The sequence below is a fragment of the Crocodylus siamensis genome, chromosome 8, assembly GCF_052110815.1.
Source record: "Crocodylus siamensis isolate JL-2025a chromosome 8, ASM5211081v1, whole genome shotgun sequence".
Taxonomy (NCBI): Eukaryota; Metazoa; Chordata; order Crocodylia; family Crocodylidae; genus Crocodylus; species Crocodylus siamensis.
Window position 1 is genome coordinate 23576061 of NC_143402.1, and position 109485 is coordinate 23685545.

The 109485-nt window shown below is 47.6% G+C and overlaps 5 protein-coding genes across 14 annotated transcripts; 4 read left to right on the forward strand and 1 right to left on the reverse strand.

Annotated features, from left to right (window-relative positions):
- Positions 1–11342: 11342 nt before the first annotated feature.
- ARR3 (arrestin 3) lies at positions 11343–31503 on the forward strand. The gene is made up of 18 exons (XM_090061706.1): positions 11343–11422; positions 14834–14879; positions 17449–17479; positions 18855–18915; positions 19402–19446; positions 19962–20161; positions 21144–21203; positions 21467–21534; positions 21909–22044; positions 22847–22931; positions 23618–23690; positions 24475–24612; positions 25300–25383; positions 26196–26219; positions 26909–26961; positions 28132–28141; positions 29539–29541; positions 30113–31503. Exons 2-18 carry the CDS (start codon positions 14863–14865, stop codon positions 30210–30212), a joined length of 1188 nt encoding a protein of 395 aa, XP_089917832.1. The 5' UTR covers positions 11343–11422; positions 14834–14862; the 3' UTR covers positions 30213–31503.
- A 2732-nt stretch (positions 31504–34235) lies between these two features.
- RAB41 (RAB41, member RAS oncogene family) lies at positions 34236–54670 on the forward strand. Of its 6 annotated transcripts, XM_090061710.1 has the most exons (9): positions 34236–34412; positions 34600–34619; positions 35895–35975; positions 37953–38006; positions 40340–40445; positions 44669–44780; positions 48135–48228; positions 50564–50630; positions 52010–54670. In XM_090061710.1, exons 1-9 carry the CDS (start codon positions 34334–34336, stop codon positions 52072–52074), a joined length of 678 nt encoding a protein of 225 aa, XP_089917836.1. In that variant the 5' UTR covers positions 34236–34333; the 3' UTR covers positions 52075–54670. The 6 variants fall into 6 exon arrangements, 3 of the variants coding, with proteins under 3 accessions (XP_089917836.1, XP_089917833.1, XP_089917835.1); XR_016444019.1 differs by lacking the exons at positions 34600–34619; positions 52010–54670 and adding an exon at positions 47526–47619 and having other exon boundaries at positions 35917–35975; XM_090061707.1 differs by lacking the exon at positions 34600–34619 and having other exon boundaries at positions 35917–35975.
- A 4683-nt stretch (positions 54671–59353) lies between these two features.
- On the forward strand, positions 59354–66358 carry LOC149858205 (START domain-containing protein 10-like). The gene is made up of 6 exons (XM_090059363.1): positions 59354–59640; positions 60514–60661; positions 61138–61241; positions 61625–61742; positions 61987–62039; positions 62559–66358. Exons 1-6 carry the CDS (start codon positions 59485–59487, stop codon positions 62778–62780), a joined length of 801 nt encoding a protein of 266 aa, XP_089915489.1. The 5' UTR covers positions 59354–59484; the 3' UTR covers positions 62781–66358.
- PDZD11 (PDZ domain containing 11) lies at positions 64793–70912 on the reverse strand. Of its 5 annotated transcripts, none has more exons than XM_090059364.1 (6): positions 70744–70900; positions 69960–70043; positions 69228–69284; positions 68308–68406; positions 67658–67718; positions 64793–66432 (listed from the first exon to the last, which is right to left on the reverse strand). In XM_090059364.1, exons 1-6 carry the CDS (start codon positions 70867–70869, stop codon positions 66398–66400), a joined length of 462 nt encoding a protein of 153 aa, XP_089915490.1. In that variant the 5' UTR covers positions 70870–70900; the 3' UTR covers positions 64793–66397. The 5 variants fall into 5 exon arrangements, with proteins under 5 accessions (XP_089915490.1, XP_089915493.1, XP_089915494.1 ...); XM_090059367.1 differs by having other exon boundaries at positions 69960–70119; positions 70744–70878; XM_090059368.1 differs by lacking the exon at positions 69228–69284 and having other exon boundaries at positions 70744–70905.
- A 23-nt stretch (positions 70913–70935) lies between these two features.
- On the forward strand, positions 70936–104675 carry KIF4A (kinesin family member 4A). Its single transcript, XM_090059362.1, has 31 exons — positions 70936–71060; positions 77592–77734; positions 77895–78009; positions 78666–78856; positions 80557–80649; positions 81470–81636; positions 81769–81863; positions 84554–84673; positions 86202–86377; positions 87232–87293; positions 88328–88460; positions 89026–89084; positions 89300–89405; positions 89958–90032; positions 90332–90517; positions 92070–92173; positions 93149–93293; positions 93536–93646; positions 94362–94445; positions 95288–95401; positions 95674–95829; positions 96303–96397; positions 96874–97003; positions 98245–98415; positions 99476–99583; positions 100430–100507; positions 100600–100701; positions 100809–100979; positions 101865–101984; positions 102679–102801; positions 103821–104675. The coding sequence occupies exons 2-31, from the start codon at positions 77612–77614 to the stop codon at positions 104004–104006; spliced, it is 3699 nt and encodes a 1232-aa protein (XP_089915488.1). The 5' UTR covers positions 70936–71060; positions 77592–77611; the 3' UTR covers positions 104007–104675.
- The last annotated feature ends 4810 nt before the right edge of the window (positions 104676–109485 follow it).

The following is a 109485-nucleotide window of genomic DNA, read 5'->3' on the forward strand; positions in this document are numbered from 1 at the left end:
GCTTTTTTCCAATGAAAAACATTTCAACAAAAAATCCAACCCTCGGAGTTGCTCTTGTGCTGAGCATGGGTTTAACAGAAAATGTAGGTCTGACTAGAACAAAACTATGGCAAGATCTTACTCTGCTCAGCCCCAGGCAGCTGGAGATTCCTGTTTAGCCACCCCAAGAATAGCATGTAGCTCTTGAGGTGTCCATCTCATAGCCAAGTCATGTCTGTCCAGCAGGCAGTTTTCATGGGAAATGGGGATAGAGAACAGCTACATCTTAAACAAACAGGAACTTCAAGGGAAGGAATGGAAAAAGCCAGCAACTTCTGTCTGGCGCAAAAGCCACAGAAACAGCATTAGAGACTAAAATGGGTTGGGCTAACAGTACTCCTAAGTATCCAGAGGGCAAGATAGTCAGCAGGCTAACTTCCAGGCTGCAATTTTCTGGTTTTGGGACAAGGGTCAGGGAAGACCGTGCTCTGCAGTTGGCTGACTAACCAACTGGGGGAAACAACTTCTCAGGGTGTCTAGCTCCAGAGCAGCTTTGGCATTGGTTTCCATGGTGCTTGTGATGGCACCACATCCCTATCCTCAAGGGGAAGGATGGAGATGTGAGCAAAAGCCAGGAGTTTGAGGGGAAGGATGGATAGGGCTCATCTTTTGTCAGACAGGACAGAGTAGCGAATTCTACCAGAAATAAATGGCAGGAATTTATGCAAACCAGAAACTTAAATCACCACTGCTATAAATATGCTGTCAGAGGGAGTCAGTAATTGTGTGTGGTGGTAGGGAGGTATTGTACTGTGGTCACAGGCTCCTGGGATTGCAGCTAATTAGGGTTGTGTTAGGTTGAGTACCAGCTGCAGTGTTCAATTAATTACAGATGAGCAGCAGCTGCCATCTGTTGTTGGGGAGACTGTGGGAGGAAAAGGGCAAAGAGAGGATGATGGATGACAGCCTAGGCCCTGCTAGAGGAGGGGTCCAGGCTACAGCCAGGGGGTGGTGACTCTGTCCCAGGACCAGGATGTTAGCTACTGCCCGTGGCCTTGCTCTGCCCTCAGTAAGTCACTGCCTGCTTTCATCCCCAGCCAGTGACATGGGGTGAGCTCTGCATCTGAGGTTTCTATCATATGCCATTACTAACCCTTTCACTGCAGAATTGCCCTGTGCTTCCAGCGTGGGATGACTGTATCTGCACCTTCCTTGTTTTACCAGGACTGAGGAAATTGCAGACACCGTGGCTTGGAGAGCACTCAGCTATTTGCTATTCTGTACTGAGAAAGGCAGAAGCTCTTAGGGGTGAACAAGGGGTAAGAGTTTGTATTAAGCTTTTACATGGGTAATTTTGGGTTGAAGGCAAGAAGACATTAGGTGGGGAGCTCTCTTACAGGACCATGGAAACTGCAGGAATGAAGGAGGCTGGGGACTGAAGCCCTCAATCTGGACAGTGGCTGGTAAACCAGTCAATGCAGCTTCTAGATCTTGGTCTGTTGGCTACAGGTTCAACCTCCAGAGACCAGACCTAGCCTGCAGTGGTCCCCGAGAAACCTTGCAACAACCCATGAGAGCTGGAGAAGCAGGATCTCTGGCTGGGCCCCTATATCCCTAACATTATTGCCTCCTTACCGCAAGGCTTCTTCTGGGTCAAAGGCTGTGCCAGGCAGTTTTGCTGGCCTAGTTAGTCACTGTGCAATCTCCTTTTTGCCGAAAGGCAAATTGGGATTCTATAGTCACTCACTGGAAAATGCAGGTTCAGAAGCAATAAAAGCCCCTTACCAGGGCATCAGCATCAATTCTGTTTCCTGTGCATTTTGATTGGTGTCACAGGAGCTCTCCTGCATTAATGGAGGGGCCCCAGGAGCTGGGCTGATGGGAGGCTCCGCAGCCCCTGTGTTGTCTGCTTTGTTTTCAGGTCCCAGGTGTGCAGTGTCCTGGGTCTCTGTCCCTTTCTACACATTAATTACGGAGAGACACCTAATAGTTGATACTACCAGTAATTCCTCTTGTGATGCAATGCAGGTAAGCTGGTACGAGCTGCTCAATGTTAGACAAGCAGCTAGCAGCAGAAATAGCCAAAATTTGCCAGTCAAGGGACAAGCTGCTTAGGGCTTCTTAACAGTTTGAGCATTATGGGCATCTACAAGGAAAGTGCACTGAGGAGAGCTCAGCCTTCAAAGTGGGGACCGAGCTGGTAGGCAGCAAGAAGGCAGCTTTCCTGGTTGCCATGTGGGCGCCAGAATCTCAGTCTTTGGTCTTAGGTGAAAAAGATCCCTAGCATCTATGGTGGCAAAGAAAAGCTCTGAGAGTAAATCCAGTCAGCAACAGGAGCTCTGAGGCATGAACTAGCCCATTCCCCGCTGGGAGGAGTTCATGCAGGAGTCAGTCCCCAGTAATAACAAACTAGATGTACATGGGAGGGTTTAGGGCTGTGGATTAGATGGGATCTAGGGTTTTTCTGATTCTTCTCCCAAGCCTCAGGCAGTTCTTGGCAGGGACAGATCTGGAAACTGGAGCTCCTACCTCCTAGGTAAATGGAAAGACTCCAGGCTGTCTAGGAAGAGGAGAAATCCCATCTTGCAAGCAAGTCCTACAGATTGCCCAAGAGCAAGGGTGGGAAAGACCTGAGACATGCCATGGCTCCTGGCTACCAGCAGGTGTCACCAGACTCATGCCTGGGGTCGAAACAAGAACTAAACCAGGCTCTGTCTCTTTGGCAGGGCTGCCAGGGCCATCTCCCTGCACCCAGCTGGGCAGACCCTGATGCACTCCCAGTTGCCTGTCCCCACTCTCATTCAAGTGCAGATGTTAGAGATCCCGGTTTACCCACTTCTGCTCTGTCACTGAAGGGGGCCAGCAGGAGGGATGCATAGCTGCGTCCAGTGCTGACCAAGGCAAAAGGATACAGCCGGGTCCAAGGTCAGATTCACTGGCACAGAAAGGTTGTTCTCGTGGGACTTTGGCTGCATCTGAACCCGACTGCAGGGAGACATGAGATTCTGGGGGCTCAGATTTGAGATTCTAGTTTCAGTCTCGGCTTAGTTTCCATCTCTGAAGTGAGCTTGGATTTGGGGGCAGGGACAGGAGAGGTTGCGTGTTTCCTGTGTTGCTTGCTAAAAAACAAAGGGGGAAGCTCTCTGTGGACTGAGCACCCCTGCATGTCTCTCCATTCCTAGTGGTGCCTTGAAGTTGCTTATTCTCATGGAGACCATTTAATCTCAGTTCTTAGACTGAGCTTTTGCCACCTATGATGAGACCCTTGGAGCATACATTCTCTTACATTGTTTGTGTAGCACCAGGCACAACTGGCCTCCTAGCCTGTGTGAGGCTTTCAGATGGTACCATAGTAGAAATGAGTAATAATGACAATGAAAATAATAGCAAATACTAATTAGAGAAATGCTGGGTTACAGCTAGAGCAATGGGTCTCAACCTTTTTTGTACCAGGACCCATTCATAAACACTGATGGCCAGTCCCAACCCAGTAAATAGTTTAAGTAGAAAACAGCCCCCTGGCTCTGCCAGTGTCCCTCACTCCCAACCCACAGCCCTACTGACACCCCTCACTCTTGACCCACTGCTTCCTGCCCCAAGGCCCCAGCCCCCCAGTGTGTGGGGCAAGGGGTGGTGGTGGGTGTTGGGCATGAGGCCCCTCATATTTGTGTTCCCTCAGTGGGTATGAGTCTGCAGCCCAGCCAGACTGGCATGGGCAGAAGCCATCTCCACAGCCCAGCAGGCAGGACCCAGTGCAGGAAGGCAGAATCGGGTGGCAAGACTCATTGCTGCCACCACCACTGGGACCCCTGTGCTAGCTGTGCCACTAGCAGTGCAAGGAGTAATGGGAGGGGTGGGGCCATGCAGCTCTCACCTCCTCCTGCTGCCAGCCGCTCACCTGCTGGACTGTGGTTCAGTCCCACCACCATGGCCCTGCCACTGCCCCCACTGCTGCTCCCCTCACGCTTCCCACATTGCCTGCCACCCCACATCCCCTCCGGGGTAGACCTGCAGCCTGAGGGGAGTGGCAGTGGTGGCTGGGCTGTGGCAGTGGGGTAGAAAGTGAGTGGCTGGCAATGGGAGGAGATGACGGCAGTGTGCCGCCCACCCTGGTTACTTCTTGTGTTGCTGGCAGCACAGCCAGTGCAGAGGTATGAGTAGTGGTGGCACCAATGAGTCTCGCCACCCCACTCTGTCCTCCTGCTCTGGTTCTGCCTGCTGGACTGCAGAGGTGGCTCCTGCCCATGCTGGTCCAGCCAGGCTGCAGCCCCATGTCCACTGCGGTTTCACAAATCTGGAGGGACATGTGCTTCCCCATGCCTCCCTGACACGTCACCTATGTCCCTCCACCCCTTTCATATATTTTTGCGGCCCAGTTATGTGTTGCGACCCATGGGTTGAGAAACACTGAGCTAGAGAAATGTCAGGTGAGCAGGTTTGAAGAGAGGGGGCCTTTCACACCTTCACATAAATGAGTGACCAAACAGAAGTATTTTTTAGGCTTGTTTAACTTAGACAAGCCCTTGGAGGTCTGATGGAAAGACATCTCCAGGAGCAGCAGTGAGAATTCAGGATGGCCAATCTGAGGCATGTGTCCCCTCTGCACTGATGCACAGGCTTGCAGATACCAGAGAAGACATCCTCCTGCACCTGAGACTGGCCCAGTGGGGTTCCTTTCAGGTCCTCTGTCCCTCCACCCAGCCTGTGAGTTGAAAAAGACACATTTATCTTGTTTTTATCTGGAAAATAAGATCCTCTCTGCTGAATCCAGGCACTAGGAAACGAACGGAACTGTGAGCTACCTTCCCTGGCTGGACAATACTCCCATCTGATCTCTTCACTGTGGCTTTATGGGGTATTCATGTCAAACATGCTGCACAAACTTCAGATTTTTATGGTCCAACCTCAGAGCCTAAGGAACAGCTGCAGGCCTGAATCTTAGACCAAAACCTAAAGTAAGCCTGTCACATGCTAAGTGTTATGCACTTCCTTCCTTCACACCTGCTTGTAAGTACCACCCAGACCTTCCCACCCCAAGGTAACTGCCCCTTACATCCCTATAGAACAGGTCTTGGAGTCAAGTGCACTCTGCTCTCAATGAGCCCATAGAAAGATCACAGTTCAGATGTCTTCTTGACCTTGGCAGAAATAGCCTTGGCTAATCTATGGGCTAAGCAGCTCATCTGTGTGTAGTTAAAGAGATCACAATCCCCAGCAATGGGCAACATGTCCTGACAGCTAAAATCCTCTCAGCTGATGATAACCCTACAAAGATGCTTCTTTTCAGCCATTGGAGTCCTGAGGGTCATAGATGGGTCAGGTTTGGATGGAGCAAAGAATACGCAGGCAGCTAAGGCTGAAGATGAGCCTCACAAGTGCAGAGAGGTTATTGAGAGCTCTGGGACATAGGCATGGAGGGGTCACAGAAGCATCCAGGAGCACAGAGAGGTCTAACCATGCATCTGCTGGCTATGGTCAGCTGACCCTTGCATCTTCATTCAAAGGCATCTCTAATGCTGCAGCAGAAGTACTGAATGAAATGGAAGCAGAGCTGTTGGCAGCTTAGTTTTCCATTTGTGCAACACTGGGCTCCATTCCTGATCTGCTGCCCTTGGGGAGTCAGCTACATTGGGTGCCTGTAGATGTGCTCTGAGGCAGCTCCAGAGCAGACTCAATTAATCCAGTCTGCTGGGGCATGGTAATTACTGTGCTCCAGACAGCCTCCGTGTGTCATGTATCAGTATCTTCACGCTTCAAAATGGCAGCAGAGGCACTTTATTTAAAGCTCATTGAACAAATTTTAGTTCAAGTGCCCTCACTGCCATTTTGAAGCACAGAGGCGCTAATACACAAGACACTGAAGAACTTTAATTAGAGCAGATCTTGGAGCCACTCTAATTACATTCTCCCCCTGCCCCCTGCACCCCTGGAGCATGTGTAAAAATGCCTATTCTGACCGCATCAACCGTGGGTTACACGGGGCAAAAATGGCAGAACAATAACATTAAATGCAAACAGTCAGATGGAGTGAGACTTAGAAATCTGCTGTTAGCACTATGGCCCCATGGCGCTACTGGAGCACGGTATCACGGTAGAATAGCAGCACCAGGCTACTGGAATCAGGGCTACTTGAACAGGATGTCAGGGACTTGGGAGCAAAAGTTAATTTAAAGCAAGAGATTTCAAAGGTCTTGGAAAGCAAGCTGTGTCTTGGCTTGTTCCTGAGCGCAGCCCTTGTGCCTTGTACCTGCCAATGCCAGTATGACCAAAAGGCCTCAGTCCAAGTGGTTAGCTTGTGGTTGACTTGTGAACTGCACAAGCACAAATACAAGCTATGTATTGAAAATCTGCCCCACTGTCATTAGACCCCTCACAGAAAATACCTGCAACTTGAAATGATCGAGGGCTGGGCCTACAGCTTTGGCATTAAATCTCACAGTTGCCATTCTTCAGTCTGTGGGGAAATACAGTGATCACCAACTCTGGCTTAGATGTGTGCAGTGTAACACATAGTGTGTGCTACACACAACTCTGAGACATATTGAGCATTAGGCTTCCAACCTTGAATATCTGACACTGGAATCCCACACCGCTGTTACTGTAGTTAATGGCTATATTGTGGTCTCTCCCAATAGCAGCACTGGCGTTTCATAGTAGTAAGGTGCAGATGTTCTTTGTTGCATGCAGACTTGCCAGCTATTCACAGATTTATTATCTTATCAGATAAATGGAAAGTTTAAACCATCTTAGTAGGTAGAACTTGCAGGATTTATACTTACCCCATGGAAGTTTAGCTTGCACTTGTGTTTTATCAGTGTTAAACTGTCCCATACTGGATGAACCTGGATGGGTTCTGACTATAGATCCTGAGACTATCCTTCTTGTAACTGGAATACTTGGCACAATGGAAAGCACCAACTCTGTTTATGCTCAGGGTGTCCACTCCGCACCAACTGCAGTCACCCATTTTGCTGTCTGGTACAATCCCAATGAAGTCAAAAGAGCTGTCTTGGTGAGAGAGGAGACTTTGGCCCATTCCCTGCATTTAGAGGCATCAGAAAATGTTGCTTTATATTGCAAAATAATAGAAATCACTTCAAATGTTCCCTGAAAACAAAGCTTATCCCACAAAGGGTTTTATTTCTGGAGTAGGAAGGGGGGCTTTGTTGTTGCATTGCTGTTCTGTGGGTTTCAATAATGACCAGCAGCTCTGCAGCTTATCTGACTTTGATATTATGCTTGCCTGGAGGCCAAAGAAATTTGACCTTCCCTCCGCTCATGTTTTTTCCATACCACTGGCCCTCCTGCTCTTCAGGCACAGGCCATGCCACTCAGGTTGGCTGTGCTTGTCCTGAGACAGCACTGGGTGACAACCAGAGAGGAGGTGCTGCTAGGTACTACCTGAAATTTAGCACTAATAACTTCCTAATCATATAGTACCAGCTCCCCAAGGCTGGTGCTCCCTTCTCAGTGACTGGTCAATCAGGTTACATGCAGTTGTTAATCACTTCCAGGGGCACACAATGGCATGCCAGTCAGCTCCCTCTTGGCTCTGGAGTTTTGAGAAGTGTCTTAGGTCAAAGGATGTTGCCTTTCAGCAGGTTGCTAAGGCAGAAACTTCCGTCCCTTACAAGTGACTCAAGGGGATGCAGACCATGGATATACTAAGTGCTGAACTGGCCCCATTTTCATACCTGGGCTAGGAACAGACATTATACATAAACTGGTTTAAGTGATCAGAAATTGGTTTAAACCTGTAACAGAACAAACATTCAGTGCACATAAACCAGTTTGAAAATGGCTGAAACAAGTTTGAGATAAACCTGGTTGAATGTAGTATCAGACTTAACTGATTTGGCTCAAACTGGCTTATGCAATGTCTGTCCCAGACCCCTTCCTGGTTTAAGTTAAATCAGAGTCCTCCAGCATCCCAGATGCTTTGTTAAGAGGGGCTCTGCTCTCTGCTTCAGCCCCTACCCCTCTGCTCCCTGGCTGCAGCTCCAGGAGAGACTGCAGGCACAGCAGGGTCTGCCTGGCTTCCTCCTGTTCCTCCCCCACCACTCCTTGCTCAAGCAGGGATTACCCCCTCTGCCTTACACAGACACCTCTCAGCATTAGCTAGCATACCATGTGCTGGCTATAATCTGTGCTGTGGGAGACAGGTCAGTGTTGGTTTAGGGCTCTTTGGAGTTAATCAGTAGGTAGCTGGTAATGTCTGTCTGGTCCTTCCTTGGAAAAGTTGTTTAAGAAGAGATTGAACTAATGAGAGAGGCTGTTGTTTTCCTAATGGGCTGATAAACACCGAATTAGAAGTGATAAACACCATATTATCAACTCCCTGCTGGGCTGCTCAAGGGTGGGGGAACCCCACCCTAATCAAAGCATCCTGTGGGGCCTGGCCACCCCCCCCCCCAGCTCAGCTCTGTAGAAGGGAAGGGAGGACTGCTCTAGTGTCCCCCCAGCTTCTAGCCTGAGCCATTGCAGGCATGTGCTGGCATTTCTTCAGTCCAGAGGGAATGTCTGTTCAATTACAAACTGGTTCAGCCTAGACAGGTTAGACTAACCTGCAAAGATTGAATCAATTCAGGCTCAGGCTTTTTCCATGTCTGTCCCTAGCAGGCATGGCTAGTGAGGCAGTGGAGCTTCCCACGGGAGTGGGGGTTTGCAGCCAACCAGGAGTCAGGGGTGGGTGGGGGGAGGTTTGCAGCCAGCCCAGCACTCTGGCCAGTAGCAGAGAGGCTGCAACCCCCCCCCCCCCAACCCTAACTGCCAGCTGCTGCAAACCCCTTCCCACCACTCCTGTGGGACAATCCACCTCCCCTCTCATCTGAGTTCACCAGCTGTGCCTGGTCCCTAGCCCTGACCAGCCAACATTCTCAGGGAGTTCCAGCTCCCACTATCTTTCTGGGCAGGCTAGTCTTCTTCCTCTTTGCAAGAGCTCATCCTGTTGTGAAGAGAAGGGGACAATGAAATATTGAGGAGCCAGGCAGGACTAGTCAGCCATCCCAAGCGGCTTCCTGCCAGGAAAGTGACTCCTCATGCACTTCTGTTTGGAAACTTCCTTTCATTCACATCTTCACCTTGAAACAAGGGCTCCCTCCATCCCCCCTTCCCTCTCTCCTTTGAGGTGCATAGACCCATGATGGCACCTACTGAACTCTGCTGATATAGTCTGGCAAAACTCCTGCTAGTCGGTTAGGACCAAATGAAGGAAGACTGCAGGGGGTGCTATTTTGTATCTAGGGCCTCTCATGAAGCAAATCCACTGTTACACATTGAAAAGTTTTCCATTTGCAGCAGAAAACCACTAATTAATAATGTGCTACTTAGAACAGTCACAGGCTGTTACAAAACCACCAGGGACAAGTGAGCCCCATTCTTCTGGGAGTGTGCTGCCACTGCCGTATGGCAGGGATCATTGGCTCAGCCACTCTGATGCTCCACTTCCCACTATGTCAGCAGGGATGAATGGCCCAGTTTGTTTGCTGTCCCCCATTTCAGTAACCCACAGTGCCTGCTGTTTCAGAAGAAGGTGAGACAGTCCATAATGCATGGAGTCAGTTGAACAACACTTCATCCCAGGACAGAAATAATTATTCCATCACCCCACTGCCAGCTCCCCTCACAGACTGCTACTTATGTCCATGCAGAGCTTAGCCATTCTAATCTCGCTGTCCATCTCTACTACATCTTCTAGGTGGTTATACAAACTAATCATCCAAATCCATACTTGAGCCCCTTTTAAATCCCACTGGATTATTTCCCTTTATTATTTCTTGTGGAGGTGAGCTGGGGTGAGACAGCTTTTCCAATTCTGAGACTACTAACAAGGTTCTGTTCTGCACCTTTCTGCCAAGGAGAGGGAACATGTGGCTTTTCTTCGCTGGGCCTGTTGGGATCTACTGTTCTTCCCCTCCCCCCCCCCAGTAACTTGAACCACTTCTGAGGCTGCTCTGAGTTAAAGCAGCCTTTCTCTGTTGCTTATGGTCTGCTCTGTGACCCATATTAGCCAAAGTTCAATGTGATCCAGCACCATCTCTTTCTAACCTCAGAATGACTCTAGGTTGGTAGCAATATAGGAAGGTGGGACAGGGCTGTTTCACCAGCCTAATGTTGGCAGGAAAATTCTACATACTGCTGCATTCTTTTGTCTGGGGCCCCTTCTGACCCCTTCACACTGTGAAAGTGGCATGGAGGGGCTGCAGCAAGGGTCAGAATTAGATCATAAATGGTTCAGCAGTTGCCATTGTGTAGTGAGTTGGACAAATCAGGTTAGTTTGTTGAGGCCTGTTTGTTCTGACATCCTTCCCTTACTAGCACCCCCCAGTCCTCCCCCGCTGCCCCTTGTGTGCTGAAGATTCTTGGCTTGGTGCAAGGGAATGTAATTACCCATATTACAGCATCCCCTCTGGCCCAGAGCCCTGTATGGCTTCTCCAAAGGTCACTGGAAGGCCAGCAGCACTGATTCCTCCTGCCACAGCAATGTCCCCAGGTAGAGACTCGGCTTCTGAGCAACTGTGAACTCTCATGGAGAATTTCAGGGAATTGTGTCATCCTCTCTCTCCTGGGGCAAAGGCTTTTGTTGTTCCTCTCTCTCTGTTTTTTTCTGCAAAATATATATGTATATATGTGCGTGCACGCGCACACACACACATAATTCCAGCTCCAATGCTCTGCCAAGTGGGCCCTGTGGTTCACTTGGCAGATCAAAGCACACTAAAAACCCATTACGCAGTTTGTACTGCATATCCTCATGCCTGTGCACCGATCTCCCACCCATACCCCTACCCACTGCCTGAAAAAAGTCTATACTAGACCCCTCTTCACCTGCACAGGGCTCCTGTGTTTGAAATGAAGCAGCAGACCTCTACCTCACCTCAGACTAGGTTCACCTTTGGGAACAGGAAGGGTGTAAGGAAAAAACAAAGGCCAAAAAGTTATGTCTGTTTTGCTCTGACAACGTCTCCTGTCCTCAGATTGCTCCTCAGTCCTCCTCATTGTGTTAGCTTTGCAAACAGAGTTTCCTAATGACATAGTATAATTTTTGAAGAATTGTGGAAACAGCCTCCAAGCCCTGTGCCGGCTTCAGCTGTAACTTCAGCTGTCCAAAACCAAAGTATCCATCCTAATTACCATCACCTCTGGCCTTAAACCTACTCTTTCAATCTCTTTAATCTGCTTTCTCAGGGCTCCAGCCCACATTATTTATAGTCCACTCTTATTTACCAAGTCCTCCAGGTAATAAACTAATAGGATTCAAGCCTCAAAATACTTCCCAGGGAACACACACATCTCACATCCCCAGCAAAGCACTATTGGCAAGGCACTAGGGGAGGGGCTAGCAGGGAAGCATAAGAAGCCTACGAACAGAGAGGAAGCCTCAGAATAACCTGACAAGAGAAGGGCCAGCAGAAGAGGTGAGATCTGAACACTCCCCTCACAGGTAAGACCTCTCTCTGCTGGAAGATCATTTTCTTTGAAAAAACTGGGAGATGGAGGGGCCAGTTCTGTCTCATCTGGGAGAAAGCCATTTGCACTGAATGGTTGGCTTGTGAGCTCTCTAGACGAGGATGGGGTGATGTTTTGGGTCTTATAAAGCACTGAGACAGAGTACTATTAATAATGAGTAGGTGCCAGGTGGGTGGGCTGCACTGTTATACCCTCAGACTGCAAAGGGGGAGTTGCCAGCCTGAACCTCTGAAGTCCTTCATAGACACTGGCTGCTGGATGGCAGAGAAACCAGAGAGCACAAGTGCCAATATGCTAGAGTAGGGGACACTCCCAACCTAAACAAGCTATGAGGCATTATCAGACTCTGGGGGGGACCCCTCCTCCTCTCAGAGTTGGGAGAAATAATGGAGAGACTTCACTCGTTTCATCTCTAAGCTTCTTTCTTCATTTTTTCCTCTAACTCTCTCTGCCAACAGGCTGTCAGAGCTGTGCCTTGTCTCCATCTTCCTGACAAGCCTACTAGGGCTGTGCAAAACAGCATCCTCCTGCTTCAACACTGGGACAGTGTTTTGTTTTGAGTTTCATTTTGTTTCAAAAGCACCGTTGTTTCGTTTCGTCAAAACTCTTTTGCTGTTTTGATGCCGTTTTGACATTTCACCTATAGGCAATTTCGCAGTCAGTGCCAGGAAGATTGGTGCTGCCGCTGGCCCCAGCCGGCAGCATCAGCCTCCTGTCATCCAGCAGGCGAATAAGTGCTCGCCCGCGCCCCCGGGAGGGCTGTGCGGGCTGTGCCAGACTGTTCCCTGGGGTGTGGGCCCTGATCTGCCTCCCAGATCACGGGAGGCTAGCGCTACTACCTGGGGCCAGCGGCAGGCAGGCCTGAAGCAAACCAGTTCATGTGGGGACCTGCCCCTGCCCCTGCCCCTGCCCCTGCCCCTGCCCCTGCCCTAGGATCGGGGCGGAGGCGGGTCCCCGCACGAGCTGATTTGCTCCAGGGTCCGCACCTTTCTCGGGTCAGCTCTGGTGCAGGGCCTGGGGAAAATCAGTTTGTGTGGGGACCTGCACCTGCCCTGATCCTGACGTGGCGGTGGGTTCCCACATGAGCTGATTTGCCCCGGGCCCGGCACCGTCCTCGGGTCGGCTCTCGTGTGGAGCCCAGGGTAAATCACTCCCAGTGGCTCACAGCCCCATGGAACTGAGCCTAGTGAAGGGAACTGGAGAGAAGCGCCAGGGCCGCACTTCGCCTCCCCCGACCAGGCTCAGGTCCCAGCAGGTCCCAGCCCCGTGGAACTCAGCCCGATGGCGGGAGGCAGAACGCAGCCCTGGCTCTGCCCACCGCCCGCCACTGGCTGGGCTCCATGGGGCTGGCAGAGCCGATCAGACCATAGCCCGGCCGCAGGCGGTGGGCAGAGCTGGTGCTGCGCTCCGATCAGCTCTGCCAGCCCCACAAAGCACAGCCTGGATGTTTCGAAATTCAAAACATTTCAAAACTTTCAAAACATTTCGACCAGCCTCATTTTGTTTTAAGGCTGTATTAAAGCCCTTCATTTTGTTTCAATTTCGCTGTTTCAAGCTCAAAACGAGTCAAAACAGCATTGAAACAAAACAGCTGGCAAAGCTTCACACAGCCCTAATGCCTACCACCATCCTTGTAGTCCAAGAAACCTGCCCTCTTTTCCCAGATGCCTGTGTTTCGAAACCAAGGAGCTATTCCATAGGGCCTTCAAGGTGCAGCCTGTTGCTGAAATTAAGCACCTGCCTCCCTAGGGGGTAAGCGGTTTCCCTCCCTTTCAATGTTGGTTTATTTTGTTTTGGTTTCAGTATGGTTGCATAAAAGGACTCTCTGCCTACATGCACCCAGCTTAGCCACTCTGCCTGGACTCGTATCCCACTAGCGTAAGCCCCACTAAAATCACAGTACCAGGGCTATGCAAGTTTAAGAAGCTGAGCTCCTCTTGTCTAAGCTCCCTGCAAATCAGCCGATTACAAGTGAGGTCTTTACAGTTTAATTCTCCACGCTGAGTTTAAACAGATAAAACTCATGCAGGTACTTGAGAGATCACCATGGACTGTCCCAGCCCCAAGCAGGAGATTTTTGGCTGATCTAGGCAAAGCCAGAATGTGCTTCTTGTGGGCCCTAAATTGCAGTACTGTTTTTTTTCTGAAGTTGTCTCTCATGATTAATAATCACTTAGGATGTGTATGCTGAGAGCTTATCTGCGGTCAAACTGTTCCTTTGTAAAGATGGAGGAGCCAGAACTGGGTTCCTATAGCCCCTAGAATTAAGCTGTGGGGATGGATGGATGGATGGTGAGAGAGTGGTGGAAGGATAAGGGATTAATTATGAAAGAGTTCAAAGCAAAGTCTGGGAGAAATTATTTCCCATAAACACAAGGATAAAGTGCATCTCACCTGCTCTATTTCTGTGCTGTTAGAGAGATACAATGAATGTGACTTAGGCCTTAAATAGCACCTTTCTTTCAGAGATTTCACAGTATTTTACAAAGAGGCGCAAGCTTATTATTCCCCTGGGAAACCAGCTGCAGAGAGGTTAAGGAGAACAATTGCAGAAGTGGCCTAATTCTGCATTCTTTATTCCTTGGTTTTTCAGACTGAAATAAGCCAAGGTTTGATTTCTACTGGTGCAGACCATCTGTACCTTCTGTTGACTCCAATGAGAGTTACTAGTATGCTGTCAGAAAAGAACAGGGCCTCTGGAAGGGGCTATCTGTTGAAGCCCATTTTTGGTTTTTGCTTAAAGACTCCTATTTGTAAGGTCGTTTGGAATTACTAACTTCCATACACATTGGCCTTGCCGTCTTTCAACTTTTGCTTCAAAGGCTGGTGACAGTACAGTATCAGCAGTTTCATCCTAAAACATTCTCTTGACAGCAGATTGCTTGCAAATGAGACATGCATACAACTGTAGCTCTTCAAACACTTTAATTCTTTGTCATGCTTTTCCAGCCCTGTGGTCACCAGGAGTTTGTAGGCAGTTCTTCTTTTTCTCTTGTAAAAATTTCTCTGCTTCTTGTATCACTTTCACTTTTCCTCTGTATTTTACTTACAACCTTCCAACACAGTGAATAGGAGTTTGGGGGTTGGTCAGTTTCCATCTTGGGTTATGTATATGTTCTAGAATTGCAGTCTCACATCGGTGATGCATGAACCTCTACAGGTCTGAAAATCTCCAGATCTAAGGGAACTGAGACCAAACCTGAGCTAGAAACCCCACTCATAGCCTGATCCTCTGCTCTGAGAAACAGAAGAGGCTCAATGCAGGGATAGCCTGAGATTCTCTGTGGTGAAACTGTGATTAATCATAACATCTTGATCAAATACTGGACCTCACTCTGATGACTGGGAGTCTCTAGGTTTCTAACCCTACTGTTTTCTTCTACAGAATCCCTGAAGTGTGACAACTGATCTGAAATGGCAGACAGATCCAAGTAAGAGCATTTCTTTTCTTCTCCTGTGACACGGGGAGGCAGCCTGGGTCCCGTAGTGAGTGGATGGGACGGAGTGTATATTGCTGCTTTTTCTCACTCCAGCTTGGTGCAATCTCCATTTTGCCCAAGACATTTGGTATGAAATCTTACCACTTTGGACTTAGTCTGCAGGATTTTGGCTTCTTAGGTACTTTTAGTTAACACTTCAGCAGGCCTAGAAGTCATCTGCCTGGCCCCAAAAGGTTGATTCAGTGAAAAAGATAAGGTACCCTGGCTCCCTGTGCCTTTGAAGGAACATTCAGAAAGCCTGGACCATTATCAGGGGGCTGTTGAGAACTTGCCAATAGGAAACACAAAGCACAGGGTTGCATCTGAACTCTCAGCCTCTCCAGAGCTGAAGCACCTAACCCAGGGCTACACACATTAGACAATTCCTTCACTGCAAGATCCAGAGTCCTCTTGTGAGGCAGGTACTTAAATGAGTGCAGCTGTGGTCCCACTGTCTACTTTTGACATAATAACTTAGTGATCAGGACACTTGCCAGTACCTGTAACACTTGGGTTTAAACTTTAATCCCCCCTCACCCTGATGGGATTCAAACCCACATCTCCCACTTCCCAGGAGAGCACCCTCCACTTTTCTGTCGAAGCTGTGCCGCTCTGCATCCAAGAAGGCAATGGCCTTCAGGCCAGGAAAGCAAGCAAGAGGGAGTCTGGCTCTGGATTCTGATGGGTAGGGCACTCAGCTGGGAGAAGGCAGCCCTGAGATCCAGTCACACTTTTAGGACTATTTCTGGTTCTTTCCAATGACTGGTTAATGTACATTAATAAATAGTTGAGGGGAGCAGGGATTGGTTCCCTCTGGGGATTTAGGAAAAGTTCAGGGGCTACTGCTTCTTCTGTCTGGACCACCACAGAAGTCAGACAACAGTGGGGCACCCAGCTGCTCAGACTGGGAGGCTTCTGCCCATGCTCAGAAGTCAATAGTTAGGTGTGTAAACCCCTGTCCTGCTGATCACTGTGTTCTGCAGACATTCACTCAGTCTTCCTTCCCAAGTGCATGCACATATGCCAGCATACATATTCCTATCTCTTCCTTTTTTGGGTCTGCATACAGCTGAACATAAACAAGCACATACAGATATATTTGCTATTAAGCTTTCTAGTCTTTGTGCCCCAGTAGATCTTAGAGGATCTTGGATTTTGTTGTGCAAGTGGAGAAATGAAACCATCTGCTGTTAATTTAGAAAAGGTAAATTAAGATCTTGAACTGCTGTGATCCAGAGTGAGAGAGGCCCACGTGAACAGCTGCCACTGCACGTGATTGAAAGATGATTGCCAGAAGTCAAGGCCAAATGCCATCATCCCATCCAGCCAAGTGGCAACTGGTGTGTGCATGCCTGTCACGGCATGTTCTCAGCTCCCTCCTGGGACAGTCCTGCTGCAATGCCACCAGGCTGCCTTTGGTTCTCTCTCACATGGGACTGGAACATGTCTTTCTGTGTTTCTGTCAGGGATAGGCAGGAACTTCATGCATGTGTGAATTTAGCTGTGAGTGAGAGGGACCTTGACCACATTTGGCCTAACCATGTTTCTGCCAGGTTCAAGTACTGTCAGCTACAGAACAGTATTACACAAGTGCTCCCATGCTCCAGCCCAGAGTTCAGCCTGCATCTGTGGGAAGGCATTACCTAATGTTTGTGCTGAACAGCACCGGAAGGTAGGATTACAGTAATGGGATTGACACTGAAAGCCACTTCATCATCCTAGCATCAGCCTCTGCTGGTGAGGATGTCATGGTAACTTTAACCCTTCTCTATCTGGGCCAGAAGCCAATAAGATAGGATCAAAGGAACTGCCAGCCCGACACAAGCCGCTCGCCTCCCTACTCAAACATCCCGGCTCCTGCCCAGATCTGACCAGCGGTAGCAGCTCTCCATCATGCAGGGGGCTTTGTGCTCCCAGTGCCAACACATAGGCAGAGATGAGGAAGTGCAGCAGCTTGACCTGAGGGATCAGAGCAGTGCTGTGTGGTTCATGCTTTCTGGGGAAAGGAAATACACATGCTGGTCTGCCTGTCTTCAGGGAGCTGCTCTCTAACTAACATCTCACCTGGCACTTCAGTGTTTTTCTCACCTGCCCTTAAAATATGACCTGTGGCAACAGCACACCTACCACTCCTCCACACCAGGAATAGTCTGCTCAAGTGGTAGGCAGAGAAACCCACAACACTGAGAGCTCAGGAAACATCATATTCCCTTCCCACAGCTCTTGAATTTGCACCAGGCAAGAACAGACCAGGAAGGTCTGAGCTTGCAGGTTTGGGGCCTGAGCAGGCTAGGAACTGTCGCCCTAGAGATTGTGAAAGTACAGACTTATTCCACCTCAGGTTGATGTTATGCAGCCTCCAAAACCAGCCTCAGTCCCCAACTCCCTCCTTCCTCCTGGGTGAACAGACTTCCCTCTGATTCCTTTCTCTGAAGTCCACACTTTGGAAGGAACCAGGCTGCAGGAATACTCAAATTTGTCACACACTTTTCTCATGTCTTTGTGTTTGTTTCCTTCTCAGAGTCTTTAAGAAAACCAGCCCCAATGCAAAGGTAAGTCCAGGCTGGGTGTAGGAATTCCTGGTGGGCTGTGGAAGTCTATATCCCAAGATACTTCATGTGTTGGGCCAAATGGTATCTAATTTATTTGGGTGCTGCTAAAAAAGGTTGGTAGGCACATACATGTCAAAGGCTCCACGTGGGTGAATGTACTCATATTGCACCCCACGTGTTGGCACTGGATTTAGCACCCTGTGTTGGCACCAGATACCTTGTTCTGGGGGGGACCCAAATCCTCAGACTGACTATGACTTCTCCATTTGATAATAGGCAAATTTTATTGATACACAGTGATAGCAAATAAGAATAATGTAGGCAAGACAAACAGAATAACCCCCTATTCCCTGATTCTATATCTACCAGTACTAGCGCTATCACAGACAGAAGGTGTCTGGCCGGTATGCAAGCTTCACCCTGAGGTTCTCTCTTGAATGTCAGATGTCAGCACCCTGGAGGTTGAATGCCGAGGCCCGCCCGCCCAGTGGAGTGGGTGAGATGGGCTGGTGGTACGCCATCTGTCCATGGCGGCCTTGGGTTCCCCTCTCGGGGACCCTTTGGTGTTCTGAAATCACTCCTTTTGTATTCTTTCTCTCCTTTCATGACTCTTCATTTCTGGGCATTGTTGATTGGTCTCCCTGTGGTCATCATATTGTCCACATTCTGTCCTGTCAGCATATTCTTTTGTTTCCCACAAATCCACCACACGCATGCATCTTAATTTGGTTATTTGCCAGGCATCCTAATTTGGTCTGTTCACCAAAACCAGTAATCCCACAGGGCTCTGCAGTTGGGCACTGTGACATGGCACCAAAGCTGCAGAGTCCCATATCTCTGTTTGGGTATACTATTCATGATATGAAACAGTGTGGTACATGTCTTCAATTTCCCAGCTTGTGTGTCTGTTGGCTTCAGACACGGTGGGCTTTGAAAGAAGCTGTGTCACAAACAGACTTTTAGAAACCAATTAACTCTTGTTGTTCCCCTGGATCTTGCTCTAATGCATATCTACTTTACCTACAAATCAGTTCCCAAAATCAAACCTCTAAATATCATTTTCGAGCCATCATCATGCACCCATACTGGGTGCACTGAGATTTTCTCTCCCTTTGAACTCCCTCTCATTCTCCTTCTAATGCCCCTGCCACCGTGTTACTGTAGTGCTTCCCTTTCCAGGAAAGAACTTTTCTTCAGCTATAGTGAGACCCCCTTTAAATGATGAAAGCTCTTCTGCTAAATTGGATAATCAGAGCTCCAAACAGTAATCCCAGCCAAGGCTACATGCTTGAGAACTGCTAGGGACTGAGTAGAAAACAATAACCTGTTTATTTTCTGTCCTTGCTTCTGTTCTTCCACTTCACACTGCTTCCAGCTCTCCATCTACCTGGGGAAGAGAGATTTTGTGGATCATGTTGATTATGTAGAACCCGTAGGTGAGTAACTTGATCTTCACCTTGTAAGCCAGAATCCTTTAAGTATGACATTGCATCTCATTGCTGTGTAGTTCACTGTTCAACCACAGACAGTTTTGAGGGGCCAGATCCACAGTGTGTAGTTGATTCCTATCAGAATAAGCAACAGGAAGAAGTTAAACCTGTGAGAGGCAATTATCTCCACTTCCTGCAAATGTCTGTAATAAAAGGCAAAGGCCTAGAGGCAGAAAAATCTAGACTCCCAGAGCAAACATGTCACTATGTTTTTGAGAGTATTTTAGGAAGTGTCATGAGCTCTTTAACATGCAGTTCCAGTGTGACAGAGCTTTTGTTTTTAGAGATGGAGAAAGGAGATCATTTTGGTGACTAAATTTTATGGGTAAATTGTATTTTTAGAAGGATGCTTCCAGCACTTGCAACCTCCTTGGCAAGTTCCCTCCTCCTGTAAAAGCTGACCTTGCCTGTGCTTTGTGTGCTTCCTTGTAGATGGTGTCATCTTGATTGATCCAGAATATCTGAAGGATAGAAAAGGTACATTTCTGTACTAACAAGACATAGGTATTGAGGCTGTAATGAGAAGATCTTAAAAGTGATGCAATAAGCTATTTTTTAGCACATGTGATTGTCAAATGCCTGCTGGCAGTCCAGTGAGTCTCCTAGTTCAAAGCTGCTAATGAAAAGAAGCCCCCTCTCTCTTGTTTTCTCCTCTCCTCCCTTCTTCTGTCTGAGGAACTGATTGAAGGTATAAGAGCCTGGAAGAAACAAGTTAATGGATCTTCCTAGCTCTAGACTGAGCTTTAGAAATGTAGCCCTAGAAAACTGGGTCAAGTTTCTGCTTGTGTGATTTGAATCAGATTGGGTCAGGTTTCTGCTCGTATGACTTTGTTTTTAATTCTGAAGAGTCATTAAATATGGTCTCTTCTGCCTCCTCAGCCCATCTAATCCACCTGCCCTTCTGTTATCTCCATTCCTTCTTTTTGCTTCACTCTTTTGTTTTCCCTAACCCTTTCCTCTTTTAATTTCCATCTCTCCTGCACTGGCTCCAGTGTTCGTGACCCTGACATGTGCATTCCGCTATGGCCGAGATGATCTGGATGTTATTGGTTTGAGCTTCAGGAAGGATATCTGTGCCATGGCCACTCAGATTTATCCTTCTGTGCCAAAACAGGCACCAGCAACCCTCACTCCATTGCAGGAAAAGCTGATGAAGAAGTTGGGCGAGAATGCTTACCCTTTTACTTTTGAGGTAGGAACTACTTGGACTGCAGGGCTCTTCCAGTAAGAGTGAAGCACCATTTCTTGCTCTACACAGATGCTCTGCGGCTGTGAAGCAGTAGCTCTTTGTGTGCCCAATAAAATGAGACAGGATCTGTGGCAACTAAGTCAAGAGCATAACTCCTGCTGATATCCTCTGCTCTATCAAGATGAACATGAGTCGTCAGTGTGATAAATCATCCAGTGTGATAAAGCTAATTGCGCTTTATCATGCATCAGCAGATGCATGACAAAAAGAACCAAGGGAGTGATACTTCCCCTCTATGCGGCATTTGGAGACTGCAGTCAGAGTGCAGTTGGACGGTCAGACTGCAGTTGGAGTACTTTGTCCAGTTTTGGGCACTGTACTTTAAGACGGATGTGGATCACCTCGAGAGGGTCCAGAGGAGGGCCACTCGTATGGTTAAGGGTTTACAGGTCAAGCCCTATGAGGAAAGACTAAGGGACCTGGACCACTTCATCCTTAGAAAGGCTGCAAGGTGATCTTGTGGCCACCTACAAATTCATTAGCGGGGTGCAGCAAGAAATCAGAGATGCTCTGTTCATCAGGGCGCCTCTTGGGGTAACGGAGCAATGGTCACAAACTGACAGAGAGCAGATTTAGGCTGGATACCAGGAAAAACTTCTTCATGGTAAGGGTGTCCAAAATTTGGAATGGGCTTCCAAGGGAGACGGTGCTCTTCCCTACCTTGGGGGTCTTTAAGAGGAGGTTGGATAGGCATCTGGTTGGGGTCATTTGACCCCAGCACTCTTTCCTGCCCAGGCAGGGGGTTGGACTCGATGATCTGTTGAGGTCCCTTCTGACCTTAGCATCTATGAATCAATGCAGGTATCCCTATGCTGGTGGGAAAATGGAGTCAGGATTTTCCTTGGGGAAGTGGAGAAGGAACTTGGTCAGAACCAGCTGGGGGTGAGGTTTGGTGTTTTTGATAAAGATTTCCTTTCTCCTCTAGATTCCAACCAACTTGCCCTGCTCAGTCACTCTCCAGCCAGGGCCAGATGATGTTGGAAAGGTGAGTTACTGTCTCAGACTCATTTCACACTCCCTGTTGGTCAGGAGGATATAGAACTAGTCAGATGGATTTAGAACAGCTGCCCCCAGCTGGAGGCTCCAGCAGAGCAAGCCTGTTCCCAAGAGAAGATACCCACTACTAGGATGGGGAGGAGATGTGAATAAGTATAACCATGAGTGCTTTTCATCCCAGAAGGAAGTTGAGGGAAACTCCCCCCTCAGGCCCTGGACCAATAACCTCTGTACTGCACATATTTCCTTTAGGCCTGCGGAGTGGACTTTGAAGTCAAAGGATTTTGTGCTGAAAATCTGGAGGAGAAAATTCACAAGAGGTATTTCCAGAGGATTCTCTCCTTTTCTTGTGCTTCTGAGGCAAAAGGACCAAGTTTCTTCCAAGGTCACATCCCTGCAAAGGGCTCACCTTGGATTTGCACTTCTAACTGAGGTCTGCCTCAGTCCTGGTTTGTGCTTTTGATTTAAGCCCCTGTTTTTATTTCTGATGCCTCTTAAAAACAGACTGTTGTTTGTACTTGACACCAGAGGTCAGAAAGAAGGGAAGACTCTGCTGAAGAAAGCCTGCTTTCCTTCATTCTTATAGATCAAGCTGGAGCAGGAGGGCTGTTATGGGTGGACTCCCTTGGGGAGACCCAATCCTCTCCTGTCTCTGTGCTGTGCCTCAGGGCCTGGTCATTTCTCATCCCTGCAGGAATTCAGTGAGGCTGGTGATCCGAAAAGTCCAGTTTGCTCCACTGAACTTGGGTCCAGCCCCAAAGGCAGAGACTACTAAGCAGTTCATAATGTCTGACAAGCCACTGTACCTTGAGGCCTCGCTGGATAAAGAGGTTGGTACACCTGCACGGAGTCTGCCCCTGCAGCCTGCTGCACATCACAGAGAGATACTCTCTGAACTCTCAGTACTGGGTGCTTTCCCTTTCCTTCAGAGCCTGGCATATGCTGCCCTCTCCCTTGGCTGCTATAGACTGTTTATAGCAAAAATACCGAGCTAGGAAACAGAGCCTCTGAGACTGAGTCTCCCTAGCTGCCAAGTCTCCTGACCTATGAGACTCTTTGTGTCTCATATTCTGGAGGCCAGAGCTCCACATCTGGGCCTTAGCAGCATTCTGATCCCAGGGACCGATTTGGGGTTAGCAAGATTCCCCCTGGGACTCAAGTGTCTTCAGTGCTCTCTGAAGAGCCTCATGAGTAGCATTTGTCACTGGTTTGCAAACAAATCAGGAGCTTCACCCCAGCCTGGACCTTGGAAAAGCTGTTTCACCCTTGTGTAACTCTTAAGGGGGGTTAGTGAGAATACAGAGGATTTATCTTCTGTATCTAAATTTCTGCTGCCAGGAAACAGCCCCTTTTTAACAAACTTAAGGGTCAAGAGGAGTTTGGAACTCTGACTGAGCATGATTTCTTCCTTCTCCATGGATGGAAAGGGAAAGGTCTTGTTACATGTTGCATATGCATTTCCTGTGGGCCCCAGCATCCTCATGTTTCATGCCACAAACCTCTCCAGGTCTATTTTAGTCCTTACTTTGGTGCCTGTCAATCACTACAATGTGAGCACCTGATTGGGTGCATAACACTTGGCTATTTCAAGTTCAGCAGCTCACAACATAACCAACCCCATTGTGATTGCAGATCTATTACCATGGTGACCCAATCAGTGTCAATGTTAACATCAACAACGCCACATCCAAGATTGTGAAAAAAATTAAAATAACAGGTACAATGCACCCCCCAGGCCTTAGCTGACTGTTTTCCCTGCTGCAGTCCTGCCTGCTCCCACATCCCACATTCATCCTCCTCCACCCTGCCCTTCATCCTCCACCTTGCACATGCCCTACACATGAACCTTTAAAACTCCTCAGGGTTCTGACTGTATAAATAAATGCATCTGTGGGCTCTAAAATCTCACTTCTTCCATGCCCCATCAATATGTGAGCAATGCTGTCTGGACAGCAAGCCTGAAGGCCTCACCTCTTCTCCTCTTCCTTTTTTACTGACCTAAGTGAAACCAGGAGCCTGGATTTCCTGGCTTGGACCATTTTCTTGCCATTGTAGTTTCTTTGACTGCAGTGGTGTCATTCCTGATGGACACCAGTGTACATAAGAGAGAACCACACTCAACTTGAGGGCTACATTAGAGAGTTGATAGTTTCATTAGGCACGATTTGTCCTGTAGTTCTTATGTTTTTCTTAGAGTTCAGGCTGATGGGGGTGGATGAGATACAGGGGACAAGTGGCTTGCACTCCATGTGTCATGCTCCATGTGGACTAACTAGGAAAATCTCTGGGAACTTCCCCTTACTTTCAAAGGCCCTGGAAGAGAGGAAGGTGTGTGCGCATGCCCACACACAGTAGCTGATGTCACTACTGTGATAACATTGTTTTCTCTTTCTCTCTCACCAGTGGAGCAGATCACAGATGTGGTTCTTTTTTCATTGGACAAATATACCAAGATTGTATGTAATGAAGAGATAAAGTAAGTAAGAGGCAGTAGCAGGTGTTATCCCTTGAACTTGACTGGCTAGCAGAGAAGAGATGACATTGCTTCGGTTACAGCTTAAGATCCTCTAGGTCTAGGGAGGCCCTGAGGGGAACTGGGAAGTGGCTCAGGCCTCAGACAGACCTGAGTTCTGCTCCTAGCTCTGCCTGCTGGGGGTGACTTTAGGCAAGTCCTTTTCTCCTTGAAGGAGGAGGAATGTGATAAGAGGGAATGAGAGGGGGTAGGAAGGGACATCCTGATGGGTGAAAATAGAAGTATCATATATAGTAAATACTGAAAAATCAAGTAAGAGTTTTGAAAAAGATATCAGCCCCCCTCACCCAGCATTAGCCAGCATCTAACTGGGGTTTAGGTGGAAATGGCCGGAGGGCAGATTATCACACAACTGCCCCCTGCAGGGATTCTTATGCCTTCCTCTTGAGTGTATGATGCTGGCCACTGTTAGAGATGGGTCCAGGCCAGTCTGGTCTAGCCATTCTTATGTTCCTTTGTAAAAGAAGAGGTATCGATTAAGGGGAAAAGGGTGAAAGGATGGTAAAAGGAAGGGCATGGGAACAAGGAAAGGAGGGACATAGGGAGGGGGGATGTAAGCTGCAAGGGGGGAAGTGGATCACTCAGGGGCTGTAGCCTGATCCAGCCCAAGCATAGTTGCCTGGGGGCTACAATCACTGGCTGTTCTGTGGCACAGAAGCAAGCTACGCAGGATCCCAGGTTTCCAACATTTCAGCTGTTTTGAGCTTTCTTCTCTGCACACTTGCAGTGAAACGGTGGCTGCCAATTCCACTGTCTCCAAAAGCTACACAGTGACCCCCACCCTAGCGGCCAACCGTCAGCAGCGTGGCCTGGCACTCGATGGCAAACTGAAGCATGGGGACACCAACCTGGCCTCCAGCACCATGTAAGAGATGGACCTCCTCCCTACCACCACTGCTTATTCTTTGCTCTCTTTGCCTGTCTTATCAGTGTCTAGAGGCCAGAGAGAAACTTCTCCAGTGCAGCCCCCACTGCTGCTATTCCCACACAGGGGCCCACCACATGGCAATTCTCCTCAGTCAGTCCTGGTCTGAGTTGCTCTTTGTGTTTCTGTTTCTAAGATGCTCCTGAGCTGAGATTTAGTCATGCTGGATAATCAGGAGATCCTGTGATGGGTACAGATACCCACTGGTTCATAATGAGGTATAAACCCATGATCCTGACCATGCCCTTTAAAAGAGCCTGCAGCACCCTACATGAAAGGAAATGCATAAGCTCTAGTGCTGAGATTAAATTCCAGCTGAGGCAGTTATGTTCACCCCCTAGAAACTCTTCCACAGCCTCTGTAGGTGCGCTGTTCTTCTCTCCCCAGCCTGTTCTGCAGTATCACTGTGTGCTGTTACACACTCACTTCACTGTGTACTGCTACACACACAGTTGACTGTCTGCAAGATGGGGCACTATGAATATGATGGATCTAAAGCAAGTGTGGCAGTGTAGGGATGACTGAAACCTGTCTCAGAAAGCTGTGAATTAGGCCCACTCTACTGATCTGGCATATCATATACCAGAGAGTGCTTTTTTGACAGTCCTTCTCTGCTATCTCTTGTAGCCTAAGACCTGGCATGGAGAAAGAGGTCCTGGGGATCCTGGTCTCCTACAATCTGAAGGTCACCTTGGTGGTATCCAGAGGAGGGTGAGCCTCATTCTGCTACTTAGAGTGGGAGCTTCTTGGGGCAGGGACCGTCCTTTGGTTCTGTCAGCACACAGCTCACTGGGGTACTGGTCCACGTCTGAGACTTCTGATTGCTACCACAACACCACTGCCACCAGTAACAGCAACACACAGGTGATGAAGTAACAATATCCAAGGAAATAGCTCAATACCTGGGCTTCTTAGTTTATCATTGGACCACCTTATACCCTACCAAACCTTGGAGTAACCAGGTGTTGCCCCATCTTCATGGTATCCATTCTATATGTGAAATCTAATCTGAATATGAGCCTTGGATTCTCTACATTTTCACTCACAGGTCACGTCCCCGTTTATGCCCCTGAACCTCACATTTAGTATACAGCATCCTCTAATGCCTGTCATCCTTTCTTAGAACAGGAGGATAGCAAGAGGCTTCTTGAGGTGGACACCTGGTCCTTAAAGAAATGCCATCTGTTGCTCTATCCCGCTCTTTCAGACAGCCCTAATCATGATATGCTGAAACTGTGCCAACTGGGAAAAGGAATACTGTCTGTCTGCTCAGCTGAGTCTCCAGTGACCTTTCCACACCTAGTTGTTGTCCCAGAAGTAGAGACTCTTGATACATTATATGACATCCACTATTGGCACACCTAGCTACCACAACAGCAACTAGAAATCACATAGCCAATATAATGGCGATAAAATGAAAAGCCTCCTTCTGCTTAAGATGCTATTTTCTACTCCTTCATGATACTTGTATTTGTTTTATTTTTCTTTGGATGAATTCTGTGTTCTTTCTTTCATTTCCACAGCATCCTGGGAGATCTCACTTCAAGGTAAAAAATTAGTTCATTGACTGTTATCTAATGGAGTCCCTCCTCACGAATCTTGGCATTGGGATGGTGACAGGGGCCCAGTTACAGTGATGAATATTGAGCAGCTTCCAGCCACACACACACCTTCACACTTTACATGTGGATATGATTGTCAAAGCCCCACATAATCTGTATAGTGCTGTCCTGCATCCTTTGCATGGTGTATCCTCTTCTATAAGAGCTTTTGTTCCTTGCCTGGCTGTTAATGTGGTTATTTAGTAAGCAACTTGTACTAAGAGAACATTATTGGAAGGTGAGGAGACATGATTATGCGGAAGTTCCTTGTTTAGCCCAAATCATGATTCAGAGGTCTGACTTCTCTGCAATTCACTCTGTGAGCTGAATTTTGAACCCCCACATTGAAAGCTGAGGGATTCTTCACACTGAACATGCAGCTGCTCCCTACCCTGTTCAGGCCTCACAAAAGTTAAACTAAAATTATGCTTATTATAGTTTTAATGATCTTTTTATTGCAAAGTACTGAGGGATGTTTCTGTGCAAGGGATCTATAAGCAAGAAAAAAAAAAGAGACAGCTATATTTCTATTCACACTCATGGCAGTCTTTTAAAGTCCAGGGAGTTAACACACTCTTCCCTCCTGACTATCCCTGTGTAATTCTTCCCTTCAAGTGCTATGTTTTTTCTTTCAGTGATGTTGGTGTTGAGTTGCCACTTATTCTCATGCACCCAAAGCCAACTGATGGTGAGTGATTAAGTTACAATACCATTTCCATGAAAGAAATAGCAGGAAGGAGTAAGATGCATGTTCACAGGGGGGCGTCAAAAGACTTAAAACATTTTTTCCCCCTTTAATCTGTTGAAGCAGCTCATGAAAACGAACTCAAATGGAAACAAACCCTAAAGCCTTCTCCAAGGGAAGCAGTTCGGTTAACCCTTCTCCTGTCTCCCTGCTTCTTGTGTGGTTAACATGGAAGGTCCAACAATCCTTGAGAGGCTTCTATTATTCCCACCCTAATACTAAACTGAGCTTCTACACTTTCTGAAACTGGCCATCACTGGGTTCTCATGATGCCTCTACAGTGTGCTATTGATACCATAAGCAATGTGAAAAAGCACTGCCTGTGCTTTAGAGTCCACTGTGACCCATGGCTTTAGAAATAAGATCTACTCCCACTTACTTTTCAGCCCTGTTCTGCCTATGTAAGGCCATGTAGCGAGTGCAAACTATAACATGCTTCAGGGAATGTTTGCAGTGGGGTTGTCAGAGCCCTAGATTTTGACAGGACCATCTTGTTTCCTTCAAACTTGGTTTGCAGAAGATGTATCATCATCATCAAAACTGAATGTTGCATTTTAACACCAATGCCATAGGTTTGTGTTGAAGGAACTAGTGGTAGGGATGGTAATCTTGTGGCCAGCCACGAGCTGAGGCCAGTGATTTGTGGAATTATTAGTCCCATTTTGCAATTGCAGATTTGAGCCACTAACCCCAAGACAAAGAATGGGTGGACTGTGAACTGAACTTAATGCTTATTTAGCATAACTGAAAGGAAACAGTTATACTAAATATGAAACTCAATCAGGTTTGTAAAAGCAATGGGATTAGCCAAGCATCTGCTGAATCCAAACTTCTCTCATGAGTCTTACTCACTGGGAGGGAAAAGTATTGATTTTGGCTTGAAAGAGAAGGTATAAAATGTTCAAAATATTGCACTCTGTGAAATGTCTGATCTTCCACTGTAATCAGGCAACTAAAATAGAGCAGCCATTTTCAGTTCTTTGCCTCAGAATGTGTCCTTCCTGCAGAAACATATCAACACCAAGAATATGTGCTTTTTGAAAAGTCTGTCTCAAACCAATTAGTGTCTATTTTTCTTTGCTGTTTTGTGGTGCATTTACAACTGGACCATAGATGTGCCAAGGTAAGACAAAGTCTTTTTGGAGTTTATACTACCATTTTCTACAAACATTGTTAAGTAAACTCAAACACAGCTGTGATGAAATAATCTGCTCCAAGTCCAATGTGTGGTTATGGAGCCATCCCATGACTATCTGAGATGAAAAGATACAGGCCTTGTAGACTTGTATTCTTGCATCAGAACAGAAACTGTGTGATGTTATAGCTAAAATGAGTAACCAGAGAGGGCTAGGAGAAATCACTGCTGAGCAAGGGCGTACGTTTCGCAATTTCACTTTATTTTGTGCATTTCTGATTTTCCTTCCCTTTGTGGAAATCAAAAGTCTCTGTTGTTCAAGACCCAAATCTTTATGTTACTTCATTGTTTTCTGAAATGAGTTCCTGTCAGTGACTCAGTTTTATTGGTTTATGCGCTGTATGGAGCTCTGGTAAACTTGCTCTGTGCTAGTCCAGATTTCCATCTCTGGCTCCTATCAGCACAACTCAGAACACAGACAATAGCTGTCCCATTGCTGTTGTTTTCTCGGTAATTCCAGCAGACTGCAGGTCATTGAAGTTCAGTGGCTGCTGGAAGCTGCACTCAAAAGACACTGGCCTATAAGCAAATTGCAGCCTAAAAAAAAAAAAAAAAAAAAAAAGGAGTAGAATTGTATGCAGAGAGGCCAGATGGATTCTTTACAGCAGTAAATCCTGTAGCTATAGTAACTGGCATAGGAAGTAATTAAAATACTCAAGGACTATCCCAACAGTACGTAAACCCAGGAGGAGAATTCCACCAAGTCCCACCACATGCCAATGGGCTGAGTTAGCCTTACAAGATGAAGGCTTGCGTTCCCTTGGTAATTCTGTTTAGCTCCAGGATAATCTGTCCAAATCATTTCTACTGTAGAAGTCCACTTCTACAGCTGGCAGATATCCGTGTCAATCAAAGTTTAACTCCGTTACAAAAACACCCTCTGAGATATCCCACCATTCTGAGTCCATCTGTAGCATTGCAGTGTGCAAGCCACAGATTCCATCCACCCAGGACTTTGATCCTTTATTGCAGGACCATGAAAGTCCCATGTTTTTGTCTTGTTGCATCCTGGAAGCTGCTACTGGGAGAGAGATGCTGCTGCTCAGGAGATGTGCATAGACATGCATGAATAATCAGAATATTTTGAGGACAGGTAGAGCTGGGGAGCTCTGTTAAGCATTTTCACACCAAAGAAAATCTGACTCTGAGGACCCAATTAGGTTATTTCCTCCTCTCAGCCAGAAGGACCTTGCTGATCTATCCGTCTTTTATTCCATGCAGAATTTGCTGAGTTATTGAAATTTTGAAACTTGTCTTGCTGATCTTCTTCTCTTCTTTATTTCCCCATCTGTTTTGTGGCTCTTTCTGCACTTCTCTCTTACCAGGAGGTACCTAATACTTTCTCTGTCCACTTTTTGGGTCTTGATATAATCCTGTGATTTAAGAAATCTTTTTAGAAGCAGGGAGTGTATGTATGCCTCACTGAGGGTCCTGGGTTTAACAGCATTGCCATATTGAACAACTACTTACTGTTCACCAGCACATCTGGTATATTGCAGTCAGTGAATTCTTTACAGCAGGAAGTCCTGTAGCTGAAATAATCAGTGCAGGAAATAATGAAAGACACCAAGAACTGTTCCAACAGGACACATGGCACCAACTTCATCTGCAAGTGTTCAGAGTTCCCTTGGGTTGAACCTGAGCATGTAGAGGCAACAAAGCATTCCTGAGCTGGGAAGGTGCACAGAGGAGTCCTCTGAGATCGGGTATTAACAGAGTGGGTATTAGCTGGGTGTTGAGTCCCTAGTAGGACTCTGAAACCTGGTCCTTTTGGTCTGAGAAGGGACTTTGCCCTTTTCACTGCCCTCCTTAGGATTTTCATACTGTGCTGCTAAGGCAGATGGCATTTCACCAAAGGCCCAGTTCTGAAACCTCACCATACTCTGTTCTGCTTTGCAGTGAGGAGGACATTGTGATAGAGGAATTTGCTCGCCAGAATCTCCAGGGGGAGAAGGATGATGACGATGACAAGGAGGAACCTGACAAAGAAGGAAGTTAACTTGCTCCCTGGCCAAAACAGAGTAGTGACCAGTCTCTAATCTAGTACACCAGAGTGTGGGACATAGATCTGGTAGTGCAGTCCCCAGTGTGCTGTGAAAGTCCTCAAACCAGTGTTATATTTGTGATGTAATTAATTCTTGTATCTTCTTTCCTTCTCACCACCCCTACCCTCATCCCCTGCCAACTGATCCCTGCACTAGTCCTGGTTCCAATGGCATAAGCAGACCATACATTTATTAGTGATAAACAGTAACACTCTTTGTATGAAATTATCAGGTTTTGACAGAACAGGAGTCTCAGCTATTTCCATTCACCAGCTGACAGACCTTTGTAACTCGGGCGGTACTCCAAGGAGGTACCCGCTCTGCAATTGAAGGGATCTAAGCAAGTGCACAAGCACTGTGGGAGGTGTAGGAACACTCCTCCCCCTGTAGAGCAGAGCCAGACCACCAATGGGGACTTAACCCTGTTTTTTTGTCAGTGATTACAAGCGTCTAACCTCTGTCGAATCCTACCCCCTTGGGGCATTGTAGTGTCCACTATACCCTCTGATTTATGCCTGTTATATTCCCAGTATTAAAAGGGTATATGGTTAACAAAATATAACACACAAACAGCAGAACAAACAATATTGGTAGGTGAAATATAAAAAAGACACACAACACAAAATGTCATATGACAAGAAAATATAGGGCCTAGGTACCTGGAGGGGAAGAAAGTGAGAAAACACAATGGCCCCTTTTCACTTCAAGAAGATTTACTTGTTAGCTCATTCACCTCAGCTGGGACTTGAACCCAGAGCTCCCATATGGTAGGCAGGAATGCTGCCACATAGCCACTATTGGTGAAACTAATCTAGCCTGCTAGGGGTCTTGCCCTTTCCAGACCCCAGCCTCACATGGAGCTGCCTGGCCTCTGACTGGAGGAGCTGGAAACCTCTCAGATCACTGCTCAGATCCTTGCTGGAGCACAGGGGGGTGGAGGAGCCTCTCCTGCTGGCTGCAGCCTCTCCCAGGGGATCTTGGAGCCCAGGGGGAGCCTCTCCTGCCAGCCACACACCACACTGCTGAGAGTCCCACAACTGCTTGCAGGTTCTGCTCTTTCAGGGCACTGCTCCTACCCCACTGGCTCAGCTGTGCAAAACTCCTTCCTTGTTATCCCTCACTGGTCTCTCCTAAGTCAGCTGCGCTGCCCCTTTTATCCCCCTTCAGGTGACCCAAGGGGCCAATCAGGGGGTTGGGGGTGGGGTGGGGTGAGTTTCTAGGGCCTGATTGGTGAGGAAAGGGAATCCCAAGTCCTCCAATCATCTTTTGCCCTTTCAAAACCCCTGGGCCAGGTCACTGCCAGCCAGCCTGTCACACCTTTATAAATAAAAAGTTCAATTAGAGATGGGATGCTCCATTTTCCTTGGTGTCTATCTTACCTTCTCCTTCTGTTCTCTCCCTTTCCCTCCTTCAGGCAAAGTGTATCTTGGGTAAGTTGGGAATGAATGTGAGGTAAAGGGATGACATATAATAGGATCTTTCTCCAGGGCCTACAGACAGAGCCCACTTGGTCCCAGAAGCCTCTGTCTGGTAATTTATTTGAGAGAAGGAATCATGTCACCTACTGGGGCATCAGGGCCAATCACCACCACACTGGGAGGATGGATTTGTTTTTAGGTTACCAGTACATTACCTCTGCCTGTTCCAGCCACCTCCTGCCCCATTTTGGAAGACAGGGTAGAATATTTCCTCTTGTATTTCTTCTTAATAGCAAACAGAAACCAGCAATAGTTTACATGGAAAATAAACTGCTGAGAGCCCCCTTGGTGTGAAAGGAGCTACCTGTTTGCAAAAGAAAAGGAGATCTGGCCCTTACCTGTTGGTCCTGACTAGCACAGCAAGTTCATATTCTGAATGGGACAGTGGCTTTTAATCAGTCCTATTAAACCCATTAGTTAATTAATTAAACCCAGCTTTGAATGTTCACTAACAGTTAAAGCTCTTGTAGGGCTGTATTTGCCTCTGAGGGGGTGGTTCTTTAAGAAACTTGCATTGAAAAGGGAGAAGAATGAGGTTTCAGCTATCAGCCAACAAGTCTAGCTGCTGTAGACTCATTTGCATGTTTGTGCAAAGGATTCACAATTACTCTTTTTTTCCACATACTCTGAATATAAATGTTGAGAAGAGACATAAGACTACAGTGAAGTCCAGAGAGCTACTGCAAGGCACACATACACTAACACCACTCCAAACTGAGTAAGCACAGCACACAGCATATGCCCTGCTCCTGTCACTGAAGGCAAATGAGATGGGTTGAACTAGGAACAGTACTGCCATAGTACTCCTGGACAGTAAGATTACACAGAGACTAACCTATATTTCTAAGTCCAGAGCCAGCCTGCACAGCATAGAGAGAACCACATGGCAGCTGGAGGGTGATGACAGCTAGTCGTAAGGTGGAGTGGGCAATTACTTTAACTAACAATTTAACTGATGGGCTATTGCCAAGGAAACGTATTACATTCTGTTCCTGTCACTTGCCTGAATGCTGCAAGTTCTTCAGTATCTTTCTAAATAAAAAAAGCTATAAACTAAAATGTGCTGGAATCAAGTTTCTTTTTGCTTTGGTTTTAGTATGAGTTTTTCCTGCCTAGGCAGGGAAGAGCCTGGAGGCAAGAGGCCAAGATGAAGCACAAGTTCCTATTGCTTTTCCACAACCTTGTCACCAACACAGACCCAATCTTCCACAGATGGGCCAAGGTGTCACATGTTTTTTGATCGATATGGTATGGAGAATGGATTTAGGTCTAGGATATGCTGTAAACCATCCCTGCAATATACATGCACCACCCTCTTGTCAGCCACAGCCTGCTGAGGGGAGTTTGTCTGCTCTAGAATCAGGCGATGTGATGGAGCTGGGATCTCTCTCCCCACTTCTCCCAAGTTCCCAGCCTGCATCTCTTGGCTTATTTGAAATTACAGGAAGAGAAAGCATTTACTGGACCTGGTGACTGGCATGGCACAACTGTAAGGAAAATGTCTCAATACTCAGCCAGGTAAGACTCGAGGCAATAATGTGCTGAATAATGCCCTTCGGCCCTGCTCTTTGGCACCGGCTGCAGAAAAGATGTTACCAGTGAGATTGTACTGGTCATTAACCTTTGACTGTAAACATGACAACAGTTGACTACAACTCCTAGAGGGTGCTGCAGCCAGAGCCAAGTGCGTTATGATAAGCTAGATACTGTGTAACAAGGTTCCTTGACATCTTTTGCCACATCAGCAAGTGCAGATGCTAGAAACCGTGCCGTATTTTAAATGGAATTTTACAGAAATTGGGATTTGGAGCCACTTAAATATGGTAAAAACTAATGCACTCGACGGTCTCTGCTGTTAGTTATGAAACACTGTGTTTTGCACTTTCCCCACGTTTCATCCTGCTGCGCTGAGGAAGCTTTAATGAGGAAGCAGGAGTTTTTGGCAATCAGCAGGGCCTGGGGTTTGGCAGCCAGGTGTTTCTGCTGAAATGGGAACTGCTAAGGTGAACTGTCGAGCTCAGACTCCAGCCCAAGCACCACAGGGGCGACAAGGGGGCAGTTCCCAGCTTGCTGGCTGTCTGCACGCTTGGCCTGGCACTAGTGACTTCAGTGCCAGGCCAAGCTGCTCTCGCTTCACGGAGGCATCGTGGTCCAGGGAACTGAGAAATGTCTCAGGCCTCAGACAAGCCCGGGGACTCCTCCTGCCTCCACCTGCCGGAGGTAACCATGGGCAAGCCCCTTTCTCCCTGCCTGCCTCAGTGTCCCCATCTGTAGAATGGGCACAATAGGCCTCGGGTCGACTGCTGAAACCCCCCCGTAAAAGCCGGGCATCCGCCCGGCCGGGGGGGGACGGGGGTTCGATGACGTCGTGTATGGGCCGATCCACGTCGCCACCGCAAGCCGCGGGAGTCCGGAGGCTGAGGCCGGGCCGGCTATGACATCACCCCGCCGCCAGCGGTGACGTGTGGCGTCACACTCGAGGCGTGGGGCGTTGCGGAAGTGACGCGCGCGGTGGGTGGGTCCGTCGTGCTGCAAGAGAGAGCGAGGCCGCGTCCCCTTGTCGCCGCCCGGCCGCGCCGCCGCCGCGCTCCTCAGCCATGTCCGGCCCCGGCAGCGGCGGCGAGTTTGGCAACCCGCTGCGCAAGTTCAAGCTGGTCTTCCTGGGCGAGCAGAGCGGTCAGCGCCGGGCCGGGATCGGGGCCGGGGCCGGGGCCGGGCGGGGGGACCCGGGACAGCAGCCCAACCCGCCCCGCCCCGCCCCTGCTGCGTCTTGCCGGCTGCTGCGCTCCCCAGGCGCCTTCCCTTTCCCCGTCAGTGCCTCGGAGCACTTGGGGCTTCGTTCGCCCCGGGGATCGGCCCCGAGCGGCGCGGCCCCGAGCGGGTGTCGCCGGCCGAGGCCTGGCGCCGTCACGTGGCCTCCCCTGTGGCTGCAGCCTCAATCTCGCACACAAAACACCTGCGTCTGGCGCGTCTGGCAGGGCAGGGAGCGGATGGAGACAGAGGGACTGGCTCTGGTCAGGGTCCTCTTTCCCGTTCCCCTGAGAAGGCCTCCATCAGGGCCGTGCCCCTCACTCCTGATGCCCCTTTACTCTGGGAGCGTGTGCAAGCCCTTTTGCACCTGGCTCTGCTCTGAGCTTCCACCACACCTGTTGGCAGCAGATACCACGTTTGAATGACAGGCGGGTGGGGGGGAGAAGGACCTCCTCATGGTCATTTTAAACTTGCTGTCCTGCTTTCAGACCCTTTACAGCTGATCGTTTCTGCAGCGTATGAGAGATGTGGAGCCCTGGCTGAGATACCCACTGGTCTCCTGCCCGCCTTGTTCTGTTCTTTCTCCTAAGCAGCCCCTTACATTCATAGACTCGTAGATGTTGGGGTCGGAAGGGACCTCAACAGATCATTGAGGCCGACCCCTGCCTAGGTAGGAAAGAGCGCTGGGGTCAGATGACCCCAGCCAGATGCCGATCCAGCCTTCTCTTAAAGACCCTGAAGGTAGGGGAGAGCACCACCTCCCTTGGAAGCCCAGTCCAAATTTTGGCCACCCTTACTGCAGAGAAGTTTTTCGTTGGAAAAACATTAGGGAAAAGCTGCCTGGAAGCTCTTGCAATTACTGACAAAGCCTTTCTAAAAACTCTCCTTTTTGTGCTGCCTTTTTGTTGATGGCAGCTCAGTTACAGCCAGGCTGAGGCCAGTGTTTCCTTGAAATCTTTCATTAGTATCCATGGTTGTCTGTACAGACCAGAATGAAAACCCTTTGTGTTCTGTGCGTGTCTAGCACTGTGCAGAATGAGCCCCTTACCAAGATAACGGGTCTTATGTGCCATAATAATACTGTTAGTTAATAACTTAGGTGGATTTGGTGTTTTTGCCTCTGCAAAACTGATGCATCTTAGGTCCTATCTATACCATAAATATAACTGAGTGAAAGACACTGTTCTGATAAGTCCAGTTAGTATTAAAAGCCTTTGCCAAGTTGTGACCAGGATCTTTATCAAGTCTTTATGTTAGAAACAAGCTGATCTTGCCAGATGAAAGACACAGCTGGGAAAGTAATTGTAGGATTAGAAGCTTTATTGCCTAGATGAATTATGCTCTGGGACAGGCGTTGTGCAGGCTTATGGTACCACTTGTTGCTCTGCCGCCACTAGAATGTGATAGCATGTATGTTTTCCTTTTGCAGTTGGGAAGACATCCCTCATCACCAGGTTTATGTATGACAGTTTTGACAACACTTATCAGGTGAGTGGGAGCCTGGCAAACATTGGTCTTTACCAAAATTCTTCATTTGGCAAGACTTGTTTCATGAAATGTCAGCTGGGCACATTTTACCCCCTGCCTTCATGTGATGTTGGCTCAACACCATTTAAAGAGTCTGTGATATACTTTCAAGTTGACAAGTAGATTGGTGTGGTGGAGATTGGGTAGCTAGTGGGAGGCAGGAAGAGTGCAGCTATTGTGGACGAATCTTTCTTTGCAGTGGAATTTTCTGTAAATTGGGCAGGCAGTTATATCGGGTGGAGGGCCACTTACTGAGTTTTGGCAAGCCATCTAGGGCCGCATGACAGGCAGCCGGAGCAGATGTATATTAATTTTGTACATTTTTTTAGGGGCCCTGTGGGCCGGATAGAATAGCTTGGTGGGCCATATCTGGCCCGTGGGCCACATTTTGCCCACCCCTGCCGTAAATGAAGCAACATTAGATTAAATCAGCCCAAAGATCTGGGTTTTGTAATGGGCAAGATGTAAGGTACGAGCCTGGATGATAGGACTAGATGTGTAGCTGGAAAGGGAAGGCCAGGAGGTCTTGCATGGGGTGGGGAGTGGGAGGGATTTGGATAGTGTTGGAGTGATGTTGTAACCATGATGGGCCAGGAAAAATGTGACAGGTAAGGAATTTTGTGGTAGGCATATAGATAAGGTTTTGGGTACCAGTACACTTCCTCCTCCATAATTCATTTGGTCTGTCTCTTTCCCAACTGTACAGTTGGCCCAATAAAAAAGTACCACCTGGATGTAAGGATCTTGAGGACAGACTGAAGTTGCAACTGGGTTAAGGACCCAAGTAATAGTGAAGAAGAGAATATTCAGGGTGACTGAGAGGATGGTTGGAAGAGAGCCCAAGTGGATGAAGGAAAAAAGAATAAGAATTGCTTTTAGCCCAAGTGCCTGGGTAGAAATGTCAAAATGTTAGTTTTGGCAGAAGGATGGGCCCAGAGTGGAGAGGTAGATCTATAAGTTGATAGTATAATGATAGTTGGAAGTTGTTTGGATAATCTCATACAGTAAGAGAGTGTAGAAAGGAAGAAGTCCTTTGAGACCCCAACAGAAAGCTGGGTGGTGGGAGGTATGAGAATCTGCCTAATGAAAATAAAAGGAATGATAAGAGACAGTCTGAGAACTGGGACAGTACAAAAAACTTAGGGAAGCCAAGACATCAAGAAGGATTTTCACTACAAAGGCACTAACCAGGGTTGTTTGCAGCAAAATCTGTCTAAAACCCAGTGGTTACAACTTGTTGAGTCATAACTAGTCTTCATTTCACAGCCTTCTTCTGGATAAAGGAACCTACTTAGGATAAGTGTCTAGGAAATATTAACAGATCTTTTACCTGACAAAGTCAGTCTCTGAATGTCCCCATATGCAGGGGACTTTATACAGTGGCTATGCCTGGGGGAGAGCGGTATAAGAGGAAAGAATGTTACAAAGCAAGCTGCCTGGGAAGTAGTGCTTCTAACCTGCACTATAGAGGGAGTTGTAGTCTTAGCTTAGAGCTCTTGTTTGTACATTGCCAGGCAAGCCAGGGACTTTATTGCCAAACTTAGGCGTGATTCAGCTTACAGGCATCCACAATCCTTGCATCCAACTCCTCAGTCATATTAACAATCTTTTCTCTGGCCTTGGAGTTATTTCTGCATAAGGAGCCGTTTTTCTCTACAACAAGTCACTCTGGTAAGATGCTTTAATTTTGGGAGAGGAAGTGCTTATGTCATAGTGAAAATGTTGGAACCAAAAGGAGTGTGATGGCATTTGGAGGGTGAAGCCTGAAAAGTGATGCTGGTGGGGTTGGTAATGTTGGCTTGATTTTTTTCCCCAGTAATTGAATTGATGGAAAATGTAGCTGAACAAGTTTGTCATTGGAAATCATAGATTCCTAAATGGAGATTAGAAGTATAATTGCAGGTTACTAGGTTTTTGTTTTTTTTTTCTCCTTTTCAGGCAACCATTGGAATTGATTTTCTGTCAAAAACCATGTATCTAGAAGACCGCACGGTAAGTGAGGAATCGGTGCAAGTGACCTGGCACCTGCAGTCATAGGAGCAGCATTTGCCCAAGTACCAGCTCTGTGCCTGTATTATTTGTCTTACGATGACTGTTTCTTCAGACCCACAACAGTTTTTAATGGGAATTCCCTGACATGGTCATGCTGGGTTGTGTAGAATCCAGTTTCTTGCAGTGCTGGATCAAACCACTGGTCCAGTCTCCCATCAAAAGCTGTTCATGCAAAATTGGGACAAGCTAACTAATCCATATCCTTGGGGAAAGGGCTGGCTTCTTTATGCATCATAGGCATAACTCTTGTCAGCAGTTGTCAGTAGTTGCTGTTCTGCCTCTGGAACTGATCTAAGTGGTTCTGCTCTGGGAAGTTGTTCAAGATTTTCACAGGTGACAAAGCCACTCCTTTTCAGGGTTAGATACCTTTGTCTGTAATTGGTGTAATACTAGTCTGTCATACTAGCATCATTCCAGTGTACATCTGAATAGAGACAGTCAAGGAAGGAAAGGCTTAGTGATGCAATACAGTTAAGTGTTGGCCTTGAAAGGGGCCCAGGTCTCATTTCATGCTTCTTCCTAGTATCTGCTTTTTGGCTGTGCTTCATGTGAATGCTTAAGAGTGGGTAAGCAGGATAACTCCCTTTGGGGCTTGCCCCTGCTGCTTCTGAGTAGTGCAGTGCATTGCTAAACTTTTTGGTTTGTGCAGCACTGGTACAGGTGTCTCTGTGATATTCTCAGCCCAGTGGACCTGGTGTGACCTCAAAGTGAGATGGCTGAGAATTGAAACCCTCCTTTGTCCTCCTGCATGAAGGAGTAAGTGCGTATATCTATCTTGACTATACTAGCTGTCAGGTTCTTATTTGCTATACTGGCAGCAGTAGGAGAGAGTAGCTAACAGGCATAGGTAACTCTGCTAGGCCTATTTCTGGAGCCAAGTTGGAATAACTGCAAGTGAAAATTTGACCAGTCAATACAGTTTACAGCACCAAGGGCTTTAGAACAATGTTTTTGTTTGTTTGTAGGGTGAGCCTTAACTCTTGTGGCTGTGGAAGACTCTGTACTACACACACAATCAGCAAATCGGAACCTGACCTGTTCTGAGGTCCATTTTGGTAGAGAAGGAAGGGCCCAGGTGTCTTTTCCCTGAGCTGTACTCTTAGCTTTCTCAGCCATGTAAATGGGCCACTGGAGGCCCAGAAAGCCTATTAAGTGGGGACAGAGATCCTGAATGTAGATGAGACTGTGAAGGAAAAATGTCTGCAGTTGGGCTGAAATATCTGGCTGTGTTTGACATAACTCTTCTTACCAGGCCCTGGAAAATCTGGTACCACCTATAGCTGAGCCAGGGCTCTGACTGTTATGCTTGGAGTGAACCATGACATGGCTTTGCTTGCAGATTGATCTGCCATATGGTGTTGATTTCCTGGTCTTTTTTTTTATCTTCCCTTCAGGCTGCCCATGGGCCAGGTCTATGAGCTGTAAATTGGCTTGCCTGTACTAGCCAGTAGAAAAAATAAAACTGTCTGGAGAGGCCGATACCTGCACTTATCATTCACAGAACTAACTGTGTAGTGCAGTTCGTAACTGGTTGCTTGCTGGGAGATGCAGCAACAAGTGAAATGGAGTTTTGAGGAACCCTGTTTGCCTATCCTTTTAATGAGTGCCTGTCACTGGGAGACAAGGCTATATGTCACAGGCATGATCGCAGGCTGGGACACTGGAGGATACTTTCTTCCCCTGCTTCAGTACTTTTCCCTGAGAGGCTGGACTCAAGTGTAAGATAAGCCCGTTTGGAGGTGTTCATTGTCCTAGCTTGTTACCAGATACCTTTGCTGGTATTTGGGCTGGGGGCTCGAATATCGTGCTTTGGCACTTTGTAGCAGGCTCCATACTGAATTAGTCTGTAGCAGGTTGCACTAATCCTGAAGTATTAGATGTGACTTCATACAGCTGTATGTGGGCAGCAGCAGGTATTGTTGTCTATCTCAGCCTGGAGCCCTGACTTGTTAGGATGCACTGAAGTAGATAGGCATATGTGGTTAGAAGAGCTGTGCATGTTTGTGAGACAGAACAGGCTTGTGTGGAGGTGGAAGATGAGGCTTGCTGCTGTGTTGGGCTAGACTTCCTGCAAGGCTGGGATAGAGGGGGATCTTTTGGCTTTTTCACATTTTTTATTCCATTTTAACTTTCTTTTGCATTGACATTTGTTCATTTATTTATTTTGCTTTGCAAATTTTATTTTTTTTCTAATTTCACTTGGGTTTTGGTTTTGTTCTGTTTCTGTTTTCCCATTCCCTTTCCCTCTTCCTCCATGCTTTTCCATTTCCCAGATCAGGCTGCAGCTGTGGGACACAGCCGGCCAGGAGAGGTTCCGCAGCCTCATTCCCAGCTACATCCGTGATTCTGCTGTTGCTGTCATTGTCTTTGACATTACAAGTACGTACAGAGCCTGACCCCCAGTAGGGGCCCTCCTTCAAACAAGTACCCTTTAACTGTGTAAGGCATAGCTAAACTTTTGGAAACGTCTGGCTTCCAAGAGAGCTTGGATAGACTCACAGCTAGAGGCCTGCAGATATTTTGTGGTTGAAGCTGCTGTCACTGCGGAGTGGTAGCCCAAGTCTCTTTATCTATCTCTGTCTGGGCTGCATGGGGAATTCCAAATGCCTTCCTCCTCAGAACTCAAACCTTAAAGGTGATTTGCAAAGGCTGAAATGACTTATACCCTCTTCTTTTTCTCTGGTATAAATAAGCTTGTTTCCTCTTCTGTTTCATTTTGTATTAGAAATATAGGCTTTCTGTGTGCTGGACATTTGAAGAGCTAGTAGGAATAATGACAGATACTCAGGTGGTTAGACGTGCACCAGTATATCCGTCCATATCGTATCAGCACTGATAAAAGGAAAATTGACATCAGTGGTGATCAGCTTTTTTTGGTCAATGTGGCTGATGTTACCAATAAAAGCCACATGTGAAGCCACAGCATGCACATAGCCATGAAAGCAGCTCAGCCTTTTTCGTACACACAGGCATGAAAGCAGCTCAGCCTTTTTCATACCAGGACTCATTTGTAAACGTCAGTGGCCAGCCCTGACCCAGTGCACCTCACTCCTGACCCACTGCTCCCTGCTCCACAGTGTGTGGGGTGGGAGAGTGTGTGAGGAGCAGGGGTGGCCCCAGGCAGGCTGGAACTCAGCCTGCAAGGAAAAAGCCATGGTTTCCCAAATTTTTCTCCTTTAAAGGAGAATCCATTTTTAAAGTTTGTTGATCTATTTTAAAGTTGGTTTGCCACCCTTTCATATATTCTCATGACCCATGGGTTGAGAAATGCTGATCTATAGGGTAGCCAAAAGAGTAGAATAATGTCCACACAGAGGGGTTATAGAGATAGTACAATGCCATGAAGAAAAAGCCCAAATAAAAACAAAGCAGTAGAATTTTTCTTTTGCATGTTATTTTTTAAATTGGAGGGGGTGGTACAGTGTTCTGAGAAGCTGGGCCAGTGGAATGTTAACACATATCCTTTTATTTGATTCCACCTCTGAGTTTCTAGTGGTTGAACGGCCTTTAAAGTCCCATGCATGCTCTGCTTTGGAATGTGTCTCTAAGGCTCCATTCAGGAAGGGCAGTGTGGTATGGTACAAAATACAATTCAAGTGTCATAGAGCATCATGCATAGCTTTTGGAGGATTTTTAGCATAGAGGGGAATATATACTGGGAACAGGTGTATCTGTGTTTGAGTGACAGAGTGCACAGTCTGCAGTGGCACTTTTCTTCTCCTCTGTACCCTTCTGGGGATCAGTACTTTCAGGGGCAAAACATGCTATTCAGCTTGTTCTTTGCACATGGGAATTGCATGCAGACTCCGAGCCATACCTGTCCGGCCTTGGGATAAAAGGTTAACCTTGCGCAGCCCTGATCACAGTGGAAGGTGAGTGGTGGTGGTGAAGGCCACATATCTGTTTATCTGTCTTTCACCCACATACATATAGAACTTAAGTGTATTTTCATTCCACACTAGTATCATGTTCAGTTGATCCAGTCACCTTAGACCATCTTTGGTAAGTCAAGAGTGATAGCTGGATTTTGTGGATCTCAACCAGGTCAATTTCCTGCATAACAAGACTTCCTCCTGAAGTCTTAGCCTGCTTTAGTACACTAAAATAAAGCTGTGTGTACCACAGTCTACACTGGGTGGGAGCAAGGCCTGAACAAGGATCTTCTCTTTTGGATCAAGAAGGAGGATGTTTGACAACACCTTTAGAAAAGTGTCCTGCCTGGGTTTTTGTGGTACTTCTTCTGCCCAGAAGTGGCTGAGCATCAGGTTTCACTTTTGGAAACTAATACAGTATTGCAACTCAATTTTTTCCTCCTTTTTTTTAATCAGGGTTGTTTTTCTTTTGATGTGGTTGATCACCCTTGGCTCAGTATTGGTGCATTCTTATACTTGCCCAGACTTGCATTGTCTGGAAAATGCCTGCCTGTTAGTTCACTGGTTACCATTTTTTATAAGCAGTGATGAGACTTCAGTAGAACAGGATCTCTGCTGTACCAGCCTGTGCCTTCTGCTTTCTATTCAATGGTGCAGTCTTTTGGTATACTTTTGGGTCAGAGGCTGGAGTTTGGAACATTTTAAACGCCTTTTTGGTTAGGCATTTATAGTGAATGGGAGTTGGTTAGCAGCTGCTCCTTGTGGTCCACCATAGAGACCCATTGTGAAAATAGGGAGTAGGAGCTCAAAATTATTGTTAGAAACCTGCAGCACCAGCTCTGTTGTTCTTTGTAGCGAAGGACCAGGGATTCAGTTTTCTGGATTTTCTTTGGCATTGTGGGGAACTAACCACACTAGCAAAAAACAGAAAAGGGGAGAATACTTCATCTGAGAGCTAATCACTTCAGGTTAGACCTGGGTTCCTCAAGCCATAGGACCGAGTAGATTCTAATACTGGTACTGTGTTAGTCAGAATTTGCTTATGGCAGGATGTTTCAAAGGAAGTGTTCTGCTAAAGCATCTACTTAAGAACAAGTCTCTTTCTTAAAAGGAAACGACCAATCTGCCCTGGGACTTCTTTTGTAAATTGCCTTTTTAACTTGTAGCCGGTGTAGCTACTACATTGATAGGTGTTTCAGCCATAGAAAACCATTGTCCCATATTGCTGAATTGTCCATATAGCCTTTGTGAGCCTACACAACCAGATCAGTTAGTCTAATTGTAGCCTTTCCAGAAGTATCTTCCCTCACAGCAAATGGGATTGCTGGTAATGCCAATATTAGCATTTTCTTCCCTTCAGCCTATTTAACAGTGCCCATGCTGCAAAGAACTAATTTGCAGCTCTTGTGAGGGGAAACAGGCTGTTGGGTGTGAAGCTACTGAAAGCTCTTATCCAGGACTGGCTACTGTAATGCCTGGATCCCTTGTTTGACAACTGCCATTTCATACCAATAGGTCTTGGTCTGTTAGGTATAATGACTTGGTTCTTTGACATCTACCAAAGAACCTCCTGGGGTTGCAAGGGAGGGGAAAGTCCCTTGATATGTTCTGGTGTCTCTGGCTTCCTTTTTACTTGGGGTGTTCTGACAGAGTAAGTATGGCTTCTCTGTTAGAGACTAAGCTACCCTCCTCTTACCCAGCAATTGATGCTTGTTTCTGCCTTTCATGCCTTCTGGGAAGGGAGCATCAAATGCCTTCCGTAGGCTAGAGTTCACAGCAGGTGCTTTTGTCCATGCTGAAACCTCTTGACCAAGTTGATGACTGGTTTCATCTTGCACAAAAGCTCCAGTTGTCCTTTTGTGGGTATTTGATGCTGAGGAGAATTGGGATGCCATTTCACTACCTTGTCCCTTCACTGAGAATGAACATGACTTGCACAGAGGGCTCAAATCTGAGATTCTGTCTCTCTAGGCTAGGGGTGTTGTGGAAGCAGCATATACAGCCCTGGGAGGGGGGAGGCCAACTGTGGCTTGCTTTTACTACCTCCGAGCGTTAAACAGCACTGGCTACCATGGGTGGTTACCACAGTGCAGAGCTCATTGGAGTGAGGGACCTATGCAGGGCTTCCAGGAAGACTGGGGGGTGGGGAATTAAAAGGTGTCTGCCTATTCTCTGGGGAAGACTGAGGAACTAGAGTTTCACTGCTTTTTGGGTATATGGGGGCTGGTTGGCGAGGCCAGGCTTCAGTCCTCAGGCTGAGCTGTGATCGGTTCATTTTAGCAAATAGCCTTTTCTCTAAAGGACAGTTTCCTCCTTTCTTTTCTTTCTCTTGCTGTCTGCTCTCCCTGGCCTGGTACCAGCAGGTTCGGCTGCAGCTTTGGGACACAGCAGGGCAGGAGCGGTTCCGCAGCCTCATTCCCAGCTACATCCGCGACTCCACCATTGCTGTGGTAGTCTATGACATTACAAGTGAGTGATGCTTTGGTGTCTTGTGTTTGAAATACTGCGCTTGAGAGGGGCTATTACATAGTGGCTGTGAGTATTTATAGAAAGATAGTTAACATTAGAAACAATTAGAACTGTTCCCTTTTTGTGCAGTGTTGGGATTGCGCCACAATATGTGGGCACAGCCGTGCTAGCTTTATTATAGTCTTTTCTGGAAGCTTCATTCCCTGTATGTGAAAGAAGTTTGTTGTCCTCCTCATGGTTCATCTTCTCCTCTGCCCCCAGACCTGAACTCCTTCCAGCAAACCTCCAAGTGGATTGATGATGTTCGAACAGAGAGAGGAAGTGATGTCATCATCATGTTGGTGGGGAATAAAACTGATCTGGCAGACAAGAGGTAATGGAGGGGAATTGGTGACCTCCCCAGTCTGACCAGCAGGTGCTGGGAAACTGGCTGGCTGGCCTTTTAAAAGGAACTGTAATTGCAAGGAGCTTATAAAGGCTCAACTAGCCTACAGTGTTTAGCTGAAATTCCCATTGTACTTGGCATTTAATTTCAGCATTTATAACATGCAGTAAACTTCTTCGGTGAATAATTTTTACAGATTACAATAATAGTCTTCCTTTAATGCAACAATGTTCTGTCTCCCTTTCACAGTTTGGTGCCAAGTACTGTTTTGAGAGGCAAGGACTTTAAAAAACAAAAAAGTAGCCTTGCATAAGTCAGGAAATTATTAATCCTAGTGTCCAGTGCAGATAACTAGATTCTTGTTGTAAGCAAGCACCCATGATTAGCACCAGACATAAGGACGTTTTATAACAAGTCTGCCTCAAAACATCATTCCCCCTGTATTAAATGAGCACAGAACATTGCAGCGTTGTGGCTGCTCTCAGCAGAAGCAGAGCAGGTCAGACTTAGCTGTCCAAAACGAGGTTGTGAAAAACTAGACTCGGATGTGATTGGGTTTAATCTGAACTACTATTGGCAAGTTAAGGCATTCTGGTTTTTGAAGATTATTTTAAACCTGGGGGTGTTGTTTCAACATCTGAAAGAGGAGCTTTCTAGGTAACCAGAGATTTGTAATTGTGATTTTTTTTTTTTTTAAATATCACATTAGTGTCCTTAATTTCAGATAAACGAAGCTAATATGATATAATATGATATAGATTTATTGTATTGTGTAATGAACATATACATGTTTTTACAGAGAATTGATTCATTATTTCAAAGTGCATTGAGATTTGAATGGCACCTGCATACCACAGTGGTGGCTGTACAAGTAATATAGATGGATGCAGATGGCTGATGCGTCTGTTTCATGGTGTGTAACCTCACCAACAGTTAGAATATCAAATGCTAGACACTGTTGCACTTGGCTAGTCTGCACCATACTCTTCAAACTCCTCAGCACAAACTTATTTGAAAAAACTCCAGTTAAAAACACTACCCTTAATAAAAACCTGCTACAAATTAGACCTTATTAAAATGAAGCTATTTTGGGGGTTTTGGTGTAAAACTTCTCACATGTCTGAAGTGGGAAAACACTTGGACCTTGCAGAGCTGAATACAGTTTTGCCAAACTAAAACCCTCTGCCTCAGGCTGTGCACAATGCACTTTTGTTTGACAGGTAACCTTCGAGCTGTGAGCTTTGTAAAACAGAACTTATACAACTACATTTTTTGCTCTAGCCTCTGAAGGTTCACTCTGTTTTGACCATAACAAAATGTCTTGCCTATTCAACTGTCAGGTACTTCTGATATTTTTAATTTTTTTGTTTTAACTGTTCCATGAAGCATAGCAATCTCTGTGGAATATTACAGTGTATATTCTCTCCATTCCTTGTCCTTCTGGTGTTGCCTGACTGGCCACCTAACATTATAGTTAGGCACTTTGACTATGTATATTGCTGCCAGGAGGCCTCTGTTTACCTTTACCAGTTCCCATCTACAAGGGTGAATATCCCATGCTGTTTTCAGCTTTCATAGGTGCCCTATGAAAAGAGCATGCAGTTTTGTTAAATCATCTGGCAGTAAGTAAACTGAGGCAAGACTACTACTTGACATGCCACCTTAGGACTTTACATTGGCCATGTGTACAGTTAGCTTTCCTTTATTTATGTTAGACCAATCTCAGTATTGACTTTATGATGGCATTCCTAGCCACTGTAAATAGCTTTGTACTACACTTTCCAGGAACACTAGACATATATCTTAGCTAGGTAGAGCTTCAGAAATCTGGTGGTAGGGGTGGTAATAAATGTATATCAGATGGTCTGGGTTGAGGAATCTGGCTGATGAGGATTCAAATCAGTCTTGCCCTGAAATCACACAATGAAGATGGGTCGACAAGTTCTAAGAATTATTTTCTTCCTACAATAACATCAACTAAGCAGTTACTGTCACATGTACTTCCCAGGAGTGGGAAATCATTCTGGCCTCTTGTTTAGGAGCAGTCAGGCAAGCTGACTTCAGATCTTGGGATTTCCTAACTTTTATCAAGCAGCTCTTAGAACATGCCATTCTTATGCCCCTCCAGCACTGGGAAATCCTGTGCAGACCTCTCCAGTATTTCTGATAGGACAGGAGTGGAAGACACTCCATGTGGGGCAGCTTATGTCTCTTCGTATGCCTAACAGAAACACAGAGACTTCACTCTGCTTGCAAAGTTCCTGTAATAGGAGTGCATGCGATATTAGGAATTCTCAGCCAGTTAAACTAGATGGTGCAAAAGATTTGGGGGGAGGGCTGAGCTAGTGAATACTATATGATGTGAACTCTAGAAAGGCAAGATCCTTTAATGTAGGCTAGCTCAAATCCCATGCTTTGAAATTCTAGCGTGGACAAAGTCCTAGTGTCAGTTTTGATCCTGGCATGCTGGGTGGGACTTGAAAAGCCCCTTAGGAAATCCCTAGCCCTTTGGGAAGAGCTGTCTACCAAGTTGTAGTTTCAGACATTTTTGGAGATTGGAACCATTTATTTACTTCATCTTATTTTGAATGGCCTATGTGTTTTCCTTCCTGGTGAATGTTGTTTCAGTTGTTGGGTAGTTTCCTTGCGTTTTTTTTTTCATACCATTTTCTGTCTAGTTCTCTTTCCTTTATTTTGGTTTTTCTTTTCTGTGATTTGTTCTCATTACTGTAGACAGGTTTCTGTAGAGGAGGGCAAGAGAAAAGCCCAAGGACTGAATGTGATGTGTATTGAAACCAGTGCTAAAGCAGGATATAATATGAAACAGGTATGTACAGGATATTGGTCAGAGATGCTCTTGCAGGTGCTTGGCTTGCAAACAACAGCATATTATTTGCTGCTGAATTTCTGTCCCTGCTGGAGCTTTTCTGTGACCTTTCTGTCATCTGAAGGAGTTTCTTTCTGTAGTTTTGGGGACCTGCTTCTTTACATGGCTGCACACCATTCCAGTTTTGTGCGGTTTAATGGGGCCCTTTTTCCCACTGTGAGGATGCTGTGAATGAGACCTAAATGTCATAACTCATCCATATGGATTATGACTACCATTATATTTCCTGAGCTGCTCATTTGAGGTTGTTTCTTTCTTAGATGGAGTATACAGAGGAAGCTGATGGTGGGAGGGTCTTAAAGATTCAGAGGCTATGGGGTTTCCTTTTGTGTATTGTGTTGTGTTCCATGACATAGCAAAAGAGGGCACCTCCAGTGAAGTGCTGCTGTCTTTAATGCCCATCTTCTCTTTTCCCCTTTCTGTCTTCTCTTCTCCCCTTGTCTGTACTTATCCAGGCAAATCACCACGGAAGAAGGTGAGCAGAGAGCCAAAGAACTGAATGTGATGTTTATCGAGACCAGTGCAAAAACTGGCTACAATGTGAAACAGGTAGATCAGCACTGTGTGCAAACCTTATGATTTTCAGTGCTCTCTGTTGCTGTGTGGGCTTGCTGTGTTAAATATTTAGTCCCTGTTTCTGCTTCTGCCTCTTTGCTTCTGATCCTTTTAAGTTCTCTGTGTGGCCTGTAGATGTCCATTAATTAAAGGAGACTTTGTGTCCTGCTGAACTAAGGAGAAAATGCTAAATGGGCACCAATAAGGTTAAACCTAAAATTGAATGTACCCCAAAACAGTTTCTAATCTGAGGGGAAAGAATCTAAAAGTAGTGTGGTGAGGGATAGGAACAGTGGTACTCCTTCACTGTGCCCTGCTAATAGTGGGTGCTGTCTTTATGTGATAGCAGTTAGAGGACCCTCTTTCTAGAGTACACTCTTACCAGGCAGTGCTGGTTGTACACAATGACATGTCAAGTGCATGACAGAACTTACTAAATAAGGCTGCTATGTTCCCCTCAGATCCCTGCAATTCTCTTCCATAGTCATCTTTTCCCAGGCAGTGATTGTTTCTGCAGGGATGGAACTCGACCTGGCTCCATGCTTACTTGTAAATGCAGCAGCAATATCCTTGCTATCAGGAAAGCTCTCATTTATGACCTGCACTGTTAACAGCTTGCTGCAAAGAAGCTGGATGGAGCGAACCCCCCTTTAGATTTGGTGACTTTTCAAACAGTAATTTTGTTTTCTCCTTTAGCTATATCACTGTCTGCTGGTTAAACTATGGGGTCTTGACCTGCTTTTAGTTGTATTGCTTTACTTGCCTACCACAAACTTGTCATACCTGAGTTGTGCTTCTCTATTGCTGCCTGTTCAAGTCCTGCTTTGTTCATCCTAGGATCACTTGCCCTCTTGCATTGAGGGAGTATTTATAATTAGAAAAAAATTATGGACTCAGGGAAAAAGCTGTCAGCATCACATTAGTGCATGTGCCATCATTATGACACTCCCAGAAAAGTGGGGTGTAGAGAAGACAGAAAAGAGACTGACTCCTAGCTCAAAAGTAGGGGAGGATCACTCGGCTAACTTCTGAAGTACAATAAGAACTGACTGGATTTCCAGCCTCCTTTCTCCTGCCCACTTGTGGCTTCTATCACCATAACATTCAAGCACAAGGTAGGGTCCCCTCATCCAAGCACAAGTAGGGTCTCAGGGTCCCCTCCCACTCAAGTTAAAATTGATTTGATCAGCTATTAGATAAAAGCACCAAAAATCCCCTCTTAAGTGCCCAACCTGTACAGACTTCGGGCAAGCTGGGTTCAGCTAAAGTGCTGCCTTTTCTGGGCATGCACTGGGCTTGGTCCAGAAATGCGCTGAGTTTAAAGGATGAAGTGCTGTTTTGGGGTTTTCTTTTGTTTTGTTTCAATATCTGCAAGCAGCCGTAGAGTTCCTTCTCCCACCTTGCAATACAACAAGATTATTCCTCTGATTCAGCCTTTTCCTCAAAGAGGTTGCCATTGTTGCTGGGATCTTGGTGTTCCTGATGTGATGGTCCTGCTTCTGGTGGGCCTTATCTCATTTTCCTTGCTTATGGTTAGTTGCACTTGCTTACCTTCTCCTTTTAGTTTGGTAGCATGATCCATGTGAGAGTCAGTGTTCCCTTACCTGGTTCAAACTCCTTGTGTGGCAGGCTGCACCGAGGGTGGCACTGCTTTGTTGATGTCAGCAGGAGGAACTCTGAACAGTGATTGGGAAAACAAGCAAAAACATGTATCCTGCACTTTTTGCAGGGGGTATTGAGAAACAAGCTTCCTGGATTTTTCTTTCTATCTTCATTCAAAGTCCAGAGGAGCTAAATGCAGCATGTTCAAGTTGGGGTTTCCACTCCTGTTTCACTATTTTAGAGGTAGTTTTTACCATAGAGGCTAGATCTCTAGATCAGGGTGCAACAGACCTTAAATTAGGCTAATGGTAGCTGTGACTTTAGTTAAAGGTACTAAACAGCGCCATGTGACACTGAGAAGGTAAGAAAGAACTTTTTGCCAAGTGGCTCTTAATTATTTGTGTGTGCTGTCATGTAGTGGAGTATATGGAGCACTGGTATAGTACAGTTAAAGAAATAGCATTTATACTAAATTTGTGCTGCAGATGCATGCTTTATAGATACTGGGTAGACTGTTAAATGCTAGTCCAATCTTATGAAATCTAGTGGTAAAGTCCTTGGGGATAAGGTTTGCACAGTGTTTTTTATTCACTGCATAGCTAGCCAAATGCCCATGTAAACCTCTTACAAAACCTTGGTTTTTCATCAGCAGCTGTAGAGAGAAATGTGGGGCTTAATCATTAGTTACTTCTGACAAGTTGTCAGTTCACATGTTGCTGTCTTCCAGCTTTTCCGCCGTGTGGCTGCTGCCTTACCTGGGATGGACAGCACACCGGAAAAGAGCAAAGAAGACAGTATCCTTGCTTGCTACTTGGTAACTTTCTCTCTCTTAGCGTGATGCTTTCCTGGATGTGTAAATTGAGCACCTGTAGCCAGATCTTTTGGCCATTTCTGGCACTGGAACACTGTAGTGCTTATTTGTAACTTGGTGTGATATTTCAGAACAACATGGTCTATTTCTCTTTCTTTGCTTTGCCTGAGGCTGTCCCACATACACAACAGATACCTAGAGATTGGCCTGTTCCCCATAAAGTTCTTGGTGAACTTTGTCCCCTAGTGTTATTGTGTGATGTCTGCTTCACAAGCATACCTTCACTGCTCATGCAGGGGGGCTGAGATTCTCTGGAATTATAGGAGAGGGAATTGCCAAGTGGGTCTAAACTAGAGCCCATTAGCCTCATATGGTAAATGACTGGTTTGAACAAAGAGGTGGGAGCAGAATCATAGTTTGTTTTGCAGACAACTAGCTATGTAGTCACCTTACTCCTAGTAGTAGCTTCCTGTGCAAACACATCTGGTAACAGAGCATGAGGTAGACTGGAAGCAGGCTGTCCCCAGGAAGTATGCATGGTAGGGTGACTATCAAGTAGTGCTTGATAGTAGCAAAACTAGGTTAAATTAACAGTAAAAATGTATAGATGAGCTACAGCATGCTATCAACTAAGTGCTGGCTGCGCTAGGTGGGGAGTTTGTGGTATGTTGGACAAGGCCTGTATAGCAACAGTATAGGATGGCGGTCATAAGATTTGTGGCTGCTGCTTCAGTATCACTTCCCTGCTTTGACCATTGTAGAGTTGGTAACTCTCTGCTAGCTCTACCAACTACTACCTTTTGATTCTGGAAACTTCTTTAAAATACCTTAAACCTCATGAGGCTTGCCTTGAAGCCTGTACCAAGCCACCTAAGTAGCTGTAGTTGGTGCTATTCTTAAAACCACAAGTCTCCAGCCCTGGGCTTGTTTGCTTCAGGCAGTTTCTCAGCCTTTTTAGGCTCAAGGCACCCCTTGAGCTCTTAGTTTTTACTTGTTTTTATGAAAGAAAAAAATAATAGAAAATACAGAAAAAATAATAGAACAATTCTTTTGTTACAGAGAGCTCAGAAAGACCACAACAGGGCAGAATATTTTTAACACTATGGATTCATGTTTAAAATCTCTGGGCTTATGTGAATGTGAATCGTGTGCACACATAACAGTGCTAACATTACATGGCAGCCTGCATCACCCTTGAAAGGCGCACCCTAGTGTGCCACAGCACTGTTCTTGAGAATCATTGGCCTAAGGTCTGCAAGGCCCCACTGTTCTAGAGAGGCTGGAGATTTATAATAGTTTACCCATTTCATGTCTGTGCTGCTTTCACTATTCCAGATGGTTTCCTTAATTCATCATCTCCAGTGATCGACATCAAACTAGAGAAGCCTCCTGAGCAGCCAGTAACGGAGAGTAGCTGCTCCTGCTAAAGTGCCCATTGTGTAGCAGCACTTTCCCCAGTTGGCCAGTCTCACTGAAGAGCATCACTTCTCATTGGCTAGGCAAACCAACTTTCTGTGGGCTAAAAAAATCTACTAAGCAAGCGAACTCCCTGTTTGCTGGTGGGGAGCAGCCCTGGCCGCCCCTCTTACTGCATGGTATGAGCCCTGAACTCAGAATGAGTGTCCTGTCCTTCTTTAGTTGTTGCACTTTGGCACCGTGGTGCCCTTTACTCTGTTCCCCACCTTGGGCCTATCTGCTCAGATGTATCTTCTTCCTGCAAATGCAACGGGAAAGCCGTCAAGTTAGGGAAAACAAAAATACAGCTGGAGGTGGGCTCTCCACCTTTCTAATTGCCTTGCATCTCAACCGGTTTCCATTCCACTCCAGTAGTGTTTTTTTTTTTTCCATCCAGCTTCCCTACTTCCTTTTTAGAAGCTGCTCCTCTAAAACTAGTCACAATTGGACTTGGCCTTGCCTGTTTGGACAGTGGGGGGTGATCTGTTTCCATGTCTTGCTTCCTGAAGGGTGCACACATTAACAACTCCCGTTTCTTTCTCCCCCTCCAGTGGATGGTCACATCTAACTCCTGCTCCCTCATCCTTGCAGTTTGGGAGAAGGAACTTCTCTACCTTGCTGTTCTACCCATTGGTGTGAGTGTAAGCATGGGGCAGTCCTTTCCCAAACCGTTCCAGCACAAGCCATTTATCTTGCTGCTGGCTTTGCCCTCTAGGTGGGAAGAATTCCCTGAGATTGCTACGTTGGGACAGATTCTTCACCTGTCCTTTCCCTGGAGAAAGTTAGTGCTCAATGGATACTGCCAGTTGGATGTGGAAGAGGAAGGTAGGCTGGTTTGGTGCAGTATGAAATCTCTTGGGGAGTTGGGTCCAGTCTGTTTTTGACAATCTGGGCTCTATCTGCTGATGGCAGGTAAAGATAGAGTTGCCTAGAATTCATCACAGAAATGTCAGGATTTGGCTGGGGAGTCCCATGGCCATTCTTTTCTTTTGCTTTTCTGTCCTTTCTGTTTTCTCCTCCACCTTCCATCTGCAGACAGACTGGGGAACTGCTCCTGTGGAACATGCAAATGCTCTTCTCTTTATTAGGCAGACTAGGATACAAGCTTCACAGTTGGAAGGAAGTGGGGGGTGGAAATGGAGCTTGCACTGCACAGGTGGCTCAGTACCAGTGGTACCAGACCATATGCTAGAAGTATTGCTATAGGCTCTTCATGGGATTGAATGCAAGAGATTACCTTTATTCTTGATTATCCAGCCTGTTGTCTGTGGAATGGGATGTGTCTCCCCTCTGCCTGCCTTTTGTCTTTAGTGGGGAATCTCCCTGCCCCTCTGTGTAATGGGGATGATGTTGGGCCATAACATTGTGGGAGCAGTAGAATATGAGAGTTCACTTCAGAAAAGTGGAAAGTAGGATTCAAGCAGGCTGCTGTTAATTGGGTGGAGGCCTTGCTGCCTGGTTGCTTCTGTGCCACATGCTAGATGTGAGAGTACATGTCCCTTTTCCAGCTGTCTTAAAGGGGATTTTGTAAGTGACCTGTCTCTGTCCATATCCGCATCTCTGCAGTGCTGAGTTCTGTCCATTGGCAGAAGAAGGAAAAAAGAGTGAGATAGTAGTAGAGTCCTCTTAGAGTCTGTAGTTGTCCATGTGGCCTATGCATTGTTGGCAGAGTAGATCTTGAGGGAAAGGGAGCGACTGTGCTGGAACGGGTGAGGGCAGGGGACTATAGCATGAGGCAGGTTAAATGAATTCCCCCTACCACCACCTTTGCCTTCTTGGTCACTGACCTGGCTCTCTGCACTTTGGAACCTGCTGGCTTGTGCCTGGTGAGGGGCGGACTGGTACTCTTTATCTGCATGACCTAACCTTAACCCTGGCCACCCTGGAATTCCCAGGAGTGGGAGCTTTCAGCTAATGACATTGGGGCTGCTTCTGTCTAGGCTAGGTGGACTTGATGATTGCAGCACCTACCAGGCTTTCACCTCTTAGTCACTGAAGTAGTGAATCTTGGGCAGCATTTGTCCTATCCTCTCCACGTATGCTGACCTGCAGGGGGAAGCTGGGATGTTATGTTGTTTCTCCTTCTTATTCTGGAGTGTGCCCCCTTTCTTACCAAAACCTCAAATGGCCTAGTCCAAGCCCATTGACCCTAATGCCCATGTGAAGTCCTGTTCCATTGTGTGTATGTGCTCCCTGTTGTGTGGGAACTGCTGATGTTTTGTCAGTGTGTCTATGTCTGCAGTAGAACAGGTTCCTCTGTCCCCTTCTCACAGTCAGATAGGCCCTGCCTCTGCTGTCATGTTATTCTCAAGTCACTGGACTTTTTTTTTTTTTTGCGGGGGTGGGAGAGGAGAGGAGGGGGGAGGAAAGCAGGAAAATAAGTAAGGGGAGGGGAAATCTAGTGAAATTAAATAGTTCACCTTCCACTGTCTTCTCTATGGGTGTGTATAATATTGAGTGTGTGTCTCTGGCCCTGCTGTCTCCTAGCTGTTAGCCAAGTAAGTGTGACTATTATGAAAATCTACCGTCTGACCACAGCTGTGTATCACACTAAATAAAATTATTTCACCAACATCATCTCTGTGCTTCTTTACAGGATGAGGGGTTTGCTATACCTGTTTCCCTTGCTCCCAGCTTCCTTGCTATCTTCAGGGGCCACAGCAAGTTTATTTGTGGAAGAAAGAAACATTTTTTTGTCCCTTCCACCTAGACACCAGGGAGAAGCCCCTCTTATGAGAAAATTATTCTGGCACACATTTGAGAATATTTGAGAAAATTATTCTGGCACACATCCACGAGGGGCCTGCAGGGGACTGCATGCTTAGGGGCGACCAACATGGGTTCATCAGTGGCAGGTCCTGTCAGACCAACCTGGTGGCCTTTTACGATCAGATCACCAAATCATTAGATGCAGGGGTAGCAGTGGACATAGTCTTCCTGGACTTCCGGAAGGCTTTCAACACTGTCTCTCACCCCGTTCTCATTAAGAAACTAGGGGACTGTGATGTCAACGTCCACACAGTCAAATGGGTCGCCAACTGGCTGGAGGGCCGCACCCGGAGGGTGGTAGTGGATGGGTCCTACTCAGCCTGGAAGGACGTGGGCAGTGGGGTTCTGCAGGGCTCGGTGTTCGGGCCTGCACTGTTCAACATCATCAGTGACTTGGACAAGGGGATAAAAAGCACCTTGTTCAAATTTGCTGATGACACTAAGATGTGGGGGGATGTGGGCACGCTAGAAGGAAGCAACAGGCTACAGTCGGACCTGGACAGGTTACAAGGGTGGGCGGATGAGAATAGGATGGGATTCAACACAGACAAGTGGAAAGTGATGCACCTGGGGAGGAATAACCGGCACCACACCTACAGGTTGGGGAACTCCGCTCTTGTCAGTGCAGAGGTGGAAAAGGATCTTGGAGTCATCACTGATGCCAAGATGAACATGGGCCAGCAGTGTGGGGAGGCAGTCAGGAAGGCCAACCGTATCTTGTCATGCATCCACAGATGCATCTCGAGCAGGTCCAAAGAGGTGATCCTCCCCCTCTATGCAGCACTGGTCAGGCCGCAGTTGGAGTACTGCGTCCAGTTCTGGGCGCCGCACTTCAAGAGGAATGTTGACAGCATGGAGAGGGTCAAGAGGAGGCCGCTGGTATGATCAGGGGACAACACATTAGGCCCTACGAGGAGAGGCTACGGGACCTGAACCTGTTCAGCCTCCACAAGAGAAGGCTGAGGGGGGATCTTGTGGCCTGTTATAAACTAGTCAGGGGAGATCAGCAGGCATTGGGGAAGTCCCTGTTCCCCTGAGCACCGCCAGGAGTGACCAGGAATAACGGTCACAAGCTGGCAGAGGGTAGGTTTAAGTTAGATATCAGGAGGTGCTACTTCATTGTCAGGGCAGCTAGGGTCTGGAACCAACTTCCAAGAGAAGTGGTGCTGGCTCCTACCCTGGGGGTGTTTAAGAGGAGGCTAGATGAACACCTTGCTAGGGTCGTTTGACCCCAGTACTCTTTCCTGCCATGGCAGGGGTTGGACTAGATGATCTACTCAGGTCCCTTCTGACCCTAGAAACTATGAAACTATGAAATTATTTCTGGACTTGTCATGTCCAGTAATGTATTCAGTTAAGCCTATTCAAAAAAATCTGATCATGCCTTAATGAAATCAGTGCCTATACAAAGAAGGAAATGGAGCAGCTTAGTTTCATATGAGATGCCCAAGACAACCTGGATCTGAGAACACCTCAGATAGTACAGGCAATGCCCACTTAGTGCTCTTAATTGATTCTGGAAAAACAGAGTGTTAAGCAGAACCCATTTCCTCATAGGAATTAATGTAAATAGAGATAATTGGTTACTGCCATTCCCACTCCCCTGCCTGCTGCTCCAGCCCCACATGCTAGCCCAGGCCTGCGCTCCTGCTGTCTGCTCCAGGCCCCCACCAGTCCTGGCCCCAGGCACTGGACCTGAGCTGTTGCTGCCACTTACCCCTTCTCCCTGACCTGCTCCGGCACCATGTGCCAACCCTGCCCCTGCACTGCTGCCGCCCCACCCTGGGCCCCTGCTGGCCCTCACCCTGGGCACCAGTGCAGGCCTCACACTCATGCTGCCACTCACTGCTTCTTGCCACCACTTCTCCCTCCCGCCTCCTGAGTGTTATAACGAAACTGAATGCTCAGTGGAATCGGGTATGAATTTTAAATGAGTGATATAGCAAAACAGTGCTAAACAAAACTGTGTTAAGTGGGGGTTGCCTATAGTTGCAATGAGTTTAGAAAAATCGTGTATTTTTTTATCCCGCTTGTGAGCAGAAAGTATTGTGTTCTCTATGGATGAGGAAGTCATAGTTTTGAAGGAGAATTGACGTCCACTTAAACACATGGTAGATCAGAAGTAGAGTTGGGAGTAGGACAACCTCACAGCTCCTATTCTGCCGTACTCTGACCAGTATTTCCTACTTTAGAAGGGAACTTGTGTCTAAATGGAAAGGGACAGTACAAGGAGGGACAGAAGTGCTGCTTGCAGGTTGCTGCTCTCAGTATGAGACCTGCTGTGAAGTAGGTTCGCTAACCACCGCCACCACCCCTTTTCTTCCCACATTGGGGGTTTGTCAGCAGTAACTCTGAAAGTGCTCATTACTGCCCATAAAGTGATGGACAGATTCCTACAGCTTACTTCGTACAAGTCCAACTCCTGAAGAAGGGTGAATTTGTTGGGGTCGGGGTGGGGGGGAGGACTTGCTGCAAGATGGCTGTTAATTGTAGGTTGATTTCATTTGTATTTTCATGTGGCTGAGAAAAGCAGCTGCTCCAGAGGCAGGGTGAGGGCAGAAGGTTAGTTGAACAGGCTAAGCCTGTTCTAAGAAGCCCCTTTCCTCTATTTTTGCAAGACATGAGCTGACTGAGTAATGGAGAATATTGGACAACACATTCCTGTGTGACTCAAATGCTGGGGGAGGCATCTATGGGAGCAAGAGCAACAGAGCTGTGAATTGCCCTGATGAAGCAAATACTGGGTCTTGCAAAAGCAAGTTCTTTTTCACCCAGCGTGTCATTCAGGTGTAGAATTTATTGCCGCCAGGTGTTGTGGAAGTTGACAGTTTAACCAGATTCAAAAAGGGAGTGGAAAAATTCCTGGAGGAAAGGGGCATCAGTAACTATTGAGCATGGGAGTTAGGGACACAGCCTCTGAATTAGAGCTTCCTAGAGACCTTCAGTGCTGGAGGCAAGTGAGAGGGGGGAGGGGGAAACCCCTGGTCAGACCCAGTTCCCTCTCCCTCAGCTTCCACACACTGCCCCTGTGTGACACAGGAGACTGGGCAGGGTGGAGCTATGGTCTGACCTCAGTGGTGATTTTATGTTTTTGTCAACAGCATTGCCAGCTCGAGTCATGTGTCATTACAGCATAATGATGAGCACAAAGGCAGGGCTTTTCAGTTGTGATTTATGTAAAAATCTGCCTGATCATGCTCTAAGATGGGTCTATACAAATCTGGCCCATGAAGCCATGGCATCTGCCTCATGGGGCTCCCCTGGGTGAAGATATTTGGAGACAGGGGAGCTGTGGCAATAAATACCTCCATTCTCCCACACTGCCAAATTCCCAAACCCTATGTGGCTGGGACAGGGTTGGGCCACACACCTTTCCCCACGTGTTAGCTGGATCAGGTCCGAGCTGCCCTCTCCTCAGTGTCCCCATCCACATGACTGGATCAGGCCCCATCATCCCTGCCCCACCAGCAGATCAGGCCCACTGGCTGCATCCAACCTTCAGATGGACCAACCAAAAAGGTTGAGCACCGCTGCTCTAGACAGATGTGGTGCTACTGGTGCTACCACCTTCTCTTTAAATCATGGATTCCTAGAGGCGTAAGACTGGAGGAGACCTCCAGACACCACCTAGTCCAGCCCCCCCCACCTTTTGCAGAAGCAAGTCATTGGGCACCCTGGTTCCCCTGCGGCCTCCTGGCTCTGCGGCGTGTCAGGGCTGACGGTTGATGGCGGCTTTGTACAGGGGGGTTTGGAGGATCATCCCCATCCACGGCCCCCTGTACAAAGCCATCACGGACACGTAGGTACAACCCTGACACGGCAGACCTGGCGCCCCAAGGTGCTGGGGGGGAACCCGGGTGGCCAGTGTCGTGCTTGGGTGAAAGGTGGCCAAGCTCCCACGGGGGGAGGGGGGCAGTTGGCTCGTGACGGTGCAGCTGGGGCCGTCTGGGCGGGGCGGGTGAAGGCAGCGGTTCGGGCAGGGGTGATCCTGGGACGCGGCCTCGGGAGCTCCCTTCCAGCCCCACTGGAGCTGGGGAAACCTGGGCAGACAGAGCAATTATTTTCTCGGTGAAAAGCTCTCTGGGAGGGGCCCGCGCTGCTTTGCCGGCGGTGAGCCGCCCGCGGGACCAGCCGAGCCCGTATCCGTGCGGCTCGGGGGGTCCACGCCCCGCACAGGGCCCGCAGCAGGGCAGCTGCGGCGCGCGTCCCCGATTCCCTCCGCCAATCAGAAGGCGACCCCTCGCCTCGAGCTCGGCGGCCCGGCCTGCCCCGACCATTGATTCTTTTCTTTTTTTTTTTTTTTCAAAAGTCGCCAATCCCAAGTTGCGGTGGCCACGTCCCGTTTGGCATGGCTCCAATCAGAACAGAGGAGCTCGGGCCGCGGCGGCCAATCAGCGAGAGGGGCGGGGTTCACCTGGCCGCAACCGCGTGTTGATTGGCACCTCGTGGAACGTGGCGGAGCCAATGAGAGACGGGCCAGCTGTGCACCTGCCGCAGGGTGGGGGTGGAACAGTCTCCACTCAGCTCAGCACGGCGCGTCCCGGGCTGGCGGGCCGGGCCGAGTCGAGTCGAGCCGAGCCGAGCCGAGCTGAGCGGCACTCGCGCCACCGCCCATGGAGCCCGTGCAGGTGCCCGACGCCGCGGCGTTCCGGGGCTTCCGGGCGCAGTGCGAGGCGGAGCGGGGCTGGCTGAGTTGCTACAGCCGCGACGGCGTTGCCGTGTGGGTACAGCCGCCGTCGCCGGGCGGCCCCGCTGTGCATTGCATCAAGGTGAGTGCGAGTCCCCGCCCCCGACTCAGGGGCGCAGCCCGGACCTGGAGCGGGGCGGGTGCCCTCGGCAGGAGCCTCGGCTCTCTCGGTCAGCAGGACCCGGGCGGCTTGGCTGGGGCAGGGGGAAGCGCAGCAACCATCGCTCCCTTGGGAGGGGAAACGCGGTGTGGAGGAGGAGCCAGGGAGGGTCCCCTGGAATAAGGAGCCCTGGAGCCCTGGGCGCTGCTGCCTGGTTCACACTGTGGGTGGAGTGGGACTTGGGTGCGGCAAGTGCGTCAGTGTCCATCTGTCCCCTCCGTGCTTCCCGCTCTGGCACTGCCTGCCCCACCCTGCTCTGTTAAACAGGGAAGGCCTTGGCAGACTGATGCTAGCAAAGCGCTGTTTGGGGGAGCGGGAGGCAAAGTGCTAGTGGCTGACAGCCGGCCACGAACCCAGGCTACTTGGTTTCTCAAGGGTCGGAGCCCAGCTGGCCCCAAAGAAGTCCTCCCTGCAGTGTCTAAGCCAGGGATGCTCAACTGGGATGTGCAGGATTGCTGTAAGGGTGCTGTTGGGCCCACTGCTAGGTGCCTGCATGTCATTTGCAATAAACCCAGAGATTTCCCATTCAGAATCCATAGTGGCAAAAATGTTCGGAGCTGTTGGGGTTTCCCAGGGTTTTGCACAACAGTAAAACTGCTCTGTTTATTTTTCCACAGTCCAAAAAAAAAAAAAGCCAGGTCTTAACTTTCCCCTTTTTTGAGAGTCTGTCAGGAGTTCAATAAGGTGGAGAACCACTGATCTAGTCCAGGCCAACTGTGCTGATGGGGTGGGATATGGAATAGAAGCGGGTGCAGCCAGCCAGCATCCTGACTGTGGTCGTGCTTCTGCCTGCAGTGCCGCCTGGACGTCTCAGATGTGCCAGCAGAGACGGTGTATGACGTGCTGCATGACATTGAGTATCGCAGGAAGTGGGACCTGAATGTCATTGACACACATGACATTGCCCAACTCACCATCAATGCTGACGTGGGTTACTATGCCTGTGAGTGAGTGGCTGAGCTTTGCAGGTGGTAGGACCAAGCCAAGGCAACTGAAATCTCACGCTATGAGTGGAGCATCCAGCCAACTGTACTGAGTGGGAAGGGGCCGAGGTGGAATTCGCCACATATGACCAAAATAAAGTGCTGGGCAGCAACAGAGTTAGCATCCTGCTCCCTACCAGTGTACCTTTGCTTGCACTGCCTGGGCTGTCTAACCACGAAAAGGAGTTTGATCCCTGGTGCCCAGTTCATCCTGAGACCCTCAGCTAAGGCTACTAACAAAGGGACCAGTTAGTGCCAATGGGGCCAGTATGGGACATGGGAGGCATTGATAGCAGGACACCAACTACTAACCTCACCTGAAAGGCAACAGCAGGAAAGATAGAAGCCCCTTAATGGGATGGCACATCCTCAGGACTGCACTTTCAGGAGCTTCTGTTGCTTGATGAGTTGAAGTGACTCTTTCCTTCTTGGCCAGGGAAGTGCCCAAAGCCCTTAAAGAACAGAGATGTGGTGACGCTGCGATCCTGGCAGGTCCTGGATAACTGCTTCATGATCATCAACTTTTCTGTCAAACATCCGGTGAGTGACAACGTAAGATAGGGACGGAGGGAAGTCCACTGATGTATGGATGACACCTTCTATGAGATTCTTGGTGGTGCTTACTTGAGTACCTTCTGAGTCGATTGCTAGCCAGCTAGGTTTTTTGGGATATGAGTAATTGAGCAGTGTGTGGCTCTGGCTGCCATAAACCTGAACTGTGTTGTATTAGCAAATATGTAACTGAACAGCCTATGTCTGTCCCTGGGCATGCTGGGACTTCTACTGGCTCTACAGCTAACTCTATGCAAGCCATATTGCCATGTTTGGGCTTCTAATTAGTCCAGTTGCCTTGCCTTGCAGCATAGCAGCTGGGGGGGGGGAGAAGCTGGAACATGTCTGAGTGTCTGATTTCCCCCTTGTAGCAATATCCTCCACGCAAGGACCTGGTAAGGGCAGTTTCAGTCTTAGCGGGATATCTGGTTCATCCCACTGGGCCAACCAGCTGCACCCTAACTTACCTGGCTCAGGTGGACCCCAAAGGTAAGTCTGGCTCTTCCTCACCTGTAGCTGAGCAGTGGGGTGGGACAAGCTGTGGGCCAGGTAAGCAGAAACACTACCCTGTAACAGAGGACAGAAAGCATACCTTGTTTTCTTTCAGCAGAGCCCTGCTTCCAAGCTACTGATCTATTCTAGGATCATTTTTTGTCTGGATCCTGGTGGTAGTGTGGCATTTTCCTGCCGCAGCTCACTAACAATTTTGTTTCTTCATCTCTTTATGCTTTAGGGTCACTGCCAAAATGGGTTGTAAATAAATCTTCCCAGTACCTAGCACCAAGGGTGAGTGAGAGTTTTTGGGTTGTGGAGAACTGAGAATTGGCCTTAAGAGTGTGCGCATGGGGTTGGCTGTTGAGAATGATTCACCAGCTTGTTTTGGATTGTGGAATATGGGCTCCTAACTTCCTGGCACAGTCCTAAGCAGCTTGAGGAACAACGCATTTCAAACACCTTTGGATGCCAGAATATGCAGGCCCAGCTAGTTCAGCATCTTGTGAGCAGCTGACTTCTGCTGCACCTGAAATGAAAAAAACTATCACCAGCTGCCTCCTTGCTTGCATGGTGCTCTGTCATGAGCATCCAGCTTGTAACTAACAGACCTTGAATCCAGGGGTTCAGCATTCCTGATACAGTGGGGCTGAATGACGAAGTTGGAGGAACTAACAAGGATGGTTGAGGCATAAAACTGGAACATAGTTAACTTCAAGTGACAAGTACCTTAAGAAAAGGGGGGTTGGAGGTCCGTACAGCAGTTGGTTTGGGATCTTCCTAAGTGTTGTTTCTCTTTCTTGCTTTTGTCAGATGCTGAAGAAATTGCACAAGGCTTGTGTGAAATATCCGTCCTGGAAACAGCAACATGATGTGGGCATGAAGCCCTGGTTGTACCCTGAGCAGAACAAGCTTCCCACCATGGCAGTGGCAGACTTGGCAGTCCAACGTGCTGCTTCTCTGGAGAACATTGATGAGAGCAGCCTGTTGGAAGTGAAGGATGAAACAGGGGACCACAGTAGCTACGAGAACTGATGCTGTTCTGTCGGCTCCCGGGAGGAATGTCGCGTTGGGCTGTTGCGCTGGGCTCCATAGGAGTTTGCATTAAAGGGGGGGAAGCATGTTTATTCTCAGGGTTATTTTCAGTCTTTTCCTCTTGTGAGCCAAGTGACCATATCAGGGGGTCTTTGAGCACAGAGACCCCAAACATGGTGGGAACTGAATGGATGAATTGTGACTGAATGGGGATCTGGGAGCACCTGGGGCCTGACATGGCTATGGTAGCAATCAAGGTAGGGTATCCCTTGCTGTGGGTTATCAGGCACTTATCAGCAACATTCAATAGGAAGGTATAAATCTCCTCAGCTCCAGCAGTACTTCTGTGGCAGAGGCATCTGTTGCCCATAATGCTTCTGTGCTGCTTCTGGTGGGGAATTCTTGCAGGGCCACTGTGGCCTTGATACTCACGGAAGCAAAGGATCCTATGCTGTTGAAAATTTGACAGTGTTGGACTCAGTACCTTCTTGTAGAAATGAGGAATTGATTCCTTGCAAAAATGAGGAAGTAAGAGCAGGGGGAGTAAGTTTGAGCTGGATGGAACTGTGACAACATGACCAAACAAGCATACCTACTGCTCCCTGTCAGTCATGGAACCTGCCTCTAGCATAAGAGTTAAGAGCAGGATTGGGAGGAATGACTGACTGGTAAAGGGGTCCTTCCCTGCTGTAACCTGAAGGCTGCTAGTTATCCCAGAGTCAAGTAGTCCCAAGTAGGCCTCAGCACCAAAGGCATACTTTGGATGGTGGTGGGGGGCCGGCAACAACATGGGTGGGAGAGATCTGAGCTTGAAGTGTTGTGGCAGTAAAACTGAAGAAGGAATGGAGGGAGACAATCTGAGCAATAGGGAGTAAGAGGAGGAAGTTGCCTGTTCCCATTAATAGGAACTGGCAAAGCTGACTGGAGCTACTCTACTCATAGGAACTGACTGGTTTGAAGGGCTATGTGCTCTTAATCAGGTCTGTAGAGGTAAGTTGAAGTGCAGCTGTTGTCCCTGGATAATACTAGGCTCCTGTGTCTCAGACCCCGCCCATCAGCACTGGGTAGGTGCTGGTTCTGTGTGGCTAGGTGTGGGACTGTTTGCTGACCCTTTCTCCACTGATGGTTATCACTTCTTGAGCAGGCAGACACTCAAGTTGGAGGCACAGTAAACTTGCAGGCAGTTGTAGCTAGATTTGTCAAGTGGGACATTCACCTGCTGCAGGGTTCATAATGCCCTTCCACAAACTTGTGCAGCTGTGTCAGAGCTAGCATCTGGGAGGGGCTTGGTGAGAAACCCTAGTTAACATCCTTGCTTGTCTCGGCCCCAAGTGGAGGGCTGTAGGTAATGACTGTGACTGTTCCTTAGGGCACAGGCAGCTGTTAACCCATAAACATAAAGCAGCCAAGTGAGTAGACTGTTGTAGGGGCCAACTAATGAACTTGTCACTGCTAGGAACAGTGCTTACATTGTTTCTGTCCAGAACTGAGTTCTCCCACTCCATCCCGAAGTGTGAAAGTTTGCTGAACCTGCCCCACTCCGCAGGAGCGCTAACTGCTGCAGCTGAGCTTAAGGCTGCTGCTATTAGTCAAAGACCAATTTCCACTGCTATAATGCTGGCAACTTTGGAAGGTGTAGCTAAGATGGGCCTTTGTATGGTTGCAGATATGCCACATCATGTTGGTAGTAGGTCAAATTGATGTGGTTAAAATGGCAGTAGCTATCTTGCACACATGCACAGAGGCTTTTGGCTCTGGGGCTGAACCAGTACTGAAAATGGCAGTGTTGAGGACACTTAGGGAGTATCTCCTGAAAAACTTTCTGACTAGAAGAGAATCCTCACAAGTGCCTGCATAAGCCATCCAGGACACATCTGTGTAACCTGAGTCTTAAATATTGACCTTACTGCATGATATTTCCTTTTTTTTGAAGGTAAGGAGTACAAAATGAAAACTATCCTATCAGAGCCACTTCCTACAAGTAAATTAAGACAAAGTGCAGGAGCCAGATGCTTGATGTAGTAACTTTTTATTAAGACTTTTCAGTTTCCATTAAGTGGTCTAACATCCCAGCACAGGAGGATTAGCCCATCCCTATGATGGGCTTAGCAAGATCAGAAGCCATTTAAGGGAGAATAATACAACCCACACCCTATTACCATGTTTCTTAGTATGACAATTGCTGAGGAGAGGAATTTATGCTGTCTCATCTCAGTGGGCTATGCTGAGGGCAGAGTGGGCTTTCTCCTGTAGAACGGCTAATTCATTCAGTGTCATTCAGGATGCAATGATAGACGAGGTATGTGTGTAGTAGGTACCCCCTTGCCTCCAGGGCCAGCAGGGAATCCCAAGGACTGTGCCTCCAGCATCTAAAATGAAGATCAGTTAAAAGCAGGGGCGGGCAATTATTTTGGATGGAGGGCCGCTTACTGAATTTTGGTAAGCCAGCAAGGGCTGCGTGACCAGCAGCCAAGGTCAGATGAGTATTTTCTAAATTTTTTAGGGGTCCTGTGGGCTGGACAGAATGGCCTGGTGGGCCACATTTTGCCCCCCCCCCCCCCCCGAGTTAAAGCAACTGAGCCAGACAAGAAGCAGAATAGAGAACCTGCATAGGTCAAGGGGCAGGGCAGGAAAGAGGGAAGTGGAGGTGGAATACGACCTGTCAGCATGGTTTAGAAACTAGCCCTGAGTTAAACTGGGAGGTGGATTCGTGTCCTACTGAAGCAGTGCCGGAGGACAGCTCAACAGGCATGGTAAGGTTAACTGCATTTTAAGCAAATTCAGTGCTCAAGGAAGCAGCAGCCAGTGCAGAGGTAGAGCAGGGACTGAAGTGTTTATAGAGATTTCCACCAGGAGCAGAAATGGGATGAATAGGCAGGTGGTGAGGATACAATCCTTGGAAAAACAAAGCAGGGTCTTGCTCTGCAGCAGAACACCCTATATTTTATCAGAGGGAAGATACTGTAGCAGCTAGTCAGCCACCAGAGCTCAGACAGGGCACAAGGGATGTCACAGCTTTACATAATACAGTGCATGTTGTTAAAGAACATGGGTGGATCAACTGTGCCCAGTGGCAGAAGTCTTGGTGGTGATACCTACCGTAGGGGACAATCCCACCAGCTACTTCATTCAACACAACATGTAACATCTACCATGTACTATAGAGGGACACGATGCTAGGGCAGTGCAGGCTGGATATAGCATTGTAAAAAGGAAAGAAGATCTATTCCGAGTTGGATTTAAAGACCGAATTACTAGACTGTTGCAGGCTTGACTTCTAATATAAATGTGGAATGACTACAGAAGTGCCCCTTTATTCTATAGCCCATCAGTTCCCTTCAACTCAATTCAGTGCCTGATCTGGAAAATACAGATTAAAGCCCAGTTTTCTCTGCTGGTGCTCTGTTGAGTCATTGGTGCCAGTCTAGCAGCAGGGCAGATTCCTGCATGACAAGGCTCATGGGGCCAGTCAGTTAGTCCTCTGACCAAAGCTGAAACTTTTTTATAAAGTCTAGTTAAGTGTCATCTTTGATACTGAAGAAAGAGTTAGTGGAGAGTTTTAGAACCAAAGGACAAAGCCAACCACTGCCAAGGGACCCCCAGCAGGAAATGGTCTCCTAGTGAACAGTTCTTTCCTTCTGCCTCTGGTAATCTGCAAGGAGAGAGAGAGGATATTAGTAAGGCTAAAAAGGTAAGATGGAGAGAAAGGACTTCTCTAAGTGTGAGCTGTACTTTATATGAAAAAATGTCCTAAGCCTGAGAGGCTGGAATAAGAAGACCTATTTGCCTGTAGATTTTTAAGTGCTGATAATGGTGTGGGGGTGGGAACTGGTGGATACCACAGTAGTAAGGATGACAGATGAAGTTTCCAGGACTACTTAATATATTGGAATGACTAGAACACTTTCTCTGCTGCTATACAGCAGCTGTCTTTGAGATTGGTGTTACCAGCTCAGCTGCTTCTTTCTTTACTTCCGCCAGCACTCTTGGATGTAGGTGTGACTTATCAACTTGTTTTAGCAAGTTGTTTTGTTGATATCCTAGGTAAGAATACTGATACTTAACTATCTTTAATGTCAGAAGAGAATGAGGATCCCCTGTCCCTTGTTCTCTGTGATAAGACTGATAGAGGGGGAAAAAGTCTGGTTTCATTGTAACTTCTTCACCCTCTTTGCCCTACTTTTCAGAATGGTCTTACCAATGTGCACCTCACTTTTGTGCTTCAAGGTCTTTCATCCCTATTACTTTCCACCTGGTTTTACTTCACTTAAGATGTATTTCCTTTTTCTGAGATACTTGTTTGGTTTGGTCTTCTGAACCCTTTGCTTTTCAATCCATCACTGACCCTTATGGTTACTGAATAAGCAGATTTTTTGTGGATTTTAAGGCTTGTTCATTTTGGACAGGGGGCTCTTTGCCAGCTTTTTTTATGAAACATTTCTCTGTACAAGAAAAGTACCAACATCTGGAACTAATACCAACTAACAAACAAGTGGTTCAGCTAGAGTTACTGAACCAACTCCTGTGTGGTGCTGAAGACTAAATAGTTGCTTTCAAGTGCTCTGCAGCTGCCTCTCTTGATTAACAGTCATTTAAGCTGTTAAACTGCTTCTCCAAAGCTTTTTCTGCTATGACATGACTAATTTATATGCCAGTAGTTGAAGTCATAGGATACTGTTTTGACTTGGTGCATAATATTGAGAAAGCAAAGCAGCAATTATGGTTCTCTCTCATCTGAAGGCTGCTGGTTTATCCCCATATTTAGGACTCCAGACTTGTAATGATCAGGTTAGCTGGCGTCAGCAGAGCTGATAAACTGCTAGGATGCAAAACAGTATTACTCTGCTGTGCTGCCAGAGGAACTAACAGAAGCTTACTGTAGGGGAAGAAGCGGACACGCATGGTAATTTCACGTGCAGTCTTCAGGATCTCCACAGCCTGAAAGCAGCAGAAGGATATTTGTAAGTGAGGACTAAACAGAGACAAGGATCCAGCGCTACCCAGTACCTCAGATGGAGTGTCCAGCCTCAGAAGTTAGCAGTGCTTTAGCAGCAACTTGCAGTCAACTGTCTTTGCATCAGGGATGACAACCACATTAAGGAAGGAATACAGGAGCTCTTCCACCCAATCTGTTTCAGGCCTGCAGTATATGTTCCTGGTATCTTCCCCATGTTGGGTCACTTTAAAATCCAGTGTGAGCTCCCAGCCAAGAATCTCTCAGCAGACAGTGATCACTCTCCCCCTTTGTGAGTAGGGGAACAGAAGAAAGGGAGCTGCATATGATCAGCCACTGAGTTGGTAGGACTAGATACTGAAAGGTGGGTGCCCAGGTCCTACTTCTAGTCCTCAATGCTGTCATATGAGTATGCACCACTGCTCTGGCAAGGCACTCAAGCTAGGGCATAAAGGAGCCAGGTCAGCTCTGCATCACATGGACTTGTTCCTTTAGCCTTTCTCCATGCCAAGTGTCTTGAACTGCCACAAGCAGCCTACACCCCTCCATTTGAGCTGTTGGGGGAGCTCTCACCTTGCTGTGCTCAATGTCCTGGAAATCCACATCATTAACTGAAAGGACCTGGTCTCCTTCCTGCAGCCCTGCTCTGTGTGCATCTGAGTCGGGAATCACCTGCAAGTGAATAAGAGGGGGTAATGCTGGCTGTCTGCAAGGCCAGTGTTGCACAGGCCCTTTCCACAGCCAGGTCAAATCCAACAGACCCATCTTAGCAGCGCTGTGCCCCCCTCCATCCCCTGGTTTCTACTTCTAGTCCACCTTAAAAAGACCAAGGTGGGAAGGGGAGAGGCTTAGGTCAGTATTGAGGTATGTTTAGAAAGCTGTGTTTGTAGGGATGAGCTCAAAGCTGACATCGGAAAGGGTACTCTCAGACAAGTCTGTCCCAGACTATTGATCCTGTGGTACCTGGCAGCTCCTAATAATGGAGTCTAGAGTTGTACAGAGCATCTGAGCCTGATCCAAAGACAGAACAGTATATACCTGCTCAGTCCAGGTGAATAAGAGAAGGCTAAGGGGGGATCTGGTGACTGTCTATAAAACTCACTAGGGGGGACCAGAAGGGTTTGGGGGAGACACTGTTTCCCCTAGCGCCCCCTGGCATAACAAGGAATACTGAACACAAATTATTGGAGAGCAGGTTTAGATCAGACATCCGCAAGAACTACTTCACAGTTTGGACGGTTAGGAGCTGGAACCAACTTCCAAGGGAAGTGGTGACAACTCCTACCCTGGGGGTCTTTAGGAAGAGGCTTGATGCCTACCTGGCTGGACTCATTTGAGTCCAGTTTTTCTCCCGCCCAGGTGGGGGGTCGGACTTGAAGATCTACAAGGTCCCTTCCGACCCTACTTTATGGTTCTATGAATAAGTATAAGAAACAGCAAAAAGCAATATAACTGAGAGATCAAGGAAACAGGGGACAGAGGGGTGAACACACCTTCGAAATGAAGATCCCCAGCTGAGATGCCTTTCCTCCTCGGATGTTGAAGCCAAGCTGCAACACAGACAGAGGATTAGCACCTTCCTTTGCCACTGGAACCCTCCCAGCTACTGGGGCTCATACTCCAGAGACAGAAAAGAAGGACAGATGCTACTAACCCTGCTCTGGGAACTACTCTGCCAGAGGAACCAAAGAGATGGTCATGAGAATGTCAGACTGCATTATTCCTTATCCCTGTAAAGTGGCATGTTCCTCATACTACAGATTGAGTGAGAGATACAGGTTAGTACAATGGCTGGAAGTTAAATTCTGGCTTCTAAATCCCCATGCTCTCTCTTCCGTGAAGTTAAATATGAGCCACTGCTTTCCCTACTAGATCAGCAGAGATTACACCTACTTCCTCCTCAAAACCTGCACAAGACCAGGGCAACAACTCCCACAGCCCTTTCATCTCTAAGGGCAGTTTCAATTCTAGCAAGTCATAAGAACAGGAAAAGGAATGCGGTTTTTGCTGCTGGCCTCATGCCTTATCATAGCCTGTCTTGGCTGCACTGCAGAAGAGAAGAGCTCTTGGCCATACAGAAAAATAAGACCATGATCCTTACAGGATAAGACAGTGGGAGGGAGAAGCACAAACTGGCCCATCCTGGTCAGTGGATCCCATGTGAAGGTAAAAGGAGCATGCAAACTGTGGTCAGCTTGGTAAAGCTGCACCCCAGAATTTCTCACCTGGGCTCCTGGCGGCTTCTTCAGCACAATGGTGCGGGGCAGGAACTGGGTCAGCTCATTGTTGTAATCAGGGTGGTAAATCCTCTGTGAAGCACAGTCACTGTAAGCAAGTGGAAAGTTCTGCAGGAGCCTTCGGTTCCTCAAGTGTCCCATTTCCACGCTGCATGGGCTCAAGATGCGAACGTGACACCAATGATGTGTCGCTAAGGCTGGGAGCCGCCAGGGACATCGAGTACTGACTAACATAGTTGTGGTAGCCTTATACAGGGGCATTATGGCAGGATCCCATCACTGTCACTTTGCCCCAGTCCCTCCCCAAGAAACACCCTGTTTGCATCACCCAGGCCAGTGTTAGAGGCAGCTCCAAGCACTGGCTCCTGGTGTAGGCTGGGGTGTGTGAGTGCTACCACAGTACAAATAACTGGATGACTCGAGTTTCATCAAAGGTGAGCAAGCACCCCTGGTGCCCAACGTGAGTGGGGAAAGAAGTGGGCACGGCCTTGGCCTATCTGTGCCGCTTATCGCCAGGACGAGGGGCCCTGCCGGCAGCAGGACAGCCGGGCTCTATGGCCAGGCGGAGACCAGGCCTCCTGCCGTCTCGGCTGGCTCCTCACAAAAACACGCTTCCGCTCCCCCCAGGACTTCGCCCCGTCCCCAGGCCGCAGCCGGACAGCCAGCCGCCAGCACAGCGAGGGGAGGCGACACCCTCCGCGCAGCCGCAGCGACTCTCGCCCGGGCCCCCCGTTCCCCAGCCCCACAGCGCCCCCCGCCCGGTCCGACCGACCTCGTGGGGTGGGATCCAGGCCGGGGGGCTCTCGTAGGGCGGCAGGAACACCACGGGGTAGTCGTCGTACGGCACCCGCGCCTCCATGCCGCTCCGCGGTCCGCCCCGCCGCTCCCAGCGCGTCATGTGACCCGCGGTGAACACGTGAGGCCACGCCGCCCCACCTCTTCCTGCTGTCACGCGCAGGCGCCCATAAGGCTCCCCCTCTTACGCACCGTCGTGTCCTTCTGATTGGTTGGCGCCGAGAGACGTAATTTGAAGGCTGGCGGTAACGGCTCCGCGGCTGGAGACAGCGGCGGGCTGAGGGGTGGCCGCGGGTGAGTGCGCGGGCCGGCCGGCCGGTCCAGGCTTTGCGCTCCTATCTTGGCGCCGCGACGGGGGCGCTCCCCGAGGAAAGGGGTGGTGGAAGCTTTTCGGGAGGGCTTTGCCGGGAGCCGTTCCTGCAGGCGCGGGGGGAGCCGGGGAGCGGCTGGGGGAGAGAAGCGGCACTCGGCCCCTCCTGCGCCGCGCGGGAGTCGGTCGGTGCTAAGGGCCGGGAGGAGGGTCCGTTTCTCCCGCGCTGCCGCTCAGGGGGCGGCGCCAGGGTCGAAAAGGCTTCGGGCAAATTCCCTGAGGAAAAGGGGCGGCTCTGAGCGGGACTGGCTCGGGCCGCGAGTGTGAGCGGAGCAAGGGAAAACCCTCGGTTGAGCATCCGCCTATTCGTTCATTTCCAGTTCCAGAAAAAAGGGCACCTGTGGGGGGGGCAGCGATAGGTCCTTCATCTCGTGAGTCACGTTTACGCGGCTAACGCCTCACGGCAACCTTGAAAGGCTTTCAAGGCGCCCCACGGTGCTGCTGCTGCACCGGGTGGAGAATCTCAGGCCTGGAAGCCCGACAGCCCTGCCTCTGGGCCGAGGAGGGAAGGAAGGCAGCTTGGGTTGGAGGCTCCAGGGGGAAGCAGTATGGCACAAGCCCCAGTCTTGGGCAAGTTTCAAAAGACATAAAGATGGGGCTGGCAAGGGAGCAGTTAAGGGAAGGGTGAAGAAAGCCAGGGAGGAGCAGAGGGTGCCCCTGCTCTCCTCACCCCATTCAGAGCACCCAGGTGCTGAGGCACCGTGGCTGCACTCTGGCCCTGCTGGTACCAGCACGCCACAGCCCCCATCCCTGCATCTCAGGGAGACACTGCCTCGTATCCATGCTTCAGCCTGAGGGCTGTTGCTGTGCGGTTCCTGCCCCTAGCAGAGCTGAGGCACAGGAGGGACAGCATGGTAGCTCCTGCGGCTTTCCCTGCCCCACCCAGGGCCTTGTGCCATGACCTGGCCCAGCCCAGCAGGTATGTGGGTACCAAGGTCCACAAGGTCCCAGCTGATCATGCAAGTGATAGCACCAGCAGAGAGCTGTGGCAGCCACCTCCTTCCCTGCCACTGCAGGAGGGATCCTGAGTGGAGCAGGAGGAGGTGGCAGAGGAGTCCCTGCGGTCACCACAACAATGCCCCAGTGGACAGTCACTGACTGCACCTGTCACAGCAGAGGCCCCTTGTGACCCCTCCACCTCCCCTCTGCTGGCTAATGCTATGGGGTGGGAGGAGCCCTGTTCCCTGCATCTGGGAGGGAGGGGGTGGGCTGGGTGAGCAGCCATCATCTGAGCCAGGTAGTAAAAGCAAGTGTCTTGCCTGCAGCTGGCATGCTTGGGGAAGGCAGGAAAGCAGAAGCAGGGTAAAATCCGGGACATTTGCTGATAATTTAAAAATCCCCCCAGATGGAGATGGGGAAACCCCAAAAAGAGGATATGTCTGGGAAAACCCTACAGGCCTATTTGACATGCCCTAGTCATGGGCTCAGGCACATCATAAAGTACTCTAAGTCTCCTTTAATAAAGGAGCCACTGGGGATACAACAACTGATTTCATGGGATGCACAAAAAGAAAATGGGAAAAGGAGCAGGGTCATAAGTTAGTAACAAGGGATCTGGAAGGGGGCACCAAGCAGAGCTCCCACTGTCCCCTGAATGAATCGAGTGAGACTATGGATGGCAACCAGTGAAACTGCTCAGAAATACAAGCAGAGGTTGGGTTATTACTAGTGTGCCAAGGGGGGGACACTAAGCAGAATGGGACAATGCCCGCTGGCTCTCAAATGAGTTGAAAGAACCAGTGGGTGCTGCCCAGTGAAACTGTGTGGAGGTGGGATTGTATGAGAGAAAGGAAAGCAGCCCTGCAGTCTCTGGGGGTTCTCCCAGTCAGAGTCTCCTAGTCAACTAGCTGCCACCCCTAAAAAGAGATGCAGGGTGGTTGTGGTAGCTGACTCCCTCCTGAGAGGGACAAAGGAAGCGATCTGCCACCCTGACCCCTCGAGGTCTGCTGCCTCACAGGGGCCCATATCTGGACCATGGCAGAGAGGATTTCTAAACTTGTCTGACCCTCTAACCACTACCTCATGCTCGGCATCCATATGAGCGCAAATGACGCTGCTTGGAGCAATCCTGGCCAGGTCACGAGTGACTACAGAGCTCTGGGAACTGGACTTAAGGAGTTGGGGGCGCAGGTAGCTTTCTCCTTTGTCCTTCTGGTTGTGGGCTGCAGGTCTAGGAGAGACAGATGTATCAAAGAGGTGAACCGAAGGCTCCAAAGGTGGTGCTACCAAGAGGGTTTTGGCCTCCTTGACCACAGCACGTGCTCCAGAGACAGGTCTTCCGGGAGGGGACAGAATCCACCTCACGCCGAAGAGGAAGGCTATTTTCTTGGCTAGGATGACGGACCTCCTGGACAGGGCTTTAAACTGAGATTGTTGTGGGACAGGGGAATGAGTGGAGCAAGCCTAGAGACCAACAAATGAACAACTGTTACAACAGGAGATGACAGGAAGGACACTATAGCATGAGCTGAGAGAATGGAGCTCCCTCAATGTTACAGGAAACTGAGGACCTCCAGCACAGGGCTCAAATGCCAGGAGCATGGGGAACAAACAGAAGGAACTGGCCCTCCTGCTTCCCAGTAGGGACTATGATGATGTAGGGATAACAGAGACCTGGTGGGACTCTACCCATGATTGGACTGTGGCTATAGAGGACTACACCCTGCATAAGTGGGATTGCAGAGGGAAAGAGGATGGAGATGTAGCTCTCTGTGTAAAGGAGCTTCCTTGGAAGCTGAAATTGGTACTAAGGAAGGTCAACTTGAGACCCTCTGAGTCAAGATACAGGGAGGATGTGGCAAAAGGGACCTTACTGTAGCAATATATTACAGACCTCTGAATCGAGATGAGGATCTAGATCTGGAATTCTCCAGAGACCTGGAAGAGGCTGTGAGAGCATGGGGTATGGTAGTCATGGGAGATTTTTTAACTAGCCAGACATCTCCTGGGAAGAACACTTGGCCAGATTTGACTGGTCGCATAGATTCCTGACTTGTATCAATGAGTTCTACCTGTCTCAGGAAGTATATGGGCTGACCAGAGGAAATGCCCTCCTAAATTTAGTTTTGGCCAAGGGGGATGATCTGGTGGGTGATCTGACAATAGAGGGTGACCTAGGCGGCAGTGACTACAACACTGTCACTTTCACTGTCTCTGATAGGGCTGGGAAATCTGTCAGTAAGGTACAAATTCTTGACTTTTAAAAAAGCTGACTTCAGTAAGTTAAGGACTTTAGTAACTAATGCCCTAAGGGATTGTGGACCACAGAGAAAGAGTGTGGATGAAGAATGGTTGTTCCTGAAGAACATGATCCTCTGTGCACAGAAGTTGTCTATACCTGTATGCAAAACAGATGTGTCCACACCCGTAAGGGGCAGATTAGAAAAGCAAAGGCGGTGACTGAATTCAGGTTAGCAACCAAACTCAAGGACAATAAGTTCTTCTATAGGTATATGGGTAACAGGAGGAAAACCAGTGGAAATGTGGGACCACTGCTTAATGCATCTGGACATCTGGTCACCAACACCAAGGAAAAAACAGAACTGAATGAGTACTTCACATCTGCATTCCACCAGTCAGAGTGATAGCTTGCCAAATGCAAATATGACATGGAATAGTCACAGTAGGTCCCGACCAACAGCAATGTAGAGCTGGTGAAAGAGCAGCTAGAGACTGGATATCTATAAGTTGGCAGGACTGGATGAACTCCATCCGAAAGTGCTGAACAAACTAGCTGAAGTCATCACAGGGCTGCTGGTGAACCTCTCTGAGAATATGTGATGCTCAGGAGAGGTCCCAGAAGACTGGAAGAGGGCCAATGCTGTGCCCTTCAAGAAGGGGAGAAGAGAGGACCCAGGGAACTATAGGCTGATTAGCCTGACCTCAATCCCAGGAAAAATCCTCAAAATATTTCTCGGGGAGTCCACATGTGATAAGATAGTGGAAGGCAAAATTCTGAACAGCAGCTAGCATGGTTTTGTTGCAGGTAGGTCATGTCTGACTAAATTCGTGTATGACCAGGTTACTTACCACCTGGATAAGGGAGAAGATGGCAATGTCATTTACTTGGACTTTAGGAAGGCTTTTGACTTAGTGTCCCATGAGGCTCTCAAGGTAAAACTAGGGGACTCTGGACTCAACAATTCAGTGGTCAGGTGAGTGGGGAACTGGCTGCAGGGTTGGACCCAGAGGTTAGACGCATCTGTGTCAACCTGGCAGAAGGTAGCCAGTGGGGTCCCCCAGGGTTCGGTACTTGGACCAGTGCTTTTCAGCTTCTTCCTTAATGATGTGGGGGTGAAAAGCGCACTGGCAAAGCTTGCAAATTCCCTTAAGCTATAGGGAAGTGTGACCACGACTCAGGGTAGGCAGACGATCCAGGCGGACCTACATAGATTAGATCTCAAGCAAAACTAAGGAAGTTATTCTCCCACTCTACTCGGCATTGGTGAGGCCACAGCTGTAGTCCTGAGTCCTGTTCAGGGCACTAAGAATCCAGAGAAGAGCCACTTCTATGATTTAGAGGCCTGAAGAGCAAGCTGTGTGAGGAAAGGCTAACAGATGCTAGACTGTTCAGCCTAGAAAAGAGAAGAAGAATTCAGGGGGATTTGGTGGCAGCTTACAAATATGCCTGGGTTGAGCATCAGGGGCTAAGCAAACAACTATTTACCAAAGAGCCCTAGGTGAAAAGCAGGAGCAACTGTCATAAACTAGAAGAAAGTTTCAGATATAAGAATACAAGGAAACACTTCTTCGTGGTTTGTGTGACCAGACTCTGGAATAGACTCCTAGCGTGGGTGATGCAGGTACTACCCTGGGTATCTTCAAAAGGAGACTGGACGCACACCTTATCAGGTTATTTGACCCCAGCAGTCTTTTCTGCCCCAAGCAGGGGGGCTGGACCCAATCATCTCATGAGGTTTCTTCCAGCCCTAAACTTCTATGAATCTGAGGCTGCAGATGGGAAGTCTGTAAAAGAAAAGGTATAGGGAGAAGTGCAGCCAGAATCTCAGCAGATTCTGGAGGAGGTGGAAGAGGGGCTGCAGCTTGGCACATTCAAGGTAGGCATGTGCCAGGGTCTCCCTCTGTGGGCAAAAGGGGCAGCTGCAGCTGTCAAGGTTGTCCATAGTGTGCCAGATGCATGCCCATGGAAGTGGCTCCATGGGGGAGCCACCAGCCAAGGTTCCCAGTGGCTCGTGCAATCAAGGTAGAATATAGGCTAATCCGCCAGGGACCCCTGCCCTTGCCTGGGGTGTCCCGCCATTTGTTGTTGGGGTGGTGTGCAAGGATGGGATGATAGACTGTGTGGAACACGAGCATATAGAGTGGGCAGTGATGGACTGTTTGTAAGTGGACTGGCTTGGTTCCCCCCATCCTGTGGTCATAAGGAGGGGAGCATCATGGGACCTGCTGAGGCAGTGGCTCCCTAATGAGCTCCAGAGTGCTGGGGTGGGGATTGCTCTGGCACAGGACTTGGTCGATTGTAGGCAAGGGCAGTGTGGGGCAGGGCAGCCTTTACCTCTCAGACTCTGCAGCAGAGAGCATGCAGTGTGGGCAGCTACATGGGCCAGACCAGCATAGAGAGATTTGCCCACCCCTGCCTACCATAGTCCGGGAATTCTCTGACACAAGTGTGTGGGCCAGGACCATCTTCTGGTGCACCCAGGGCACCTCAGTCGGTGGCACTGCCTGCTGCAAGTTTTTCAGTAGGGTCTCGGCAAGGGGGTCAGCACCCTGGGTGGACTATCCCTGGGGACGGAAATCAGCCTCCAGGCTCTGAGGAGGTCAGGATAGAAATCTGGCAGCTCCTCCAGGTCCTTGCTTTGGGGAGACCTGACGGGTAGAAGAGCTGCTGGTAGTATTAGAACCTCCAAAGGCAGCAGAGGAAGGTACAGCTGTCCAGGCACTATGTTGCCTGGCTACTGGCACCATAGAGGAGTCTCTGCGAGGCCTGAATGTGGAAGATGGGGACCTAGCTGCAGAGGAAGACTAGGCCCTGTCCACACTCCCACAAGGGGAGGCTTGGGACACCTGCGGAGACCCAGTGCTGTCCCAGCTGGAGGAACTGGTTGCGGCAGGAGACTGGGCAAGACAGACTCATGATCTGACCCAGTCAATGACAGTTCTTGTGGATAGTCATCGTTACCGGTCCCCTTGGAGTGATGAATTAATCAGCTTTTACTGTATGCAACTAGAAGCAACATTGTCTTTTATCAACATGTGAGCACCCAAAACCTAACTTCTGTTTGGAGCAGAGGGAGGGCTAATGGCTTGGGTCTCCTTGGATATTGGGTTGAGAGCTGTATCTGTTTCTCTAACTTGTACTAGCTGTTGCCAAATATCAGCTGAAACAGTGAATGTATCTTAGTTCCCTGAGCCCCTGCAAGACCTGACATGTGAAATCTAACAGGAGAGGCTTCTGGGAATATTGACGTATTATTGTTTATCTTTGCCTTCAGGGAAACTACTGCAATTCAAAATGGTGAAGGAAGAGGAGAAGGGGATTCCTGTGCGGGTTGCACTCCGCTGCCGCCCCTTGGTCATGAAGGAGATAAGCGAGGGGTGCCAGATGTGTCTGTCCTTTGTGCCTGGGGAGCCCCAGGTAAGGGAGTGTTTTCTCCACTCTCTTCTTACTGCAAAATGATTCTATTGACCTCAGTGGAGTTGTTTGCAGTGGTGCAAATCTGAAACGAGTTGAATTTGAGTAACAGCATGCAAATCGGGAAAGTAGATCTCATTACTGGCTTTTATCTTTCCTACAGGTAATTGTAGGCAATGACAAATCCTTCACGTATGACTATGTATTTGACCCATCAGCTGAGCAGGAGGAAGTCTTTAATACATCTGTTGCCCCTTTAATACAGGGCATCTTCAAAGGTGAGACTGGAGTGTGTGCAATTACTTTTAAAAAATCATAGCAAAGGTACAGGAGACTTTCATTGAGGTTTGGGATACCCCAGTGACATCAGAAGCTGCAAAAACAGCTAGTAGAAATTGCTTGGTTATCCACTTTAACCCTGCAGCCTTTTTGCAAAGAAAAAGATATTATGCCTATAAATCTATCCCAGACTGAAGTGGTGAGAGCTACATCCCACCAACTTACTGCTAGTCAAGTTTTCCAGTGGATTTCCAAGGTGAATTGGGTAGGTTCACTTGACTTTGAAAAGTAAAGATGGACTTGTGTTTTCAAACTCCATCTGAGGTTTGTGAGCTGAGGTACTGAAAAGGTGGTGGAAGGGTGATGGAGTGCTTACATGCTGTTTCCAGCGTCCTTAGTTAGAGCTGTGGAACTGGCTTGTATGAGCTGGGCAGGGATGCTGGTTTTATCCTTTAGATAAGGTACCTGTTTTTAGTGGACCTTTTGTCCCTAGTGAATTGACTACATGTATGGTCAGTGCTGTGTAAACTGAGATTTGGCCTATTTCCACTGAGGCCTCTAGCTGTATGCTGAAACATGCTTCAAATGCTCCTCTCCCCTTCCATCTGACTGTATGCATTGTCAGTCTCTAATTTTTCCTTCTCTGATTCTTCAGGGTACAATGCTACCGTCCTAGCATATGGGCAGACAGGTTCTGGAAAAACCTATTCTATGGGAGGCACTTTCACTCAGGATCAAGAACATGAACCTAGTGTTGGAGTTATTCCTCGCGTAATTAAAGTACTATTTCAAGAAGTAGAGCGGAAGCAGGACTGGGCATTCAGTTTGAAAGTCTCATATTTGGAGGTAAAAGATATTTATGGTTTCTGAATATCTGGAATTTAAAGCCTCGCTTCCTAAGATTGATTTTCAACAAGTCTAATATCTTGGGCCACAAGGTTTTTTTTAATTAAGTTTAAGCTTCAGGTCATATTTCACATGTGAGGATTGGCAAGAACTGGAACTAGGTTCCAGGACTTCTTTTTCTTTTTGTTAAACAAACTCACTTTCATGTAGCAAGTTTAAATAGTCGGTCTCTTTATGGTGGCACTTCACTGAGTTGAGCAGAATGTCTTATATAAGAGTCTGAATTCGAAGGACTTTTGGAAACCCTATTGCAGATGGGACTGCATCCTTTCTTTTGCAACAGGCTTGCCTGCCATTAAAGCTAACATTGTATCTGTAATCTCTGGAGCAGAGCATGTGCAATTAGGGCTGTGCGAAAGGTCTCTGGCTGTTTCGTTTCAAAGCTGTTCCAACTTGTTTCAAGTTTGAAACAGTGAAATCAAAACAAAACAAAGGGCTTCAAAACAGCCTTGAAATGAAACGAGGGCAGTCAAAACATTTTGAAAGTTTCAAAACGTTTTGAGTTTCAGAACTCCAAGCAGGGCTTGTCTGCAGGGAAACAAAGTAAGGAGGGGGAGAGGGGAAAGACTGCTCTTGTATTGACTGTAGCTGGCCAGTGACTGGTCCTTCCCTGAGGTCCCTTCCAATTCCAGTGTTCTGGGGGAAGGATCGAAAAACTTCATAAAAGGCAGCATTGTTTGAACCGGTCTGTTTTCTGTCACCCATGTCACAAATTTTGCTTGTCAGTAGCCTGAGGTGCAGTTTCCCTGAATCCCTGGTAGCTATCTCCTTGGAACCTGGCAGGCTTCATGGCCTAAGCAGAGGCTACCATGCCTGCAGTTTTCACCCCCCTGTGCCTTAACATGCACACAGTCACACATGTAACGAGTTTTACTTGTCAGCAGCCTGAGGTGCAGTTTCTCAGAAACCCCTGGACCCGTCTCCTTGAAACCTGGCAGGCTTTGTGGCCTCAACAGGGCTACCATCCCTGCAGTTTTCACCCCCCCTGTGCCTTAACATACACATGACAAGGTTTGCTTTCAAGAATTTGAGGTGTAATTTCCCAGAAACCCCTGCATCTATGTCCTTGAAACTTGGCAGGCTTCATGGCCTCAGAAGGAGCTACCGTCCCTACAAGTTCCGTCTGAATTGGGCAAGAACTGACAAAGTTATAGGCAGTTTCGTAGTTCCCCATTATAGCCTATGAGTGAAAGAATTTTGATGAAATGGAACAGTGGTTTCAAACGAAACTCGAAACGAAACACTGTCCTGTAAAAACAGAAGTCAAAACGAAACATTGCTGTTTCACACAGCCCTAATGGTGCAGTGTTCTAGATTAAAAATCTCTAAGGGAGGTTGGAAAGCTGACTTTATTTCCAGAGGGATGTACACAAATTAATGAGAGTCGTCTCATGGCCTTCTGGTGCTTAGGATGATCACGCTAATAAGACTGCTCTTATGTAGAGACCATGGGCATAGAAAAAAGAAGCAAATGTGTAGAAACAGAACTTGCCACATTCTGCCTCTCAAAATAGCAAGACCAAGTAGATGAGATGGATGCTGTCTGTTGCAAAATCAGATTGACCTTCCATTGTCCCGTGTACTGCTTGTCCACTTTGCTCAGTACTGCTTGTTCTGAGCTGCTGTTCTAATACCTTCAGATCTACAATGAGGATGTCCTAGACCTGCTGTCTCCTGTGAGAGAGCGAACTTCTCAAATCAGTATCCGGGAGGATCCCAAAGAAGGCATTAAGGTGTGTTGTCAAAGGTGCAGTCTTGCCTAGCTTTAGTAATTCAAAACTGCTGTTTGCAAACTCAAAAGGTGACAACTATGCCACAAAGTTTTTGGCAAGGATGGGATATGGAGATTAAAGCAATGTATAGAACAGGGGTGGGTAAAATGTACCCCGGGGGCTGGATGCGGCCCACCAGGCCATTCTATCCGGCCTGTGGGACCCCTAAAAAAAACTTAGAAAATGTTATATTTGTCTGCCCTGGGCTGCCTGTCACGCAGCCCTCTGGCTTGCCAAAACTCCGTAAGCGGCCCTCTGCCCAAAATAATTGCCTCCCCCAGTGTAGAAAATATGCCTTTTGGAGCAAAGCTGAAATGTATGAGTGAACTCCAGGGAAGCTTGTGCTTTTGATCATTTTAAACCTGGTCTGTGGCTATAAAAGAGCTTTTGTCTTCAGCTCTGGGTAATGGTCATGCTTCCATAATAATATATAGGTTGCTGTGTGCCCCACATCCAGAGTGTTTGGGGTTAGATGGTATCAATGGTTTAGTTTACTAATACATTGTGATCACATCACTTTCAGTAGGTTTGCCTCTGGTAAATGGGGGGCAGTTCTCATTAACTGCAGTATCCATTTATGTGGATTCCTAAGCAGGAAGTTAGCATGGCTGGGAAGCTACTAGTGCAGTCTTTGTAGTTTGAATCCCCATGGCTTTGCTTTCGCATGAATATCTGGTTTTGGATCTTTAAGTCTGTTAGTTGTAGTTTGCAGAGAAGTCAAAAAGCAGAACTTTAGTCGGCAAGTTGTAAGAATGAAACTGCATTTTCTTCTTTGACGTAGGTAATAGGGTTAACGGAACAAGAAGTGGCCTGTGCCCAGGATACGGTGTTCTGCCTGGAGCAAGGAAACAATTCAAGAACTGTGGCCTCCACAGCCATGAATTCACAATCCTCACGGTCCCATGCAATCTTCACAATTTCCATTGAGCAGAGAAAGAAAAGTGACAAGTGAGTTGAATGATGGCTTCTTCTGGAATCCAGTAACCTTCACTTAAGGAATGTGCTTTTAAACCCAGTGGATCAGTTGCTTGTGCACTTGCATGCTGGCTTGGGGATCTAACTATCCTGTTTTTGCCACAGGAATAGCAGCTTTCGCTCAAAGCTCCATCTTGTAGATCTTGCTGGCTCTGAGCGGCAAAAGAAGACCAAAGCTGAGGGAGACAGACTAAAGGAAGGTAGGTAAAGGAGAGCTAGAACTGTCCTTGTGATTGCAAGTTTGAGTTTGTCACATCTGAAAAGGGCAAAATACAATACATTGTTCTGGGCCCTAACTATGGGGAGGTGATCTGGTCTCTTGTGTGGAGGTGTATATTCCCATTCTGACCCTCTGAGGAATCCAGCAGAAACAAGGGAAACAAAGTCCTGTTCTCAATCACCCTCTTCCCTCTTACACCTGAAATGGGGTGGGGAAGGAAACTTCCCTGATTATTTTTGTTCCTTTAATCCATTAGGGGGAATGAGGCTTCTGCTTTGTTCAGTGAAACTTCAAGCTTATTACAGGTGGTCTAGCAGAAGTTAAGGCAATGGCCAGGTACAGATATTCAAAATGCTTGAGCCTGAATTGATTTAATTGGGTGAGACGCTTGTTACCTGCTCACTGCAGTGCCAGATGTTTTGGGGTGGGCTAGTTGCTGCCCACGCCCCTGGGCCGCAGGGCCGGGATGAAGCAGGCTGCAGCAGTCCATTGCCTCCCCATGCCCCTGGTCCACAGCAGCCCACCCTGAGTGCTTGGCACCATTGCAAGCAGGCAGCAGGTGACTGCCTCACTTCTGCCCACTGCAATGGTTTGCTCCACCACTGCCACAACCCCCAGAAGAGGGAGGGGAGTGGAAAGCTGTGCTCTAGCTGCAGCCCACCTGCAAACTGTGGCCCCTGCACAGGTCTGGAGGTGGCTGGGTACTGGCCTCTATCCCCTAAGGCCACCACAGCCCAGGCCGCACTGCTGCCGTGAGTCAGGTTCTGCAATTAGCCCCAACTCCTCCCACACCTCCTTCCACACCTGCAGCCAGGTCACATGCCCCCTCCCCATAGCTGGACCTGCATCAGCCTTGGCCACTGCTCACTGCTTCTCTGAGGGACTCGGCCCAGATGCTGCAGCACAGGCCCTGCCCAAGGGGATCTTCAGCTTGAGAAGGAGCCGGCACTGTGGTGGTGCCCATGCCACTCCCCACTCCCCTTTGGGCTACTGGCATCGGGCCACCATGGCCCTGGGTGCACAATTGGAGCCTATCTGTGCCTGGACTCCCACCCCTCCCTGCTGCACTGCGGGGATTAAACCTTCCCTTCTCCTCAGGCTACTGGGGTCTGGCCATGCTTCTACTGCTGGAGCAGTGAGGACTCGTGGCAAGGGCTGGAGCAGTGAGGACTCATGGCAAGGGCTGCTGCCCACTTCCAAGCAGACCTGGCTGCACTCCAGAGCAGGGTTTTACACCCCTACCACCACCTCAGCCAGCTGGAGCAGTGATAGTGCTCCAGCTAGGAAGGAGAGGGTGAGGCCAACCCTGCTTGGCTGAAACACAGCCCAGCTGAGGGCTGCAGAGCATGCTAGAGAACTCTGACTTAACTTAAACCAGGAAGCGGGGGTTCTGGGACAAAAATTCCATAAACCAGTTTGACCTCAATCAGTTCAGTCTGATACTACATTCAGCCAGGTTTATTTCAAACTGGTTTTGGCCACTTTGAAACTGGTTTATGTGCATTGAATTTCTGTTCTGTTACAGGTTTAAACCAGTTTCTGGTCACTTAAACCAGTTTATGTGCAACTTCTGTCCCTAGTCTTAGAGGTTGTCTTGCAAGGTGTTCCAAGAGAAGTTGTGTAAGCAGATCCAGAACTTCTATTTTTTTCTTGTTTTGTGTTTTATTTATGGTTCTGTGGCTGAGAGATCAGGACCCTGGAATGTGATAGACAGTGTCTTGGATAAACGAGATTATCTGGATTTGTGATGGAAGTTCAGAACAGATATAAATCCTTAAGCTTTCAGGCATCTAGAATAGTAGCTGGAAACTAGCTATTCTGTAACTGCCCATTGCAATCTTTATTTCAGATCAGCTGGGCTTGCCCGCTGGTAGAGACAACTATTGGATGGTTGGCTTGATCTATGTGGAGTTTATATATTCAGTGCTGTGAAATTGTCAGGGAGATATAGTAGGAGAGAAGCAGCCAACCTGCAGCACATCTATCACAAGTGTCACAGGCAACCTTTTGTGTGCGTCATGCAGCCTATAAGGCAATGGAAGGGGATCAGAGTGCTATATAGGGAGGGTGCAGGGCTTGCCTCATGGCCTGCCTGCCAGGAAGTTTCATCTCCCCTGGGGTAGGAGATGATACTAGTTTCCCAACCTTGCACAGTAGCTGACAACTGCACCAGGCTTTTAAAAGAAAGACATGTCTGATGTAATGGTGATGCCTGAAGAAAAAATGCCAAAACCTCTCTGCCTGCCACTTTTGTTAAAGGCTTGTAAATAGCAAAACAAATGGTCACTGCACTTCAGTGGTACAGACCGTGTGCAGGGGAGAACAGTGCTTATTGTTGGATTAGCGTTAGAAGAGCCAACAGGATGAGACTTTGTACTTTCCTCTGACTAGGGCTGAATTACCCTAGTCATGAGAAGCGGGGCAGCTCTTTGAAGAACACTGAAGTTTATGACCCTGCTCTCTTGCAAATGGCCTTCTGCAGCACATTGGTGCTATAACCATGGTCCCAGCCCTTTTTATTCAAGCTAGAGGAAGAAAACGGCGAGACCAGATGCCAGTTTCCTTCTGGGAACTGAAGTTTTTTGGGGGGGGGGGGGCTGAGCTTTATTTTCTGGCTGGGTACAGAAAACAGATTTTAGATGTACTCATTTGAGGTTTATTTACGTACAGGAATCAACATCAACAGAGGCCTTCTGTGCCTGGGAAATGTGATCAGTGCTCTTGGTGAGGAAAACAAAAAGGGTGGTTTTGTACCCTACAGAGACTCTAAATTAACACGGCTGCTGCAAGGTAAGAGCCAAACTCGTAAATTCTAAATCCATGTGAAACTTGACTGGCAAAGACTAATAAACTCAGGCTTTGTAAGCCTCCAGGTCAAGTGATATCTCTGCGTGACTTTTTGTGCCTTTTTTTATTTTTTGCTTTCTCTCCCTAGCCATTAGACTTGCTGTACTTTTGATACAGTACTTTCTCTCTGAAGGGGAAAAAACCTTTTGAAACCTAAGGGTTTTTATACTAAATGACTTGCATCTGGGATGAAAAACAATAATGTGCTTCAAGTCACAGCTCAACAGGTGCTGCACAGTGTTATGACCAGGGATCCAAGTTTTCCATTTGCTGCAGGAAAACTTGGATTTTTCCTTTTTAACAGGGAAAATTTGGATTTCTCATTTAAAGGGAAAATCCATAATTTTCTCCTTTAAATGGGAAAATGTAGAATTTATTTTATTATAATGATTGAGGCACTGGCAGGCTTACAAATTTCTTTAAAATTGTAACGAACAATATTTTATTGATATAAACTGGTACCTAATATATATAGTGGTGTTTCATTTTAACTGTAGGAAAATGTGGATTTTTGGGGTTGTAATGAAAGAATTCTGGACTTTTTATCAGAGAATTTCTGATTCTTAAACAAAGAAAACCAGGATCCCTGGTTATGACAGACTAAAGTTTAAGGCATTTCATAGCATGACCTTTGGCATTCACAAGCTTAACTGTAACTATGAGTTTTCTGAGTGTATAATGCTTGTCTAGGATAGTGATGACGTAATTTAATGTCATGCCCTAAATTACTGACCTGGACCCTTGATTTTTGTCTTAATGAAACTCTAGTCTGGGAAACATGAAATAATTCATTTTACTGAATGAGTCTGTTTTGTGAAATGTAAGTAACTTACTGCATGCGGACCATTTTTAGTAGTATTTAAAACCTCTTAGAAGGAACCATAGTTTAAACCCATTTGAGAATTCTGGGCTGTATAGAACCATCAGTACCATTCTTGGAGATCATCATTGATAGTGCTCTGAGTTTGAAACCAAAAAAGTCTTAATGGGTAGCTCATATTAAGAAAAAACTTTCTCAAACTGCCAGAGGACGAGTTTTGGATGTTCTTGAAACTTCTGCTTGCTATATGGAAGCTGGTGCCATCAGAAAGAAGAACGCTTGAAAAACTGGTAAAGGATGCATGTCAGGATGGGCATCCTATTTGGGGCTTTCTGATGTCTATGGGTGTTTGGAATTGGGATCCAAAATAGTCTGTTTCAAGCAAAGAATTGTTTACTTTCTTGGGCTAGGGCAGGGAGTAGGGGCTAGGGCAGGGAGTAGAGAAGTTGAGGTTCATACCAGCAGCAGCAAACCGAGAATGCCACTTCAAAAAGCATTAGTCAAAATTCATCCAGTGGAGGATTATGTAGGCCTGGTGCAGGCCATGTTGAAATTTGGTAAGATGGCCCTGGACTTCTTACTACTGTCCCACTTGGCCATTCTTGCTGCATCTTGAAATGCAAATACCCTGTCCATTTCTGTTTTCTTCAGATTCCTTGGGTGGCAACAGCCACACGCTTATGATTGCCTGCGTGAGCCCAGCGGATTCCAACATGGAAGAAACTTTAAACACTCTTCGCTATGCTGACAGGGCAAGAAAAATAAAAAATAAACCAGTTGTCAACATTGATCCACAGACAGCTGAGTTGCATCATCTAAAACAACAGGTATTGGGCTCTCTGCTAGGTGGGGTGGGGTTGGGGGAGAGGTGCATAGCTAAAGTAAGCATTCATTCTCTTGTGGCAAGGTTGAGAGCAAATCTGCTGGTTAAGCTCATTGAGCTGGGGCATGATGAAGGCAGAAGCACTTGTTTTTGATCCCCAATGGTCTCTGTAGCTTACATGCAGCATAAGCATGTTCCAGATGTGAATTCATTTTTCTTGTACTCTCTTTCAGGTGGCCATTAAAGGTCATGGTTCGATTGCAGACAAGTGTCTCAGTTTGTATTTCTCTTGCACCGTGTGCTCCCCTAAAGCACAGTCACCTCTAGAGTGAACAGTGGCAGTTAGCTAACGTTCCACAGCTGTGCTTCATAAACTTAAGAAAGGGTATGAAGAGAGTCCATAGGTGATTAAACCAGAAGAAAGTTCATTGGCCAAAATAAATACAGTGGTCAAGGTAGATTTTTAGACCAGCCCTAAGATGCCTCAGCAGTCTGTGGAGAAGTTAGCATAGAGTTTACAGGGCACTAAGTATTCTGTGCCAGTTCCTTGTCTAGACTTTGAAAACCAAGTGAGCTGACTAAATGCCTGCTGCATGTCTGTGGGGAGATGCCAGAGTTTTTCATGCTGTAAATTCACATCTTACCTTTCCTCTCAATGTCCTTTTAATGCAAACCTTTAACAAAGAGGTGGTGTGATGTAGATTCTGCAATATGCATGAAAAGCAGTGCTTGTCCATTAGCATGGATGGAGAGAGAATACCTCCCCTTTGAATTCTCATTGCTTCTTGAATCCAGCCTAAGGACTCTGTTCATGGGAGGTAGATTCTGAAGTTGGTAACTGTTTCATTGTCTCTCTAGGTGCAACAACTCCAGGTCTTATTGTTGCAGGCCCATGGAGGAACGCTCCCTGTGTCTATCAAGTAAGAACAGTAGACTTAGTGCGCTAAATATAAATGGAGACTGTCTGCCAACCTGAGATCCTTGGGGGTTTTTTTCCCTTGTTGTACAGAAGCTCAAAACTATTTGTTCTCAATAAAGTATTAACTTCTGAAGTACCTGGCAAGTTCCTTGTCATGCTTGCTGCACCAGTGGTTTATTTGTAACCTGAATCTCCACTGTAGAAGAAAAATAAGCATAACAATACCTTATCTCTGCTGGTTTCCCTCAATTTATGCTGTACATGTATTCCCAGTGAGCAGCATATGCATCAAATTTGCATAAAGTGAACCCACTTTACAATGTAACAAATTAGGGTTAGGTTCCCATGGCAGTGAGGGAGGGAGTGAGGCTGGGACTAGGGAAGGGGCGGAGGGGAGGGGTGCCACTCCCAGGGCTGCACAAGGCAGCAAAGCAGAGGGAACAGTGACACACACCCCAACCTTGGCTACAGTGGCCCTGGGAGCAGCCAGCGCGAGCTGGGCTGCATTGTGTTCCACCTGTCCCCACTCACCTCTGCACTGGTGCAGACAGAGCTGGTGTTGGCTGCTCCTGGGACAGCTGCAGCTGGGGCTGGGGAGCAGTTGACACCAGCTGCCTGCACCACGGCATGACACGGTGCAGCCCAGGAGCTGGAGTGAGCCCAGGCATGGTGGGACAGGTGGATCACAGTACAGCCCAGTGGCTGCAGGCAGCTGGCGCTGGCTGCTCCCGGGACCGCTGCAGCCGGGGCTGGAGTAAGCGGGGCCATGACCCTTTCCCCTCCGCCCACAGACTTACCTGCTTGGAGGGGACATCTATGCTGATCGCATAACAGCGAATTTACCTCGCATGTAACGAATCATTGGTCTAAATATGGTCATCACTTAAGAGTGATTTTGTATATAAAGAACCCACATAAATCCAGGAAAACCTGTACATGCCTTCTAAACTAAGCTCCATGGGACAAGGCTTCCTGTTCTTCTCTCTTGTGCCCTCAAACTTGCGGACATGTGAATAACGTGTGGGTTTTGTTTAGTGTGGCACCATCAGAAAGCCTACAATCCTTGATGGAGAAGAACCAGTCCCTAACGGAGGAAAATGAGAAACTGAGCCGAGGTCTGAGTGAGGCTGCAGGTCAGACAGCCCAGATGTTGGAGAGGATCATTATGGTAAGGTTTAGTCATCTGAGAACTTTTATGTGGGTAACAGCTTCCTACCAGCTGGAGTGACAGTTCTGCAGAACACTAATGATGTTCTTGAACCCATGGCTCTGTTCCTTCCTTAGAAATTCAAAATTTAGGACATTGGGGTATAGCACTCTAAGTTCAAGCCCTGTAGATTCTGGGATTGAATGTGGTAGAACTGGATTGACCTCTTTTTTGAAAATGATTTTACCTATGGCACTACTTACTGAAGTACTGACTCACAATGGCAATCTTGACTCCTGGTGGCCTATTTTCCTGCAGTGTCAGTCTTGCTGAATGATGTGGAATATTTCTTGGGGATGATACAAATTTATCTTGCTTGTCCCTCTTCTAGCAATTCGTAGGTGCTGCTGCTCTTGCTGGTTTGGAGAGAGAGCCCAAACTGGTGTCCTGTGTCAAGGGATCTTTTTCTCCTTGATCAATTCAGAAACAGTCCAATTCAGTACAATATGAGGAAGCCCCTATTCTTCCAAAGGGGTTGCTGTTTCTTGTCCTACATTACTGAAAACTGGGTGTCTCTTACTTTCAGACAGAACAAGAAAATGAAAAGATGAGCGCCAAACTTGAGGAACTCCGACAGCACGATGCGTAAGTGTCTTTTTTCCTCTTGTATCCTTGCCTGCATTGCAGCAGAATTGTACAGTACTTGTTTGGGTGGGAAGACCTGGATTGGGACTTTGTATTTGTTAGTCCAAAGCCCATTTGTATGGAGGAAAGGGAGAGAATTTGACAAACAGCTCAACAGGAGCAATGCCAATAGATTGCCAGGTAAGATCTGTGGACTTGTCTGTCTGAATTTTCAGGTGCAAGCTTGATCTGGAGAAACTGATAGAGACTCTAGAGGATCAGGAGCTCAAAGAGAACATAGAAGTCATTCGAAACTTGCAGCAAGTAATAGTACAATTGCAGGTAAGAACTGACCTAGGGAACATAGTGGGATGCCTATGTCAAAAGAGCTCTTTGATCGCTGGCACTAATGTTCTGCCAGTTTCTGAAGCGGTGGTTTCCTGTAAGCTGAGATTTTATCTTCAGGGGTCTGGATACTAAGGTACACTATTAGATTTTGGCTGAATTTCTGTGTTCAGATGGTAGCTTACTCCATGGTAACTTGCTGGTCTTGCTTAACAGCATGTCATGGTGAAAGACAGCTCTTCATGTTCTTCCTCCCTGGAAACTCCTGAAGCTTCCAGTGACTTGGTAGGGAACTTAGTAGTGAAGTTTGTGTCATGCAGAAAGGAAATTAGGGTGCAACTTGCCTACTCAGTTGAGATGTTCCAAATCTAACTGTGGTGAAATGGGAGGTCTATAATCTCTACTTTCAAAAGTAGCTTTTTCAGGGCAGCAGAAGATTTTAGGAGGACCACAGCTGGCTTCATATCTGGTCTAAGAAGCCCTTGTTAACTGCACTTCACCTCTCTGGTATGTACTGTACACTGAAGTTCTCTATTTTACCCTGTGCAGGATGAAAGTGCTGCTTGTGTGGCATCAATGGAAGCCACTGCAGAGATGGGAAGCTCAGAACCAGAGGCAGAAGCTGTAAGTAGCCTAATGCAGCAAGTCTCTTGCAATAGTTCAACAAGAGCATCCTCACTCCTTTTTTCCTAATTGCATATTTCTGATGATTAAGTGCTATTTACAGTCTTTCCTTTCTTCTTTTTTGTGCTTTTTCCTGGGTACTTTAAAAATAGTTTCTCACTGTAGGGAGAAAGAGGAGGGGTTGGAAATTGGAATGCAATTCCAATTGTTGGAATGAAGTTCAGGTCTACTAAGTCAGACAATCCATTGCATATTCCTTGAAGCCAGCTTTCTGGCCAGCAGTTGTCTCTCTTTTTCAGCCAACAGGAACAGGCCAAGACTTCAAGAGATCTTCAGGTGACTTCACCACTCAGCATGCCTTGCGCCAGGCACAGATGTCCAAAGAGCTGATTGAACTGAACAAAGCCCTGGCTCTGAAAGAGGCGCTGGCCAAGAAAATAACACAGAGTGACAACCAGCTAGAGCCTATCCAGTCCCAATACCAGGTATGCCCAGTGCACATCCTAGTTCAGTGGTCTCCAGCTTTTTAGTAGGAGATCACCTTTTTGCATTTAAAAGCAACCCAAGGTCTACTCTGCACTGCTGCTACCCACCCCGCCCAGCAGGTAGGTCTGTGGAGAGGGGGGGGGCGCAGATAGAGGCAGAGGGAGAAAAAATTATTTGGGGGCGCACCTCCTCAGCAGCTAAGTCCCACCTAGCTGTGGCCCCACTCAACTTACCCCTACTTCTGCCTCTGTGACACTGCCCCTCACCATGGGGGCCTCAATCTAGCCCCTGCCCCTTCCCTTCACCACAGACCGACTTGCTGGGCTGGGGCACATGTGTGCATGTACGTGGGCACTCAGTCTCCCACCCCAGCTTTGGATTGATTCCAAGATCTACTGATGGATCAAGATCTACTGGTTGGTAACCACTGTCCTAGCTCATCTGCATTCTCCCTTCTACTTAGAATAAAACTAATTCCTCAGAGGAGTGTTCTTATTCTGGTTCTCATAGCCAAGAAAGCACATTTGCTTCAGTTGTGGCAGTAAGCGCAGACTATCCCATAACAGAGGTACTCTGCAGTGGCTGTTGCTGGCAGATATCTATGACTTAATGATGGAACTAAGTGCCTGACATGACCAGATAGTGGAATTTCATAGACATCAGGGCTGAAAGGGACCTCGGGAGATCGAGTCCAGCCCCCTGCCCAAAGGGCAGGAAGTCAGTTGGGGTCATAGGATCCCAGCAAGATAAGCATCCAATTTACTCTTGAAGGTGTTCAATGTAGGTGCTTGAACCACCTCCGCTGGCAGACTGTTCTAGACCTTGGGGGCTCGGACAGTAAAGAAATTCTTCCTTATGTCCGGCCTGCAGGAGTTTGTGGCCATTCGACCTCGTCATCCCTTGGGGCGCTCTGGTGAACAAACGTTCCCCCAGATCCTGGTGGTCACCCCTGATAAACTTATAGGTGGCCATCAGATCACCCCTGAGCCTACGCTTTTCCAGGCTAAAGAGTCCCATGTCTCTCAGCCTATCATCGTAAGATCTATTTTCCTGATCTCTGATCGTGGCTCTCCTCTGGACTCTCTCAAGCTTCTCCACATCCTTTTTCAATTGTGGAGCCCAAAACTGGACACAGTACTCCAGCTGCAGCCTCACCAAGGCCGAGTACAAGGGGAGAATGACGTCCCGGGATTTGCTCGAGAAGCATCTATGGATGCAAGCCAGCGTTTTGGTCGTTTTATTAGCCGCAGCATCGCATTGCAGGCTCATGTTCATCTTGTGGTCAATGATGACCCCCAAGTCTCTTTCTTCTGTAGTGCTATCCAACGTAGCACTGCCGAGCCTATAAGGATGCTGCAGGTTTTTCCTCCCAAGGTGGAGAACCTTGCATTTTTTGGTGTTAAACACCATCAGGTTCTCATCTGCCCATTTACTGAGCTTGTCCAGGTCAGCCTGGATCACCCGCCTATCTTCTGGCGTGGATGCTTTGCCCCAAAGTTTGGTGTCATGGGACTTGTAATTAGAAACTGTTTGTTCCTGTTCTTTTTCTAGACTAACATCAAGAGCCTGGAGTCGGAGGTCAGTAGCCTGCAAAAAGAGAAGGAAGACTTGATCCTCACACTTCACATGGCAAAGAAAGATATCAACCAAGCCAAGTAAGTGTGATGCATGGTCCAGTTAACTAGCGAGCAGTTCCAGTCAGTGGTCTGTTAGTCACTGCTGCCCATGATGATTCTTCTGGCAGAGTAGCCAGTTCTGTGTTGCTTACTGGACTGACCTAATGGGTTGAGCACTGACCTAATGCCTCAGTGGGGAAATAAGGTAGCTTACTCTTCTTTGGCCACAAGTGGCTGTCCTTGCTTTGCTACATGAGGAATGGAATAAAGAAATTGTATCCTTGCTCTTTTAAGATTACAGGGCTCTGGAGAATCTGTAGGAACCTTGACTTTTTCTTCAGTGACTGTTTCTCAGTTCAGAGTAGCACAAAAAAAATGGTGGAAAAGGATAGGCTGGCAAAAGTGTTGGCATAATGGAGTAAAAGAGTTTCTTCCAGGCCCTTAGGACTGTTCGGGGTTGGAGTGGAAACTGTTCCAAAGGAGTAAGTCCATTTAACCTTTTTTCTCTTAAGGAATCTCTTCTTAGCCAGTGGTTGTATAGAGCTGCAGCAAAAAGGAGCCCTTCAAACAAAGGCCTAGGAAAGAAAGCCAGGGAACTTCTGAGCTCTGTTACTGATTCTGACCCTGGCTAGCTTGAGCTTTTCTTCCTGGCTTTGGTTTTCCCCATCAGTAAAACTGGGGTAATAATTGTTCACAGACGAAATGTTTCAAGTCCCATAGGGTAGTGGTAGGGCCCCTGAGGAACTGATAAGCACAGATTTCCATTCAATGACAGTTGTAGCCCTGAGCTCAGCTCCCTTCAGATAACGTTCTTGGCTTTTGTGGGGCTGTATGAGGACTGCTTCACTTGCATATAATTAATCTTCATAAATTTATGTGCTTTAAACTTCCTAGCCCCTGTTGTTTAATCTGCCACCTGTGTTGAATGAGTTGATAGACGTTTAAACTGCTACTTTCAGATTTGGGAAGAATTTACTCTGCTCTGCAATAACCCTGCTAACACTTTCTTTGCAGGTTGAGTGAGCGCCGCAGGAAAAGGCTCCAGGAATTGGAAGGGCAAATCAATGAGCTGAAAAAGAAGCTGAGTGAGCAGTCAAAGCTCTTGAAACTGAAGGAATCCACAGAACACACAGTCTCTAAACTGAACCAGGAGATACGGGTATCTGATGATATATATACATCACCTTTTATGCTTGGTTTAATGGAGCTTTGGGTCAGGTGGTGTAGAAAGCTTCTATGTTTTTTTCTAGCGTGAGAATGCAATTTGTATTATACTTGGAGATCCTTGCAAGGCCAGCACTGTGTGTAGGCAGAGTGCTCTAGGGTTTCCTCTTCCAAGAGTGCTTGAAAAACTATCTAGAACATTTTGTCCTGGAAAAAAATCTGTTTCTTTTACTTCAGGCAATGAAAAATCAGCGGGTGCAGCTGATGCGTCAGATGAAAGAAGATGCTGAGAAATTTAGGCAGTGGAAATTACAGAAGGACAAAGAAGTGATCCAACTAAAAGAAAGGGTGAGCAAGCTATTAATCCTCTAAACTGTGCTGATTCTCTCCCTCTAGTCTGTGTCATATCTATAGGCAGGACATATGATTCACTGAGGAGTATGTTACCAAATGCTGCTTGGTTTACAAAGGGAGCATTAGAAACAATGTTTTGGCGCTGCATTACAACATGCCCCCTGGGTCAAAGCTTTTATTCCCTGAACATGTCTCAGTGGCAGGCTGCCATGTTTAGCCTGTTATGTGCTTCACAAATGGATTAATAACTTGTCTGTGAGGCTGGCATAGTTCATATCTAAAGTAGAAGGCAAAAGTTTCTTGAGTTTTGAAGCAGTGGCTTTTATTGACTGCAAAATGAAAGAATGTACGTTAAGAATAACTTCACTTGCATGATGCAAACTAATTCAGTTGGGTGGTCACAGCTTTCATGTAATGTGGCCTTTACCTTTTGAGTTTGCCTAAAGCTCAGGGCTTCTGAATTGTGAGCCAAGTGGTTCAGCAAAGTGTCAAAAGATGTATTGAGCCATCTTTTAGAAGAATACAGGCTGCTTCCAGTTACTAGAACTGACAATCTTACAACACTCATGGCTTCTATTGCAGAGCACTTTAGACATTTTTTCCACTTTCCATCTGGCTCAGGGTTGCGTTGGAGGTTTTCAGCCTGCAAGCAGTCTCAGATTTTTTGTTTTTTTTGTTTTTTGTTTTTTTTATCTGCTTGCTCATTCAGGATCGCAAGAGGCAGTATGAACTGCTAAAACTAGAGCGAGACTTCCAGAAGCAGGCAAATGTTCTGAGGCGCAAAACAGAAGAGGTAAGGAGCCACCAGTGGCCAGGGGGATTCTGATCCCTCTCTGAGGTCTGTGAAATGTAGTTGGAGGTGGTAGTAATGGCACAGGTGAAGATATTTTAAATGGCTTTTAAAAACCAGGTTGGAGGCCTGGAAATCAATTTATCTTTTCCCATATATAAGGCAGGATGCATTGAGTGCTTTTTCCCTTAACTTTTGGTGATTCTTATTCTTGCTAGTGACCATTTCAGAACGAATCCTTTTTTAGCTGCAGTTACTCACTGCTCCATCCAACAGGGAGATGATCAGATTAGCTGGACCCTTGGCAGACTTCTTATTACTACCATGGCATTGTTATGACCACTAGCAATCACAGGAAGGTGTGAAGAGCTGCATTTGATCTGCATGTAGTCTAAATAACAAGTCGATTAGAAATGGGAGCAAGGAAGCCTATAACCTCCTAAAATGGGTGTTTTGAGGGATCCTCCCTTTTCAGCTGTTTACTTGGTAACTTCCAAGAGTGGGCTGCACTCAGGTTTCCTTCGTGCTTGGTTCTCATCTACATCCTTTTGAGTGTCCCCTAGGTGCATTAGATATCATCAGCACTATGATAGTCCCATTTACATAATTTTGTAAAAACATCTGCTCTACATTAAGCCACTGCTTGTGCTAAAGAACCATTGCTAAAAGTAATAGTAGGTTTTGCTGTGCAGCCCTCCTGTGCTGCTTAGCACCACAAAGTCATGCTTCTAAAGCAGAGAATCCAGCAGTGGCAGAGCAAGCAGCCTGACACACTGCTGTTCCATTAGAATGTAATGGGGGGAGGCAGTGGGTTATTTTCAGCTCTTGTATAAAATGTCTTTTAGGCAGCAGCTGCTAACAAGCGTCTGAAGGACGCTCTTCAAAAACAGAAAGATGCTGTGGATAAGCGGAAAGAGAGCCAAAACCGAGGGATGGAAGGAATTGCAGCTCGAGTAAAAGTGGGTAACTGACAGCACGTTTACTTTTTCACTTTGCACCTCTTTGGATAAAATGAGATCAGTGCTAGCTTATTTGGGGAAGATGAGGAAGAAGGGTGGCAGCAAGTATAGAAGGACCATGGAATTTGCCCTGTGGAACAAGTGGAGGCAATTTGGTTTGTCACCCTAAGTTGTGGATTAGTTGTTGGAGGGAGGCTCAGGGGAGATGCATGTGGCTGAAGGTCCAATCTTGTCCCATCCAGTTGCTATTGTTATCCTGTCTTTTTCTTCAGAGTTGGCTTGTAAATGAAGTGGAGGTTCTGGTCAGCACTGAAGAGGCCCGGCGCCACCTGGCTGGCCTTCTGGAGGATAGGAAGATCTTGGCTGAGGATCTTCTTCAGCTTAAAAAGAAGAAAGAAACTGGGGAAAACCCACCTTTAAAACTCCGGGTGAGTGGGTGAGGAAATGACTCTCACTGAGGCCATGCCTGAGAGCCCTATAATCCATTCCCATCCCCTTCTGAGTATGGGAATGTTGTGGAGGAGATTTTTGCTAGAGGAGATTAATATTCCTGGAACTCTTGGTTGATGGAGGAATGAAAGTGAAGGGAAAAGGTGTCAGGACAAGGGGGGTGGGTGGAGGGAAGACTGGATATTTTGTAGTCCCATTTTCGTAAGGCAAATAGCCCTGCATAAGATGGTAGTAGGCCTCTGCTTTTATTGATGGCTTTGTTATAATTCTTTGACTGGCAAAGGAATAGTCATCTGAGCTGTGCAGGACTGCTTGTAAAGCTCTTCCCTGGAAATGTTGCTTCTCCTTCAGTGTTGAAATGGTCACAGTGAAACTCTAGCAAATGGCTTGTTATCCTTCCTTTTCCTTTTTCAACTTGCTTCATGCCTTTATTCCTGTGATTTTTCTCCAGAGACGTACATACTCAGTGGCAGATATACAGACTTCAGAAACTGACCAGTCTGTATCAAAGCAAGTAGAGAGCCTGGAAACAGAGATGGAGCTTAGGTAATGGAGCACAGTGACACTTTTTTTCTACATCCACTTTTCTAGCACGCATTCCAAGGTGCCTTCATTTATTGCCATTCTGGAGTGTGGGAGGACATAAAAGCACATAATGGTGAATGTGCAGAGTAACGTAACTGTTTCCTGAGCTAGAATGTTCCCAGGGTCTGGGGCCAGGAACACCACTTAGGTGAGAATGTCAAGTGTTGAGCACTGCAGCTAAGTATGGAGCAGTGTAGTAATTGCTGTTGCAGTTCTGGGGCACTGGCTCAATGTAGACTGGGAGATTTAAAATTTCTTGTTCAGCCCCCAGCTAGGTTTCCAGGCCCTGCCACCCACATTTAGTAACCAAAGTCTAATTCTGAGCTACTTTTTGTAACATTTTGCAGTAATTTCATTCCAACATCTTTCTGGGGGGTGTTTCTGGTCTCCTTGTGGGAGAATCAGCAATAAGCTCAATGTCCCATCGTCTTCTAAAGGAGCGCTCAGATAGCTGATCTGCAGCAGAAGCTGTTGGATGCGGACAGTGGCGATCGGGTGAAGCAGCGCTGGGAGAACATTGCAACTATTCCCGAGGCAAAGTGTGCTGTGAAATACCTTATTGGAGAGGTAAAATATCCTCCATCAAATACACCCGGGGATATCTTTATGCTGCAGTCATATTGAGCTGTAGAACTGTTTGGCTTGAGCAAAATCCCTCATGAGGAGAGAAGTGATGAGCATGCTGTTGCCCCCAAGTGGATGAAGACCATAGAGGTTCTGCATCTAACCTGATGTAACACTTCACCAAAACCAGTTATGGGAAGCCTAAAGAGAAGGAAGATTCTAAATGCATAGGAAGTCAAGATTTGATACCCCTGGTGTAGAACATGAAATAACAGGTCTGGGGGAAGGTGCAGATGAAGTGAATGAGAGAGAGATTTTCAATGAGCTGGAATTCCATGTGGGAGGTGTAGAGAGCCTGGGAGGACCTTCTAGGAAGAGCTGAATCTGGCTGTAACTGCAAATGAGGCATATGACTTTTGCAGATTGAAATATTAAAGGAAGACTGCAGATTTCTTGTCAGTAATAAGTACATGATTAAAGTCTGGCTGTGCCTTTTAGGAAGTACATGGGTGGGTTTTGGAGAATTGAGTAGCAAAGCTGACAATACGGACAGGAGCAGAGAAACTAATTGGTCTCTAGCAAAATATTCTGCTGTCATCTCTAGACTACCTAGGAAGTGATATCTCTTTGAGAGTGGAAATGGGTCAACCAGGTGGGATCTGGCCTGGAGACATGGTCTAAAGCTGCAGTGAGCTTGTATGGGTCCAGTGAGGATAGAGAGCAAAACCTATGGAGATGGTTGTTGAAAGGAGGAAATATAGACAAAGTCTTCATGGCTTCTCTGAGGAGGAAAGAAAACTAAGAAAGCAATCTTTAAGGATCAGGATAGGGATGAATCCTTGTACGCTGCAAGTAACAGGAACAGTGGAGGAGGCCTAGAGTTGTGGGGAGGGGACCTGTAGGGAATAAAGGTGAGGGGCAGGTGGGCCATTCAGAGGCTAATAAAAAGAAGGATTGGAAAATTGCATGCTGGCATGCTGACCTGTGAAGCCAAAGGTGATTAAGGAGGGTCAGATGTTCTGAGAGAGGTTGCTGGGGCTTCTCAGTCCTCCCAACCTCCATTTTCATAACAAAGGGTATGCAGGCCTGATGTTGGCAGGGTGCCTTCATCACTGATTCACCACAGGAGCTAATTTTAACTTTAACTAAACATACATCGTTCAGTCCACATCTTGTGGTCCTGTGTATGCTGTGAAGCATCATCCACTTTCCCCCCCAACAGTGTTCTTACTGGTGTCTTTCAGCTGGTCTCCTCCAAAGCTCAAGAAAGCAAACTGGAGAGCAGCCTGCAGCAAAGCAAAGCTAGCTGCTCAGACATGCAGAAGATGCTACTTGAAGATCAAAACCAGATGGCAGAGATGGAGGCAGAGTTCCAAAAGCAGCTGGTGATGCAGGAGCAACAGCATCAAGAAAAGGTGACATTTCAGACTGAGAGAAGACCAGGAGGGCTTATTGCATGCTCCTGAGGCATTAAGCAAACTTCTATGAGCCATTCTTCATCAGGGTTCCCATATCTGCAGCTGGAAAAAAAAAGGAAAGACATGTTCTTAGTCGCATCTGCTGTCTTGCATAGAAGAAGAGATTTTTTTCAGATTAAAGTCGCCTTGTTGGTTTTCAGTCTTGCAGTGTTTCCATTCTCTGGAAGCGTGGATCTGGGAGCTTACTTCCCAGAAGCCTTGTGCATCTTCTGAATTCTCAGAAACAGCCCAGGGTAGTTTTAATAGTGTAAAAAGGTTTTCTTTTAAAAAAAAACAAACAATGCTCTGCTTTAAAGGCATGTGATGTCTCTTTAGACTGTGGAACTATATTACTGTCTAGATGGGACTCGGGTTGTTAGCAGTGCGGAGTACTCATTCTCCTCTCTCTGTCTAGCAGCATTGGTGCAGCCCTCTGCTCCTGCCCAACTTGCTCCTTCCATCCCGCTCCACACCGCCACCGCTTCCCCACTTTCCTGTCTACTGCCACAGTGCTCCAGCACTATGTGGTTCCCAGCTGTATGGCTGCAAGCACAAGACTTGGCAGGAAATAACCCAGCCCCAAGGACTGGAGCAATCATTTGCAGTCCCCTGCTTCCCTACCTCCCCCCCTTGCCCCTACGTTCCTATCTGAATTTCCGTTGGTGGTGCAGAAAGCCAGGAACGGCCCCCCCAGTCCCAGGCCAGAAGCCCCTGCTATGCATAGGCTTCTGGCTGGGGAGGGTGGCAGAGCACAGCCAGGCAGGCCTTGCTGCTGGGTCCTGTCACCAGCTTCCCCTGGGTCCTACTGCCCCTGTCTCCTGTCATCTTTGACAGGCAGCCATGAGCAGATAAATACTAATTGTCTAAATTTTTTAGGGGACACATGAGCTGGATAGAATGGCCTAGCAGGCTGAATCCAGCCTGTGGGCCTTTTTTTGCCTGCCCCTGATCTATATATAGAGAAATGTATTCAGGATTCTTCTATTAAAAGCACGTTCACCTCTCCCTTCTACTGTAGGTTCTATACCTGCTAAGCCAGTTGCAGCAGAAAGAAGCAGCAGAGAAAAAACTAGAAGACTCACTAACTGAACATGAGCAACAGCTGCTGGAGCGACTCAAGTTCCAGGTAAAGTGGTGGGGTTTGGACTCTGTACAGCAGGCTGGTCCCCTTATCCCTAGAAGTGGCCTTTGGAATGGTTGAGGAGTAATGAAGATTAGCATGAAGGAATTTGACATTTCTGGGCTGTTTGGGTACGGAGGGAAGGAGTTGCAAGTAGTTGGTTAGTACACTGAGGGAGTTGCACCAATGAAGTCAACTATGGGGCGGCCAGTGCTGGGTCAGCTTCTGAAGATGCTGTATTTGGAACAGAAGACAAATTCAAACCAGTGTTTCTCAGCCAAGGTGACATGGCATCCTGGGGTACCTTGAGATCCTTTCAAGGGTCCTGTGGGGCATCATGCCCACTGTTAGGTGTGCAGACATAATTCACAAGACAAATTCAGCCATCTCAAATAACAATCCCTAGATGTTAAAAACATTCTGACCTGTTATGGTCTTTCTGAGCTCTTCGCAACATAAAACATGCTCTATTTAAGTGAATGAAATGAGTGAAAACTGAGCTAGCATTTTCATAGGGACAAGCTGGCCGAGTTAGCAAAGCAGAACTTTTTCCAGGTCTTTGCAGGTTAGAACAGATGTGGTTGGGAGACAGTTATGTGACTATAAAAATGGCCCCATTTTGGTGTTTGGGGTTAGAGAAGGTCAAGGGATAGGTTGATTACTGAGGTTTGTGTTTCTCCTGTCTGTCTTTGAAGTAGAAGGTGTGATGCCTTGTCCAAACAGGAGAGCAAAGGACTCCTTCTGGGTTTCAAGGGAAAACCCATTTTTTCCCCAACTAATTTTAGTGGTTCTGATCTCTCTGTCCTGCTAAAACCCAACACTAATAGTAAGGTTATCCTTTCCTGCAAACAGGATGAAGAGATTGAGAAAATGAAGGAGATCTGTGAGAAGAACCAAGAACTCCTCCTGGAGAACGAGAGCATGAAACAGGTAGATGTGTGGGGAGCACAGTTACACATGGACTTGGGAGCAGGGTTTGTCTAGTTCTGTCAGGTGAAGTGTCCTGCCCTCTCTTCAAACAGAAACTGATGCTCCTCCAGCTAGCCAGCGGACAGAAGCTGCAAGACCTTCAGCGCATGCCAGCTCTGTCCCCAGGATCTCCCTTTGATTATATTCCACCCAAGGTAAAGAGCTGCTATGTGCAATAGTCATGCTTTTCCTTGGCTCTAAAAATGTTGAAAACCACTTCTTCTCTACAATCTCAGACTTTCCTTCCACTTTTCACCCATAGCCCAAGACTCGCCGTCAGACAACAGCCAAACGCCGTGCGCCAACCCCAGAGTTGCATGTGGAAGAGCTGTTCTCTGAATCGGGGGCATCTGAAGAAGAAACGGAGGATAGGGAGGATGCGGAGTGGGTTCCCATAAAAATTGCCAAAGGAAAGAAAAGGAGCATCATGGGAGTATGATCCTGTTACCTGTTTTTCACCCCCTTCCCTTCCCATCCCCCTCCCCTACCCCCAGCCTTTGGGCCTTGGTTCCTTCATGGGCCACACACAGGTACAGCTGTACTAGTCTGCTCAGCTGCAGGTTTTTAGTCAGACTTCTGAAGCAGCCTCAGTTTTTAAGCAAATGCTGTGGTTGTCTTGTGAGCCTTTGGCAGAGAAGGCAAGAGAGATGCCTTCAATGGCTTTTTCCAGAGGGCTTGTTATAGTCAGGACCCCCCAAAAAGATATAGATAAAAGGCACAACCTTTTGCTGGCACAGGCCACCTTTTGCAACCCAGCTGTGGGCCACAGGGGCAGAGCAGCTCAACTCCTTGCCATTGATTTTAGTCGAGCCTATTGCCTACTAGCCTTCAGGGGATGATTAGTATGGTGAAAGGAGCCCTTTGCTTGCTGTACAGTTGTAATGGGTCATGCTAAGCTTGACTCTTCATGAAATGGGAGCTCCCGGCTTCATCACTTTTACAGGTGAGGTCAGCATGAAAGTATCATGACTTGGCATCAAAGAATGCATGTTACTCTCTGAACTCTCATGCTTAAACCCACTAATCACATGGGTTCATGACATCTACTATACGCAAGCAGAATTTTCCAGCAAATTTATTCGAGCAGTATCAAATCCAGGGTGCATGTGGGGCCAACCACAGGAGACTGCTGCTGGGCAAACTGAACTCACTGTCTTTGGCACACATGAGAGAATAGGTCTCTGCTATGATTTTAGTACCTGCTGCCACACAGGCCATACCAAAGGGCCTCTGGTTGCTGCGTCCCTCATGGCAGTAGACATCTGAAGACTGGCTGGGAATAGTAGCACATTCATTCTTGATCATATCTTATTACTAGTGCTCCTGCAAGGGCCGATGTGGAAACAAGCAGTGCAGCTGCAGGAGGCAGAAGGCAAGCTGCAAGGAAGGCTGTAACTGTGATCCTGCGAGATGTAGAAATCGGGAGCCTGGGTTTTTGGTGAGTGACATCAGAATTTTCTCCCATTTTGAGTTTCATTTGAATGTTAATTTACATGCTGGCTTCAGAAAGACATGTGGCCCTGAGCAGTTACAGGTGCCTGCACATACAAATACTTTTAACCAGAGTCAGATGGTAGGTGCAAGATGCTCAGTTTTTAGTGGTCAGATCCCTGTCTAGTTCTTGCTAAGGCAGTGAGCTATGTGGTTCTCTGCCTGGCATGCTAGTCTCTAGGATTTGATGACACAAACCCTATTTTGGGTTCACCTCTTCCTATCTGTCAGCTGTCTGAGGTGGCTTTTTGATAAGTAAACAAGTACCTTTTGGCATCTGGTGAGCTTAGGCCTGCCATAGTACCAGCATGAATGACATTTTATTTTTGCTATATTTAGAATATTTGAAAATCCCATATTCCTCTGCACTGGACTGTAGCATGCGCTTAGGTTGGGGGAAGACTGCTTCAAGTTTTGGAGGCTGGCTCTTTGGGAGGTGACAATGCTGATCTTGTTCAGATCTTTTTCACACCTCTACTGACCACTTTCTATTGAAGAAAGCTGGGTGCTCCCAGTAATGGCTCTGGAGCAGTTGCTTGCTGGGAAGGGAAAAGACAATTGATAGGGGTCTCTTAATGTGTTTCCTGAATTACTTGCTTTACAGGATAGATGTATGTAACCTTACTGTGCATGTTGTGCAGGGTGAAATCAGTGAGGACCAAACAAGCAATTCCGAAGGATCCTTCAAACTGGAAGACTCCACTGTAGTAGCTGTTGGGAAGGCCACCTTCTTTCAGCCCGTGTGTGTTGCTCCAACTACGAAGGCAAGAGCTAGAGGCTAGAAATAACAAGCAGTTGCCTGGTGTAGAATTCCAAAGTGCATACACTTAAACTGCAAAGTAGAAAGCCTGTGTTTCATATATCAAAATTAGTTTATTTCCCTCTTGTACCTGAGCTCTCTATTTAAAATGCAATACTCTCTCATCGGTTGGCATAACTGAAGAAGGCAATAGAGATTGAGAAATAAAGCCTCAGCATGAGATCTGCCATCCCCACTGGCTACCTAAGAGGGTGTGCTGGGAAGGCAAGGACTGATTATTAGCAAGTTTTGTGCTTAAATTACTGACATTCTAACAAATTTAAACACAAGTGATTTGGTAGAATAGGTGCATGTGTCCCCAATTCTAAAACTTTTTTTTTCTTGAGGTGTGTTTGGGGTGTGTGTTGGTCACTGTACCTGCTGCCACAGTACCTGGGTCTTGTGCAAGGGCAGTTTTTTAGTTCAGAAAGTCATCTCACATACTGTTTGTGGGTTGACCTCCAGAGTTGAATGATTTTGCCCTTCAATTTAAAAGAAACAGTGCAGTCCTTGACAAAGGTTTAGGTAGGCTGGAGTTGGGAAGAGTTAATTTTTAGCATAGTACTATCAGTATAAATGCAGCACAAATATGGTGTATTTGAGAGTAACAACAAGTGAAGAAATCTAGTCTTAAATCTTCTCAGTGCTGGGGAAAGCTGGGCAGTGTGTGGTTGTTTCCACCTGCTTGGGGTTGGCAGTAGGCACTAGATGAAGGAAATCAACTTCTGTCTCTAGGAAAAATTCCAAAGGGCTTTGCCTTGTGTCACTCAAGTCCTTGCAGTCCTGCTTATTACCGTCATCATGCCCCCAAGTGCCCTGATGGAAAGGGAACTTAATAGGGCCTCGCCTAGAAGGGAAACAAGAAGTGGTGACCAACCAGCCAGGGGTGGAACATGAGGAATTTGGCAGGTACCAGTGCTGGTAGCATAAACCGCCCTCTTTTATCTTCTGAGACTTGCTCAGCTTGTCTCCTTTCCTTACCAGGTCCTACAAGAAATCACAGATCAGGATGCATCTGCAAGAATGCCAAGCATTGCCGCCTCCCTTGTCAGTGGAGATGAGGAGTCGCAAGAAAACCAACTGCCACTCTTCCAGAAGAAGAAGAGACTGCTTAGCAGTAAAATAAGTTTTTTTGCAGACTGCACCCCTGTCAGAGAGGAGAACAACTGAGGACAGAGGGATGTCCCCAGACTCTTATGTGATCACAGTTATTCCACACTGCCCTCCTGCAACACTAGTGATTTTTCATATGACCCAAAAGTCTCAGGATAAGCCTTCCAACCGTTGCAGAGAACATGCCACAGCTTGGCAGGGGCATAGCTGAGCACTACCTGTCCTGTTTGTCTTGACTTGTAAATATTTGTGTGTTGGGACCCAGGTGGGGAAGAGGCAAGGACGCAGGCTATGTCAGAGGAACTGGCTACTTGCTTGGAAGGTCTGTAGACAGCAGACTAGAAACTTCAGGCAGAATTGCCTCCTGGCTCCACAAAACGTGTTCATCCCCATAGCCCTAGAACAGCCGTCTGCTCCAGTAGTTGGGGGGAATGCTTCTCCCTTCAAAGGAAACCCAGAAGTTTCCTGCCCAAGTTGGTTAGGAGAGCTGTAGCAGGGCCCTGTTTCAGAATGACACTGCAATTATGCTAGTTAAGTACCTAGTTAGTACAGTACTTGAGATGATCAGTGTTTGTTTCGTGTAGCAAAGCACTGGCCCTTGTACCCAAGTGGAAGAAACTTTTTCCACTTGTTTTTTATTTTTATTTTATTTTTTAAATCTCTGAACGTGCTACAAATTTTAACTTTGTATGTTAATAAAGGAAATGCTACAACTGGAGCCTGTGTGGTAAGTCACTTAGAGGTGAGGGCCAAACCGGTTCTGCAGCCCTGCAAATGGGGATGGGCATAGAGAGCATGTGACAGTCTGTAGGGTAACAAGCAGGTTGGCAGAACTGATCCCCATCCCAAGTTGCTGGGAGACAAGCCTATGCCAGCTGTTGCCGCCACTGGCAAAGCAAGAACCTGCTCTGGAATCCCTCAGTGTGTGTTCGTTACCCTGAAGAGAAAAAAACAGAGTAGGATTTGGGGCCCCTGTTTCCTTGGGGATGCTCAGCCTAACAAAGCAAGAAAGGTGGGCTGACACCACTTTGTCAACTGTACCAGAATAAGGCAGGGGTTATGTGGCCACAGCCAGATGGCCAATGTCAAGAGTGCTTTGTCAGAAAGATTTCCTTCCAGTAAGGTGGGTACTTGACCCTAAATGACTTGGCTGCCCAGACAGACCATTAGTGTCTGCTGGGGTAGGTGAAGAAGTGGAGTAGCCTCAGAAGTGTCATAGGGAAAACATTAACCAGTACAGCACAACATGCCAGTAGGCTTCTGTTCTGAAGGTGCTGTGTGTGGAGCTCACTTGGTTGCTAGCACAGGGTGGGGTGTTCACACTTGGGGAGGATGAGAGTAGGGTGCATTTGCACCTGGCAGACTAGATCAGAGATGCACAGCATAAGCTAGCACAGGGCTAATTTCACTGGTTGCTGTGAAGGGACTGCTAAATAGAATGATTAGAATACAAAGGATGGGGAAGGTGGGGGAAATGGGACACTGCTGGGAGAGGCAAGGTGGGTCAGAGAGGAAAAACAAAGCTGGCGGTAAAAGCCACACCAGGTAATGGGATAAGAATCTCCTGTCTTGGTTTAGACCATACTTTTATCATACAGTCTGGGTGACTTCTTGTTCTGCCATTTTTCATTCAAGTTCATTTTTAAAGTATTATCCAAGAACAGCCACTGAGGTCAGCAGTGGAGCACGTAGGGATGTTAAAGCATTCTGTCACAGCCTTGTGTATCCTGGAATTGATGTCAGATCAGTGTTTGTTCTTGTGTGGAGGGATTGCCCGGCCTGTCCAGTACCAAAAGCGGAGGGGCACTGTAAACAGGTGATGGTGTTGCATGAAGTTTGTAGAAGTGCAGGTAAATGAACCTTGATGTTTATTTGGCCTGTGTTGATCAGGAGGCACAGCTGGCATCTGAGTCTCCAGCAAGAGCTGGTGCTTTAGTGAAAATAGGACTTAGTCTGCTGGAGAGAAGCTGGTTGAGGTTGTGAAGCTGCCAGTAAGCCAGCTTCCCCATGGCTACCTTGAGGTGGTCATTGTTCCCCACGAGAGACGAGGTCATTACTGATGTGCTCAAGTTTGGGTTCTGTAGGTGACAACCAAAGGCCTTCTGTTGTCCTTGTCTCGGGTGCTATTATAGCAGGTTGGAGTGAGGTCTGAGTCTGGCTCTTGATTTGAGTACGGCTTGGTCCCAGAAGTGAGCCTCGGGCTTCTCAAAGAAGAAAGTCACCTGAAGACCTTGGATATTTATGACAGTTGTTAGGAGTCGAAATGGAAGTCTGTTCCTACACGTTGCCGGATGGTGATGTTGCTATGGTGCTGTGCCTTAGTATTTTTTTTTTTTTTGGAAGTACTAAAGCACGGCACGGTATAGATCGTTACTGCACCCTGAACAATGGCAGATGAGTAAATTTTGCAACTACATCACCATAGTGGTGCACTATAGCTGGGGAACATGCTGCTACAGTGATGCAGCTGGCAGTCATGTGTAGACGCACATGATTCCTACATCATCTACATTGCCATAGGATGACATGTAGACGTGCCAAGAGAGTTGAAGAGCAGTTCTCCAGCCATTTGCATTCAAATGTATAATTCTATTCCACTCAAGGGCTTCTGACATGACAACTGAGACAACTGAAGAGCCAGCTGCTTTACCAAGTCTTGCTAAGCTTGTGGCTGGTGACTCAACACTCTCCATTCGCTTAAGACTTTAACCATTGCTCTTAGACTTTCATAGATGTTATGGTCAGAATAGACTTCAGTCGATCATTGAGTCCGACCCCTGCATAGGCAGGATAGGGTGCTGGGTTCAGATGAAGTGTGCTGGGTTCCTTTCCTCTACACATCCTTGAATGATTATCCTCTCCAGTCCGTCCATTTGTCTAACCAACTGTCCAAACTAACCCAACAACCACCCTGAAGCAACAGCTTGAAATGACTGCACTCACTGTCTGATACTAAAAGGAGACTGAAACCATGGGAAGGCCTGCCCTGGAAATATAGATCTGCCTTGCCTCCCTTCACTTTCTGTTTCAAGATACGTGAGGCAGAGACCTGCCCTCAGCCTACCCTGGGAGGTCTTATCTCATTTCAAGGCTAGGAATTCCCCCAAACCTGAAATCACTAGGCAATCCCCCCACTGCAAATATGCACTCCCCCTAGAGCTGTCAGCTGGCCAACACTTGTGTGCTTCCAGCCTGCTCCATGAGGGGCACTCAGCTCTGGGCGAGAGAAATGGGTACTTGGTGGACCAGCACCTCATTGCTCAAGGGCTTCTCCTTTCTTAACTCATCTGATCTGAGCAGTAGGAGGGAAGGGATAAATAGGCAAATCCCAATACTAAAGCCAGAATCATGGCCTAGAAGAGGCTGTTCACATCTACCATGGTGAAAGGCTATTGTCCTTTCCTTCTTCCATTGACAATGCTGTATACTTAGGAATACAACCAGTACTGAACTGTGCTGCAGAACACTCCTTCCCTTTCAAAAAGATTCCAAAAATAGTGTGCTTCAGCAGGCTATGATAGTGTTTCCTAGCACCAAAACTGCAGCTTTTTCTCCAAACCAGGCCCAGGAAGATGCCTGTCACCTTGGCACTAGTTCTGCAAGCTCCACCCTCTGTCTCCCAAGTAAGGGCAGGCTGGCAGCAAATGTGGGAAACCTGATGTCACCAGTCACTGCCCAACTGTGCAACCCTTGGCTGGGCTGGTGCCCACAACTGAGTATCATATGCTAATAGCTATGAGAAAGCATAACTAGCACTGGGTGGTTGGGGCCCAAGGCCTGGGTGCCAGGTTACAGTGGGGACTGGGGACAGGAATCAAGCTGGGGCAGGGAGCAGAGCCACACAGGCCTGAGGGGGGAGCTGGAGCTGTGCTGTGCTGTGCTGTGGTGGAGCTTGTGCAAGGCACGGTGCTGGTGCAGGCAGCAGGATCACCATGGCTCAGTGCTTCCCTGGTAGGTGGGAACTACTGGGAGCCTTAACCTCATGGGCAGCACTGTAGCAAGGCTCCCCAGCAGCAGTGGCATCTCAGTTGAAGATTATGCCACTAGCTCAGCAAGCAGGCTAGGTCTCAGCCCACAGGGCATGCTAACTGCACTGGAGCTGGAAATGAAGCCTGGGCATCTACTTGGAGGTACAGCCTGATGTGCTACCCAAACTGGCCAAACACACTGCACCCACCACAGCCAGTGATCCAGCCCCAAGCAACAGGCTCCCAGCTCTGGAGGCGTGCCTCTCCCCGCAACATGCCTCTGCTGGTCTGGCCTGTCCAGCTTGGCATGGCGCCACCTTGTCTAATCAGCCTGCTCACTCCCTGGGTCCGACCTGCCTGCTCAGCCTGCTGCTGGGGTGTCACCCTAGTAAAGGTGCTGTCCCCAGCCCCCGTGCCCATGCTGGGCTGGCTCTTGGCCCCACTCCCTACTTCCCTTGCTCCTCCACCAGGCTGGTGCCAATCTTTTGGGGCGGGGGGGGCATTTACCCATATGGCAGTAGCATGCAGGAGGATAGGCAGTGACAGAATTGCAAGCCTGATTAGCACTGGCAATGCTTGGAGGCTAAGCACCATCAACTTCCCAATTTCCCACCCCCACAAGCCCAACAGCTGCATGTTGAAAGCTTCTAGTCTCCCCCCATAACCCATTCCTGAGCAATCTTTTTGTTGCTTTTGTTTTGGGGGGGGAGGGGAGAAGGAGCCAAGGGAAGAGTGGCAGCTGCTTTGCGTTAGAGCTGTAGCAGTGTTTACAGACACCCTACAAAGATGTTGCTTAATGGTGGCGGACACTGAGCTTTGCAGCTGGTGAGGCCAAAAAAACCCCAAACCAAAACCATAACCCCCCCCCCCCCCCAAAAGCAGCCAGCCCTTTTTAACACCCCCCCCACCCCCCCACGGTCACTTGGTTCAGTGGTTAACATCTGTTAATACAAGTGTATGAAGCTCTTTGGCATCCCAGATGTGGGTACAACTGGCTGCAGATACTGCGTGCACTGAGCCGGCTTGTCTGGAAGCAGCACTGGTTGTGCACACATAGGCAGTTTGATTTTTTTTATTTCGTTGGGGCACTTGCCCAGGGGGTTGAGGGGTGGGAGGAAGTGGGTGAGTGCCAACACTAATACCACAGTGCCCAGCCTGCTCAGCTGGCAGCCTCCAAGCCCTGGCCTGGCACAGCTGGACTCAACCTAAGTTGTAATTAGCCACCTACAACTGGTGCTGGCTCTCTCTCTCTTCTTCCCCTTCCTCCCCACATTTATTTCCCAGGACATTTTGCACACCTACCATTTTGCACTGGTATTGTTTATTCCCCAATGTCCACCAGGGAACTTATAAGCTCCCCTAATTGTGCAGCACTTACTAGTAATAGCATCTCCCATGTTATAGCACTCTCTATTCAGGGGTTATAGCAGTGATTCTCAACCCAGGTGCCAGGCTTTTGGCTGTAGCTGTGTTAATCCAAGGGCATAGGTAGGCAAGTTCTTTGAATAGATGTGGTATCTTTTATTAGACCAACTGAATAGTTGGAATAAAGTTCTTAGCAAGCTTTT

Excerpts from the sequence above, each read along its gene's own strand:
- ARR3 (XM_090061706.1), top strand. Across the intron at positions 20,162-21,143 it reads CTTACCCTTTTACTTTTGAG|ATTCCAACCAACTTGCCCTG; the intron begins GTAGGAACTACT and ends TTTCTCCTCTAG. Across the intron at positions 26,220-26,908 it reads CTGGGAGATCTCACTTCAAG|TGATGTTGGTGTTGAGTTGC; the intron begins GTAAAAAATTAG and ends TTTTTCTTTCAG.
- RAB41 (XM_090061710.1), top strand. The coding sequence starts at position 34,334 with ATGTCCGGCCCCGGCAGCGGCGGCGAGTTTGGCAACCCGCTGCGCAAG. Across the intron at positions 34,620-35,894 it reads CGGCGCGGCCCCGAGCGGGT|CATGTATGTTTTCCTTTTGC; the intron begins GTCGCCGGCCGA and ends AGAATGTGATAG. Across the intron at positions 50,631-52,009 it reads GGAAAAGAGCAAAGAAGACA|TGATCGACATCAAACTAGAG; the intron begins GTATCCTTGCTT and ends CATCATCTCCAG.
- KIF4A (XM_090059362.1), top strand. The coding sequence starts at position 77,612 with ATGGTGAAGGAAGAGGAGAAGGGGATTCCTGTGCGGGTTGCACTCCGC. Across the intron at positions 90,518-92,069 it reads CTATCCAGTCCCAATACCAG|ACTAACATCAAGAGCCTGGA; the intron begins GTATGCCCAGTG and ends TTCTTTTTCTAG. Across the intron at positions 98,416-99,475 it reads AGCAACAGCATCAAGAAAAG|GTTCTATACCTGCTAAGCCA; the intron begins GTGACATTTCAG and ends CTTCTACTGTAG.
- PDZD11 (XM_090059364.1), bottom strand. The coding sequence starts at position 70,869 with ATGACGCGCTGGGAGCGGCGGGGCGGACCGCGGAGCGGCATGGAGGCG. Across the intron at positions 69,285-69,959 it reads AGAAGCCGCCAGGAGCCCAG|CTTGGCTTCAACATCCGAGG; the intron begins GTGAGAAATTCT and ends TCTGTGTTGCAG. Across the intron at positions 67,719-68,307 it reads AGGACATTGAGCACAGCAAG|GCTGTGGAGATCCTGAAGAC; the intron begins GTGAGAGCTCCC and ends TGCTGCTTTCAG.
- LOC149858205 (XM_090059363.1), top strand. The coding sequence starts at position 59,485 with ATGGAGCCCGTGCAGGTGCCCGACGCCGCGGCGTTCCGGGGCTTCCGG. Across the intron at positions 60,662-61,137 it reads TGACGTGGGTTACTATGCCT|GGAAGTGCCCAAAGCCCTTA; the intron begins GTGAGTGAGTGG and ends CTTCTTGGCCAG. Across the intron at positions 61,743-61,986 it reads GGCTCAGGTGGACCCCAAAG|GGTCACTGCCAAAATGGGTT; the intron begins GTAAGTCTGGCT and ends TTTATGCTTTAG.